General features: G+C 44.6%; 6 protein-coding genes across 15 annotated transcripts in view; 3 read left to right on the forward strand and 3 right to left on the reverse strand.

Annotated features, from left to right (window-relative positions):
- The first annotated feature begins 26,312 nt into the window (after positions 1–26,312).
- On the forward strand, positions 26,313–30,032 carry LOC110503723 (creatine kinase M-type). 2 transcript variants are annotated; one of them, XM_021582209.2, is made up of 8 exons: positions 26,313–26,463; positions 27,500–27,712; positions 27,975–28,129; positions 28,301–28,433; positions 28,540–28,711; positions 28,852–28,975; positions 29,172–29,361; positions 29,544–30,032. In XM_021582209.2, exons 2-8 carry the CDS (start codon positions 27,523–27,525, stop codon positions 29,720–29,722), a joined length of 1,143 nt encoding a protein of 380 aa, XP_021437884.1. In that variant the 5' UTR covers positions 26,313–26,463; positions 27,500–27,522; the 3' UTR covers positions 29,723–30,032. The 2 variants fall into 2 exon arrangements, with proteins under 2 accessions (XP_021437884.1, XP_021437885.1); XM_021582210.2 differs by having other exon boundaries at positions 26,355–26,463; positions 27,503–27,712.
- On the reverse strand, positions 29,940–94,766 carry LOC110503722 (MAP/microtubule affinity-regulating kinase 4). Of its 7 annotated transcripts, XM_021582204.2 has the most exons (19): positions 93,756–94,766; positions 71,793–71,990; positions 71,153–71,206; positions 54,735–54,783; positions 54,101–54,166; positions 51,701–51,771; positions 51,438–51,494; positions 51,008–51,244; positions 50,481–50,600; positions 50,281–50,380; positions 49,953–50,062; positions 49,223–49,403; positions 48,717–48,943; positions 48,039–48,145; positions 40,166–40,435; positions 37,978–38,060; positions 36,343–36,387; positions 36,031–36,079; positions 29,940–33,162 (listed from the first exon to the last, which is right to left on the reverse strand). In XM_021582204.2, the coding sequence occupies exons 1-19, from the start codon at positions 93,801–93,803 to the stop codon at positions 32,829–32,831; spliced, it is 2,406 nt and encodes an 801-aa protein (XP_021437879.1). In that variant the 5' UTR covers positions 93,804–94,766; the 3' UTR covers positions 29,940–32,828. The 7 variants fall into 7 exon arrangements, with proteins under 7 accessions (XP_021437879.1, XP_021437880.1, XP_021437881.1 ...); XM_021582206.2 differs by lacking the exon at positions 36,031–36,079 and having other exon boundaries at positions 32,952–33,162; positions 93,756–94,765; XM_021582207.2 differs by lacking the exon at positions 37,978–38,060 and having other exon boundaries at positions 33,037–33,162; positions 93,756–94,765.
- Positions 94,767–99,448: 4,682 nt separating this feature from the next.
- On the forward strand, positions 99,449–103,042 carry LOC110503725 (insulin-like growth factor-binding protein complex acid labile subunit). The gene is made up of 2 exons (XM_021582211.2): positions 99,449–99,491; positions 100,862–103,042. The coding sequence occupies exon 2, from the start codon at positions 100,871–100,873 to the stop codon at positions 102,923–102,925; it is 2,055 nt and encodes a 684-aa protein (XP_021437886.1). The 5' UTR covers positions 99,449–99,491; positions 100,862–100,870; the 3' UTR covers positions 102,926–103,042.
- A 1,533-nt stretch (positions 103,043–104,575) lies between these two features.
- On the reverse strand, positions 104,576–113,353 carry LOC110503727 (gastrula zinc finger protein XlCGF26.1). 2 transcript variants are annotated; one of them, XM_036961710.1, is made up of 4 exons: positions 113,205–113,353; positions 109,425–109,689; positions 109,215–109,297; positions 104,576–106,338 (listed from the first exon to the last, which is right to left on the reverse strand). In XM_036961710.1, the coding sequence occupies exons 2-4, from the start codon at positions 109,666–109,668 to the stop codon at positions 104,929–104,931; spliced, it is 1,737 nt and encodes a 578-aa protein (XP_036817605.1). In that variant the 5' UTR covers positions 109,669–109,689; positions 113,205–113,353; the 3' UTR covers positions 104,576–104,928. The 2 variants fall into 2 exon arrangements, with proteins under 2 accessions (XP_036817605.1, XP_021437889.1); XM_021582214.2 differs by having other exon boundaries at positions 112,925–113,243.
- A 6,176-nt stretch (positions 113,354–119,529) lies between these two features.
- LOC110503726 (gastrula zinc finger protein XlCGF26.1) lies at positions 119,530–123,653 on the reverse strand. Of its 2 annotated transcripts, none has more exons than XM_036961239.1 (5): positions 123,533–123,653; positions 122,214–122,361; positions 121,901–121,971; positions 121,734–121,809; positions 119,530–121,602 (listed from the first exon to the last, which is right to left on the reverse strand). In XM_036961239.1, the coding sequence occupies exons 1-5, from the start codon at positions 123,533–123,535 to the stop codon at positions 120,062–120,064; spliced, it is 1,839 nt and encodes a 612-aa protein (XP_036817134.1). In that variant the 5' UTR covers positions 123,536–123,653; the 3' UTR covers positions 119,530–120,061. The 2 variants fall into 2 exon arrangements, with proteins under 2 accessions (XP_036817134.1, XP_021437887.2); XM_021582212.2 differs by lacking the exon at positions 123,533–123,653 and adding an exon at positions 122,814–123,126.
- Positions 123,654–123,973: 320 nt separating this feature from the next.
- LOC118944016 (protein yippee-like 2) overlaps positions 123,974–144,179 on the forward strand; it is a 27,359-nt gene continuing 7,153 nt past the window's right edge. Inside the window, exons 1-4 of the mRNA XM_036961241.1 lie at positions 123,974–124,404; positions 138,023–138,260; positions 141,596–141,639; positions 141,911–142,019. Of these exons, the coding sequence (XP_036817136.1) occupies positions 138,144–138,260; positions 141,596–141,639; positions 141,911–142,019 (270 nt within the window). The 5' untranslated portion in view covers positions 123,974–124,404; positions 138,023–138,143. The remainder of the gene's footprint in view (positions 124,405–138,022; positions 138,261–141,595; positions 141,640–141,910; positions 142,020–144,179) is intronic.

Below are 144,179 nucleotides of genomic sequence, written 5' to 3' on the forward strand. Positions count from 1 at the left end.
TGGATGAGCAATGACAGAGTGCCATAGGCTAAGATGCAATAGATAGTATAGAATACAGTATATACAGTGGGGCAAAAAAGTATTTAGTCAGCCACCAATTGTGCAAGTTCTCCCACTTAAAAAGATGAGAGAGGCCTGTAATTTTCATCATAGGTACACTTCAACTATGACAGACAAAATGAAAAAAAAAATCCAGAAAATCACATTGTTGGATTTTTTATGAGTTTATTTGACAATTATGGTGGAAAATAAGTATTTGGTCAATAACAAAAGTTTATCTCAATACTTTGTTATATACCCTTTGTTGACAATGACAGAGGTGAAACGTTTTCTGTAAGTCTTCACAAGGTTTTCACACACTATTGCTGGTATTTTGGCCCATTCCTCCATGCAGATCTCCTCTAGAGCAGTGATGTTTTGGGGCTGTTGCTGGGCAACACAGACTTTCAACTCCCTCCAAAGAATTTCTATGGGTTTGAGATCTGGAGACTGGCTAGGCCACTCTAGGACCTTGAAATGCTTCTTACGAAGCCACTCCTTCGTTGCCCAGGTGGTGTGTTTGGGATCATTGTCATGCTGAAAGACCCAGCCACGTTTCATCTTCAATGCCCTTGCTGATGGAAGGAGGTTTTCCATCCAAATCTCACGATACATGGCCCCATTCATTCTTTCCTTTACACAGATCAGTCGTCCTGGTCCCTTTGCAGAAAAACAGCCCCAAAGCATGATGTTTCCACCCCCATGATTCACAGTAGGTATGGTGTTCTTTGGATGCAACTCAGCATTCTTTGTCCTCCAAACACGACGAGTTGAGTTTTTACCAAAAAGTTATATTTTGGTTTCATCTGACCATATGACATTCTCCCAATCTTCTTCTGGATCATCCAAATGCTCTCTAGCAAACTTCAGACGGGCCTGGACATGTACTGGCTTAAGCACGTCTGGCACTGCAGGATTTGAGTCCCTGGCGGCGTAGTGTGTTACTGATGGTAGGCTTTGTTACTTTGGTCCCAGCTCTCTGCAGGTCATTCACTAGGTTCCCCCGTGTGGTTCTGGGATTTTTGCTCACCGTTCTTATGATAATTTTGACCCCACGGGGTGAGATCTTGCGTGGAGCCCCAGATCGAGGGAGATTATCAGTGGTCTTGTATGTCTTCCATTTCCTAATAATTGCTCCCACAGTTGATTTCTTCAAACCAAGCTGCTTACCTATTGCAGATTCAGTCTTGTGGATAGGGGGGTGCTCCCTCTGCTGTTTCCTGAAGTCAATGATTATCTTGTCCTAGGTGAACACTGCTCAGGGGACAGATCAGGTCACCTGCTTGGCAGCATCAGTGACCCTGCAGTGCACTCTGCACCCAATTCAAAATTCAGTGGCGTGGACCAGAATGTTTATTTGTTTTTCCATCTGTGGCAATATGTTTGCCAGTTGGCCTTATGTTTTACACTTTTGTGATTTCAATCTTATTTAGGTCTGCAAATGCTATCCTGTTCCCTTTGAGCCAGACCCAGTATGTACAAAACAAATAAGAAACTAAAAAGCGAGATGTAATTCATATAATATAAAATGTAATTAATAACAATACAATATTATTCTACGTTTATATCTCTGGAAATGTAATAAAGTGCACCCTCCCTTTCTAGTGTGATGTCAATATTAAAAATAATATATAATGATGCTTCAAATGACTTCCCAAATGTCAGTGGTTTGAACTGTCCTGGTTTATGCCACGGCAGCCCGTCATTCCTTTATATAATAACCTGAGCCAGCGTCCATGTAGTCCTGCAGAGTGGACTGTCCATTCAATATTGAAACAGGACATTGTGTATGTGTGTGTGTGTCTTTCCCATAGCTCATTGTTTGCAGTGGGGCTTAAGGCTCCAGAAGATATGGGTTTGTGGAAAGCCTGTGTTAATCGCAGGGAATGTGATCAATGCGTCTGTGTCCAGGGGGTTTGGCAAATGGTACAATCGAACGTTACACCAACTGACGCCCACTGGACAGCTGTCTCTGTGCATACTGGCCATGCCTGAGAGGGGGGAATCATAGGACAGTTGGATGACTGCCTATCAGTCAGTGTATGGAGGTTAGTGTGTGTTTGGGGGTGGGCATTATGCAATGTCTTCGTGGCAACATGTAAAGTAAGTAAGCAATTAAACAAATAATTGGTGACCCTGAGAACTGGAACATGAATGTAAACATGTGTACATGAACAGGCTAACATAGTGGACACACTGTAACATGTACATCAGGGGTTCCCAATCGTTTTTGGCCAATGACCACCCATGTGAAAAAAAGTATGTCATTAACAGCCAATGTTTACTTTTTTATTTGGGGCTGTGGCAGTCAATTGAAAAACCTTCTAGCAGTATTTCTGATTGTCTTCTCAATTCACCATCACATACTTTTAATGTGGGGCAGTCAATTGCAAATTAGTCTGACATAATGTCTCTTATCTCACCACCAGAGTGAGCACATCATCTCTGCTTTCACATCTAACCTGTATCGATTATTTGTTTTTATTGCAGACGAGAGCGCTGAATCCAACTTCACACATACATGAGCTGGTGAAGGGTAGCCTACCATGAGTTTTATGGTGCTTTCAAGACAACTGGGAACTCAGGAAAATACGAGGTCAAATCATGACATCAGTGATCATTAGGTCGGAAAGTCAGAGCTTCAGAAAGAGGACAGAGTTCCCGAGTTGAAATTCCAAGTTGGATGACCGTTCAAAACTATTTTTCCCAGTCAGAGCTAATTTCTTTACGACGTCCCAGCTGTCTTGAACGCACTGAAGTCAGAATTTGAGAATTCCCAGTTCCCAGTTCCGAGTTCTCAGTTGTTTTGAACGCAGCATTTAATACTCAGAGGGAGACGGCAGGGTATTTCCTTTGAGGCCCTTTGGCCTGCCCGCCGTCCCGTGATAGATGGAGCCATCTGTGGAAAAGCCCACCATTTCTCGTCAATATAGCCACGTAGCACACTGAACATCCCATTTGCCGTTTCATGCTCAGGAATCGTGAGACAGAACAATATATCCTTGTGAAGGAGCATCCCCCGACATGTATAGGGAACAAAAGTCAATGCATGGGAATCTCGGCCCTCACAGACTACGTCCATTTGGAGAGCATAAGCAGAGGAGTTTTCTCGATTGCTAGCAATAGCATACATTCTTCGTTTAACAGTTTGAGTTTAAGTTTGAGTTTATTTAATTTTTACAGAGACAGTGCACATTAATCAACGTTTCAGTAAAAGTAGCGGTTTTAGCCAGCCGGCTAATTTAAAACTGCAGTCCCTGGGCAGTGTTATCTGACAAAGGTATTGATGTGAGTTTCAGTGTATATATAGTACCACTCAAAAGTTTGGACACTCATTCCAGGGTTTTTCTTAATTTTGTACTATTTTCTAATACTTTAAGACAAGAACTTTGAACGTTTCTTTAAGTGCAGTCGCAAAAAAACATCAATCGCTTTGATGAAACTGTCTCTCATGAAGACCGCCACAGGAATGGATGACCCAGAGTTACCTCTGCAGCAGAGGATAAGTTCATTAGAGTTACCAGCCTCAGAAATTACAGCCCAAATAAATGCTTCACAGAGTTGGGGGCAGATCGTCAGGAAGTCCAGGATTCAGTTGCAGAGGGCGGTGTTTAGTCCCAGGATCCTTAGATTATTGATGAGCTTTGAGGGCACTATGGTGTTGAACCCTGAGCTGTAGTCAATGAATAGCATTCTCACGTAGGTGTTCCTTTTGTCCAGGTGGGAAAGGGCAGTGTGGAGTGCAATAGAGATTGCATCAGCTGTGGATCTGTTTGGGCGGTATGCAAATTCAGTGGGACACCAATAAAGAAGAAAAGACTTGAAATGGACATTATATCAGTGGAAATTTGTCCTTTGGTCTGGAGTCCAAATTGGAGATTTTTGGTTCCAACCGCCGTGTCTTTGTGAGACGCAGCGTGGGTGAACGGACTATCTCAGCATGTATTTTCCACCGTAAAACATGGAGAGGGAGGTGTTATGGTGTGAGGGTGCTTTGCTGGTGACACTGTCTGTGATTTATTTAGAATTCAAGGCACACTTAACTAGCATGCCTACGACAGCATTCTGCAGCGATACACCATCCCATCTGGTTTGGGCAAAGTGGGACTATCATTTTTTTTCCAACAGGACAGTGACCCAAAATACCTCCAGGCTGTGTAAGGGCTATTTGACCAAAAAGCAGAGTAATGGAGTGCTGTATCAGATGACCTGGTCTCCACAATCACCTGACCTCAACCCAATTGAGAATGTTTGGGATGAGTTGGACCGCAGAGTGAAGAAATAGCAGCCAACAAGTGCTCAGCATGTGGGAACTCCTTCAAGACTGTTGGAAAAGCATTCCAGGGGAAGCTGGTTGAGAGAATGCCAAGAGTGTGCAAAGCTGCCATCAAGGCAAAGGGTGACTATTTGAAGAACCTCAAATATAAAATATATTTAGATTTGTTTATCACTTTATTTTGGTTACTACATGATTCCGGGGCGGCAGCGTAGCTTAGTGGTTAGAGCATTGGACTAGTAACCAAAAGGTCAAATCCCTGAGCTGACAAGGTACAAAGTCTGGCCTTCTGCCCCTGAACAAGGCAGTTAACCCACTGTTCCTAGGCCATCATTTAAAATAAGAATTTGTTCTTAACTGACTTGCTTAGTTGAATAAAGGCTAAAAAAAATAATATATATGTTATTTCATGGTTTTGATGTCTTCACTATTATTCTACAATGTAGAAAATAGTAAAAAATAAAGAAAAACCCTTGAATGAGTAGGTGTGTCCAAACTTTTGACCGGTAGTGTATAAACAGTAAACAAAATACATCTTTGGAAACGGGTCCATTAAAATAATGACTTGGGTGTGTTGTGTGTCTTGTGATGAAATTGCATCCATTGAAACCAGAGCCAGTTCAGTCACTTGTGCTGGAGGGGCTAAGTTTAGTGCCACAGTGTAATGTTCTCCATCCACCAGTGCCAGATTGGCTGATTAAATTGCATCGACTCAGCTGTCAGTCTGTCTGTCTTTCTGTCTATAGTCTCTTTACCCATACCTCCACTCTTCCCCGTGACATGTGACTTTAGAACAGTGGATTTTTACTGACCAGAATTTTTCCACTCAGGTTATGGATGTGTCACTGCAACCTTAAAAGTCCTAAATGATGTTACAATTGCCCTTGATTCTAAGCAATGTTGTGCTGCTATTTTTATTGACTTGGCCAAAACTTTTGACACAGTGGACCATTCCATTCTTGTGGGCCGGCTAAGGAGTATTGGTGTCTCTGAGGGGTCTTTGGCCTGGTTTGCTAACTACCTCTCTCAAAGAGTGCAGTGTATCAAGTCAGAACATCTGCTGTCTCAGCCACTGCCTGTAACCATGGGAGTAACGCAAGGCTTTGTCCTAGGCCCAACACGCTTCTCAAATTACATCAACAACAGCTCCCGAGTGGCGCAGAGGTCTGAGGCGTCACTACAGACCCTGGTTCGATCCTGGGCTGTATCACAACCGACCGTGATCGGGAGTCCCATAGGGAGGCGCACAATTGTCCCAGCGTCGTCTGGGTTAGGGTTTGGCTGGGGTAGGCCGTCGTTGTAAATAAGGATTTGTTCTTAACTTACTTGCCTAGTTAAATAAAGGTTATATAAAAAAATATTACGTAGCCTAGATGGGGGAATGGCTGAGTGGGTTGTCTATGTACATCAGCGGTTCCCAAAGTAGGGGTCGCGACTCTCATGGGTTCACCTGATATGAAAACGGTGCCTCAGAGAATTTCCAAAATCCTGAGAGAAAAAACATATAGGGCCTGCACAAAACAATATATATTATAACAGCAGTTCCCAAACTAGGGAACTTCTAAAAATCAACTAAATAAAAAATATATAATATACAACATCTGAAAGAGTGGTAAGGCGCACAGAATCTGGCACAAACGGTGGGGGAGAGACTGATAATTTGTGTGTGAGAGATACTACCTGATATGAAAATGGAGTTGCGGGAGAATTTCCAAAAACCTGAAAAATATACAGTACCAGTCAAAAGTTTGGACACACCTACACATTCAAGGGTTTTTCTTAATTTTTTTTACTATTTTCTAGAATGTAGAATACTAGTGAAGACATCAAAACTATGAAATAGCACATACGTAAAAAAGTGCTAAACAAATCAAAGTATATTTTATATTTGAGATTCTTCTAAGTAGCCACCCTTTGCCCTGATGACAGCTTTGCACACTCCTGGCATTCTCCCAACCAGCTTCACCTGGAATGTTTTTCCAACAGTCTTGAAGGAGTTCCCACATATGCTGAACACATGTTGGCTGCTTTTCCTTCACTTTGCGGTCAAACTCATCCCAAACATTCTCAATTGGGTTGAGGTCAGGTGATTGTGGAGGCCAGGTCATCTGATGCAGCACTCCATCACTCTCATTCTTGGTCAAATAGCCCTTACACAGCCTGGAGGTGTGTTGGGTCATTGTCCTGTTGGAAAACAAGGACAATGAAAATAGTAAAAACACAAAGAAAAACCCTTGAATGAGTAGGTGTTCTAAAACTTTTGACCGGTAGTGTAAGTGCTTGACTCTGTGGATGAATAATATGTTATCCTATTAATACATTACAATGTGTACTTTCTCAATCACCCTTGGACCAGTTACATATACAGTACATTCAAAAAGTATTGAGACCCCTTGACTTTTTCCACATTTTGTTATGTTACAACCTTATTCTAAAATTGATAAAACCTTTTTTTCCGTGAATCGACACACAACACCCCATAATGACAAATAAAAAAAAAGGTTGTTTGAAATTTTTGCAAATAAAAAACAGAAATAACTTATTGACATAAGTATTCAGACCCTTTGCTATGAGACTCGAAATTGAGCTCAGGTGCATCCTGTTTCCATTGATCATCCTTGAGATGTTTCTACAATTTGATTGGACTCCGCCTGTGGTAAATTCAATTGATTGGACATGATTTGGAAAGGCACGCACCTGTCTATATAAGATCTCACAGTTGAAAGTGCATGTCAGAGCAAAAACCAAGCCATGAGGTCGAAGCAATTGTTTGTAAAGCTCCGAGACAGGATTGTGTCAAGACACAGATCTGGGGAAGGGTACCAAAACATTTCTGCAGCATTGAAGGTCCCTAAGAACACAGTGGCCTCCATCATTTTTAAATGTAAGAAGTTTGGAACCACCAAGAGTCTTCCTAGAGCTGGCCGCCCGGCCAAACTGAGCAATCAGGGGAGAAAGGCCTTGGTCAGGGAGGTGGCCAAGAAACCGATGGTCACTCTGACAAAGCCCCAGAGTTCCTCTGTGGAGATGGGAGAACCTTCCAGAAGGACAACCATCTCTGCAGCACTCAACCATCTCTGTTTTTCAACAGGAGGGACTGGGAGACGAGTCAGGATCGAGCGAAAGGTGAACAGAGCAATGTACAGAGAGGTCCTTGATGAAAAGCGCTCTGGATCAGGTTAGGATGTCAGACTTGGCTGAAGGTTCACCTTCCTCCAACAGGATAGATCTAAAAGGATCAAATAGGTATGGCAACAATATATGGCAACATCAGAATGTGTCCAAGGGTATGGGCTAGCTAGACTACAGGTTTACAGTGCATTCGAAAAGTATTCAGACTTTTCCACATTTTGTTATGTTACAGCCTTATTCTAAAATTGATTAAATCGTTTTTTTCCCCCTCATCAATCTACACTCAATACCCCATAATGACAAAGCAAAAACAGTTTTTTTTTTTTAAAGTTTTGCAAATTGAAAAAAATATATAAAACTGAAATATCACATAAGTATTCAGACCCTTTACTCAGTACTTTGTTGAAGCACCTTTGATAGCGATTGCAGCCTCTGGTCTTCTTGGGTATGACGCTACAAGCTTGGCACACCTGTATTTGGGGAGTTTCCCCCATTCTTCTCTGCAGATCCTCTCAAGCTCCGTCAGGTTGGATAGGGAGCGTCGCTGCACAGCTATTTTCAGGTCTCTCCAGAGATGTTCGATCGGTTCAAGTCGGGGCTCTGGCTGGGCCCCTCAAGGACATTCAAGACTTGTCCTGAAGCCACTCCTGCATTGTCTTGGCTGTGTGCTTAGGGTCGTTGTCCTACCAAGAAATATCTAGGGCAGTGGTATTCAAAGTCGGGGTCCCGACCCCTAGTGGAGGGGAACTGCAGTGTAATCTGCAATTTAATGTAATTTTTGTATGATTTATTTGTGGGGTACAGATCGTTGTATTTGACAATATACAAATATTTTTGAGAAAGATCATTTGAAAAATAAAATGTAATTGAGAAATGTATTTATTGGTTTCTTTTCATTTTGATAAGTAATGAATTTAAAGGTTATTTGTTGATGTAAAAATCTAAATGTATAGACTTTAAGGCTGTGTCATTAGATTTGGTGTGGGGTGGGGTCGTGAGAAATTATTGATAGCAGGCTCCTAGCTTGCTGCTATTTTGACCATGGCTGGTAAGCTCTGGTGCCGACAGCACGACAATGATATGATATTCCTCAACTCAAGCAGAATATTACATAATGTGTATGAGTCATATATACATTATGTACAAGTCACATGTACAGTACACATTTCGTACATGCATTTTTTTATATCGGGACCTGTGATGCTTTCCATTGCCATTCACTAACATTAAAACATGTTTTTGAATAGCAACAGCAATCCACACATAATCTGCCAAGGTTATTTTGATTCTGTAATGTGTGAAAGTACTCAAATAGTGATGGTAATGGGAAGCTGCTGTACTGTGGTGAGGCTTTGACACCTCTATGTGAAATTGAATGTTAAACACATTGTAGTGCTTTGCAAATATCTTTACGATCTAGTTGTACATGGTACTACAATGCTACCCGATATCTTAGAAGGCATCTGAAACTCAGACAGTGAGACCTTACCTATACAACACCAACCCCCACTTCTCTGTCTAGTCTTTAGAACGCCACTCCAGTCTATTCCACTTTGCAACAAATGCAACATAGTCACATATGTTGATGGTGTCCCATTTCAAAGGCTGGATCTATTTGTAGGGTCTGCAAACTGCTAACACGCTTTTTTCTACATAGGTATACATGTTTGACACTGGCCGCTCAGAGGTCAAACCATGTGTGGATTCCAAAGAAGGTGTCACTGTAGCCCAGCGTTAACTTCCTGTCTCATATTCTATGTTTCATGTAGTACAGCCATCATCGCTTCTAGGGGAGTTCTCTGCTCTTTCAGCCTCTTCCAGGCCTCTTCTACCCTCTAACCTTCTAGGCTTTCCTTAAAAGTAGCCTATTTAAGAAGCCAATGTATTATCCCTCAGTGCATGTGTGACGGAGTTGGATTTGTATCCTTACTCCACAGCTTGAAATGTCTACACATGCGCTATGAAATTGCTAGATTTTCGGTAGCGTAGTTGGCAAAAACATTTTCAAGAGGTCGGTCACGTGAGTATGCGAAGCAGAGTATTCGGGATCACGTCCATTAGCGGACGTGGAAGGAAGCTAAACTGTTACGCAAGCACAGTGACACCTGTTACTCGTGCTTTACTTTCAATAAGCAACAAGCTGGTCGTTGTCGGTCGTCCTGACCAATTGTGCTATTTTATGTATTTGTTTTGCGCTGATCATTTCCTATGACCGAAAAGAGATTCTGGACATCAGAACAGCTATCACTAACCTCCATTTGGACAAGGACTTCTACTTCAATGAGTCAGAGGCAAAAGACATATTGATTATCGCGGACCAGACCCAAATCCCTGACACTCGAAAGAGGAGACGGCGCTATAGAGGCCGACATGCGGGATACCTGACGAGAGCAAGCCGGAGAGTTGATAAATCGCCTTTACCATCTGTTCTATTGGCAAACGTGTAATCACTGGAGAATAAACTGGATGAGCTCCGTTCGAGACTATCCTATCAACGTGATCTGAAGAACTTTAATATTCTATGTTTCTCAGAGTAGTGGCTGAACAAGGATATTATAAATATAAATCTAGGTGGTTTTCTATACATCGGTAGGACAGTATGGCTGCGTCAGGGAAGCTCAGAGTCTCTTTGTTAGCAACAACTGGTCCGCGATCTCTAATATCACAGGTGTCAAACTCATTCCATGGAGGGCCGAGTGGCTGTGGGTTTTCACTCCTCCCTTGTACTTGATTGATGAATTAAGGTCACTAATTATTAAGGAACTCCCCACACCTGGTTGTCTAGGGCTTAATTGAGAAAACAAAATCGGCCTCCCGGGTGGCGCAGTGGTTAAGGGCGCTGTACTGCAGCGCCAGCTGTGCCATCAGAGTCCCTGGGTTCGCGCCCAGGCTCTGTCGTAACCGGCCGCGACCGGGAGGTCCGTGGGGCGACGCACAATTGGCCTAGCGTCGTCCGGGTTAGGGAGGGATTGGTCGGTAGGGATCTCCTTGTCTCATCGCGCACCAGCGACTCCTGTGGCGGGCCGGGCGCAGTGCGCGCTAGCCAAGGTTGCCAGGTGCACGGTGTAGCCTCCGACACATTGGTGCGGCTGGCTTCCGGGTTGGATGCGCGCTGTGTTGGGTTGTGTGTTGGATGCGCGGCTGGTTGGGTTGTGTATCGGAGGACGCATGACATTCAGCCTTCGTCTCTCCCGAGCCCGTACGGGAGTTGTAGCAATGGGACAAGATAGTAGCTACTACAACAATTGGATACCACGAAATTGGGGAGAAAAAGGGGTAAAAAAAAAAAAAAAAAGAGAAAACAAAATCCTGCAGACACTAGGCCCAGAGGAAGAGCCAGAGGGGCGTCCGGGGTGGCACTGCCTTCTGATTGGCCAAAATGTAATTTGCTACTGGCAGTTTGATGCTCATGCATTCTTTCTTGTTGAAAGAAGCATTTATTTTGATGTTTTCAAATTGAGGACGAGAGAATATTAAAGTTGGTTGCGAGATACAGAAGAAGAAGAGAGAATAGTTCCACAGATCTACGAGCTCTTTTCGCGATAGCATCATATTTGAAGTAAGTTTTAAGGTTTAGCATCAGGTTTAGGTTTCCTGAACAACTTTTACGAAAGTTGGGTCGCTGTGTAAGTTAGACCTAAGTTAGACCTTAGACCTAAGTTGGGTCGCTGTGTAAGTTAGACCTTTGACTCCATTAACAGACAGTTAATCAGATAAGAGAGAACAGTTCCCAATTTAGCCTAACATTATGTTTACATCTGTGCTAGTAATACACGCATATACAGTGCAGTAAGTTACAGTATACGAATGTTTAGCTAATATGGGGTACATAGGTCTCAGAGCAAGTGACGTCACCGATTGAAACACTATTTAGCGCGCACCACCGCTAACTAAGCTAGCCGTTTCACATCCGTTACATATACATCAATGATGTCGCTCTTGCCGGTGGTGATTCTCTGATCCACCTCTACGCAGACGACACCATTCTGTATACTTCTGGCCCTTCTTTGGACACTGTGTTAACTAACCTCCAGACGAGCATCAATGCCATACAACTCTCCTTCCGTGGCCTCCAACTGCTCTTAAATGCAAGTAAAACTAAATGCATGCTCTTCAACCGATTGCTGCCCGCACCTGCCCGCCCGCCCATCCAGCATCACTACTCTGGAAGGTTCTGACTTAGAATATGTGGACAACTACAAATACCTAGGTGTCTGGTTAGACTGTAAACTCTCCATCCAGACTCATATTAAGCATCTCCAATCCAAAATGAAATCTATAAATCGGCTTCCTATTTCTCAACAAAGCCTCCTTCACTCATGCTGCCAAACATACCCTCATAAAACTGACCATCCTACCGATCCTTGACTTCGGTGATATCATTTACAAAATAGCCTCCAACACTCTACTCAGCAAATTGGAAGTAGTCTATCACAGTGCCATCCGTTTTGTCACCAAAGCCCCATATACTACCCACCACTGAGACCGGTATGCTCTTGCTGGCTGGCCCTGGTTTCATATTTGTCGCCAAACCCACTGGCTCCAGGTCTATAAGTCCTTGCTAGGTAAAGCCCCCCCTTATCTCAGCTCACTGGTTATCATAGCATCACCCACCCATAGCACGTGCTCCAGCAAGTATATTTCACTGGTCAACCCCAAAGCCAATTCCTTCTTTGGCCGCCTTTCCTTCCAGTTCTCTGGACGGGAATTAATTGCAAAAATCACTGAAGCTGGAGACTCATATCTCCTTCACTATCTTTAAGCATCAGCTTACAGATCATTTCACCTGTACATAGCCCATCTGTGCAATGTGTAGGTCCACTGAGTGGACATTTTGAGCCTTGTTTGAAGTCAGCAGGTCACATGACCAAGGAGCTATTGAAATTTTAAATTTAGAAAAATTCATGTAAAATCTTGTGAGATGAAAATGAACAAATTAGTGTGTGCAATATAGAAGGGTAGTCAGTGGATATTCTGAACCTTGTTTGAAGTCAGTAGGTCACATGATCAAGGAGCAATTTAAATTTATATTTTGGAAAAATTCATGTAAAAACATGTGAAATGAAAATGGACAAACTAAAGGGTGTGCAATATGTAGGCTCACTGAGTGTACATTCTGCACCTTGTTTGAAGCCAGTAGGTCACATGACCAATGAGCAATTGAAATTAAAACATTTAAATAAATCATTTAAAATAGTGTGAGATGTAAATCGACAAAAAAAAGTGTGTTGAATGTGTGTCTATGCCATCGGGTTAGCTACAACCAGTGTTGAAGGTTTTAGGAGTAATGGTTAAAGAGCTATTGAAATGATAAAATTTGATTTGTCACTATGCTGACCATCCCTAACTGCTGTTGGTGAACTACAGGCGAATATCCAACCTGAAACTGTCTTTACCTCTGGGATTTTTAGGTACAGTTATGATAATGGTGATTTGAGATTGGACTAAAATGTGGGTAATTGGATGCTTCGATGACACCATAGACTGTTTTATTTTTGCATAGGGTCAATTAAACATGAAAAGAAAGGGAGAGAGATCAGACTTCATTTTAAAGAAGCACAAACAGGCAGATCAGGTGCAAACAGACCCCAGGCCTTGCATCACCACTGGACCCCAGAGCAGCTGTTCTAAAAGGACCCAATGGTAGGCCAGGCCTATACTTTAAACTACACCCAATGGTAGGCCAGGCCTATACTTTAAACTACACATTTAGTTGGCAGCTGTTAGTATCTAATCTTGTGGATCCCTTAATTATACATTTCCATGGAGATATGACACATTATTTAACGTGTATTTCAGACATTTCAAGATCCAGAGAAGATGGTCCTGTACAGCCGTGTTTGAAAACATTTCCCAGAACTCAGCATGGTACTAGGAAAAGGGCTTTCAACAGCAGTACTTACATGAACTCAAAATATAGGCCAGAGAGGGTCATCGAGAGTCTGGTGACTCTCACCACAAGGATCATTTTTTGACAATCTTAGAAGAAATAGCAAAGCATGACCTTCTCATTGTGAAAGGGATGAATGCATGTGGCAATGCTAAGTCCACAAGCCACCAAATCCAGAACAAAGTTCTTGAGGGTTTAGCTGAGATGGTACAAAGTGAAATAAGAGAAGTAAACGAAAATGAAGTTTTTAGTGTAATTGCAGATTAAACTAAAGATTTAATGAAAAAATAACAAATATCTTTAGATTTGAGGTACTATTACAACGGGGCCATCCACGAAAGCTTTTTACACTTTCAGTCAGCTGAAAGCTTAGATGCAGCAGGTCTCACAAAAATGATCATTGATTTCCTTGAAAAAATACGGTCTGGACAACATAAATAATCTTGTGGGGCAAGGCTATGACGGTGCATTCGTCATGAGCGGAAAGCATTCTGGTGTGTCTGCACGGATTAAAAACAGTGCAAGATTTGTATTTGATGTGCACTGTAATCCACATTGTTTGAATTTGGTCCTTGTCGATGCTGTAAAATCAGTGCCTGAAGCAGTTAACTTTTCTTTAGTTTTTTAAAATTTATTTTACCCCTGTTTTCTCCCCAATTTCGTGGTATCCAATTGTTTAGTAGCTACTATCTTGTCTCATTGCTACAACTACCGTACGGGCTCGGGAGAGACGAAGGTTGAAAGTCATGCGTCCTCCGATACACAACCCAACCAAGCCGCACTGCTTCTTAACACAGCGCGCATCCAACCCGGAAGCCAGCCGCACAAATGTGCTGGTTGGAAATACAGTGCACCTGGCAACCTTGGTTAGCGCGCACTGCGCCTGGTCCGCCACAGGAGTCGCTGGTGCGCGATGAGACAAGGATATCCCTATCAGCCAACCCCTCCCGGTCGCGGCCGGTCGCGGCCGGTTACAACAGAGCCTGGGCGCAAACCCAGAGTCTCTGGTGGCACAGCTGGCGCTGCAGTACAGCACCCTTAACCACTGCGCCACCCGGGAGGCCCTTCAGTTAACTTTTTTGCTCTCCTGCAGAAGCTTTATAACTTTGTATCTGGCTCGTACGTTCATCTCAAATGGCTTGCAGTTCAGAAAGAGCTGTATCCACAGCAGCAGCCCAGGGAACTACAAAGACTTTCGGATGTAAGGTGGGCATGCAGATACATGGCATGGCGTAATCTGAGGGACAGGCTTCCAGCAGTTCTGAGAGTGCTACAGGATATCACAGGCAAGTGGATTTCTTTCTCAGAAAGATTTACATTTCATAGGGATTTTGGTGTGCTTGGTGATGCCAAATGTCTTTCTGACATGCTCCAATCAAGCTCTCTTGACCTCACAAGGGCTGTGGATCTAGTAGGTGCCCTTACAGACACATTACAGGACTACAGAAGTGAGGGTTACTATGAAGAACTATGGAAAGGGAAGGGACAGACCATCTACTCTCCTTGACTTTGTTGTGTTTCTAGGACCTTATAAAGAGGTCTTCCATGAGCTATTTCGACTTTGTAAGATTTCTGTTGTTACACCAGTCAGCAGTGCCTCTTGTAAGAGAAGCTTCTCAGCTTTAAAACGGATTAAAACCCACCTTAGGACAACAATGGTTGATGACAGAATTAAGTCACCTCGGAATTCTCAGTGTTGAGTCAAGGAGGGCATGCTCCCTCAACATGGATGAGTTTGTGAAACGTTTTGCCAGTTCTCACCAGAACCGCAGGATTATGCTGTTTTAAATTTACCTAGGATAATTTGGCACTTAGGCGGTCCTTCTGGTCATGATTAAAACCTGCACTGTGTACTAACTAGTACACTGACATTCTAAAATTACAAATACAAAGGGTATTATGTCACACAGATTTAATTTGGTTTTGATTAGGCCAATACCAAAACTTTTCTTTGCTATTAGTTAACATAATATATACAGTGGGGAGAAGTATTTGATACACTGCCGATTTTGCACGTTTTCCTACTTAGAAAGCATGTAGAGGTCTGTAATTTTTATCATAGGTACACTTCAACTGTGAGAGACGGAATCTAAAAAATCCAGAAAATCACATTGTATGATTTTTAAGTAATTAATTTGCATTTTATTGCATGACATAAGTATTTGATCACCTACCAACCAGTAAGAATTCCGGCTCTCACAGGCCTGTTAGTTTTTCTTTAAGAAGCCCTCCTGTTCTCCACTCGTTACCTGTATAAAAGACACCTGTCCACACTCAATCAAACAGACTCCAACCTCTCCACAATGGCCAAGACCAGAGAGAAGTGTAAGGACATCAGGGATAAAATTGTAGACCTGCACAAGGCTGGGATGGGCTACAGCACAATAGGCAAGCAGCTTGGTGAGAATGCAACAACTGTTGGCGCAATTATTAGAAAATGGAAGAAGTTCAAGATGACGGTCAATCACCCTCGGTCTGGGGCTCCATGCAAGATCTCACCTCGTGGGGCATATGATCATGAGGAAGGTGAGGGATCAGCCCAGAACTACACGGCAGGACCTGGTCAATGACCTGAAGAGAGCTGGGACCACAGTCTCAAAGAAAACCATTAGTAACACACTACGCCGTCATGGATTAAAATCCTGCAGCGCATGCAAGGTCCCCCAGCTCAAGCCAGCGCATGTCCAGGCCCATCTGAAGTTTGCAAATGACCATCTGGATGATCCAGAGGAGGAATGGGAGAAGGTCATGTGGTCTGATGAGACAAAAATAGAGCCTTTTGGTCTAAACTCCACTCGCCGTGTTTGGAGGAAGAAAAATAATGAGTACAACCCCAAGAACACCATCCCAACCGTGAAGCATGGAGGTGGAAACATCATTCTTTGGGGATGCTTTTCTGCAAAGGGGACAGGACGACTGCACCGTATTGAGGGGAGGATGGATGGGCCATGTATCACGAGATCTTGGCCAACAACCTCCTTCCCTCAGTAAGATCATTGAAGATGGGTCGTGGCTGGGTCTTCCAGCATGACAACGACCCAAAACACACAGCCAGGGCAACTAAGGAGTGGCTCCGTAAGAAGCATCTCAAAGTCCTGGAGTGGTCCAGCCAGTCTCCAGACCTGAACCCAATAGAAAATCTTTGGAGGGAGCTGAAAGTCCGTATTGCCCAGCGACAGCCCCGAAACCTGAAGGATCTGGAGAAGGTCTGTATGGAGGACATGTGGATGTCCACATCATTAAGGAACTATCATGGTCCACACATATCAACACAGTCATGAAAAGGGCTCAACAACGCCTCTTTCCCCTCAGGAGTCTGAAAAGATTTGGTATGGGCCCTCAGATCCTCATTATACAGCTGCACCATTGAGAGCATCTTGACTGGCTGCATCACTGCTTGGTACTGCAACTGTTTGGCATCCACAAGGCGCTACAGAGGGTAGTGCGTATGGCCCCACACCTCTATACCAGTTAGTGCCAGAGGAAGGCCCTAAAAGCTGTTAAAGACTCCAGCCACTCAAGTCATAGACTGTTCTCTCTGCTACTGCCGATGCATCAAGTCTGGAACCAACAGGACCCTGAACAGCTTCTACCCCCAAGCTATAAGACTGCTAAATAGTTAACCAATATCTAACCTAAATATTGGCATTGACCCTTTTTGTACTAATCTCTTTTGACTCATCACATAAGCTGCTGTTACTGTCTTTTATCTATCCCTTTGCCTAGTCACTTTATCCCTACCTATATGTACATACATATCTACCTCGTACCCCTGCACATCGTCTCGGTACTGGTACCCTGTGTATATAGCCAAGTTATCGTTACTCATTGTGTATTTATTCCTTGTGTTATTCGTTTTTTTAAATGTTCTATTTGATTTGTAAGCAATATTTTCACAATTGCATGCACTGACAGATCATTAGGATTTAGGATTTCATTAGGATCCCTGTTAGTTGCTGTCAAAGCAGCAGCTACTCTTTCTGGGGTCCACACAAAACATGACATAATGCAGAACAATAATAGACAAGAACAGCTGAAGGGCAGTGCTACATGTAGCCACGGCTCTATACAATAATGCGTGTTACCTTAAATTAGTTTTGGACCTGGGGACTACGAAGTTAGCAACTGTCACTCTACTAACATATTTCACTCTTCACACATAGCAGACCCTGAACACTTCGTCACATACAAAAATACATAAATCATTTGTTGTGCACACACACGTACACACACACATACATGGTACACCAGCGGAGGCTAGTGGGAGGAGCTATAGGAGGACAGCTTATTGTAATGGCTGGAATGGAATGGTACCAAACACATCAAACAACGTGCTTGCCTCATTCCATTCCAGCCATAACAATGAGCCGTCCTCCTATAGCTCCTCCCACCGGCCGCCTCTGCGGTAAACACGTACACACTCCGATCACTCTGTTAAACACAAGGTGCTCTGAGGAGCAGTTGTCTTGTGTGTGGAGACCCTTCCCCCTTTTCACTCCCTCCCAGTTCCCTCGCTGCTCCCTGACGCTTCCACAGCAGGGCCTTAGGGCGCGTCTTATTAGTTCACGGGGACCCCCTGTCCACTGTCCCGTCCCCGCTGTTCCTCAAGCTGCTGCTAGCTTTACATAACTGTTCATCCTGTCTGCCAGCCCAGACAGCTGGAGCCAGATAGAGGATAAAGTGGCAGGCTGGCCCAGAGTGCTTCCCTCTGTCTCCTCTTTTCCTTCTCTATCGTCTCCTCAGTAAATTCTCACCAAGCAGAACCTGTCTGGTCTGGCTTCTGGTCTGGCTTCAAACCAGCACAGAGAAGCAGAACCTGTCTGGTCTGGCCTCACACCAGCACAGAGACAAGCAGAACCTGTCTGGTCTGGCTTCTGGTCTGGCTTCAAACCAGCAAAGAGACAAGCAGAACCTGTCTGGTCTGGCTTCTGGTCTGGCTTCAAACCAGCACAGAGACAAGCAGAACCTGTCTGGTCTGGCCTCACACCAGCACAGAGACAAGCAGAACCTGTCTGGTCTGGCTTCTGGTCTGGCTTCAAACCAGCAAAGAGACAAGCAGAACCTGTCTGGTCTGGCTTCTGGTCTGGCTTCAAACCAGCACAGAGACAAGCAGGGCCCAGGCCCCCTGGTGGAGAGACCAGCATGTGTCATGGAGGCCTCAGTGGGCAGAGCAGGTGTGTAGACGTAATGCAGAATAACATGGGAATGGTAAAAACATAAAACCTATGCATGGACAGTGTTCAGCATGTAGGTGTATTTTGTTCTACATGGTCAAAACTGAAACGGCAAAACTACAAATATCAAGACCAAGACAAATTAAATGACTGATTGAATGTGTTTTATTGATTGGTTGATGAAAATTTGAAAAGGGAACCTCAAATAAGCTGCAGAAGTGAGTGGTGCCCAACATGCAGTCATGGTAATGCTGTTGACCATGGTGCATTAATCATGGAGGGATTTATGAGGTTGACAGGGGCACACGGGAGGGGCATGGGGACATGGCCAGAGACTAATTTGGTCAGTCATGTTAGGGGAGGATAGGCACGGCACAGCTGTGAAACTGGACCCTGAGCATTGGCTTAGAGTAGGGGTGTCAAACTCATTTTGCCCCTGGGTCTTCAACAAGGTATGGAGGGCTGAACTGAAAATATGGTATATTTCCTCGCCGTCAAAATTAGCAACAAATTGTCCTCTATCAATCGTTTTAGTAATTTCCAATGCTCCTTGACTGTCTAGCTTCATTTCTGTGATTATTAGTGAACTGGACACAGTCAAGAAACTAGTTTAGATTTGGTTTTAGTCATTTTTTATTTATTTTTACATTTTTACTCAAACCATCTGTTTGACACACCTGACTTAGAGTCAGGGCACTGAGAGTACCCCCCATTCTCACTGCACATACATACATGTACGCATGCACACACAGACTTAAACCTGTCTAGTTGCTTCTCTGCTGTTCCTTTCAACAACAAAGGGTTTAGAGCAGGGGTTCCCAAACCTTTCCCCCAGAGCCCCCTTTTCCCATGTATTATTTTGAATTGAAGTATTCTCCCTCTAATTCTCTGTCCCTCCCCTCCTGGAGAACCTGAGCCTCAGGACTACCTGGCCTGATGACTCCTGGCTGTCCCCAGTAGACCTGCTCGTGCTGCTGCACCAGTTTCAACTGTTCTGCCTGCCGCTAAGGAACAGTGACTTGTTCACCGGACGAGCTACATTGTTCCGGACCTGCTGTTTTCGACCTCTAAATGCTCGGCTATGAAAAACCAATTGACATTTACTCCTGAGGTACTGACCTGTTGCACCCTCTACAACCACTGATTTCTTTTGACCCTGCTGGTCATCCATGAACATTTGAACATCTTGAAGAACAATCTGGCCTTAAATGGCCATCTTCCTGCCTTTCTAGGGAGTTTTCCCTAGCCACCTACATTGCTTGCTACATCTACATTGCTTGCTGTTTGGGGTTTTAGGCTGGGTTTCCGTATAGCACTTTGTGACATCCCTTATGATGTAAAAAGGGCTTCATAAATACATTTGATTGATTAATTGAGATAGCCTATATTAAATACACCACCAGCTTGATTTTGTTTAACTTGAGGGACCTAGGAGACTGTTGTTTTGAAGCTTATTTTCTGAAATTCTACGTAGTTTAACAAGACTCATGAAAATGTAATAATAATAATAATAATAATGGATAAGGAAAATAAAGTCTAGACCAGGTTTCCTAACATACACTATATACACAAAAGTATGTGGACACTCTTTCAAATGAGTGGATTTGTCCATTTCAGCCACACCTGTTGCTGACAGGTGTGTGAAATCGAGGACACAGCCATGCAATCACTATAGACAAACATTGGCAGAAGAATGGCCTTACTGAAAAGCTCAGTGACTTTCAACGTGACACCGTCATAGGATGCCACCTTTCCGACAAGACAGTTCGTCAAATTTCTGCCCTGCTAGAGCTGCCCTGGTCAACTGTCAGTGCTGTTTTTGTGAACTGGAAACATCTAGGAGCTACAGCCGTGAAGTGGTACGCCACACAAGCTCACAGAATGGGACCGTCGAGTGCTGAAGCGCTTAAAGCATAACAATTGTCTGTCACACTCACTACCGAGTTTCAAACTGCCTCTGGAAGCAATTTCAGCACAAGAACTGTTCGTTGGGAACTTCTTGAAATGGGTTTCCATGGCCGAGCATCCGCACACAAGCCTAAGGTCACCATGCGCAATGCGTAGCATCAGCTGGAGGGGTGTAAAGTTTGCCGCCATTGGACTCTGGAGCACTGGAAACGCGTACTCTGGAATGATGAATCACGCTTCACCATCTGGCAGTCCGAAGGACGGATCAGGGTTTGGCGGATGTCTGGAGAACACTACCTGCCCGAATGCATAGTACTGTAAAGTTTGGTGGATGAGGAATAATGGTGTGGGGCTGTTTTTCAGGGTCCATGCTAGGCCCCTTAGCTCCAGTGAAGGGAAATCTGTGCTTCCAACTTTGTGGCAACAGTTTGGGGCCATTTATTGTTTCAGCATGACAATGCCCCGGTGCACAAAGCGAGGTCCATAAAGTAATGGTTTGTCGAGATCGTTGTGGAAGAACTTGACTGGCCTGAACAGAGCTCTAAACCCTATCTAACACCTTTGGGATGAATTGGAACGGCTACTACGAGCCAGGCCTAATCATCCAACATCAGTGCCCAACCTCATTAATGCTCTTGCGGCTGAATGGAAGCAAGTCCCCGCAGCAATGTTCCAGCATCTAGTGGAAAGCCTTCCCAGAAGAGTGGAGGCTGTTTATAGCAGCTCCAAATTAATGCCCATGACATTGTATGAGATTTACTTCCCAAGCAAAGTCACATTTCTTTAACTCCTTGCCTCTGAAAATTCATAGTTCAGCTTCATAATGACAAACCAAAGATATTCCCATGTGTATCAGAGTCGCATCTTCCTTGTACCACAGAGAATAGCAAGTTTGAAACATATTGCAGAGACACATTCCACTTCCCTCATTAAGAAATATGAACCTGGTCATTGAGTCGTCACACATTTGGTTATTTATTACATTGCTATGACCAGGACCCCTCAGTAGCGTTGCAATAGAAAACACCTGAGCACATCAATAAGTACTGAGCTTAGCTTCTCTTGCCTTCTACTTTGCATAATGGGAGGGATTAGTAGTGTTTGCGTCACACCCATCAACAATTTTGTTGTCACATGGGCTCTCTTTGATTTAATATCTGTCAGTAATTGCACTACTGATATGTAATAGATCTCAGACACAAGGCACCTGCAACATCTCATACTACTGCTGAACATCTCAAAATAATGTTATACACTGCTCAAAAAAATAAAGGGAACACTTAAACAACACAATGTAACTCCAAATCAATCACACTTCTGTGAAATCAAACTGTCCACTTAGGAAGCAACACTGATTGACAATACATTTCACATGCTGTTGTGCAAATGGAATAGACAACAGGTGGAAATTATAGGCAATTAGCAAGACACCCCCAATAAAGGACTGGTTCTGCAGGTGGTGACCACAGACCACTTCTCAGTTCATATGCTTCCTGGCTGATGTTTTGGTCACTTTTGAATGCTGGCGGTGCTTTCACTCTAGTGGTAGCATGAGTCTACAACCCACACAAGTGGCAGTTCATCCAGGATGGCACATCAATGCGAGCTGTGGCAAGAAGGTTTGCTGTGTCTGTCAGCGTAGTGTCCAGAGCATGGAGGTGCTACCTGGAGACAGGCCAGTACATCAGGAGACGTGGAGGAGGCCGTAGGAGGGCAACAACCCAGCAGCAGGACCGCTACCTCCGCCTTTGTGCAAGGAGGAGCAGGAGGAGCACTGCCAGAGCCCTGCAAAATGACCTCCTGCAGGCCACAAATGTGCATGTGTCTGCTCAAACGGTCAGAAACAGACTCCATGAGGGTGGTATGAGGGCCCGACGTCCACAGTTGGGGGTTGTGCTTACAGCCCAACACCGTGCAGGATGTTTGGCATTTGCCAGAGAACACCAAGATTGGCAAATTCGCCACTGGCGCCCTGTGCTCTTCACAGATGAAAGCAGGTTCACACTGAGCACATGTGACAGACCTGACAGAGTCTGGAGACGCCGTGGAGAACGTTCTGCTGCCTGCAACATCCTCCAGCATGTTTGGCGGTGGGTCAGTCATGGTGTGGGGTGGCATTTCTTTGGGGGGCCGCACAGCCCTCCATGTGCTCGCCAGAGGTAGCCTGACTGCCATTAGGTACCGAGATGAGATCCTCAGACCCCTTGTGAGACCATATGCTGGTGCGGTTGGCCATGGGTTCCTCCTAATGCAAGACAATGCTAGACCTCATGTGGCTGGAGTGTGTCAGCAGGTCCTGCAAGATAAAGGCATTGATGCTATGGATTGGCCCGCCCGTTCCCCAGACCTGAATCCAATTGAGCACATCTGGGACATCATGTCTCGCTCCATCCACCAACGCCACGTTGCACCACAGACTGTCCAGGAGTTGGCGGATGCTTTAGTCCAGGTCTGGGAGGAGATCCCTCAGGAGACCATCCGCCACCTCATCAGGAGCATGCCCAGGCGTTGTAGGGAGGTCATACAGGCACGTGGAGGCCACACACACTACTGAGCCTCATTTAGACTTGTTTTAAGGACATTACATCAAAGTTGGATCAGCCTGTAGTGTGGTTTTCCACTTTAATTTTGAGTGTGACTCCAAATCCAGACCTCCATGGGTTGATGAATTTGATTTCCATTGATCATTTTTGTGTGATTTTGTTGTCAACACATTCAACTATGTAAAGAAAAAAGTATTTAATAAGACTATTTCATTCATTCAGATCTAGGATGTGTTATTTTAGTGTTCCCTTTATTTTTTTGAGCAGTGTATAAAACCACTGCCAATTAGCTTTTTGTATTATGTAAGGTTAATTTTCCATACAAGACTGAATTTTGACCGAATTTTGTAACGATCAACTTAATAATACTTTTGATAATACATACTGTGTAAGAGGTCTTGACAATCAACCTCTATCACTCTTACCGTCTTTAAATCTGCTTCAGCAAACTTTGGTTGTAGACAGTAGATGCTTTCAATTAAATCTTATGCTGTACTTCTAACCAAAGAAAGACACCGTCTTCTTCTTCTGTGTGTGCATGTTTGTTATGACTATCACCCCATGGGGACACAGTTTCTTTGGCAGGGCCCTGGCATGCTGCTAGAAATAGAAACGAAGGCATATATTATCTAGCACAGTTGGGAGATGTGTCCTGACAGAATGGTTGGCACAAAAGCAAAGGGTGGCCAGCATGGATTTGTGAGTAAGGGACTTTCATCCTTTTGTGTGCCCAATTTTGTGTCCTTTTGTGTGTTGTCTGTTCACACTGCTATGCTTTATCTTGGCCAGGTCGCAGTTGTAAAGGAGAACTTGTTCTCAACTAGCCTACCTGGTTAAATAAAGGTGAAAAATAAATATATATTATATATATATATATATATATATATACAGCAACAGCTCTGCTAGTGTGTGTTGGACTTTTTAGCATCGTCATTTTTTATTTGTTTAACTAGGCAAGTCAGTTAAGAACAAATTCTTATTTACAATGACGTCCTAGGAACAGGGGTTCAACTGCCTTGTTCAAGGGCAGAACGACAGATTTTTACCTTGGCAGCTCGGGGATTCGATCTAGCTTTCAGCAAACTTAACATGTGTAAATATTTCTTTGAACATAAGATTCAACAACTGAAACAAAACTGAACAAGTTCCACAGATATGTGACAAACAGAAATTGAATAATGTGTCCCTGAACAAAGGGGGGGTCAAAATCAAAAGTAACAGTCAGTATCTGGTGTGGCCACCAGCTGCATTAAGTACTGCAGTGCATCTCTTCCTCATGGACTGCACCAGATTTGCCAGTTCTTGCTGTGAGATGTTACCCCACTCTTCCACCAAGGCACCTGCAAGTTCTCGGACATTTCTGGGGGGAATGGCCCTAGCCCTCTGATCCAATAGGTCCCAGGCGTGCTCAATGGGATTGAGATCCGGGCTCTTCACTGGTCATGGAAGAACACTGACATTCCTGTCTTGCAGGAAATCACACACAGAACGAGCAGTATTGCTGGTGGTGTCACGACTTCCGCCGAAGTCGGTTCCTCTCCTTGTTCGGGCTGCATTCGGAGGTCGAAGTCACCGGTCTTCTAGCCATCTCTGATCCATCTTTCATTTTCCATTTGTTTTGTCTTGTTTTCCCACACACCTGGTTTACATTCCCTCATTACTTGTCGTGTATATAATCCTCTGTTCCCCACATGTCTGTTTGTGAAATTGTTTCACGCCGGGTTATTTTGTACCCATATTTTGTTGTTCTGGGTGCCGTTGGTTTTTTCTTATTAAACTGCTCCGGTTATTACCCATTTCTGCTCTCCTGCGCCTGACTTCCCTGCAGCCAGTCACGCACCTCTTACAGATGGTCTTGTCATGCTGGCGGGTCATGTAAGGATGAGCCTGCAGGAAGGGTACCACATGAGGGAGGAGGATGTTTTCCCTGTAACGCACAGCGTTGAGAATGCCTGCAATGACAACAAGCTCAGTCCAATGATGCTGTGATACACCGCCGTCGCTGGACCAGACAGAACTGGCAAAAAGTACTCCACTGACGAGTCGCGGTTTTGTCTCACCAGGGGTGATGATCAGATTCGCTTTTATCGTCGAAGGATGAACATTACAGGTGGAGGACCATGACAGACCCTCCACCTCCAAATCAATCCCACTCCAGAGTACATGCCTCGGTGTAATGCTCATTCCTTTGACGATAAACGCAAATCCGACCATCACCCCTGGTGAGACAAAACCATGACTGACCCTCCACCTCCAAATCAATCCCGCTCCAGAGTACAGGCCTCGGTGTGACGCTCATTCCTTTGACGATAAACGCAAATCTGACCATCACCCCTGGTGAGACAAAACCGCAACTCGTCAGTGAAGAGGACTTTTTGCCAGTCCTGTTTGGTCCAGCGATGGTGGGTTTGTGCCCATAGGCGACGTAGTTGCCGGTGATGTCTGGTGAGGACCTGCCTTACAACAGGCCTACAAGCCCTCAGTCCAGCCTCTCAGCCTATTGCGGAGGACAGTCTGAGCACTGATGGAGGGATTGTGCGTTCCTGGTGTAACTCGGGCAGTTGTTGTCATCCCGTACCTGTCCTGCAGGTGTGTGTTCGGATGTACTTATCCTGTGCAGGTGTTGTTACACGTGGTCTGCCACTGCGAGGATGATCAGCTGTCTGTCCTGTCTCCCTGTAGCGTTGTCTTAGGCTTCTCACAGTACGGACATAGCAATTTATTGACCTGGCCACATCTGCAGTCCTCATGCCTCCTTGCAGCATGCCTACGGCACGTTTACGCAGATGAGTAGGGACCCTGGGCATCTTTCTTTTTGGTGTTTTTCCAGAGTCAGCAGAAAGGCCTCTTTAGTGTCCTAAGTTTTCATAACTGTGACCTTAATTGCCTACCGTCTGAAAGTTGTTAATTTCTTAACGACTGTTCCAAAAGGTGCATGTTCATTAATTGTTTATGGTTCATTGAACAAGCATGGGGAACAATGTTTAAAAACCCTTTACACTGAAGATCTGTGAAGTTATTTTGATTTTTACAAATGATATTTTAAAGACCGGGATCTGAAAAAGGGACCTTTCTTTTTTTGCTGAGTTTAGTAGTTATTTGTTCCCCAGGATCCCTCAATCTCTCAGTGTGAACACTTACATAAGTGTCCATGGAGAAATGTTTTTTTTTTTACAACTGTCGCTTTACTTCAACTGTGTCTTTCAACCCCCTCCACCTCAACTAGCTAATAAGAGGAGGGGGACGTTGCCGTTCAGGGGGTAGGCACAGCTGTTATACCGTCTCGGGTGTTGTGATGTAAGTTCTTGCCTTTTAGAAACTCAACTGGACATCGGGGGTTGTGGCTGTCCAATCGATTGAGAGAATTCAGAGACAAACCAGCCAATGGGTGCAAAGGTCTGGGTATATAAGCTAAGGTTTAACACCTGTCAAAGTTGGGCAACCCCTATATTGGCTTTGGTGGATCCCAGGAACATTACCTCCTTCTTTTCTTCTGTGCAGGTAAACCTACTAGGCAGCGAGCTTCTGGAAAATGGCTTTAAGTAGAAATCAGGAGAACTCCTGACAAACAGCACAAAAAGGAAAGAGGAATTTTAAACAAACACTAGGCAATTCAAACCTCTCCGTCGCTGCACCATTTGGAATCCTGAAATCGGTTATTGTTTTTTGCATTGGACCCCTCTTCATTTTCTTGCAGCGTTTCCTAAAATGGAAGATATATTACTACTTATGCGTTTTTACTCATCATCCTCTTGAGTGCAAACTGTAACTTTGTTAAGTTTTGGTCGTAAAAGAGAGCACTGGTTTGAAAACAGCAATGATCACTAATGGCTGTTGTAGAGGAAGGATAGTCCCAGAACAGTGGCTGGTTGATTTGTTACCAGTGGTGATCTATAGATGACACCGAGTCATTTTAGATATTTTGCAGAAAAAAACCATGCAATGTGAAGTATTGAATTTCTATAATGTCTGCAATTGTTCCTCAGCATGTTTGTAGTTCTGATGTTTTTATTCTGCGATACTATTCATTCTGATATGTAGGTCAGTTGTGCTAATGACCGGAGAATGAATCAAGTCAGTCTCTGGAACTCTCTGGTACCGCCTACTGGGGGGTAGCCAGACTAGGCTCCAGTGATGGTGTTTCCCTTGAAGGAATGGGAAGGTGGCTTGCATGCCAGGGTCAGAGTATAGCCACAGCAAGAGGGTGTAGGGTGGATGGCCTGGTCTAAAAATACCTTCTGCTGCTAAGTGCATACAGCACGTAGATCACACCCCTGTCACTCTGTTGAATTATGAGACGGTGGCTGGAGGGGGTCAGGAGACTGATAGATAAGACACTAGGAGACTCAGTACTGCAAAACCCAGTGGTATGTGTTGCTTTGTTAGGCCACTGCTAGGACAGTTGTGGCACAATTCTGTTGCTAGGGACCAAGAGATTTTTCTTTCGCCATTCTTGAATATTTAGTTGGGAGGGCTTTCGTTACTGTGTTCCAGATCATCCTACATATATTCACACTTCTTGCCCCCCTTCTTTTAGCAGGACAAAAGAGAGCTGCAATCATGACGAAGAACTGCCATAATGACTATAAGATGAAATTCTCTGATGTAGAGGAGTTCCCAGACCTCTCCCTGCACAACAACCACATGGCCAAGGTGCTGACCAAGGACATGTACAAAAAGCTGAGGAGCAAGTCTACCCCCTCCGGTTTCACCCTGGACGACTGCACCCAGACCGGTGTGGACAACCCTGGTAAGACTCGGAAGCACACACACAGGAAGACCCGTCAGGGCCCTGTGAGGTCACAGGATAGGCATGTCCTGATCAGCTCTGATTGGTGGCTGATAAGGGCACCTCAAAGCAAAATATTTTTAGTGATATTAACGTATACACTATTGGCATGAAAAATGAGACTGTTGCTCGTGCACTTTGTTGGTAGTGCACTTTGTTGTTAGCCTGTCACATGTAGTTTTCCTGTGGCAATAGTTCTCACTTATTCTCTTTCTGTCTGCAGGACACCCCTTCATCATGACCGTCGGCTGTGTTGCTGGTGATGAAGAGTGCTACGATGTCTTTAAGGATATGTTCGACCCCATCATCTCCGACCGTCACGGAGGCTACAAGCCCACCGACAAGCACAAGACCGACCTCAACTTCGAGAACCTGAAGGTGAGTGAAGAAAGTGGTCATGACAATCACATTTCTACATTGGCGTTTCTCCTTTTGCAAGCTTGATCTTCTTTAGCTAATATATAAGGCTGCAGTGGACTGTGGTGACTAGACAGCATTTGAATGAGTTATATGTCTAGAGTGAAATAACATTAATTTCCCCGTTTGCAGGGAGGTGATGATCTTGACCCCGCCTATGTCCTGTCCAGCCGTGTGCGTACCGGACGCAGCATCAAGGGATACACCCTGCCCCCCCACAACAGCCGTGGCGAGCGCAGAATGGTTGAGAAACTGTCCATTGAGGGTAAGTGTCTAAGCACTCAGTAAAATCAGCACTATAAATCAGGGTCAGCTGTGCTGCCTTGGAGTACGACCATGTCAATCTCATGTGTATGTCTTTCTCCCCTCAGCCCTGGCCACACTGGATGGTGAGTTCAAGGGAAAGTACTACCCCCTGAACGCCATGACCGATGCCGAGCAGGATCAACTGATCGCCGACCACTTCTTGTTTGACAAGCCCGTCTCCCCCTTGCTGCTGTCCGCTGGTATGGCCCGTGACTGGCCAGACGCAAGAGGAATCTGGTAAGTTCCCAGGACATAGGCCCATACCAATACCCGAACCAAAACAATAACATTTGTGAAACCAGATAATGTATGTACAGTATGTCCCATGGTGTATCATAGTGGTGTGTCATGTAATACGCACTTCCTCCTTTCTGAAGGCACAACGATGCCAAGAGCTTCTTGGTCTGGGTGAACGAGGAGGATCACCTGCGTGTCATCTCCATGGAGAAGGGAGGCAACATGAAGGAGGTCTTCAGACGCTTCTGCGTTGGTCTGCAGAAGGTAGGCTAGCCACATAGCCTACAGGACTGACACATTGTCAATACCTAGAGTGTTATTTATTGCTCGTTCACAACGATGGCAGCTGGCTTTTCTTATAGTCAGTAGTCGAACACACATCACTTTCGGTTGGCTATTCTCACCTGAAAACGCACTCACCGGAACATTCTCGTCTCCTGTCTTTCTCCACCTTGTGCAGATTGAGGCGGTCTTCAAGAAGCACAACCATGGCTTCATGTGGAACGAGCATCTCGGCTACGTGCTGACCTGCCCCTCCAACCTGGGAACTGGCCTGCGCGGTGGCGTGCACGTCAAGCTGCCCAAGCTGAGCACACACGCCAAGTTTGAGGAGATCCTGACCAGGCTGCGTCTGCAGAAGCGCGGCACAGGTACGAGCTACTCTCAAACTCACTTTACAGTCTTCATGCAATAGTCCATAGAATGTAATTACATTGCCATTACATATGGATGTCTGAGGTGACGAGCCAAGCCATATTTAACCTGACATGTACATCATTGAGTACCAGTGTAGAGGATTATGAAGATTCACCTTTCACCTCTTTGCCTGCAGGTGGTGTGGACACGGCCTCCGTGGGTGGAATCTTCGACATCTCCAACGCTGATCGTCTGGGCTCCTCAGAGGTGGAGCAGGTGCAGATGGTGGTGGATGGCGTCAAGCTCATGGTGGAGATGGAGAAGAAGCTGGAGAAGGGAGAGGCCATCGATGGCATGATCCCCGCCCAGAAGTAAAGCGGTACTTGTGCTTCAGTGTTTTTTGTATAATAAAAATGACTAGCCTTGTCGTTACGCGGGCAGGAGACTGCCTCCCTGGACATTTCCTAAAAACACTCCACTCTGATCCAACTTTTATTTCCATCCTTCATTCTTTCTCTTCATCATTTATTTTTCTCCTTCCTACGGTCACTTTCCATCTCTCCCGCTCTTTCCATCGCATAGTCTAGTGCCATGGGCCATTACTTTGTGTATGCACCTAATCTTGAAATCATTGTTTTGGTTGTAAAATGTATTGAGCAAATAAAACAAGGCCCAGTTAATCAACCCCACTGTCTGATGTATGGTCTCGAAACACACGGTGCATGCACATGCACACCCACACCACGTGCACACGCTACAGCAGCCTCGTAAATGCCCTAAAACCATGGTACAATAAACAAACATAACATGACCAATCTGTCATCTATTGACACCACATCAACCCCACTGAGAACAAAAATAAACTTGATCCAAAATGTCAGAATTTGAAAGGAGAAATTTATTTTTGCTTCATACAATTTTCCTCAGGAGACATGCAGGACTGCAGTTCAGTCATTTCCATAGTTGCACCCTGTTTTATCGATAACAGCGACGGCTTCAAACGCACAACTACTTCCTACTCTTGAAGCATGGTCCTAAGCTTTTAGCAATACAGATGGGAATTGTTGGGCAAGAGGTCCTATTTTGGGCAAAGTTGCAAAAGAATTGCCCTAAATCACAGCTTTCACATTTTAAGACATTTGTGGCCACCTGTTGCAACTAAAAACTCCCATGATTCCTTGCAACGGGCAAACTGAAGTCATAGTAGTGTCCTGGATTACTATGTAATACTGCCATACACGTGTGCAATATACATTTTGCCAAAAGGAATAAGGTGGAAAATTGTGGAGTTTGAAAACGACTGAAGATTGTGTTGGGCAGGCAGTCCAGTGTGGGCAGGCTGGCGAAGATGGTCAGGGGTGTCACAGGTTACGGAATATAACTGGGATATTACATACTGTAGAGATGTCATCATACTGGAACAGTGACAAACACATTCTGTAATGAGAACATCCACTCTTGATGAATCTTTGAGCCATTTAAAGACCAGACAGACTTTCAGCAAACAAGAAAGGTTGAGGAACATTCAGCGACACCAACAGTCTGAGCTGAGAAAATAGAAACATGGTTCTGAGGGCTTTAGAAGAGCCCACTGCAGCTCACTGCACCAACTGGGAATGAAGTTCTGGCATCTCTGCTGCTGTGACCCACTGCCAGGCGACAAGGACCATTACTGTTTATTGGTGCAAACCAAAGCCAGTGACAAACAGTCACTCACTCAGGCCTTGACTATCTACCTGACTTGGATCTATTGTGAGGAGCTTGGGAGCGTGCTTCATTTATAGAAGAGTGTCAGGGTTGATTTCAACAACGTCACCCAGGGTCACATTCTAAACTACCAACCTCACTCTCATACGTCACTCAGGAATACAGAAGGCTGATTGGTTACCAGAAGGGAAGCGACTACATAACGCCTGTTTTGCTGACCAATTGAAATACTGAATGCAATTCAACAAGCATCGCTGTAGTTGTTATAGTCTGTGTGATCAATGATACTATATTCTTTTTGAGCAGAAAATTAGGAGTTGATCCAATTCTCCTTTTTTACGCGATCTTGGGTCATCTTATACAAAAAAGTGATCCATTGAGATTCCTTGAAATGTGACAAATGATGTTCCCCAACATTATACTAAACACCGCTTATATCTATCTATAGCTTATATATATCAAATCATGTTTGGAATCTTGGCCTGGTGGATGTGCTGTACCATTTAAGAGGAAATACAATTGAAGAGGTGATATTGCTAAACCAAATGCTCCCAGAAGAACGTGTAGAATGCCTGTGTACATTACCTGCTGAAACGCAGAAAATCAAAGGGTTAGTGGCTCAGAAGAGCAGTCTTCGCCTACTCCGTTTTGGACATTGAAGTCAGACAGCTTTGCTCATTGGTAACCAACATACCGGTATATACAAAACACAAAATGAAACTTGACGAGAGTAGCAGAGGGGGCCTTACAGAATTGAGCAGACGCGATGGATGGGCACAAGAATCTGGCATTTTGTTTTACAGCATTGTTTTTTTGTTGTCCGTCTCTGCATTTCTGCATGTCTCCCTATATAGCAGGGGTGTCAAACATACGGCCCACGGGCAGGATTCGGTGCGCGAGGGGGTCCAATCTGGCCCGCGGGCAGGATTCGGTGCGCGAGGGGGTCCAATCTGGCCCGCGGGCAGGATTCGGTGCGCGAGGGGGTCCAATCTGGCCCGCGGGTTTGAGTAAAACAAAACAGAACAATGGTATACTTTAAAATAACTACAACCAAATTGAAACTGTGTAGAAATTATAATATAATGGACCTACATTCATACAGTTTATTGACTGTGTCCAGCTTGTTCATAATCTCCCAAATAAAGCTAGATAGTCTAAAGCTAGAGCATAATCATTAAAAAAAACTATGGGTAGAGGACTATTTTGGGAAAATTGACTGCGAAGAAATATAACACATTTTCAGTGCGGCCCTCCGGACCTTGTTGAAGACCGAATGCGGCCTCCAGGGCAAAATGAGTTTGACAACCCTGCTCTATAGCCTGGAGGTCTGTCTAGGAAAGGGCTGGTCCCTTGTTTCTTAAATATGCATTCAGTCTGCGTCAATCACTCATTGAAGCGAAAACAAGAACAACTAAATTAAAAAACCTTTTAAATAGCAGCTGTTAAAAAGGAACGACAACAAATATAATCATAACGACATTGACGAAAAATATCTTCATCTGCAAATATGGAATTAAAAAATAACTGCTTGACTCCGTAGATTCACATAATATTGAGGTGCCTTAGCAGGGTTTGTAGGTCATAGGTCTGTGAGTGGCGGGCCCGGACCATCCGTGCCTGTGTGTCTGCGTGTCAGTGTGGCACCAGAAGTGGGTCTTTGGCGGGGGTGAGGCGAGGTTGGCAGTGGGGGTAGCGGGTTCTGCCCGTCTCCTTCTCCCGCCCCCTCGGTCAGTCTGTCCAGTGTAGAAGCCCTCTGCCCCACCCCCTGTCGCCCTCAGAGCTCCAGCTCCTTGGACACTTTTGTGGCGATGTCCCGGAAGGCGAGCGGCGCCCCCCACAGCCGTTTGAAGCGCACGCCGCTGGTCTCGGCGGGGCCTGCGGGCAGCTGGCACACATCAGCCTCGAAGGCCACGCGTGAGCCAGCCGCCCCGTGGGTGCAGGAGAGCAGGAAGGGCCCAGCCAGGTGGACCTGGCAGCCGCAGCCCTGGGCCGCCTCGCGCAGTGCCAGCACCACCTCCGCCGGGTCCCGCGGGCTCCGCACCCTCACATCCCAGCCGCATCGGGGGGTCCGGGGCTCTGCCGCTTTTTGATGCCCAGGTAGATGGCGACTGCATGGGCAAAGTGGGTGGGGAGTGGGGGAGTGAGTGGGGGTGAGAGATTGAATGACAGAAGAGGGTGCAGGTGGAGTGTGGGTGAGCCGATGCATTAATGTGGGTGAGTGGAAGGGAAGAAGGGGACAGGGGAGAAATAGATTAGTATCATATAGGGTTTGGTTTAACAGCCACTACTCTTAATTTATCAACAGCAATAGAAATTCATTAAAATAGATAACAAGGCCAATAGAAATGAAAGTATAGAAAAAGTTTTTAACAGTCTTCGCTGAAGAGTGGATGTAGCATCCACAACACACACAAGCTGCATCGCCATCTTAAAATGCTGCCATAATTTAGACAATTCTAGAAAAATAAATATGTGGTGCACAATTCAGAGGATACCAAAGCGCAATAAAATTGAATATTAGGCAGCAACACAAGTTAGGCAAGTCAACAACACAATTTGACCTTTTTGAGGACACGTGTTCTTCAAGGCAACAGCATTCTAAGTGATGCTGCACCATCATACCTCATTCATTAGACCAGGCTACAGTCCTGCCCCACTCAATGATGTATGCTTGGTGCATTCAGAAAGTTTTCAGATCCCTTGACTTTTTCCACATTTTGCTACGTTACAGCCTTATTCTACAATGGATTAAACAGTCCCCCATCAATCTACACGCAATACCCCATGACAAAGCAAAAACATTTATATTTTTAAATGTTTGCAAATGCATTAAAATGAAAAACGGAAATATCACATTTACATAAGTACTCAGACCCTTTGGCAGCGATTACATTATGATGCTACAACCTTGGCACACCTGTATTTGGGGAGTTTCTCCAATTCTTTTTCGCAGATCATCTCAAGATCTATCAGGTTAGGTGGGGAGCGTCGCTGCACAGCTATTTTCAGGTCTCTCCAGAGATGATTGATCGGGTTCAAGTCCGGGCTCTGGCTGGGCCACTCAAGGACATTCAGAGACTTGTCCCGAAGACACTCCTGCGTTGTCTTGGCTGTGTGCTTAGGGTCGTTGTCCTGTTGGAAGGTGAACCTTCGCCCCAGTCTGAGGTCCTGAGCACTTTGGAGCAGGTTTTCATCAAGGATCTCTCTGTACTTTGCTCGGTTCATCTTTCCCTTGATCCTGACTAATCTCCCAGTCCCTGCCGCTGAAAAACATCCCCACAGCATAAGGATGGTGCCAGGTTTCCTCTAGATGTGACCTTGGCATTCAGGTCAAAGAGTTCAATCTTGATTTCATTAGACCAGAGAATCTTGCTTCTCATGGTCTGAGAGTCATTTAGGTGTCTTTTGGCAAACCAAGTAGGCTGTCATGTAGCTTTTACTGAAGAGTGGCTTCCATCTGGCCACTCTACCATAAAGGCCTGATTGGTGGAGTGCTGCAGAGGTGGTTGTCCTTCTGGAAGGATCTCCCATCTCCAGAGAAACTCTGAAGCTCTGTCAGAGTGACCATCGGGTTCTTGGTCACCTCCCTGACCAAGGCCCTTCTCCCCCGATTGCTCAGTTTGGCCGGGTGGCCAGCTCTAGGAAGAGTCTTGGTGGTTCCAAACTTGTTCCATTTAAGAAAGATGGAGGCTGCTGTGTTTTTGGGGATCTTCAATGCTGCAGACATTTTTTGGTGTCCTTCCCCAGATCTGTGCCTCGACACAATCCTGTCTCTAACCTCTACGGACAATTCCTTTGACCTCATGGCTTGGTTTCTGCTCTGACATGCGCTGTCAACTGTGGGACCTTATATAGAAAGGTGTGTGCCTTTCCAAATTATGTCCAATCAATTGAATTTACCACAGGTAGACTCCAATCAAGATGTAGAAAAATCTAAAAGATGATCAATGGAAACAGGATGCACTTGACCTCAATTTTGAGTCTCATAGCAAAGTGTCTGAATACTTATGTTTTTATTAGGTATTTCTGTTTTTTTGTTTGAATAAATTAGCAAACATTTCTAAAAACCTGTTTTCGCATTGTCATTATGGGGTATTGTGTGTAGATTGATGAGGGAAAAAAATATTTGATCAATTTTAGCATAAGGCTGTAACATAACAAAATGTGGAAAAGGGTAAGGGGGTTTGAATACCTTCCGAATGCACTGTATATTCTTATCATTACATTAGTACTTCTGGAGGTGTCTTTGGATGGCAGGGTTGTGGTCAATTCCATTTCAATTCAGTAAGTTCAGAAATTAAACAAATTCCAATTCTAATTTAAAAAAATCCTCATCGAAAAGCATTGAAGAAAATTGGAATTTCTGTGTACTTCCTGAATTGAAATGAAATTGAGCCCAGCCCTGGTGGTTTGCACAGCTAATTTAAGTTGGGATTTATTTACATTTTAAAGCAGAAATGTTTCCTTGGAATGCTGTCCTGGTGGGACACAGAATCAGCTTGAGGTGGTATCTTACCTTGCTCAGTCACAAGTTAGCAAAAACACATCTGCTGTGTATGTAGGTGTAGGTTTAGGGGTGGACATAGCCAGGATACCAAACACTAGTACTAGTACTACTACTCTTGGAAACATAGGCAAGTTCAACAGCATGACTTACCAACTATAACCACACACCACCAACACAACACAACTAAGATGGGAAGTTATGAAATGGAAGCTCCGTAAGTATTCGGCATGTCTACATTATGGGTATTTATTAATTTATTCAAGTAATTTGAGTAAGTGAGAATGAGGTTCATGTCAAAGGATGGAGAGTTTAAATTGTTATTATCACACACCGAGGAGCCTACTTCAGAAAATAATTAGAGAGGCACTCAATCACAGGCATCTAGCACAGGGTACCACATCTACTATCTACGAGTCACACCAAGGGCATTTACAGCTAATGCTGCATTGACCCATGCTCTGAGCTTTACCTGCTGGATTTAACCAGAGACTGTCTGACCAGAGACTGTGCAGCCGAGGCTACATTGTGAGGGAGAGAATAGAAATGCCTTTAGTAACTACTGGTCCTGGAGCTGTCATACTGCCCAATGGTGGGCAGACATGGAGTGATAAAGAATGTCTTTGATTGATATCCATCACAACTAACTAACGGGTCTGGGGTCAGTTTTGCATTGTGTGATCATAATGAATGTGGTTACAACTGGGTTTGGGGAAACTGATCTTGGGCCAGTAATTAAAGAGGTTCTCATCACAGTCGGACATACTGTATTGAATACACTCACCTTGTGACCGGAGATCTGCAGACTCTCTCAGGTTCGTCTGTGACCCTCAAGAGGAAGACAAAGGTGCGTGTTAGGAATGAATCAGCCAATAGAGAAATATCCCTTGTTCCCTCCCCTTCCTATTCCAATGCTTCCCTCAGCAAGGCAACATCAACCACAACACCAACATCAACTCATCAGAGCCAGAGTGACATCAACCTTCCGAAATGCAAGGAAATGAAATAAATACAAACATACACTTTGAAGCCACACTAGAAAGCTATTTTAGAGAAAAGGACTGGGGGCAGGTTTGGGTGTCTGCCAAGAGACTAGAAAGCTTCTACTGCTTGCAATGCGTGACAGTGGGTTTGTAGAACATGTGTACCATAAATTCGGACAAAAAGCATATGAAAGCACATGGTGTTCGCGTAATGTCTACTACCACTAAAGTATGGACAGGTTTTGAGATGTCCCATTACACATCCATCTAACACACACAAGGGGGCGCTGTTGTTCAAGCACCACAAACAGTGTCGCCCATGTTCGTAACCTTCCCATTTCAAATGTCATCTCCAAGAACCTGGCAAACCACATGCCTTTCCAGAAACTAGGTGTTTCTTGAAAGGACTAGAGGTTTCATTCTAGAAAATCTCCATCTAACAGGATAGTGGAGAGATCTGAGCTGTCGAGTGTCTTAAAAAAAACCTGCCAGTGGAATAGCGTCTGGGCTACCATGTTGGGTCAAATCTCTCTCTGGGAGAGAGGGAGTGAGTGGAGCCCATGGTGAGTGGAGAGGAGTGGAGGGAGGATAAGGAATGACAAGCCTGTGCCTCTGGCTGGGACTGTGAAGAGGATCCCGTTAAGGTTCTATTAAGCAACTAATCCTGGTTTAAAGTGTCAGCAATGCTAAGGACGCATGGCAGCAGCTCCTTACAAACAAAACTGTACCAATCTGTGCCTCCTTGGCTTTGTGATACCGTTGTGTTGTGGCAAAGAGGTAGGTAGGCTTAACCGAAAACACTGAAACAGCTTCACAGAACTGGCTCTGAGACTGAGGGTGTTTTAACAACGCGAGGAATATATGGAGTTCATTAAATGAGTCACCGTCTTACAATTGCGTTCAAAACTACAACTGGACAGCATACAACTGCACAATGAGTGGTGAGGTCATCACCACTCACCCTAAAGCTTTAGGAGAAGGTAAAGAACAGCCCGTAGAGTCCAAAGCCACATCAGACCCCTTTGATTTTCAAAGATAAGAATAAAGAAATGTTTCATGTCCAATCATGTATTATTGTTTGAAGTGCCACAATCAGTTGGTAGATATCCATACAATAATAAATCCATTAACCAATTGCCTTTATTTGAACTGAAAATACAAGAAGAATGTATAAGCCTGCACTCATTTTAAAAGCCTTTGGAAAGCAGGGTCCTTGCTGGCTGTTGTTCTGTTGTTGTCAAGGGTATGCTGTGTCACCTGTGGCCTCTAGAGTGCGCTCTTGTACTGAACCCAGACAACAGACAGGGCGCACACAGACTGAGGCAGTGAATGAGAGGGGAGTGTGCGAGGGGTTGGAGGTACTGGCAGACAGGCAGGCAGACAGACTGACAGGCAGGCAGAGAGAAGGAGCCAGAAACATGGGAAGAAGAACTTACTAACTGTTTTTGATCCCTGCGGAAGAGTGCAGCCCGAGACGGACTTGTTTGAGTTGGGACGCTTAGAGGGGTCAAGATTGACCCTACGAGGAAGAAGAGAGAGAAATAAAGAGAAACATAGAGACAGAGAAAGAAAGACAGAGAGAGAGAACGAGATATGGATAAAGGGGGGGAAAGAAGGATAAAAGATTGCAGCTGATTGGCAAGGAAAAGTAAAGTTAACAAGGAAAAGTAAAGTTAACAAGAAAAAGTAAAGTTAACAAGGAAAAGTAAAGTTAACAAGGAAAAGTAAAGTAGTTAAAAACAGAAAAAAACATGAAGCACCTCCCCAAAAAACAGCCAAGACCAAGAGAGAGAGTGTAGTAGGAAGTAGGGAGATGTGAACTGGGTAAGTGGGGGGTTTGAAGCCTGTGGTTAATAGAGGAGGAAGTAAGCCTGAGTAAAGTCAATGCAGGTTAAGGAGAGTGAGAGAGGGGGACGTCAGAAGCATTTTGGACCCTCCAGCAGTGTAAGTCTGAGTACCGATGGCCAGACACACACACCTTACTGACTCCACTGTGTCTCTAGGGATAAGACGAATGCTCTCCATATTGAGGAAGTCACTGTCACCTGTCTTGGGCTTTGTGTTGTCCTCCTCTACAGTTGCCTAACTATATTGTCCTTAACACACTATCTAACACTGTAGCCTACACGCTAGAGTTCTTCACGGCTCCGAATACCCGAGACCCGATCCAGGACCCGAGTGGTTCCGGATCAAGAACACTAAATTATGTCACGGGTCTGGGTCAGATCAGATTGTCACGGGTATGAGTCATTTCAACTGACTTTTCCAGAAGGACCCATACAGATCCAAACGCGACTGCTACAGTAATTGTATAATTGATGCTGCTACTCTTTGCTTTTCACGAGAGGGGCACGTGTAAGCTTGTTGTTGGTCAATCATAAGTCATCAAAGCGACAATAGGCTATAGTCATAGAGCCTCTGTTCGGGACGAAGGTTAGGAAATATCTAATCAATGGAAGATGGAATTAAAATTATGGATTTAAAAATTAAAGGAGAAGGATATGCTACAACGACCAAGAGCCAACAGGTAGGCAGCTAATTTATATTCTGAATGGAGTTGTTGCTGTTTGTAACTGTGGGACGAGAAAGAGCATGCAACACCAATTAGTCTAGCTAGCTGCTAGCTTAACTAGCTCCTCCCGGTTTGATGCAGTCAAGACAGGTACTACGTAAACATTTTGGATGATAAATAACCTAGCTATGGTAGCTATTAGTCTACTATAGCGCGAGTCGGCTTGGTTGGTTGCCAGTTTTTCTCCTCTCCCTCCCTCCTCCCTGTTCCCGTGTCACTCACACACACTCACAGTAGCCTACACACAGCACGACCCCTGCTAGAGCGTCACCTCTCTCTACCTCCTCTCCTTCACGCGTTATCAGTTCCGGTTCATAAAGTAGCTTAAATATGGACTTTTCTGCTGCTTCTTTCACTCGGCTCGGACCGGGTCTGGATCAGACCAGGTCTATACGAAAAGGGTCTAGTTGTCCTCGGGTCCGTTCGGAACGGGTCTCTTTATTTTAAAAATATATTTATGCATTTTTCCATTTCGGAACGTGTCTTAACTTGTTGGACCCATAAAGGCCTCTACCTCACGCCAGTCTCATTTAGGGTGCTATTTCATGTTGATTTGCCTGAATCAACATTCCCTTTTGGTTCAGGCCTGTCTCCATCAGTGCACACAGATGAGCAGTTTACTGGGCTTCGCTAAACAAAGAGCTCCCCAGATTTTCACACTTAAAATAACACGGGGGCGTAACAGGAGCAAACGCTCACAGTAATCCTTGTCCTTGCTAGACCGTACATGATATTTATTTGATCGAATTGCTTAAACGGCAGTCGCTATCCCTGAGGAGTGTTGAATTTCACAATGTCGCGCGCAGCATCGTATAATTAGAACTAACATCTATTAGAATCCTCCCAATTTCACGCTTCCTGTCCCTTTCAGCTGTTTAGACTAGGATTGCTTACACTTCTGATGTTTCTACTGAAATTCCTTAAATATCCAGTCAACAAGGTTAAAGCTAAGAATTCTACCCTCACTATGGACTAGCCTAGAAGTGTTGTCATCCTTATACTGGGGGGCTAAAGCTCAGGGCTTCCTCACACTCCCTTCACTCTCCTCTTACCTGCGTGTGAGCTTGGAGGTGAGCTTGCTGAACAGGTTGGAGGTGGCGCGGGTACGTGCGTGAGGCAGGGGGCTGGCGTCGTGGGACAGAGTGGGGGAGGTGGGGGGTGCGTGGGAGGGAGGCCGCCGGTCCCTCAGCTGGCCCCCGTGGAAGGTGCTGCGGATGCTGGAGCCCCGGGTGAGGCGGGAGCCCGAAGAGGAGGAGGTCCCCGAGGCCCCAGCGATGCTGTGGGTGGAGGGTGAGGCCGGGGGCAGCCGGTGGGACATGGAGCTAAGAGAGGAGAGAGCAGAAAGGACAAAACAATCAGATCATCATCCCGTTCATCCCTCACTCAACCATTAACAGTGAGGTGCTCAGTTCATAATGTATTTTTATTTTTTTTAAACATTTATTTAACCTTAATTTAACCTTAATTTAACCTGGACAAGCCCATTGAGACCCAGAGTCTCGTTATCAATGGAGACCTGGCCAAGAAGGCAGCAACAATCAATACATGACATAAATAAAACATACAACAATACAATACAACACAACAACATGATCCAGACTTAAAAGAGCATTTGCACAGGACATCTCATCGTTCTAATGTATCCGTTGAGACAAACGATCTGAGCCAGAAAGGCTTTAGCTGGAGTTAGTTTGGATCTGGCAGAGGGATGGTGAACCTTTACAGAGTCCCAGGGTAGGAGATTCCACTTGTGTTGGCTTTCAGCAGACAGAGAGAGAAGGCTGGTGAGGCCAAATCAGAACTGGGCCTTTGGAGGAAACAGACTGTGAGGGGGAGAGGGGGATCAGGGAGGAGGAGGGAAGGACAGACTGGAAAGGGGGATGTGGGAGGGGTGTGACTGGTATGCTGGTAAAAAATGAGAATAGAAAAGTGAGCATAGAAATAGAAAGGGAAAGAGAGAAAAAGAGAAGGTGAGAGATAGAGAGAGAGGGTGAGAATTACAGAGAGAGAGGGTGAGCGTTACAGAGAGAGGGTGAGAATTACAGAGAGAGGGGGTGAGCGTTACAGAGAGAGGGTGAGAGTTACAGAGAGAGAGGGTGAGAATTACAGAGAGAGAGGGTGAGAGTTACAGAGAGAGAGGGTGAGAGATACAGAGAGAGAGGGTGAGAGATAGAGAGAGAGGGTGAGAGATACAGAGGGTGAGAGATACAGTGAGAGATGTGAGAGATAGAGAGAGGGTGAGTGATACAGTGAGAGAGGGTAAGAGATACAGTGAGAGAGGGTAAGAGATACTGTGAGAGGGTGAGAGATACAGTGAGAGGAGGTGAGCGATGGGTGAGTTACAGAGAGAGGGTGAGAGATACAGAGAGAGAGGGTGAGAGATACAGTGAGAGGGGGTGAGAGATGGGTGAGTTACAGAGAGAGAGGGTGAGAGATACAGAGAGAGAGGGTGAGAGATACAGAGAGGGTGAGAGATAGAGAGAGAGGGTGAGAGATACAGTGAGAGGGGGTAAGATATAGAGAGTGAGAGATACAGAGAGAGGGGGTGAGAGATGGGTGAGTTACAGAGAGAGGGTGAGATATACAGAGAGAGGGTGAGAGATAAAGAGAGAGAGGGTGAGAGATACAGAGAGAGATGGTGAGAGCTACAGAGAGGGTGAGAGATACAGAGAGGGTGAGAGATAGAGAGAGAGGGTAAGAGATAGAGAGAGAGGGTGAGAGATACAGAGAGAGGGGGTGAGAGATACAGAGAGAGAGGGTGAGAGATACAGAGAGAGAGGGTGAGAGATACAGAGAGAGAGGGTGAGAGATAGAGGGTGAGTGATAGAGAGGGTGAGTGAGAGAGAGGGTGAGAGATACAGAGAGAGAGGGTGAGAGATAGAGATAGTGGGTGAGAGATAGAGATAGTGGTGGAGAGAGATAGTGGGTGAGAGATCAAGAGAGAGGATGAGAGATAGAGAGAGAGGGTGAGAGTTACAGAGAGAGAGGGTGAGAGTTACAGAGAGAGGGGGTGAGAGATACAGAGAGAGAGGGTGAGAGATACAGAGAGAGAGGGTGAGAGATACAGAGAGAGAGGGTGAGTGAGAGAGAGGGTGAGTGTGAGAGAGAGAGAGGGTGAGTGGGGGAGAGAGAGAGAGCGGGTGGGTGAGAGATAGTGAGAGGGTGAGAGATACAGAGAGAGAGGGTGAGAGATGCAGAGAGAGAGGGTGAGAGATACAGAGAGAGAGGGTGAGTGAGAGAGAGGGTGAGTGTGAGAGATGGTGAGTGTGAGAGATACAGAGAGGGTGAGAGATACAGAGAGAGAGGGTGAGAGATAGTGAGAGAGGGCGAGAGATACAGAGAGAGAGGGTGAGAGATACAGAGAGAGAGGGTGAGATACAGAGAGGGTGAGAGATACAGAGAGGGTGAGAGATACAGAGAGAGAGGGTGAGAGATATAGGGTGAGTGAGAGAGAGGGTGAGTGTGAGAGATGGTGAGTGTGAGAGATACAGAGAGGGTGAGAGATACAGAGAGAGAGGGTGAGAGATAGTGAGAGAGGGCGAGAGATACAGAGAGAGAGGGTGAGAGATACAGAGAGAGAGGGTGAGATACAGAGAGGGTGAGAGATACAGAGAGGGTGAGAGATACAGAGAGAGAGAGGGTGAGAGATAGAGATAGTGGGTGAGAGATAGAGATAGTGGGTGAGAGAGATAGTGGGTGAGAGATCAAGAGAGAGGGTGAGAGATACAGAGAGAGAGGGTGAGAGTTACAGAGAGAGAGGGTGAGAGTTACAGAGAGAGGGGGTGAGAGTTACAGAGAGAGAGGGTGAGGGATACAGAGAGAGGGGGTGAGAGATACAGAGAGAGAGGGTGAGAGATACAGAGAGAGAGGGTGAGAGATACAGAGAGAGAGGGTGAGTGAGAGAGAGGGTGAGGGTGAGAGAACAGAGAGAGAGGGTGAGTGAGAGAGAGGGTGAGTGTGAGAGATAGAGAGGGTGAGAGATAGAGAGAGAGGGTGAGTGAGAGAGAGAGAGAGGGTGGGTGAGAGATACAGAGAGGGTGAGAGATAATACAGAGAGAGAGGGTGAGAGATACAGAAAGAGAGGGTGAGAGATACAGAGAGAGGGGGTGAGAGATAGTGAGAGAGGGTGAGAGAAGGTGAAAGAGAGAGAGGGTGAGAGATAGAGAGAGGGTGAGAGATAATAGAGAGAGAGAGGGTGAGAGATACAGAGAGAGAGGGTGAGAGATAGTGAGAGAGGTTGAGAGAAGGTGAAAGAGAGAGAGGGTGAGAGATAGAGAGAGGGTGAGAGATACAGAGAGAGAGGGTGAGTGAGAGAGAGAGAGGGTGAGAGATACAGAGAGGGTAAGAGATAGAGAGAGAGGGTGAGAGATACAGAGATAGGGGGTGAGAGATGGGTGAGTTACAGAGAGAGAGGGTGAGAGATACAGAGAGAGAGGGTGAGAGATACAGAGAGAGAGGGTGAGAGATACAGAGAGGGTGAGAGATAGAGGGTGAGTGATAGAGAGGGTGAGTGAGAGAGAGGGTGAGAGATACAGAGAGAGAGGGTGAGAGATAGAGATAGTGGGTGAGAGATAGAGATAGTGGGTGAGAGAGATAGTGGGTGAGAGATCAAGAGAGAGGGTGAGAGATAGAGAGAGAGGGTGAGAGTTACAGAGAGAGAGGGTGAGAGTTACAGAGAGAGAGGGTGAGAGTTACAGAGAGAGGGGGTGAGAGTTACAGAGAGAGGGGGTGAGAGATACAGAGAGAGGGTGAGAGATACAGAGAGAGAGGGTGAGAGATACAGAGAGAGAGGGTGAGAGATACAGAGAGAGAGGGTGAGAGATACAGAGAGAGAGGGTGAGAGATACAGAGAGAGAGGGTGAGTGAGAGAGAGGGTGAGTGTGAGAGATAGAGAGGGTGAGAGATAGAGAGAGAGGGTGGGTGAGAGATACAGAGAGGGTGAGAGATAATACAGAGAGAGGGTGAGAGATACAGAAAGAGAGGGTGAGAGATACAGAGAGAGGGGGTGAGAGATAGTGAGAGAGGGTGAGAGAAGGTGAAAGAGATACAGAGAGGGTGAGAGATAATACAGAGAGAGAGGGTGAGAGATAATACAGAGAGAGAGGGTGAGAGATACAGAGAGAGAGGGTGAGAGATAGTGAGAGAGGGTGAGAGAAGGTGAAAGAGAGAGAGGGTGAGAGATAGAGAGAGAGGGTGAGAGATACAGAGAGAGAGGGTGAGAGATGCAGAGAGAGAGGGTGAGAGATACAGAGAGAGAGGGTGAGTGAGAGAGAGGGTGAGTGTGAGAGATGGTGAGTGTGAGAGATACAGAGAGGGTGAGAGATAATACAGAGAGAGAGGGTGAGAGATACAGAAAGAGAGGGTGAGAGATACAGATAGAGGGGGTGAGAGATAGAGATAGTGGGTGAGAGAGATAGTGGGTGAGAGATCAAGAGAGAGGGTGAGAGATAGAGAGAGAGGGTGAGAGATAGAGGGTGAGTGATAGAGAGGGTGAGTGAGAGAGAGGGTGAGAGATACAGAGAGAGAGGGTGAGAGATAGAGATAGTGGGTGAGAGATAGAGATAGTGGGTGAGAGATCAAGAGAGAGGGTGAGAGATACAGAGAGAGGGTGAGAGATACAGAGAGAGGGTGAGAGATAGAGAGAGAGGGTGAGAGATAGAGAGAGAGGGTGAGAGTTACAGAGAGAGAGGGTGAGAGTTACAGAGAGAGGGGGTGAGAGATACAGAGAGAGGGGGTGAGAGATACAGAGAGAGAAGGTGAGAGATACAGGGAGAGAGGGTGAGAGATACAGAGAGAGAGGGTGAGAGATACAGAGAGAGAGGGTGAGTGAGAGAGAGGGTGAGTGTGAGAGATAGAGAGGGTGAGAGATAGAGAGAGAGGGTGAGTGAGAGAGAGAGAGAGAGAGGGTGGGTGAGAGATAGAGAGAGGGTGAGAGCTAATACAGAGAGAGAGGGTGAGAGATACAGAAAGAGAGGGTGAGAGATACAGAGAGAGGGGGTGAGAGATACAGAGAGAGGGTGAGAGAAGGTGAAAGAGATACAGAGAGGGTGAGAGATAATACAGAGAGAGAGGGTGAGAGATACTACAGAGAGAGAGGGTGAGAGATACAGAGAGAGAGGGTGAGAGATAGTGAGAGAGGGTGAGAGAAGGTGAAAGAGAGAGAGGGTGAGAGATAGAGAGAGAGGGTGAGAGATACAGAGAGAGAGGGTGAGAGATGCAGAGAGAGAGGGTGAGAGATAGTGAGAGAGGGCGAGAGATACAGAGAGAAAGGGTGAGAGATACAGAGAGAGAGGGTGAGAGATAGTGAGAGAGAGGGTGAGAGATACAGAGAGAGAGGGTGAGAGATACAGAGAGGGTGAGAGATAGAGAGAGAGGGTGAGAGATACAGAGAGAGAGGGTGAGAGATACAGAGAGGGTGAGAGATACAGAGAGGGTGAGAGATACAGAGAGAGGGTAAGAGATAGAGAGAGAGGGTGAGAGATACAGAGAGAGGGGGTGAGAGATAGAGATAGTGGGTGAGAGAGATAGTGGGTGAGAGATCAAGAGAGAGGGTGAGAGACAGAGAGAGAGGGTGAGAGTTACAGAGAGAGAGGGTGAGAGTTACAGAGAGAGGGGGTGAGAGTTACAGAGAGAGGGGGTAAGAGTTACAGAGAGAGGGGGAGAGTTACAGAGAGAGGGGGAGAGTTACAGAGAGAGGGGGAGAGTTACAGAGAGAGGGGGAGAGTTACAGAGCGAGAGGGTGAGAGATACAGAGAGAGAGGGTGAGAGATACAGAGAGAGAGGGTGAGTGAGAGAGAGGGTGAGTGAGAGAGAGGGTGAGTGAGAGAGAGGGTGAGTGTGAGAGATAGAGAGGGTGAGAGATAGAGAGAGACGGTGAGAGATAGAGAGAGAGGGTGAGAGATAGAGAGAGAGGGCATGAGGGAGAGAGCTTGAGGAAGAGCGACAGACTGAAAATGAAGATTTCAGCCATCTGCTTGGAGGCTTGTGGACGTACAGCAGTAGCCCCCCTCCTTCCCCATGCCCCCTTAACCCTGTATCCTTTCATCCACCTGGCAGAGCTCCCCTCCCCTCGCCCCCTTGGCCCGCTCCCTACAGTTCTCCCTGAATGGCTGGGTTAGCTAGGCTGGCTTAGCCCCTGTTGGCCTGGGGCCGCTTCACTTAACGCTCTAAATAACCAGAGCTCTGATAGACAGACACACACTCACACAGGGAGAGGGGCCGAGTAGGGCAGACACATTAGTCCTTTGGTTGATTTGCAGCTGTTTCAGAGCACAATCATTTACCCTCAACCTGAGCCCCAAAGCAAAAGAGATCAGGGGCAGGAATTGAAAATGTGTAGAATGTAATGCATGATTATGTAATATATAGCATGTAATTGTATGACAGCATGCATGTCAGTATGAGCACGAATATTGTGTCTGTTTCCGAGTGTGTTGGTTTGTGTATTTTGTCATTGTGTGTATGCAGTGGTGTATTTGTTTGTGCGGCTCCACTGTGTGTCCCGTCAGCCCGTCTAGTGTGGCATTGCATTGACAGGGCCTAGAAGGCGGTTGCATTGCATTGACAGGGCCTAGAAGGCGGTTGCATTGCACTGACAGAGCCTAGAAGGCGGTTGCATTGCACTGACAGAGCCTAGAAGGCGGTTGCATTGCATTGACAGGGCCTAGAAGGCGGTTGCATTGCATTGACAGGGCCTAGAAGGCGGATGCATTGCATTGACAGGGCCTAGAAGGCGGTTGCATTGCATTGACAGGGCCTAGAAGGCGGTTGCATTGTATTGACAGGGCCTAGAAGGCGGATGCATTGCATTGACAGGGCCTAGAAGGCGGTTGCATTGTATTGACAGGGCCTAGAAGGCGGTTGCATTGTATTGACAGGGCCTAGAAGGCGGATGCATTGCATTGACAGGGCCTAGAAGGCGGTTGCATTGCATTGACAGGGCCTAGAAGGCGGATGCATTGCATTGACAGGGCCTAGAAGGCGGTTGCATTGCATTGACAGGGCCTAGAAGGCGGTTGCATTGCATTGACAGGGCCTAGAAGGCGGTTGCATTGTATTGACAGGGCCTAGAAGGCGGATGCATTGCATTGACAGGGCCTAGAAGGCGGATGCATTGTATTGACAGGGCCTAGAAGGCGGATGCATTGTATTGACAGGGCCTAGAAGGCGGTTGCATTGCATTGACAGGGCCTAGAAGGCGGATGCATTGTATTGACAGGGCCTAGAAGGCGGATGCATTGCATTGACAGGGCCTAGAAGGCGGTTGCATTGCATTGACAGGGCCTAGAAGGCGGATGCATTGCATTGACAGGGCCTAGAAGGCGGTTGCATTGCATTGACAGGGCCTAGAAGGCGGATGCATTGTATTGACAGGGCCTAGAAGGCGGATGCATTGCATTGACAGGGCCTAGAAGGCGGATGCATTGTATTGACAGGGCCTAGAAGGCGGATGCATTGCATTGACAGGGCCTAGAAGGCGGTTGCATTGTATTGACAGGGCCTAGAAGGCGGTTGCATTGTATTGACAGGGCCTAGAAGGCGGTTGCATTGCATTGACAGGGCCTAGAAGGCGGATGCATTGCATTGACAGGGCCTAAAAGGCGGTTGCTGGTCAAGTTGGAACACAGCCTGTCACCGCTTTCCCCCTCCACCCCCACCCCTCCTCCAGTGCTAGGACCGTAGGTCACATGATAACCACCACCTTCTGGCACATACCAGTAAGCTCTTTATCCCCTAGTCAAGAGGCATAATGAATGTTATACACACAGAAACACCACTACAGTACAGTCAAAAAACAGGTTATTAATGCACACAATGTTGAGAAAGTGAATGTACAGTATCCCTGCTATTATTCTCGAGGACTCAACAAATGTAGAAGCACATGTACAACGCTCAAACATGATGAAACCCAAACACTCTGCTCACCTGTTCTCCTTGCCGTTCTGCAGCAGGGAGGGCCTGTCTGTGCTGTTCCGGTCCGTGGTGCACACGTATGTGTTCCGGCGGATCATGGCACTTGCTGGGACGTTGTTCTGAAAGGCAGGGAGAATGACAGTTAGATAACACATTGACTGTGATTGACTGTGACTACTATATAGTGCACTACTTATGAGCCCTGGTCAAAAGGAGTGTACTTTAGGGAACCACAGTACCAGTGCTGAACTCTTGTCGTCACTCTCAGTCCACCCTGTCAGAGCGCCTCTGAGCCCTTCAAAGGGTTCAACTCGGGTTCATCTACATATTCTCCGTTCACACTGTTGTTGTTGTTCATCCTTATTCTGTTACTGGACTCCCTACATGCCAGCGTTTCATCTCTATTCTCTCTGTCCACATCTTAGTTTAGCATGAATCTGTAGATTCTCTCTCCAAAGTGTTGTTCTTGGTTCATTCCTCCGCACACTGATCTTAGTTTCATTAATCTCTTGTAACCTTGTCTCGTATAAGGTCGTATTGTAGGCCGACAGCATTGCACTGCATCCACCAATGGTTGCGTGCCACATCATCGACGGCGCAGTCTGGCACCAGATAACCATTATATGATGTGGTTTGCTGACATGTAGTGAGCCTGGAACAGGGCCTATGTGTGTGTGTGTGTGTGCTCACCGTGGCGGTGTTAATCTCCTTGCGGCGGTCGGGAATCTCTGACTGGTTGGGGTTGTTGGCGCTGCTGACCATGGGGCTGGAGGGGGGCTGGATGGAACGGCTGCCCACCACACTGCTGCTGACCTTACGGGACGCCATGCGCCCCCCCTCCTCCTTCAGCTCCCTGTCTGCCCCCGCCACGCTGCTGGGGCTACGCTTGGGGTGGGATGGGGGCGCTGCTGGACCGCCTGCACAACAGGCAGACAGGGCAGAGGACACGACATGAGAATCAAAGTTTGGTCCTGTGTGGCTCAGTTGGTAGAGCAAGGCACTTGTAAAACCAAGATTGTGGGTTTGAATTCTGCTGGGGCCACCCATATGTACATTTCTGCATGGACTACAGTCGTTTGGGATAAACAGCATGTTATGATATTATAGACTGCACAAATTATAAAGATCTCACACACGACCGGTGACCTCACAATAGGGTGCATTTTGGGACGCAGACTCAGAGACAGCCCACTCACAGAAGTCACTGTGCCTCCTGCGGGGGTGGTAGGTGGAGGCGCTGCGCTGGGTGGTCTTGCTGTGGGAGGAGGCGGAGGTGGTGGAGGAGGTGGAGTGTTTACTGGTGCCGTTGGTGACGGTGCTGGGCCGTACCCGCGCCAGGCTCAGACTGCTGGTTGACCGAGACTCACTGCCCTCCACCTGACATACACACAGAGAGAAACGTGATTGTGGACAGTGTGAACACACAGGCACGACACACACACGTATTGTAGCAGACTGGCACGCCAGGCATTCCCCTGGGATTTGTATTAGCAGCGGTGGCTAAGGTAGCGGAGGGGGATTTTTGTGTAGAACGACTGTGAGAAGGTCACATCTGGTGACCTTTTAAAAGGACTTTCTACTCCATGGTGAAATGAAATGACGTTGACACCATCTGAAATGTAACTGGTGCGCGCCACTGCACTGTAAGATGAGGAGGAGCAAGCGGTGGCTCTCATTCACACCACTGCTTGCTCTGTTTCCTACAAATATACTGATCTTAAAGGGATAGTGCCAGACTTTGGCAATTCATTTCCCAACTCTCAACCTATCCCTTTAAGAGCGTGTCTCGGCAGAAATATATATATTTAAAAAAATGTAAAAACATTTTAGGGGGAACACTGGGAAGGCAGACGGGCAACACAGAAAGCTTTAATGATGAAGAATTTTCTCTCTCTCCCACACACACGTTGTCTCGTTGTGCCTCACCTCATTCATGCGTCCCAGTAACAGGTAGGTGGCGGTGACCTCGTTGTATTTCCGAGTGGTCAGAGCGTCCTTGATGTCATCACGGGTGTAACCCATCCCCACCATCACCTCTGAAGGCGAGCGGAGAGATGAGGGACGTTAGACAGAGATACAGGCTCACAGAAAGAAGAGGAAGGCCGTGTCCCAAATAGCACCCTATTCCCTACAATAGTGCACTACTACTACTACTACTCCCAGGGGCCAGTGCACTAAAAATGGAATACGATGCAATTTGGGACAAATACGATATGTAGGTAAGGAGTAGAGGGGAGATAGAGAGGTATTTCACCGATGCGGCTGCCATCATTATGGTCCTCCAGGGGCTCTATATGAGCCTTCAGTTCTTCTCCGTCGTAGCCAGAGTTAATCCACTTGTCGTTCATGATTTGCTAATCAGGGATAAAGCGATGTGTTAAAGAGTGCACAAACAGGGTGTGTGTGGTTGCGTGTACTGTAAAGCTGAGTGCCGCCTGCCGTTGCCCTCCTCACCTCCAGGGTGCAGCGTTTGGTGGGATTGAGCACCAGGAACCTGCGCAGGATGCCCTCGCAGTCGGTGGACATGTAGAAGGGCACGCGGTACTTCCCCCGCAGAACACGCTCCCGCAGCTCCTGGGGAACAACACATACAGATAACGTTACACAAAACGTGCACATAACGTTATATAACGTTACACAAAACGTGCACATAACGTTATATAACGTTACACAAAACGTGCACATAACGTTATATAACGTTACACAAAACACGAGACATAATAATGGCAAAGGGACTAAAAGACAACGTGTTCCTTCTCTTGATCAACTGAACATGAAAATGGAAGGTGAACATGAAGTAATCAGCACGAAACCCTTCAGTACCACAGGCAGCATTAGTATCCAAAATGTCACATTTGGCATCATATTCCCCATATAGTACAAAACTTTTGACCACACCATATGTAAAAAAGTAGTGCCCTATGTAGTGCCCCAGACAAAGTAAAGGTCATTTTGGCTGCGCTGCGGGGGGGGGGTCTTGCCTTGAGGTTCTGCCCGTCGAAGGGCAGTGATCCGCTGACCAGCGTGTAGAGGATGACCCCCAGGCTCCAGATGTCCACCTCAGGCCCGTCGTACTTCTTCCCCTGGAACAGCTCCGGAGCGGCATAGGGAGGGGAGCCACAGAACGTGTCCAGCTTGTTGCCCATGGTGAACTCGTTACTGAAGCCAAAGTCTGCGATTTTGATGTTGGAGTCGGCATCCAGCAAGAGGTTCTCAGCCTGCAGAGACAGGTGAAGATTTTAAGGACTGAGAGTCTGTTCAGTTCAGGCTGAGTCTGTATGCTCATTTCAGGAAAGAGATTATCAGTGTTTGACATGTTTTTTAATGTATTGATAATGATATACTTAATATCAATGAGTGGTTGTCATTTTGGACAATGAAAAGGAGTTCAGGTCTGAACCGGTCACGTACTTTAAGGTCCCTGTGAACAATGTTCTTCAGGTGACAGTAGTGTACAGCAGACACAATCTAGATAGATAGATATATATAGAGAGAGAGGGAGAAGAGAGCAGGAGAGACAGAAAGAAGGGGAGTGAGACAAGTCACAGTAAAAAAAAGCCAAACACATACACTGACACATACAAACTTAGAATAATGCTTGCAATGTCATTCAGGCCAACTCGGCACCATTCACTGGGTTTTGTTGCGATCATACATTTTTGGTCACATCTCACCTGACGGAATTTGGCCCGCGCCTCTTTCTCTTTCATTCTCCCATGGGACACGAGGTAGTCAAACACTTCGCCTGAGGGAGAGAGAAACCAACCACATCAACAGACAGAGCATCAGGCTTACAACACCGTCTGATTGAATACAGTGTGTAATTGAGGCGCTTATACTGTATATTAGTGATGCACGGGTTGATTCATAACCCGCAGTCCCCACGGTTATATCCGAGGGGTGGGTGAGTAAATGGTCATGAAATATTGAGTGGATGAAGGGCTTTAAAAATCTATAAATGTATCGTTCTTGTGCAAATCATATCTAGAAGCTACATTAAGGTTTTTCTTTCTTTCTTTTTATCTGGCGAAAGCGTGCAGACTAAGCATTAGCGCCTAACTGTACGCTCACCGGATACACGGCTCACCGGATACGTCGCCAAATGCTTTTGGGAACATGGGCAGAAAAAGTTCACTTCGGTCCACTGGGGCAAAAAGGACAATGTCAGGGTTTAATTCAATAAGAGAAAAGCTGCGAAATGGAAAGTTGAAAATAAATTGAAGGGAGGGTCAGAGCAGTAGTCTAATGTTGAGGGAAGATGTGGTGAAGTGGTAAGATGATAGCAGTGTTATGTTATGTGTGATGATTGTGAGGCGCTATACAAATTCGACAGTCACAAGAAGGGGACTTCCAAATGGCCCATCAAGGGAACTACTGTTCAGATGGGTTAAACGGAATAGTAGTCTGAAACCTGGACTGTAGGTCTATAACCTCTCACATAGCCCAATATAACACTAAGGCTTGCAAAATTAAGCATTTCTTGCAGTAAAATTATACACCAAATGTAGATTTTGACTCTGTAATATTATTTCTGTCTTTCAGCATCTTGAGAGAATGAATGCGCGGTTAGGGTCTGTAGAGGTACTATATTTATCAGCATCATAAAAGCTGATAGAAGCCTATTTCAACCACATAAAAATATGCATCCAAGCCGAACTGAAATCTTATCAGAAACATGTCGGGTCGAAATGTTCTTACATTTTCTTAAAACCGGTTAAACTGACATCATTGGGAAATTTTGCATAGAAAATCTTTCCCTTTTCCACAAATGTATTTATTGCATTTTCTCCCCGGCGAGAGAAGCAGCGATGAAGGGGAACATTTTACCAATATCAACTACGTCATTCTGGTGAGCAGGGTTCACTTAGTCTTCCAGGGCAACAAGTCATGACAGAAGAGAAGCTGCATTTTTCTAATTGTAGAAGAAGTTCAAAGTCGACTAACAAATAGCCGGCCAAAATGTTGGAAATTATAAGCAGAGATATAGGCCTATCGAAAAAGGCCTGCTCCCCCCAAAAATACCTCCACCATCTCTGACTGCACAGCAGATTTTCTATATTAGCGGGTTAGGGTCGGGCCTCAGATTTTCACTTTACCACTTGGTAAATGGGTTACCACATGGTTTGCAGATGGGTTACTAGGTATTGCGGGTGGTTGAACAGACAACTGACCCGCGCACCACTAATATATATATATAGTGTATTCATTAGAGTTCTATAATATAATTATATTGTATTTCTATGATGTACACATTAAGTGAGTGAGTGAAAATAAATTGTAATGTAAGAATATGAAGAGAGAATATAAAACAAATATATATATATATATATATATATAAAAATATATAGATATATATATATATAAATGCTTTATTGTCACATACACCGGATAGGTACAGTGAAATGTGTTGTTTTACAGGGTCAGCCATAGTAGTACGGCGCCCCCTAAGCCAAATGGAGTGCATACGCAGCAGTAGTATCATCAGTGAGATGTATTATTAAATTGAGCCTGATCTGGGATCAGTATCTTCATCATTTAGCCTATAGGGCCTCATTCATCTCAGTGATCCCTGGCCTAATGGTTGACTTTGCATGGGCATGTCTACATGTCTGTGACCCATGCATGTGTCTGGGAATATATGGTGGTGGTGTGAGAGAGTTGAAAGAGAGAGAGTGACTGAATTAATGAATGCATGAGTGTGTGTTGTGTTTTTGTATAGTACATGCTTCATGCTAGAGGACACGTCCACTGGGAGAAAAGCAGCGAGGTTGAGATCAGGAGGGGGCACATGCTTGGCTATTAGTTCCTTATTTGGCAAGAAACAGAATGGGAGGAAAAATTGACAAACAAGCAGAGTGGGGATTAGAAAAGGGAGGGGACACAAGCAAAGAGAAGAATAGACAGAAAGTGAAGGAAGGGGAGAGAAAAGGAGAGTTCAGAGGGAGGGAGGAGGGCGGTCAGAGGACAATCGATGGGTCAGCGGTACTGGGAAAGCGTGAGGGAAGGGTGGAGAGAAAAGAGATGAGAGAGAAATGGAGGAGCGTGTAGGGATTGAGGGGAGGTACTCTGCTCACCCCCACTGGCGTACTCCATTATCAGATAGAGTGTATTCTCCGTCTCGATCACCTCAAACAGCTGCACTGTAACACACAAACATACATAGACACCTCAGTATAGTGGCACAGACAAACAACACACACAGTTGCACAAAGTGATTTACTGTGTGCTCCTTAGAGCAGGGAGATGTGCCGTAAATGCACAACAGTATAGTACGGCAGTTTATGTTTCAGCTGCATGCAGTATTAAATGTGACCGTGTGCATTATAAATACATGGAGGAAGTCTACTTGTCCTGGCTGTATATGAGCGACTACACCCTATTGCCTTTATTGTGCACTATGTTTGACCAGGGCCCATAGGGAATATGGTGCTATTTGGGATACAGCCTCTAGCCATTACAGGGGCAGCGCGAGGGGGTCTGGGCGTCCCTCAGTTAGACTGTACCCCCCTGGAAAGGAGGATCATTTTCAGCTCAGTGGGGGACTATTATCCATATCACACGTCTTGACTCCTGCTCAGCAGCTGTATTGACAGTGAATGGGAACATTGCGTGAGGATGGGTGTTAGGCTGATGATGTTCTGGGGTCGGGTATGCCCTGCAGCACTACAACCTGGAAGCTGGGGAGATTAGTATAGCCGAGGCACTTACCGATATTTGGGTGGTTGAGGCCTTTCATGATGCGTACCTCTCTGAAGAGCTGGTGGAAAGATATAGAGAAGAAAGAAGCGAGTTAAAATAATGTTATTTCATTATTCAAGTCTTCACAGCCACACTGATATATATAGCGCATGCGAAGATAGGCATGAAAGTGGGGGGTGATCAAAATTCCCGATTCATAATATAAGAACTGAACATCAGACAGGCGGATAGGAGGAGGTTAGCCCGCCTCCACCCGTCACTCATTTATTCATTCATAAATAAGCTCAGCTGCTTGTCGGGAAAATGGACGCACCTCCCCCTCCAACACTAGCTGGCTTCCTGCTAATTAGAGAGTGGACCACTCCAGGGACAGCCTGACTAGACAGAGTGCCTCTCCCCCTGGGCAGAGCCTCTCTCCCCACAGGGCTCCCTCATCCATCATGGAGGTGCCGCTGCTTTTAGCCTCTTCTCTTTCTAGAAATAGTGGGGGCCCCAGATCACATAGTCGCTGCAACGGTGGTGCGGCACGGGCACTGTCTGTCGCTGCTGTGTGTGATTCAACGTCTTGTGGTTATGAGGTGACACACAATCGTATTTACACACTGTCGCACGCCCACAATTTGACACACACACACGGCCCTCCCTCGAACACATTCATAAGCCTCCTTTCCTGGTTGTGACATCTACTGAAAGTGGGGAAACAGGGAGCGCTGACGGCATACATTCAAGCATCTTGGGGATAATTATAGTGTATGTGTGCACCAGCCCACAGAGTGCTCTCTTTGAACTGTATATGGTGAGACTGGGTGACGAGGCATCAGCTTGCTCTGACCAGGTAAAAGGGTATCCGTGAGAGACTGTGTTACAAGGGCTGGGTTTGTGGAAAGGGGAATACTTCAATGAAGACAGAAATAGAGGCAAACACAAAGTTAGATTTCACAATGTATGAGTGAGCAAAAGCAAGAGAAGGAAGGAGAGAAAGGGAGAAAGACAGGAAGGATAGAGAAAGAAACACACACAATGGATGGAATGTGCTGATGGTTGTGTGAGAAGGTGTCCAGCTTCCTTAGAAGTTCAAACCCATTCTTACAAAACACTGAGCGTCACCCAGGGAGCTGCGTCTCACCCGTCTGTCCCTCTCTCTTTCACTCTCTCTCTGGAGCCCCCCCTCCCACCCCTGTCTCAGCCACCAACACCCCATAACTCTCTCTCAGCCCCTCCCACCCCATGCCTCTCTCTCAGCCACCCCCACCCCATGCCTCTCTCAGCCTCCCCCACCCCTCTCTCTCAGCCACCCCACCTCTCTCTCTCAGCCACCCCACCCCTCTCTCTCAGCCACCCCACCTCTCTCTCTCAGCCACCCCACCTCTCTCTCAGCCTCCCCACCCCTCTCTCTCAGCCACCCCACCCCTCTCTCTCAGCCTCCCCACCCCCCTCTCTCTCAGCCTCCCCACCCCTCTCTCTCAGCCACCCCACCCCTCTCTCTCAGCCACCCCCACCCCTCTCTCTCAGCCTCCCCACCGCTCTCTCTCAGGCTCCCCACCCCTCTCTCTCAGCCACCTCACCCCTCTCTCAGCCACCTCACCCCTCTCTCTCAGCCTCCCCACCTCTCGCTCTCAGCCACCCCACCCCTCTCTCTCAGCCACCCCACCCCTCTCTCTCAGCCTCCCCACCCCTCTCTCTCAGCTACCCCACCCCTCTCTCTCAGCCACCCCACCCCTCTCTCTCAGCCACCCCACCCCTCTCTCTCAGCCTCCGCCACCCCTCTCTCTCAGCCACCCCACCCCTCTCTCTCAGCCTCCGCCACCCCTCTCTCTCAGCCACCCCACCCCTCTCTCTTAGCCACCCCACCCCTCTCTCTCAGCCACCCCACCCCTCTCTCTCAGCCACCCCTCTCTCTCAGCCACCCCACCCCTCTCTCTCAGCCACCCCACCCCTCTCTCTCAGCCACCCCACCCCTCTCTCTCAGCCACCCCTCTCTCTCAGCCTCCGCCACCCCTCTCTCTCAGCCACCCCACCCCTCTCTCTCAGCCTCCGCCACCCCTCTCTCTCAGCCACCCCACCCCTCTCTCTCAGCCTCCCTATGCTCTACCCCGTGATTCTGGCCTTCTGCGGCAGCTTTCAAACAAGATATCTGTACACGGAAGTGGCAAGAGTAAAGTTGTGAGGATGATATATACAGTGCCTTGCGAAAGTATTCGGCCCCCTTGAACTTTGCGACCTTTTGCCACATTTCAGGCTTCAAACATAAAGATATAAATCTGTATTTTTTTGTGAAGAATCAACAACAAGTGGGACACAATCATGAAGTGGAACGACATTTATTGGATATTTCAAACTTTTTTAACAAATCAAAAACTGAAAAATTGGGCGTGCAAAATTATTCAGCCCCTTTACTTTCAGTGCAGCAAACTCTCTCCAGAAGTTCAGTGAGGATCTCTGAATGATCCAATGTTGTTAATGATGATAAATACAATCCACCTGTGTGTAATAAAGTCTCCGTATAAATGCACCTACACTGTGATAGTCTCAGAGGTCCGTCAAAAGCGCAGACAGCATCATGAAGAACAAGGAACACACCAGGCAGGTCTGAGATACTGTTGTGAAGAAGTTTAAAGCCGGATTTGGATACAAAAAGATTTCCCAAGCTTTAAACATCCCAAGGAGCACTGTGCAAGCGATAATATTGAAATGGAAGGAGTATCAGACCACTGCAAATCTACCAAGACCTGGCCGTCCCTCTAAACTTTCAGCTCATACAAGGAGAAGACTGATCAGAGATGCAGCCAAGAGGCCCATGATCACTCTGGATGAAATGCAGAGATCTACAGCTGAGGTGGGAGACTCTGTCCATAGGACAACAATCAGTCGTAAATTGCACAAATCTGGCCTTTATGGAAGAGTGGCAAGAAGAAAGCCATTTCTTAAAGATATCCATAAAAAGTGTTGTTTAAAGTTTGCCACAAGCCACCTGGGAGACACACCAAACATGTGGAAGAAGGTGCTCTGGTCAGATGAAACCAAAATTGAACTTTTTGGCAACAATGCAAAACGTTATGTTTGGCGTAAAAGCAACACAGCTGAACACACCATCCCCACTGTCAAACATGGTGGTGGCAGCATCATGGTTTGGGCCTGCTTTTCTTCAGCAGGGACAGGGAAGATGGTTAAAATTGATGGGAAGATGGATGGAGCCAAATACAGGACCATTCTGGAAGAAAACCTGATGGAGTCTGCAAAAGACCTGAGACTGGGACAGAGATTTGTCTTCCAACAAGACAATGATCCAAAACATAAAGCAAAATCTACAATGGAATGTTTCAAAAATAAACATATCCAGGTGTTAGAATGGCCAAGTCAAAGTCCAGACCTGAATCCAATCGTGAATCTGTGGAAAGAACTGAAAACTGCTGTTCACAAATGCTCTCCATCCAACCTCACTGAGCTCGAGCTGTTTTGCAAGGAGGAATGGGAAAAAATGTCAGTCTCTCGATGTGCAAAACTGATAGAGACATACCCCAAGCGACTTACAGCTGTAATCGCAGCAAAAGGTGGCGCTACAAAGTATTAACTTAAGGGGGCTGAATCATTTTGCACGCCCAATTTTTCAGTTTTTGATTTGTTAAAAAAGTTTGAAATATCCAATAAATGTCGTTCCACTTCACGATTGTGTCCCACTTGTTGTTGATTCTTCACAAAAAAATACAGTTTTAAATCTTTATGGTTGAAGCCTGAAATGTGGCAAAAGGTCACAAAGTTCAAGGGGGCCGAATACTTTCGCAAGGCACTGTATATTTTGGATTGCCTTGAGGACAGAGGGAAACAGAGAGAAGGAAACTGAGAATGATTCAAATGTGTATGCCTCAGGGACTGTGCAAGCAAATGACTAATTTCTCAAATAAACAGAACGGAGCCGGGCTGGTAAGGTGGGTTCAATGATTTAAATTGCACACACACGCACACGCACACACTCCCATGTAGCTAGACAGAGGCATAGTTTTTGGCCCGTTGGAGCACATAAGCATACCTACTGAGGTGAAGCGCTTTCAAAACAGCCAGTGTTTCTCAGTTCAGACCCAAAAAATATCTGGGGATATGGCCAGGGGGGATAAGTCAAAAACATGAACATAGATGATGATTATGTTTTTCTTTTGCTTGTTTGTGGTGTTACTTACAAGGGGAAAGTTCTACCAAGCATGACTGTCTACTTCCTGGTAGTCATGTAATAATACATGGAGGATGTAGTAATGAGGTGATGGATTACCCAACCTGCAGCATGGTCGGACTCCATATAACGCCCATCGTTAGAACAATAGCCCCGCTCTCCCTTTCGTGCTGTTGCACTTTAAAATGACCTACCTAGACCAGTATGGAGACATGCTTACAGAAAAACAGAGTATGTGATGCAACACAAGATATTGATCGGTTTGTCACTGGGCCACATGATGTTGAAGCAGGCGGTGTCCACAGTCCTATTTTTGTTCACCAAGTACAACCTCAAGAAGAGGGCTAGTTTAGTGTTGTTGTACTAATGTCTTGCGCATTTGTATCCATAACACCTTCACTGAATGCAAATATACTATGGACTATAGGCTAGTGATACATGACTGTAGGATATAGGCTAGTGATATATGACTGTAGGATATAGGCTAGTGATATATGACTGTAGGATATATAGGCTAGTGATATATGACTGTAGAATATATAGGCTAGTGATATATGGGCTAGTGATACATGACTGTAGGATATATAGGCTAGTGATATATGACTGTAGGATATAGGCTAGTGATATATGACTGTAGGGTATATAGGCTAGTGATATATGACTGTAGAATATATAGGCTAGTGATATATGGGCTAGTGATACATGACTGTAGGATATATAGGCTAGTGATATATGACTGTAGGATATAGGCTAGTGATATATGACTGTAGGGTATATAGGCTAGTGATATTTGACTGTAGGATATAGGCTAGTGATATATGACTGTAGGATATAGGCTAGTGATACATGACTGTAGGATATATAGGCTAGTGATACATGACTGTAGGATATAGGCTAGTGATACATGACTGTAGGATATAGGCTAGTGATACATGACTGTAGGATATAGGCTAGTGATACATGACTGTAGGATATAGGCTAGTGATACATGACTGTAGGATATAGGCTAGTGATACATGACTGTAGGCTATAGGCTAGTGATACATGACTGTAGGATATATAGGCTAGTGATACATGACTGTAGGATATATAGGCTAGTGATACATGACTGTAGGATATATAGGCTAGTGATACATGACTGTAGGATATAGGCTAGTGAGATTAAACACTGTACAGAGAAACCTAGTTCTTGAAAAACAATTTAAAGGCAGAAAATAGGACTCACAGCTTCCCTTGTTATACATTTTTCCAATGCCAAAGTGCAGGGCAGCTGGACGCAACCATAAATCTGATGGTGTACATGTGTCCCGTCCCGTACAGACACACTGAGACAATCAGCCTGTGTGAAGCAGACATGTCACATAGTAATGTGGCTAATGTGGACCAGGGCTACTGTGAGTGCCACATAGAGTACACAAGTATACATTCAGTGTCCACAAACACACATCAGTGACATGATGCAGCTCCATGCGTGAACATACAATCCAAATCAAACACACATCCCTTGAGACTGTCTGTAATTGAATTGAGGAGAGCAGAGCGCATCAGCTGTTCACCTGAGCTCTAAAGAAAAATAATCAGATAAGCCCGTCTCTCCTCTCCTCTCCCGCCACCTCCTTAATCTTTTTCTCTTCCGTCATATCCCCCTCCCTTCTATCTACCACTTTCTCCCTCTCTCTCACACGCCCATAAATGACTTCCTGGTCCATTCCCTTGGCCTAACGTCACTGTTGCCATGCCAACCCATGTCAGACTCTATAGTCCTAGTCTCACCCCCAGGCAAGTGTCTTCCCAGGGGAGCTTCTCCACCCCACCGCTGCCCAACCATGCCCTGCATTGCCTGCCACCCTCAGCACATGACTGGCCAAGGGAACGGACAGCCCATCCACAGTGTGCATCTGTCTAATGCAGTCCTCCCTCCCTCCTCCACCCTCTCTCCCCGTCTCATCCCTGCACATCCCTCTCACCCTGTACATCACACCGGAAGCCAATCTCGCTCTGAAGCAGAAAGCACAGAGAGCACAAAAGGGCAGAATTAATCAACCTCTGAGCTCCCTCTGGTTTTTCTCCTCTGTTTTGCATGGGGATTTGCACAAAGCAGCTTACTAAGTTGCCTCTCTCTCTCGTACTCTCTGTGTGTTATTGTGGGTCGAGGTTACCGTTGGGTCAGTCAGCGGTGGACACAGGCAGTTGTTGAACACAAGGCAGTGTTTTTGTCTGCGTGCCTCACTCTGACCAGTTAATCCAGGCCTTGTGTCCGAGCTCTGGCCTGAACAATCCCACGCATAGTTGCACTCACACACAGGAAAAATATGCCTGCATAGGACACACACATATACACTCGCTTTACCCACACACAGACACTTTACACAACCACATTATGCACGCACAGTCACACACAAGCACACCCCTCATCCCCCTGACCACACTGTCACGTGACCAGAGAGAGAGACAACGAGAGAGAGAGAGCGAGAGGTAAACGGAACTCACAGGCTCCCCTCTCAAACGACTCAGCAGAGCCACTGAATAACCTGCTCTATCTCTGAAAGAGACATCTATCCACGCCAAGGGCCAAGCAAGCCATTGCCCATGAATGACTGCTCCCTCCCTCCCTGCATAACGATAACATCTGATGCAAGTGCCACTGCCTACACTGCCCCTAACCCCCCCCCCCCCCCCAACCTAACCAACAGAATACCCCTCCCTCCCTGCCCTAACTCTCTCTCCCCATACACCCCAACCCCATCCCCCCTTCATGTCCCTGTGGGACCCAGGTTGCTCCTCTGGGAAAGGGGGTGTGATCATGCAGAAGGAGCCCTTTCATGTTGGACATGGTGGATCAGGGCGTTTCAAGGCAACGGCTGTTGTCAACATGGCCCCTCAACAGAGACCATGGTGATGAGGAGCAGACCCGGAGCTTCCTCGTTACAAGCCGATCTAAAACCAGTGCTGAGATCTACCACGGGGGGCAGACAGATGGCCCCAGCAGGGGCAGCCTCAGTGGCCAGGGCTCAGGTGAGGCGTCCCCAGGGGCCAGGACTACAGGTGCTTCCACCCGGATTGAGTTTGCCCTGTGTAGCACCCAAATGCATGAGGGTAGATTGGGTTCAAAGTTCAAACACACACTGGCGACTGTTTGTGGCCAAATTGGTATAGCATAATTCAAGCCTCAGCTACAATATACCTTCAAGTGTTTGAATGATTCATGGACAGTAATAATAAACAATAGTTTATTTCAGGAATTCACCTCATGTTTGTTTGACCATAGGTTAGGATTGAATGTCCTATCATGTAACTGTTGACACTGAGAAGCTGACAGAGTCAAATCTACACAGAGCATGAGGTAGTACAACCTTTACTGTTTGGCAAGAAGCAATAAAGCACATCCAAGTCACATGCCTATCCAGAACTACAGCAACAGGCTTAAATTGTTTCCTGTAAAGGGTAGCAACAACAGTCATTAGATCCCAAAGAGAGAAGACAAAACAGTCCATGTCTGCCTCCCAAAATGGCACCCTATTCCCATAGGGCTCTGGTCAAAAGTAGTGCACTATATACAGAATAGAGCTCTGGTCTAAAGTAGTGTACTATATAGGGAATAGAGCTCTGGTCTAAAGTAGTGTAATATATAGGGAATAGGGCTCTGGTCTAAAGTAGTGTACTAAACTCAGCAAAAAAAGAAACCTCCCTTTTTCAGGACCCTGTCTTTCAAAGATAATTCATACAAATCCAAACAACTTCACAGATCTTCATTGTAAAGGGTTTAAACACTGTTTCCCATGCTTGTTCAATGAAGCATAAACAATTAATGAACATGCAGTTGTGGAACGGTCGTTAAGACACTAACAGCTTACAGACAGTAGGCAATTAAGTTATGAAAACGTAGGACACTAAAAGAGGCCTTTCTACTGACTCTGAAAAACACCAAAAGAAAGATGCCCAGGGTCCCTGCTCATCTGCATGAACAAGCCTTAGGCATGCTGCAAGGAGAAATGAGGACTGCAGATGTGGTCAGGGCAATAAATTGGAATGTCCGTACTGTAAGACGCCTGGGACAGCGCTACAGGGAGACAGGATGGACAGCTGATCGTCCTCACAGTGGCAGACCACATGGCAGACCACAACACCTACACAGGGTCGGTACATCAAAACATCACACCTGCGGGACAGTTACACGAAGAGTTACACTAAGAATGCACAATCCCTCCATCAGTGCTCAGACCGTCCGATATAGGCTGAGAGAGGCTGGACTGAGGGCTTGTAGGCCTGTTGTAAGACAGGTCCTCACCAGACATCACCGGCAACAACGTCGCCTATGGGCACAAACCCACCGTCGCTGGACCAGACAGGACTAGCAAAAAGTGCTCTTCACTGACGAGTCACGGTTTTGTCTCACCAGGGGTGATGATCGGATTCGCATTTATCGACGAAGGAATGAGCGTTACACCGAGGCCTGTACTCTGGAGCGGGAGCGATTTGGAGGTGGAGGGTCCGTCATGGTCTGGGGCGGTGTGTCACAGCATCATCAAACTGAGCTTGTTGTCATTGCAGGCAATCTCAACGCTGTGCGTTACAGGGAAGACATCCTCCTTCCTCATATGGTACCCTTCCTGCAGGCTCATCCTGACATGACCCTCCAACATGACAATGCCACCAGCCATACTGCTCATTCTGTGGGTGATTTCCTGCAAGACAGGAATGTCAGTGTTCTGCCATGGCCAGCGAAGAGCCCGGATCTCAATCCCATTGAGCACGTCTGGGACCTGTTGGATTGGAGGGTGAGGGCTTGGGCCATTCCCCCCAGAAATGTCAGGGAACTTGCAGGTGCCTTGGTGGAAGAGTGGGGTAACATCTCACAGCAAGAACTGGCAAATCTGGTGCAGTCCATGAGCAGGAGATGCACTGCAGTACTTAATGCAGCTGGTGGCCACACCAGATACTGACTGTTACTTTTGATTTTGACCCCTCCTTTGTTCAGGGACACATTATTCCATTTCTATTAGTCACATGTCTGTGGAACTTGTTCAGTTTATGTCTCAGTTGTTGAATCTTGTTATTTTCATAAAAATACTTGCACATGTTAAGTTTGTTGAAAATAAACGCTGTTGACAGTTAGAGGACATTTATTTTTTTTGCTGAGTTTATATAGAGAATAGGGTTCCATTTGGAACACACTTATAGGCAGCAACTCAGAAACTGGATTACTGCACATATTCTGACCCCTGCATGAACAGAATGAAAACCACTTTTCCCATCATCCTTCAACAGTGTGGGAAAATATCCTGCCCCCTCTGTATTAATTCCTTTAATATCTTAATGATACACACTACCCACTGATAAACAAACATACTGTCAGGCAGCGTCCTTATCCCTTTCTCGAGAACATACACACACACACACCAACGCGTGCACGCACACACACACACACGGTCTGTGCTCTTTGGTTCTGCCTCATCTCATGGTTGCTTGCTTTCTCAGGATCCCAGCTCCAGTGCCCTGGCCCCCTGGAAGACCCCACCTCCTCTGGGTTCGGCTGTCCCCATTGTTTGCCTGTCTGGAATGCTGCTCCTGGCTGAAGAGGCCTGATAGAGGGATAACCCCCCCCCCCCCCCCCCCCGCAATGTAGCATCAGACTCTTTTGAAGGGGCCCTACATGGTGAAGGATTACACCCAACACACACAGAGACTCTCACATAGGCTCTCACAGGCAGACTTATGCACACTCTTGACAGTGACGAAGCTTGAGAAAATCGTGACAACATCCAGATCAGAGAGAGAGGTGGAAGATGAGGGGAATAGGGGGTACAGAGAGGCTGTAGGGTGGGTGAGGTGTGAGGGACAGAAGTGACGTGAAGGATGACAGAGACAGGGTTTAAAGTTAAAGGGCCTAGTGTGGAATAGATCAGAGGTTGGGACTGGGAATGAGTGGGAGGTAGAGTGAGGGGTGGATTAGGAAGGAGACATAGGTGGTGGGAGGTAGTATTTAGGGGTATGAAATAGATAGGCATGGGTTTAGGCATGGGGTTAGTAAGTGGTTGGGGGTGTTTCAGATACATCAGGCAGTTGTTTTAGGATGGGTGCAAGTGTCTGTCCTGCTCAGTGTGTATCAGCTGCTGGCGATCCCCATGCAGCCCCTAATGGGATTAGAGGGAGACTGAGTGACTTTGGGGGGCGGTGGGCCAACATGGAGCATTGCTGCTACAGCCCTGCTGTCACTGTCATATTAAAGCCTGCAGACTGCAGCCAGATTACCCCAAGTGTTCTGCAGCAGTGCAGTTGGCTGGTGGGGGGCGGAGCCTGGGCCCTTAAATCACCTGCCACCGCTTGGGTGTGTCCCTCTAGCTACTGTGGGGGGTCCAGCCTCCAGAGAAACACCAGAGAGTACATCTGTGGTTACTCTGCAGTGCCTGAAGAGAGGTGATGAGAGAAGGGAGGGAGGGAAAGATAGACAGAAACTGGAAATAAAGTGGGTTAGGTGACATATAGAAAGGGAGAGGAGGTCAGAGAGTGGGGTAAGAGAGGGAGGGCGAGAAAAAGACAGGGTGGGAGAGGGGAATGTTGCAATACAAAACAGAGCAGGATAGGGAGGGGAGGGGAGGGACACAGTGTGGAGAGAGAGAGAGAGAGAGAGATCGAAAGAGAGAGAGTCACCTGGTGCTCTGGTCTAGTGTGTCCTGAATGGGAGGAGAATAGTGCTGACAGGACAACCGTCTGCCCGTTGCGCTACTGCAGCAGTATCCATCCACCAGCGAACCTCTGCATGCAGAGATCACAAACCACCCCCGTTCCCCTCCCTCCCGGCATCCATCCCCAGTCCCCACTAGGAAACCACTCAACACTAGGGTTGCATCGTTAATGGCACTCTACTCTCTATGTAGGCTCATAGCGCTCTAGGCAAAAGTTGTGCACTATATAGGGAATAGGATGCCATTTGGGATGCAGCCTGGAACAGTGGGCATTTATAAGTCATATTCTCCAAGAATCAATGGCTATATAATTACTTTCAAAGTCCAAAATGGATGTACCAATCGAGATTGCCCCTTTAACTCTATGGTGGCCACTTCACTTCAAACTTGTGATGGGAGTTTCTTGCAAGCAATAACAAAAGGTCTACGAATATTTTTACTTTACAGGATGTCTGCAAAGCAATAGTAGCTAACTAATTGTGAACAGTATAATTTGCAGTGGCTGGTGCCAGCCATATCTTTATCCGCGGCAGACAAATAATACCTTAAACAGAGCCACAATCGATAGCAGCGTGTTTTATATTGATTTAATTGTCCTAAGTAAGAGCCTGATCCTGTTATGCTGACAACGAGACTAAAGTTTGGTCAGCAGATGACGCTTTGATACAAATATGTGCACCGGACACAGATCACCTCGTCAGATGCCTGTGACAAGATGGTTGATCAAAACATGTTCGCCTAGCAACATTGAAGCATGAGTGTGATGTCATCTGCATCAATTCTCACATTGGAGGCATGAATGCGTTGCCATGCTCATACAAAGCCTACAGCGGTCTCTAGAGGATCCATTCAGCATGTATGGACCCTCTCAGTAGTAAGTTGAGTGATTATGAGACAGGTGACTGGGGTTGATTATGAGACGGGTGACTGGGGTTGATTATGAGACAGGTGACTGGGGTTGATTATGAGACGGGTGACTGGGGTTGATTATGAGACGGGTGACTGGGGTTGATTATGACGGGTGACTGGGGTTGATTATGACGGGGGACTGGGGTTGATTATGACGGGGGACTGGGGTTGATTATGACGGGGGACTGGGGTTGATTATGACGGGGGACTGGGGTTGATTATGACGGGTGACTGGGGTTGATTATGACAGGGGACTGGGGTTGATTATGACGGGAGACTGAGGTTGATTATGACGGGTGACTGGGGTTGATTATGACGGGTGACTGGGGTTGATTATGACAGGTGACTGGGGTTGATTATGACGGGTGACTGGGGTTGATTATGACGGGGGACTGGGGTTGATTATGACGGGGGACTGGGGTTGATTATGACGGGTGACTGGGGTTGATTATGACGGGGGACTGGGGTTGATTATGACGGGAGACTGAGGTTGATTATGACGGGGGACTGGGGTTGATTATGACGGGGGACTGGGGTTGATTATGATGGGAGACTGAGGTTGATTATGACGGGTGACTGGGGTTGATTATGATGGGAGACTGGGGTTGATTATGATGGGAGACTGAGGATGATTATGATGGGAGACTGAGGTTGATTATGATGGGAGACTGAGGTTGATTATGATGGGAGACTGAGGTTGATTATGATGGGAGACTGAGGTTGATTATGACGGGAGACTGAGGTTGATTATGACGGGAGACTGAGGTTGATTATGACGGGTGACTGGGGTTGATTATGACAGGTGACTGGGGTTGATTATGACGGGTGACTGGGGTTGATTATGACGGGTGACTGGGGTTGATTATGACGGGGGACTGGGGTTGATTATGACGGGGGACTGGGGTTGATTATGACGGGTGACTGGGGTTGATTATGACGGGTGACTGGGGTTGATTATGACGGGGGACTGGGGTTGATTATGACGGGTGACTGGGGTTGATTATGACGGGTGACTGGGGTTGATTATGACGGGTGACTGGGGTTGATTATGACGGGGACTGGGGTTGATTATGACGGGTGACTGGGGTTGATTATGACGGGTGACTGAGGTTGATTATGACAGGTGACTGGGGTTGATTATGACGGGGGACTGGGGTTGATTATGACGGGTGACTGGGGTTGATTATGACGGGGGACTGGGGTTGATTATGACGGGTGACTGGGGTTGATTATGACGGGTGACTGGGGATGATTATGATGGGTGACTGGGGTTGATTATGATGGGTGACGGGTTGATTATGACAGGTGACTGGGGTTGATTATGACGGGTGACTGGGGTTGATTATGACGGGTGACTGGGGTTGATTATGACATGTGACTGGGGTTGATTATGATGGGTGACTGGGGTTGCGTCTCAAATGGTACCCTATTCCCTATATAGTGTAAAGGGACGCACAATGGGAATAAGCCTGTGTATGTGTGGTCAAACCAAGCTCAAGCCTGCTGTTCAATTGCCTCAAAATGAGGAGGGACAGTCATACACAATTCAATACATGTCTCTGTCCTCCATTGGTTTTGTCTGAAGAAAGCGTACTACAGTCATATGAAGTCGGGCCAGCATACTAACGTTATTACAGCTATGCTATGCAATGTATCTATACATAGGCTCTGTCTGCCCATGAACTCTGACCACACTGGACAGTTATGTGCATCGCTCCATGCTTAAATAGAGTTCCACTGAGGGGCAACACATGATACAGCAGCACCTTCCTACAGTTCTCTCTCATATGGACAGGAACATTATCATTGCGTAGTTGTCAATGTTCCAAAATCATTGCCCCCATCATTCCCATTGATTTGTAGCTAGTGGTGGCTGAAGTTAGCTGAAGTTTGTAATGGCTGTTTAGAGAAAACAGAACTATGGATTATATGGGTGTGCACATTTCCCTTTCAAGACGATTCGATACATATCTAGATGGACTCCGATATGATACAGGAACGACATGTTTTAGTTTGAAACGATTCAGTGCGATGAGAGAACGTTTGTATGTGGTGTGTAAATGATGGGTGTCTATGGTGTATGTACTATGTAGGCACCTGAGCAGAGCCATAAAGGAGACCAGGATTCTACCACCCCACTACCAGATTATGGGGGGCAATGTAGACAGTTTTTTGGTTCTGAAATCACCATCACCCACTAATGAACTTGCCATTTTTGAGGTTAAGTGTTTGAGCTAGTAATGTATCAATATTTACTGTTTATAAATTAGCTATGACATAGCCAATAAAAATATAGCACATCTTTGGATTTCACCCACAATTAAAAATCAAATAGTTTTGACCTTTTGGAAGTTTTTAATGGAGTGATCTCCTCTTCGGCCATGCAGTGCGCCTCGCACATGTCATTGCTGTCCTCGTTATGAAATGATCAACTTTATCCTGTATATCTAAGAAAGTTACCATATACAGTGCATTCAGAAAGTATTCAGACCCCTTGACTTTTTCCACAGTTTGTTACGTTACAGCCTTATTCTAAAATTGATTTAATAATTTATTCCCCTCATTAATATATACACAATACCCCATAATGACAAAGCGAAAACAGGTTTTTAGAAATGTTTGCAAATGTATTAAAAATAAAAAAAACACAAATACCTTATTTACATAAGTATTCAGACCCTTTGCTATGAGGCTCAAAATTGAGCTCAGGTGCGCCCTGTTTCCATTGATCATCCTTTAGATGTTTCTACAACTTAATTGAAGTCCACCTGTGGTAAATTCAATTGACTGGACATGATTTGGAAAGGCACACACCTGTCTATATAAGGTCCCACAGTTGACAGTGCATGTCAGAGCTAAAACCAAGCCATGAGATTGAAGGAATTGTCAATAGAGCTGAGAGACAGGATTGTGTCGAAACACAGATCTGGGGAAGAGTACCAAAAGATTTCTGCAGCATTAAAGGTCCCCAAGAACACAGTGGCCTCCTCCATTCTTAAATCGTTAAATGGAAAAAGTTTGGAACTACCAAGACTCTTCCTAGAGGTGGACGTTCGGCCAAACTGAGCAATCGGGGGAGAAGGGCCTTGATCAGGCAGGTGACCAACAACCCGATGGTCACTCTGACAGAGCTCCAGAGTTCCTCTGTGGAGATGGGAGAACCCTCCAGAAGGACAACCATCTCTACAGCACTCCACCAGTCGGGCTTTTAGTGGTCAGACGGAAGCCACTCCTCAGTAAAAGTGACATGACAGCCCACTTGGAGTTTGCCAAAAGACACCTAAAGAACTCTCAGACCATGAGAAACAAGATTATCTGGTCTGATGAAACCAAGATTGAACTCTTTGGCCTGAATGCCAATCGTCATGTCTGGAGGAAACCTGGCACCATCCCTACGGTGAAGCATGGTGGTGGCAGCATCATACTGTGGGGATGGTTTTCAGCGGCAGGGACTGGGAGACTAATCAGGATCGAGGGAAAGATGAATGGAGCAAAGTACAAAGAGATCCTTGATGAAAATCTGCTCCAGTGCTCAGGACCTCAGACTGGGGCGAAGGTTCACCTTCCAATAGAACAACGACCCTAAGCACACAGCCAAGACAATAGAGGAGTGGTTTTGGGACAAGTCTCTGAATGTCCTTGAGTGGCCACCAGAGCCCAGACTTGAACATGATTGAACATCTCTGGAGAGACCTGAAAATAGCTGTGTAGTGACGCTCCCCATGCAACCTGACAGAGCTTGAGAGGATCTGCAGAGAATGGGAGAAACTCAACAATTTCCCCTTTAAATGGCCTTGAAATCACTGGTATGTTTGCAGCAAAATGGTTAATGTTATTTGGGATCCTTGGGAAGTCCCTACCCTAAACCATGACCCTAACCCTGACCCCTACCCCAGTGTTTCCCAAACTCGGTCCTCGGGTCCCCATGGGGTGCACGTTTTAGTTTTTGCCCTAACACTACACAGCTGATTCAAATGATCAAAGCTTGATGATTAGTTGATTATTTTAATCAGCTGTATAGTGTGAGGTCAAAAACCAAAATGTGCACCCCTTGGGGTTCCGAGGACTGAATTTGGGAAACCCTGTCTTACCCTAACCATAGCCATAACCATTTTAAATTTCAACTTCAGATGGGGTAGGAACACCCCAAGGATTCTGGACCTCAGGGACCGCAGCAAAACCATCAAAACATCCCATAAACTATACGCCTCCTAGACCAGTAGAACTCAGAACGAGGTCAAAAGTTAGGCCATTGAATCCTCACACCATCTCACTGGCCAAATGTCCACCAAAACAAGTACACAGGAGTCTACTTCCTGTCACAGTATATTGATTTTAACCTAGTTGTTTAGCCTAGATACTAGCCTAGGTGTTGAGCGAGTTATCAGCTGTGTAGGGAGAGAGCGCAGACAGAGTGCAGGTCAGCATAATATAGTCAATATTGAAACAAAAACCATGACGTTAGGAAGGTTGCATTCAAGCTGATAAATTCTTCTCCTAACCATCACAATCTCAAATGACATGAAGATTATGGTTCTCTTGATGCTTCTTGATGCTGTTTGTGTCTTGTAAAACTGTGTGACGTCGCATGCTTTTTCAGCCTCGTTTCCAGACAAGACTTTTATTCTCCAAACCGTTTCTCATGACATGCACACAACAGCACTCACCTTCTGTAGGCTGGTCGGGTTGAGCTGATTTTTGTCAATGATCTTTATTGCAACCTGAAACGTTGAGAGACAAATCATTACAATCAGTAAAATCAAAACAGTGACATATGTTTTGATTTTAATAGATCCCAAAGCTCAAACTCTAAAACAAACCAACAAGCTATAAGGCCCCAAAAGTGGCTTAACAGCGTGGTTTGTCTCGGTCAAAGTGTGAGTGAGACTAGGACTGTAAATGTATATGGTTCACTACACACTGCTCTCCACATGATCCCATTCCATGTCATTGGTTTAACTTTTAACAACCCTGTGGAATTACGCACCTAAAAATGTGGGCTTTATGGGCTAACGTTACATTATGTTTACAACTACACAGGCCTTAAAAGTCATTACAGACTAGAAGAACAAACCCAGTCTTGTTCTTTCCATAAGTTTCTCTGAAACTACAACTACCATCCATCCCTCCCACATGTTCCATGCTCTCACCACAACCAACCTGTCAAATGGCCTATTACAAACCTCATTGGCCGTGTGCACTATTCCTACCAGCCAAACCCCATTCTTCAGTCAAGTACCCACTTCTCTACCCCAGCCTCCCCTCTCAGTCTAGCCCATCCACACCACCAGCCCAGTCCAGTCTCACCTCTTTGCCCGTCAAGATATGCCTGGCCAGCTTGACCTTGGCGAAGTTGCCCTTGCCGATGGTCTTGAGCAGACGGTAGTTGCCGATGTGCGGCTGCTCGTCCGAACACGAGGCGATAGAGTTCCGACATCGTGCTCCGAGTGATCTGCTCGACCAACCAGTGCTCTTCTCCGAGCGGCTCGTCGAGAGAGAGGTATGCTGGGGAAAGAGAAAGGGGTCATAAACAAAATTCAAAATCATCTAGCTGCATCGCATCTTGACATCAATGGTGTGAAATCACATTCTCTGCCAATAGATGATTCTAGAACACATACAAACGATTTAAGCAGACATCAGCTAAGAAATACTGGTGAACTAGAACCCCCAAATGTCTACACGTCTGAAACTACCAAAGCCAACATTTATAGAGGGCTTTGTGGAATGGAATTGTTAATGTCGAGTGTTGAGTGGCCATGAGTAATTCATCAAGGTCTGTTGTGAAAAACCTGTTAATGCTATTAGAGTAAGCTATTGGGCTGACAGTAAATACTGAGCAGTGCCAAGCTAGCTAACAGGCTAACACATTAACACGGTTAGCAGTGGCTCATGAGGCCTATGGAAGCCAAGGGAGGCAGCTAATCTCATTCCACTCCACATTGCTGGCATTCTTCACATGCATGCTCCTCTGAGGTCATAAAATAAAAACGGGTGGCATGGTGCAACTCAGCATCTCCTAATCGATCTGCTCTGGAATGCCCGACACCACACTGTAGCGTACAGTTAGCTGCGTTTGCACGCCAACGCGACATAGCGGCTCAACATTCCTCCTACACGGTGCCTTGGCTCGATGGGTTACCCATCGCAGCATGTTCCAAGTCAACAAAGCGTAAACGGAGAGTTTGGATAACACAATCTATGACAACATTTGGTTGAATCATTTCAAATCCCTAACGACGTTTAGAGAATAGTTTGGATAAGAGTCACAGCATGGTGTTCCTGAAGTAACAGAGTCGTTTGAGAGAAATTACACTTTCCAACGTAGTATCAATAATGACCTTATGATACAGTGCCAATGCAGGAGCATGAAGAAAAAGAGAGAGAGGAGAGAAGGGAGAAGTGGAGGGACGAGGTAAAACTATTTTTAATCAACTGAATAATTTAGGCGAGGTGTGGTGAGGGAAGGGAAATGTGGGGCCCCTTATGGAACAGGGCAGGAGAGATGGTGGTTTCTAAGATATGGCCTTTTTTCCTTTCCTGGTGACTTTACCTTGACCTTATTTGAAAAGATCACAGTGTTCAAGGTAAAGAGGGGAGGAAAAGTCGCTGAGGAAAGGGGATAGCGTTTGAATGAATCTAACCATCCTCACCACTCCGATCTCACTAAAGCATGAATGAAGTAACATTTTAAGGATTTATTTATCCATATTTATTGAGGAACTCACTACATTGAAGATAATGATGATTTTGTGGTATTTAAATCGTGTTAAGCCAATGCTTCAGAGAACGCCCCGAAATTAGTTTCAACTGTCAAACCACGTTATTATACTTAGGCGGAGTTATGACGACATTAATCAACAACGCAGCCTCTACATCCTTGGCTAAAGAAGGTAGGTAAGGACTGATAGATCGTCGTTCCCTTGTTCAATACATTTGAAAGCGGTTTTCCTTGCAACCTGTCAAAAACTTCTAGCCTCAAATGCCTATTCGAATGCACCCAGAGAGATAGACGGTAGGATTGAAAAGACAGATGATCTCATCAGTAGCCCTAAGCACAACCAGTTCCCAGCTTCAGACCACAGCCATGTGTAGGCTAGCACAGGGAAGGCATACTGTATAATAAAGCATACTGTAGAACCTTCAGACAGAATAGTGCACCCTAACTCCCAGGAAAGATCCCGCTGCCTGACTGAGACAGTCTTTCTTTAAAACACATGCGCAGAGACACCAACACACATGCGCGCACACACACACGTACACACAGTATACTATCATAAATGTGCAATGCATATAAGCCTTAACCCCAGATCAGCACATCAGGTGAAACAGAGCATTTGGTGCTGCATCAGACTACTCTTGGCAGAGCCCTTTCACCCCCTCCCCATCCCTCTCTCTCTCCCACCCTCCCCCGCCCTGCCGCAGTCCGGTTTATCACTCCTCTCATCCACCTGTTCCCATGTCGTGTCCCTCGCTCGTTCGCTCCCACAGGAAAGAGGAGAGCTCCTATTGGGCATCGCCTCCGACCGAGCCCCTATGTCCCGCCTGCATCCCCATCTCACTGGGTGTGACAAGCCCTCAGTTAGCCCCTCCCCTTCATATCCCCCTCCCACAAAACAAATCAATTAGTCTCCCTCTCCTTTCCACACCCGACCCCGATCCCCTTGTGTCTAGTGTTGCTATCTTTCTCTAATTTTCAGCCAACCTCACAATCTGGGTTCTCTTCTCTTCCCACCCTTTTCCATTTGACCCTTTCAAGGAGAGCCCATCGATTCTCTCTCTCCATCCAATTGCCACGTCAATGTATTCAGATAGTGGGATGACGTCTGAGGGCAGAGGGCTGGGTACGAGATGAAGTCGCTGATACATACATAGACAGACTGGGGGGCAAGACTAGAGAGACATGAATGTGTGTTGTAGCAGTTCAACAGAGCATTGTCACAGACAGGTCTTGGAGGTGAAACTGAACACCACAACAATAAAAACATGAACATGAAAAAACAAGTGACTATATGCATGTGATTTTTACTTGTTTGTTGCAACAACAATGTTCTGTGTGGGCCATGAAAACCCTGGAGGGTGAAAGCCAGAATAATCAAGTGTGAGAGATTGTATCCGTTTGAGTGTAAACAATAGGGAATGCATAGAATCGCAAATGTTCCACAAAATAACATTCAACCAGCTGAAATAAATGGAAGGTCCTGCTGGATCAAACCATAATTAGTCATAGTCAACTAGAGAGAAAGAGATACAGGTTATGTCATAGCACGCAACTATAACTACAACAGGAGGTGTGATATGATAACACCAGTACACCCAACAAGTATGCCATTCTCCCACTCCACCATCTTCTTCTAAAGGGGTGGCAGGTAGCCAAGTGGTTAGAGCATTAGGCCAGTAACCGAAAGATTGCTAGATCGAATCCCCGAGCTGACAAGGTAAAAATCTGTCATTCTGCCCCTGAACAAGGCTCAACCCACTGTTCCTAGGCCATCATTGTAAATAGGAATTTGTTCTTAACTGATTTTCCTGGTTAAATAAATAAATGAAATAAAGGAAGTACAGAGCTGGTAAACAGAGAGAGAATTTCAGGGTCAAGGCTACACCTCCTAAAGAGGAAAGTTGTCATGACCCAGTCATGTAATGGCAGCCTGGAGGCACACTCAGTTTCCTGTGCATCACTGGGTGAGGCCATCCCTGAAATACTAGTTCTGTATGGCAACCTACAAGTTATGTATTCAGGCCAATAAAAGCCTGTAGCATAAGTTAGCATGATTGCTAACCTATTTAAGTAATTCTAATAGGCTACATGGCAATCTCTACCATTGTAGACAAATGTGAACCACTTCTGTCTGAGTAAGGCTGGACAGTGCCTGGGGGCGGTTTGTGTCTATCTTTGCATCGGATCACATGACTGGTGAGCGGCAAAACAATAGGAGGCTGTGCTATGGGTTGAGGATGGGTCAGGGTTTCAACATGCCGTCCTTACACAATGCCCCCCATAACCTCCCCTCAGACTTCCTCTCTGTGCCTGTGATGACAGTTTTTCAGGCTGGATATGTCCATAGAGTAGAATCTCAATATGATGGTATAGGAAGTGTTACAAAATCTATGTCCCTTGTACATATGTGGATAGTTGGAATGTCTCTGTTCATAAATGTCTGATATATAGCCTAGCTAGCACCCATCTAACTGGAAGTTGTGACCGTAGCCAGCGTCTTACTGTCCTGAAGAGCACGTGACATGCCACACTGTCACATGTCATACACTGCTGAGCAGTGTTTCCTGGACTGGTTGACATGGAAATCCAGCTTGGTTAAAAAACAGAGTGTGAATAAGACAGCGTCCAAAACATATTATCCCAATAGAACCAACATTAGGCTACTTTATTCATTTGCACCAAGCTACTAGCTACATTTGGACAGATATTTTGCTATGCGTGCAGAGGTCAGACTCTGAGCTGGTAAACTGTAGTTTCTTCTGCCAGTATCAATCCTCTTCAATAATTTTTAGCTCTACAGCAGTTACATTTCAGTACATTTTCACATAAAACTTGCTTTGCTGTTAATCCAGAGCGTTTACTGAACTTTTGGCAAATCCTGTTGTGTTGGTTGGGGGCAGATTAGTTTACAGCAACGACCTAACATATCTATCTATTCTATCTATTCTTTGGGAGTCCCAGACAGTCTGCTCAGCTGCCTGCCAGTGAATTCAACAGCATGACTCATGATTGAATGAACTCTCCTCAGTCAGTCCAGTCGGTAAACTACCACTGGGGTTTTTACCAAAACCATGAGCAACACAGCTGAGAAGCGACTGGGGATAATGGCTTCAGAACACTAGAGACACAGCCACTGCAGCCAGTGTGGTTCACAGCACAAGTCTCACCTTTGTGTCAAACAAAACCTTGAAATGTAAAGACCATATGCTTATGGCAAAGAACACTACAGCAGGAAAGGTCCATCCCCTCAGGGCTTGGAACCTAACCAATACAATGTTAGAAGAACCGAAAATATGGATGTCGATTATGGCAGCCACCCGCACCTCTCTGATTCAGAGCGGTTGGGTTAAATGCGGCAGGCAGGGCGGCAGGGGAGCCTAGTGGTTAGAGCGTTGGACTAGTAACTGAAAGGTTGCAAGTTCAAACCCCCGAGCTGACAAGGTACAAATCTGTCGTTCTGCCCCTGAACAGGCAGTTAACCCACTGTTCCTAGGCCGTCATTGAAAATAAGATTTGTTCTTAACTGACTTGCCTAGTTAAATAAAAGGTTAAAAAAAATTACATGTGGAAGACACATTTCAGTTGAATGCATTCAGTCGTACAACTGACTAACTGACTTCTCCCCCCTTTCCTTTCCCTAAAGCTATCATCAGGATCATTCAATCCTAAGTATATCTCAGCAACTGAAGAGGTGAGAAGTCTTTCCTAAAGGTATTTGTATGAAGAGCAAAAGAGAATGCGGGTCAAACTTGAGTAACTTAACAATCTGCCTCTAAGAGTGCCTGAAGCTTTCTCGTTCAGTACTTCTTCAACAAATATGTTCTAGAACAAAATGGCCTTACACAAACAGACAGAGAGAGTATATCTCGCTTTCAAAGCAGGAAATCTTCCATCTCTCATAGGATTAAGCCTGTATACAAACTAAGCGAATAACAGATACAAATCTGGTCATGTTGTATTAGTAACAGGTTTGGGGAGTTGCACTCACTGTCATTTCACCCATTAATTAAGAGTGACAGGACAGACTCCCTCCTTCCTTTGAAGTTAATTTGTATCATTGCAACAGGTCTAATAATCCCCCACACTCATAGGCATGTGCTAGTGCACACAAACACACATCAACAAAGGCAGATGAAAGGAGGGAACTGAACTCTACCAGCAAGCACTACTGCTTATTTATGTTACTTTATTTCTTCCTGTGTCGGATATCCCTCTCTCTTTCTCTCATCCTCTAGTGGACACAGAAACAGGGCGCCATGGCTCTCTGGTTTCACACACATACGACACACAAACCAAACACACACGAGTTCTAAGTCAGGTTCTCTAATCGATGTATCTTAGAAGCCTGAAATGAATTTAACTGATGCCCTTATCCAAAGCCACTTACAGTGCACTGCACAGCCTATACAGTTCATCTATACGGCACTGCCATATGAAACAGCCTAAACACCAGCAAGAACACAGGAGCACTGGCTCAGAGAAACAGGGCCATTAGTCTTCAATAGGAAAGTAAATTTTACTACAGTGTGCAACGTGTGAAACCAGAACATAACAAACTGCTTTCACTAGACTGGCCTAACACTGTAAGCCTACCATATCGCTTAGCTTTTCCAATTGTGCTCTGGTCATAGACCCACACAGGAGCCAAATACCTATCTGACCTTCTGCTGAAGACCCAAACATTCTTGATTGTGTACAGGACCTCGCTTAGTTTCATACATGAACAAGGCAGATGGCCCATGGGCAACTCAAGCACAGATTAAATAGTAATGAATGGCTCCATAGGGTCTGCTGGGGCTAAGTAGCAGGACTAAGGTCAGAGATATAACGTAATTAACTGCCCTAGATTAGCCTGTAGAGCAGATTCCCTGTCTCAGTCTCCCTCTGTTTACATACACTCTCACAGTGGCTAGACAGAAGAGGTTTGCATACTCTGCCAGATCATTTTTTCGCAATTGACACTTGTGCTTCCATTTCCCGCTCCACTTCATAATTTTTTTGTTGTTGTACTTATTACCCCTTTTCTCCCCAATTTCGTGATATCCAATTGGTAGTTACAATGTTGTCCTATCGCTGCAACTCCCGTACGGACTTGGGAGAGGCGAAGGTTGAGAGCCATGCATCCACCAAAAAACACGGCCCTGCCAAGCCGCACTGCTTCTTGACTGCTCGCTTAACCCGGAAGCCAGCCGCTCCAATGCATCGGAGGAAACACCATACAACTGGTGACTGAAATCAGTGTGCATGCGCCCGGGCTGCCACAGGAGTCGCTAGAGCGCGATGGGACAAGGACATCCCGGCCGGTCAAACCCTCCCCTAACCCGGACGAAACTGGGACAATAGTACGCTACCTCATGGGCCTCCCGGTCGCGGCCGGCTGAGACACAGCCTGAGATTGAATACGGGTCTGTAGTGACGCCTATAGCACTGCGGTGCAATGCCTTAAACCGCTGCGCCACTCGGGAGGGCCCCTCCACTTCACTTTTGCAGAATCTCTGTGCAGTGCTGTGACATGTCATGCGACATTTCCAACATCAACAGACGCTCCACGCCGAGGCCAGGGGAGGACGAGCAGTACTGTGCAGTGAAACTAGCTAGGCTTATGTAAACAGGATAGATCCTACCACATTCTATGAGTCCACTATAATTTGTTGTATGAAACTAGGCATGAAATGAAACTAGGACTCATGACTATACCATCTACTGCAGGGATCATCAACTAGATTCAGCCGCGGGCCAATTTTTGCTTGAGCGGATGGTCGGGGGGCCGGAACATTATAAAATAAATATTTTTTTGACTGCAAATTGACCACAAGAAGCCTCAACAGATATAATATTTGATTAAAACATAATAATTTCAAACCTTGATTACATTTGGGAACATTCTCCGACGTAGGGTGCCATCTTTCGGATGGGACGTTAAAACAGGTGTCCTGACTCTGTGGTCATTAAAGATGGCGCTTACTGTAAGAGTAGGGGTTTTCACCCCGGTGTTCATGGCCACCTACTCATCCCCCTCATTCCTAATAGGTATATATCACTCCTCACCTCTCCACCTGATAGCTGATGTGTGGTGAGCGTTCTGGCACAAAAATGGTCGGCGTACATCACTGAGGTGGGTGCGACACATTTCCCCCCTCAGTTGGTAGAAAAGTGCTATAGAAATCCATCAATTATTATTATTGGTAAACAATCAAATATGTCATTCTATTATGCATGGGAATACTTGGGAAAAGATTTCCAAATTAAAATCACTTGGAGCTGATTTCCTGGTGTTTTACAGTCTTTTATATCCAACAATGAAAATGTGAAACAAATAATGAGTAGCGGTTGAACACAGGAGTGGAATGCTCTAGCGCAGACTGGTCGCTCTGGAAAGCGACAGTAGGCCCAGGTGAAACAGCTGTCTTATGCATCGCTAGGTAACCCACTCAGCTAGGGCTGGGCAATATGGACAAAATATCACATCACAATATGTTTCACGGTATGGCGGTATTTTAAGTTTCTGAATATTACAAGATCTTAATAAGTTCTAGAAGTAGTGAATGACTCTAGAAAGGCCACACGTTATTTCTAAGTGATTTCATTGGTCTTTCTTAGTTCTGATTGTTTTATACTCAACCAAACTAGGACAACATTGACAGTGAAAGTCAAATTTGTAGAACTTTGCATTTATTTAGCATTGTTTCAAAATACCTTTATAGACGGTATTGTAAAAATCCATACCGGTATACTAGTTTCCACGATATTCAGTATCGCCCAGCCCTTTACTCAACCCTGGAGACGCACAGGTAAAGTGACACCAGAGTGCAACGGTTACGTAACAGTGCAGAGAGCTGTGTGCTAATGTTCTTGAAGCAATTCAAATAGACTCCTGTCCTGACAGCTTTCCAAATAAACCAGTTCAACACAACCAAAAACTAGCCTGATACTTAGGCTTGCTTGGTCATATAAATGGGAGTAAGTCAAGTTCCTTTCTACTAGACGATAGTCATCTTTACCAATATGAGCAGGTCATGTATAGCCCACCATTGATTCGAGGTTCTGTTCAATGCAATTCAACAGACTGTGAACATTCCTACGTGACCTGCATGGCTCCAATGGGATTTGAGGAGTCCTTTCCATTTAGAGACAGCCAAATCATGAATCCATCAACGAGGGGATCCGACCACACCGGCCAAATCATGAATCCATCAACGCAAGGCCACACAATGGCTCTGTTCTGTGCCACCGGGAAAAACCTGTTCATTCATTCAGACCTGCATCTGGTTGCATTATACAGGCTTGTGAATTATTTGCAAAGGGGCCATAAACTATTGACAGGTAAATACAACAAAAAGTTTATATGCAAAATGTATGACTAAGAGTTTGTTCACAATATGGAGGGTTATTTGTATTTGGGCCGAATTTGCAAGCTGAGCTGGATAAGAAATGTATAGAGGTAAGTAAAGGTACTGATCAAAACAACAGAAACGGGGCCTACATGGGCTCCATTCACGGGACTGGCTGGGCAACTGGAGAGTGAGAGTAAAGGTCCCTCTACCAGATGGTGCTGATAGAAGCGAGAGAATGAGGGGCATACAGAGGATGTCACAATGCAGGGGGGTGCGAAACTGTACCAGCGCTAAGACAGCATTAGTGGCCTGACTCATAGCGACTTGGATCCCTGGGACATGCTGGAGCGGGAGGTGCGAAGCAAGTGCGATTATGCAAATCTCAAATCTGGATGACTAATGTGTGCCACCATGTGTGTTGTTAGGTTTATTATTCAAGTTATGATGATAGAGAGATAATATTCCATTGAATAAGCATCATTAGGCTGACCTACATAACAAATTCCTTTGCTTTACAGACATGGAATTACAATGATTAGGCTTACACAGATTGATGTACAAGGATATAGGAAGACGTCTTACACAAGGGCACAACACAAGTGAAACCCCATTTGGAGTTTGAACATCATGTCATCTTCTGGTTAGTAGTCTACTTCAATGTGTAGGCCTATCATCTATTCGAGCAGAACAACTCATGTGAATATTGAAAATGGTGGTTGTATCAACTGTTTACTGAGCCAAATATGCTACCCTCAAGAAATTCTTCATTTTAGGCCAACAGCCTCACAGGTCTGGTTTGTTGTTACCAATGATTTACCAAAATCTTAAGTATATAAATGCCCCGTCCCACCCTACTGTGCACATATCCTGATACACTACGTCAACCTCCACGCAACACATTTTCACTCTCCCACACACCCCCAGGCTGTCCCAGGGAACGAGATCGAGGAAGACGATACAATCTAAAATCATTTTAATTACAGATGGGGCTTTCTGGGAGGTATGGCGCGGGCAACATAATATGAGGAGACCGGTGTGGGCTTTCTCATTTTACGCCACCACCTTTCACTCAGCATAGATGTCGAACTGGGAGGAAAGTGGACTGGGAAGCAAAACACTCCTGGGTTTCCATGGAGAGATTTCAAACAAGAGGAGCGTGTGACCCAGTTGACAGCAAGAGCAGGTCAATCATTTCGATCCCTGACCTGCAACATTTCTGTCACATAAAGGACAACCAACATGTGTTTTTTGTTAAAGGGCCAGTGCAGCAGAATATTGGATTTCCCTGTGTTTTACATACAGTTGAAGTCAGAAGATTACATACACTTAGGTTGGAGTCATTAAAACTCATTTTTCAACCACTACACAAATTTCCTGTTAACAAACTATAGTTTTGGCAAGTCAGTTAGGACATCTACTTTGTGCATGACACAAACAGATCCCTCACAAGTCCTCAACCGGCAGATTAATTAAATAGTACTCGCAAAACACCAGTCTCAACGTCAACAGTGAAGAAGCGACTTCGGTATGCTGGCCTTTTAGGCAGAGTTGCAAAGAAAAAGCCATATCTCAGACTGGCCAATAAAAAGAACAGATTAAGATGGGCAGAAGAACACAGACACTGGACAGAGGAACTCTGCCTAGAAGTCCAGCATCCCGAAGTCGCCTCTTCACTGTTGACGTTGAGACTGGTGTTTTGTGGGTACTATTTAATGAAGCTACCAGCTGAGGACTTGTGAGGCATCTGTTTCTCAAACTAGACACTCTAATGTACTTGTCCTCTTGCTCAGTTGTGCACCGGGGCCTCCCACTCCTCTTTCTATTATGGTTAGAGCTAGTTTGCTCTGTTCTGTACACAACGCTGTACAAGATCTTCAATTTCTTGGCAATTTCTCGTATGGAATAGCCTTCATTTCTCAGAACAAGAATAGACTGACGAGTTTCAGAAGAAAGGTCTTGTTTCTAGCCATTTTGAGCCTGTAATCCAACCCACAAATGCCGATGTTCCAGATACTCAACAAGTCTAAAGAAGGCCAGTTTAATTGTTTCTTTAATCAGAACAACAGTTTTCAGCTGTAATAACATAATTGAAAAAGAGTTTTCTATTGATCAATTAGCCTTTTAAAATGACAAACTTGGATTAGCTAACACAACGTGCAATTGGAACACAGGAGTGATGGTTGCTGATAATGGGCCTCTATACGCCTATGTAGATATTCCATAAAATATTGCCGTTTCCAGCTCCAATAGTCATTTACAACATTAACAATGTCTATAATGTATTTCCGATCAATTTTATGTTATTATAATAGACAAAAAAATTGCTTTTCTTTCAAAAACAAGGACATTTCTCAGTGACCCCAAACTTTTGAACAGTAAATAAATCACTGACAGTGTCACCAGCAAAGCACCATCACTCCTCCTCCTCCATGCTTCACGATGGAAACCACACATGCGGAGATCATCTGTTCACCTACTCTGCGTCTCACAAAGACACAGCGGTTGGAACCACAAATCTAAAATTTGGATTCATCAGACCAAATTACAGATTTCCACCAGTCTAATGTCCATTGCTCGTATTTTCAGGTCAATCGGGTTCAATTCCAGGCTCTGGCTGGGCCACTCAAGGATATCTCTGTACTTTGCTTTATTTGTTTTTCCCTCGATCCTGACTAGTCTAAGCAGTCACTGCCGCTGAAAAACATCCCCACAGCATGATCCTGCCACCACCTTGGTTCACAGTAGGGATGGTGCCAGGTTTCCTCCAGGCGTGACGCTTGGCATTCAGGCCAAAGAGTTCAATCTTGGTTTCTTCAGATCAGAGAATCTTGTCTCTCATGGCCTGAGAGTCTTTAGGTGCCTTTTGGCAAACTGTCATGTGGACTGTCATATGCCTTTTACTGAGGAGGGGCTTCTGTCTGGGCACTCTACCATACAGGCCTGATTGGTGGAGCGCTGCAGAGATGGTTGCCCTTCTGGAAGGTTCTCCCATCTCCACAGAGGAACTCTGGAGCTCTCTCGGAGTGACCATCAGGTCCTTGGTCACCTTCTTTCATTTAAAAATGGAGGCTACTGTATTCTTGGGGACTGTCAATGACGCAGATTTTTTTGGGGGACCCTTCCCCAGATCTGTGCCTCGACACAATCTCAGAGCTGTCTCAAAGCTCTACAGACACTTCCCTTTGACCTGATGGCTTGGTTTTTGCTCTGACACACACTGTCAACTGTGGGACCTTACATAGACAGATGTGTGCCTTTCCAAATCATGTCCAATCAATTGAATTTATCACAGGTGTATGCCAATCAAGTTGTAGAAACATCTCAAGGATGATCAATGGAAACAGGATGCACCTGAGCTCAATTTCGAGTCTCATAGTAAAGGATCTGAATACTTACAGTTGAAGTCAGAAGTTTACATACACCTTAGCCAAATACATTTAAACTCAGTTTTTCACAATCCCTGACATTTAATCCTAGTAAAAATTCAATTTTTTAGGTCCGTTAGAATCACCACTTTATTTTAAGATTGTGAAATGTCAGAATAATAGTAGAGAAAATAACTTACTTCAGCTTTTATTTCTTCCATCACATTCCCAGTGGGTCAGATGTTTACATACACTCAATTAGTATTTGGTAGCATTGCCTTTAAATTGTTTAACTTAGGCCTCCCGAGTGGCGCAGTGGTCTAGCTGTGCCACCAGAGACTCTGGGTTCAAGCCCAGGCTCTGTCGGAGCTGGCCGCGACCAGGAGGTCCATAGGGTGATGCACAATTGGCCTAGTGTCGTCCGGGTTAGGGAGGGTTTGGCCGGCAGGGATATCCTTGTCTCATCGCGCACTAGCGACTCCTGTGGCAGGCTGGGCGCAGTGCACGCTAACCAGGTCGCCAGGTGCACGGTGTTTCCTCCGACACATTGGTGCGGCTGGCTTCCGGGTTGGATGCGCGCTGTGTTAAGAAGCAGTGTGGCTTGGTTGGGTTGTGTTTTGGAGGACGCATGGCTTTCGACCTTCGTCTCTCCCGGGCCCGTACGGGAGTTGTAGCGATGAGACAAGATCCTAACTGCTAACAATTGGATACCACGAAATTGGGGAGAAAAAGGGGGGTAAAATAAATTAATAATAATTGTTTAACTTGGGTCACACGGTTCAGGTAGCCTTCCACAAGCTTCCCACAATAAGTTGGGTGAATTTTGGCCTGACAGAGCTGGTGTAACTGAGTCAGGTTTGTAGGCCTCCTTGCTCACACACGCTTTTTCAGTTCTGCCCACAAATGTTCTATTGGATGAGGTCAGGGCTTTGTGATGGCCCTCCAATATCTTGACTTTGTTGTCCTTAAGCCATTTTCCACAACTTTGGAAGTATGCTTGGGGTCAGTGTCCACTTGGAAGACCCATTTGCGAACAAGCTTTAACTTCCTGACTGATGTCTTGAGATGTTGCTTCAATATATCCACACCCTCCTCATGATGCCATTTATTTTGTGAAGTGCACCAGTCCCTCCTGCAGCAAAGCACCTCCACAACATGATGCTGCCACCCCAGTGCTTCACGGTTGGAATGGTGTTCTTCGGCTTGCAAGCCTCCCCTTATTCCTCCAAAAAGTTCTCCAAAAAGTGCAATATTTGTCCCCATGTGCAGTTGCAAACCGTAGTCTGGCTTTTTTATGGCGGTTTTGGAGCAGTGGCTTCTTCCTTGCTCAGCGGCCTTTCAGGTTATGTCGATATAGGACTTGTTTTACTGTGGATATAGATACGTTTCCTCCAGCATCTTCACAAGGTTCTTTGCTGTTGTTCTGGGATTGATTTGAACTTCTTCGCACCAAAGTACGTTCATCTCTAGGAGACAGAACGCGTCTCCTTCCTGAACAGTATGACGGCTGCATGGTCCCATGGTGTTTATACTTGCGTACTATTGATTGTACAGATGAAAGTGGTACCTTCAGGCGTTTGGAAATTGCTTCCAAGGATAAACCAGACTTGTGGAGGTCTACAATTTTTTTTTAGGTCTTGGATGATTTCTTTTGATTTTCCTATGATGCCAAGCAAAGAGGCACTGAGTTTGAAGGTAGGCCTTGAAATACATCCACAGGTACACCTCCAATTGACTCAAATGATGTCAATTAGCCTATCAGAAGCTTCTAAAGCCATGACATCATTTTCTGGAATTTTCCAAGCTGGTTAAAGGCACAGTCAACTTAGTGTATGTAAACTTCTGACCCACTGGAATTGTGATACAGTGAATTATAAGTGAAATAATCTGTCTGTAAACAATTGTTGGAAATATTACTTGTGTCATGCACAAAGTAGATGTCCTAATCGACTTGCCAAAACTATAGTTTGTTCACAAGAAATTTGTGGAGTGGTTGAAAAACTAGTTTTAATGACTCCAACCTAAGTGTATGTAAACTTCCGTCTTCAACTGTACATGCATAATTGCATTTGGGGTCACTTTTGATAATGGTGTTTTCCGCTAATGGAACATTCATGCTTATAGACTACTACCATGTGCGCATTGCTGCGCTTATAATGTGAAGAAATAGCCTAATAGTTTATTAACATTTAAGCAAAACGTTCTGATCCGTTGCGTCAGCTTCTGTACTATGGGGGATAGTAGATTGACATAGCCTAGTGCTTTTGTTGTTTGTTAGGCCTACTCATCTTCTTGGCTGACAAAAAGTAAATGTGGACAGTTTTTCAAATATCTTCAATATTGTCGCCCTGACCATAGAGAGCTGTTGGTTAGATCGGGTGTGATTAAGGGTGGGTAATCTAGGGGAATTATATGTCTTATGTTGGCCTGGTATGGTTCCCAATCAGAGGCAGCTGTTTATTGTTGTCTCTGATTGGGGATCATATTTAGGTAGCCATTTCCCCATTGTGCTTTCAAGCAACTTCTTTCAAATCATTAGTCTCATCATGCAGCCTTACAATGTATTAAAAATCAAAACATATAGCCCAACGTTTGTAGAACAACTAAAGTTACATTAATAACTCTAAATTAAGCATATAGGAGTACCTATTTCTTTGTTAGCTGCTCAACACAGAATAGCCGCATGAGTGCACTCCCTCAAATTGTTTTGAGAAAATGTTTCTATTTTATTCAGCTTTGTATTCTTCATACTATAAAATAATATAAAATAATGCCATGGAATTATAAGCAAATTTTGTCTGCTAAATGAACTAGTGTAGCCCACAACCATTTGGCATAGCCACATAAGGACAAGTATGCTATTCTTTTTTCTGAAATTGTTACGGTGCGTGAATGAGGACCCAAAAGCGAATCAACTTAAACAGAGCTTCTTTAATTACCAAACATAGGTAGGCTCAGATGGACCGGCAGATTCCGACAGGACAGGACAAGGTTACAGCAAACATGACGGCAGTCTGGTTCAGGCATGAATGACACAAACAAACAGGAATCCGACAAGGACAGGAGCAGAAACAGAGAGAGATATAGGGACCTAATCAGAGGGAAAAAGGGAACAGGTGGGGAACGGGGTGAATGGGTAGTTAGAGGAGACAAGGGACAGCTGGGGGAAAGCGGGGGAGAAAAGGTAACCTAACACGACCAGCAGAGGGAGACAGGGTGAAGGGAAAGGACAGAGACAAGACAACATGACAGTACATGACAGTACCCCCCCACTCACCGAGCGCCTCCTGGCGCACTCGAGGAGGAAACCTGGCGGCAACGGAGGAAATCATCAATCAGCGCACGGTCCAGCACGTCCCGAGAGGGAACCCAACTCCTCTCCTCAGGACCGTACCCCTCCCAGTCAACTAGGTACTGATGACCACGGCCCCGAGGACGCATGTCCAAGATTTTACGGACCCTGTAGATAGGTGCGCCCTCGACAAGGATGGGGGGGGGGGGGGGGGAAGACGAGCGGGGGCGCGAAGAACGGGCTTAACACAGGAGACATGGAAGACCGGGTGGACGCGACGAAGATATCGCGGAAGAAGAAGTCGCACTGCGACAGGATTAATGACCTGAGAGATACGGAATGGACCAATGAACCGCGGGGTCAACTTGCGAGAAGCCGTCTTAAGGGGAAGGTTCTGAGTGGAGAGCCAAACTCTCTGACCGCGACAATATCTAGGGCTCTTCGTTCTACGCTTATTAGCAGCTCTCACAGTCTGCGCCCTATAACGGCAAAGTGCAGACCTGACCCTCTTCCAGGTGCGCTCGCAACGTTGGACAAAAGCCTGAGCGGAGGGGACGCTGGACTCGGCGAACTGAGATGAGAACAACGGAGGCTGGTACCCGAGGCTACTCTGAAAAGGAGATAGCCCGGTCGCAGACGAAGGAAGCGAGTTGTGGGCGTATTCTGCCCAGGGGAGCTGTTCTGACCAAGGCGCAGGGTTGCGAAAAGAAAGACTGCGTAAGATGCGACCAATAGTCTGATTGGCCCGTTCTGCTTGACCGTTAGACTGGGGGTGAAAGCCGGAAGAGAGACTGACGGAAGCCCCAATCAAACGGCAAAACTCCCTCCAAAATTGAGACGTGAATTGCGGACCTCTGTCCGAAACGACGTCTGACGGAAGGCCATGAATTCTGAAAACATTCTCGATGATGATTTGTGCCGTCTCTTTAGCAGAAGGAAGCTTAGCAAGGGGAATGAAATGAGCCGCCTTAGAGAACCTATCGACAACCGGAAGAATAACAGTCTTCCCCGCTGACGAAGGCAGTCCGGTGACAAAATCTAAGGCGATGTGAGACCACGGTCGAGAGGGAATAGGAAGCGGCCTGAGACGGCCGGCAGGAGGAGAGTTACCGGACTTAGTCTGCGCGCAGACCGAACAAGCAGCCACGAAACGACGCGTGTCATGCTCCCGGGTGGGCCACCAGAAACGCTGGCGAATGGAAGCAAGCGTACCCCGAACGCCAGGGTGGCCGGCTAACTTGGCAGAGTGAGCCCACTGAAGAACGGCCAGACGAGTAGGAACGGGAACGAAAAGAAGGTTCCTAGGACAAGCGCGCGGCGACGGAGTTTGAGTGAGTGCTTGCTTTACCTGCCTCTCAATTCCCCAGACAGTCAACCCGACAACACGCCCCTCAGGGAGAATCCCCTCGGGGTCAGTGGAGGCTACTGAAGAACTGAAGAGACGAGACAAAGCATCAGGCTTGGTGTTCTTAGAGCCCGGACGATAAGAAATCACAAACTCGAAACGAGCGAAAAACAGCGCCCAACGCGCCTGACGCGCATTAAGTCGTTTGGCAGAACGGATGTACTCAAGGTTCCTATGGTCAGTCCAAACGACAAAAGGAACGGTCGCCCCCTCCAACCACTGTCGCCATTCGCCTAGGGCTAACCGGATGGCGAGCAGTTCGCGGTTACCCACATCATAGTTACGTTCCGACGGCGACAGGCGATGAGAAAAATACGCGCATGGGTGGACCTTGTCGTCAGAGAGGGAGCGCTGAGAAAGGATGGCTCCCACTCCCACCTCTGACGCGTCAACCTCGACAACGAACTGTCTAGAGACGTCAGGTGTAACAAGGATAGGAGCGGATGTAAAACGATTCTTGAGGAGATCAAAAGCTCCCTGGGCGGAAACGGACCACTTAAAGCACGTCTTGACAGAAGTAAGGGCTGTGAGAGGAGCTGCCACCTGACCGAAATTACGGATGAAACGACGATAGAAGTTCGCGAAGCCGAGAAAGCGCTGCAGCTCGACGCGTGACTTAGGGACGGGCCAATCAATGACAGCTTGGACCTTAGCGGGATCCATCTTAATGCCTTCAGCGGAAATAACAGAACCGAGAAATGTGACGGAGGAGGCATGAAAAGTGCACTTCTCAGCCTTCACAAAAAGACAATTCTCTAAAAGGCGCTGGAGGACACGTCGAACGTGCTGAACATGAATCTGGAGTGACGGTGAAAAAAATCAGGATATCGTCAAGGTAAACGAAAACAAAGATGTTCAGCATGTCTCTCAGGACATCATTGACTAATGCCTGAAAGACAGCTGGAGCGTTAGCGAGGCCGAAAGGAAGAACCCGGTATTCAAAGTGCCCTAACGGAGTGTTAAACGCCGTCTTCCACTCGTCCCCCTCCCTGATGCGCACGAGATGGTAAGCGTTACGAAGGTCCAACTTAGTGAAAAACCTGGCTCCCTGCAGGATCTCGAAGGCTGAAGACATAAGAGGAAGCGGATAACGATTCTTCACTGTTATGTCATTCAGCCCTCGATAATCTATGCAGGGGCGCAGAGACCCGTCCTTCTTCTTGACAAAAAAAAACCCCGCTCCGGCGGGAGAGGAGGAGGGGACTATGGTACCGGCGTCAAGAGCTACAGACAAATAATCTTCGAGAGCCTTACGTTCGGGAGCCGACAGAGAGTATAGTCTACCCCGGGGGGGGGTGGTTCCCGGAAGGAGATCAATACTACAATCATACGACCGGTGTGGAGGAAGAGAGGTGGCCCTGGACCGACTGAACACCGTGCGCAGATCGTGATATTCCTCCGGCACCCCTGTCAAATCACCAGGCTCCTCCTGTGAAGAAGAGACAGAGGAAACAGGAGGGATAGCAGACATTAAACATTTCACATGACAAGAGACGTTCCAGGAGAGGATAGAATTACTAGACCAATTAATGGAAGGATTATGACAAACTAGCCAGGGATGGCCCAAAACAACAGGTGTAAAAGGTGAACGAAAAATTAAAAAAGAAATGGTTTCACTATGATTACCAGAAACAGTGAGGGTTAAAGGTAGCGTCTCACGCTGAATCCTGGGGAGAGGACTACCATCCAGGGCGAACAAGGCCGTGGGCTCCTTTAACTGTCTGAGAGGAATGTCATGTTCCCGAGCCCAGGTCTCGTCCATAAAACAGCCCTCCGCCCCAGAGTCTATTAAGGCACTGCAGGAAGCTGACGAACCGGTCCAGCGTAGATGGACCGACAAGGTAGTGCAGGATCTTGAAGGAGAGACAGGAGTAGTAGCGCTCACCAGTAGCCCTCCGCTTACTGACGAGCTCTGGCCTTTTACTGGACATGAAGTGACAAAATGACCAGCGGAACCGCAATAGAGACAGAGGCGGTTGGTGATTCTCCGTTCCCTCTCCTTAGTCAAGATGCGGATACCTCCCAGCTGCATGGGCTCAGCACCCGAGCCGGCAGAGGAAGATGGTAGTGATGCGGAGAGGGAGGCGACGGAGAGCGCGAGCTCCTTTCCACGAGCTCGGTGACGAAGATCAACCCGTCGCTCAATGCGAATAGCGAGTTCAATCAAGGAATCCACGCTGGAAGGAACCTCCCGGGAGAGAATCTCATCCTTTACCTCTGCGCGGAAACCCTCCAGAAGACGAGCGAGCAAGGCCGGCTCGTTCCAGCCACTGGAGACAGCAAGAGTGCGAAACTCAATAGAGTAGTCTGTTATGGATCGATTGCCTTGACATAGGGAAGACAGGGCCATGGAAGCCTCCTCCCCAAAAACAGATCGATCAAAAACTCGTATCATCTCCTCCTTAAAGTCTTGATACTGGTTAGTACACTCAGCCCTTGCCTCCCAGATTGCCGTGCCCCACTCACGAGCCCGTCCAATAAGGAGAGATATGACGTAGGCGACACGAGCAGTGCTCCTGGAGTAAGTGTTGGGCTGGAGAGAAAACACAATATCACACTGGGTGAGGAACGAGCGGCATTCAGTGGGCTCCCCAGAGTAACACGGCGGGTTATTGATTCTGGGCTCCGGAGATTCGAAAGCCCTGGAAGTGGCCGGTGGATCGAGGCGGAGATGGTGAACCTGTTCTGTGAGGTTGGAGACTTGGGTGGCCAGGGTCTCAACGGCATGTCGAGCAGCAGACAATTCCTGCTCGTGTCTGCCTAGCATCGCTCCCTGGATCTCGACGGCTGAGTGGAGAGGATCCGAAGTCGCTGGGTCCATTCTTGGTCGGATTCTTCTGTTACGGTGCGTGAATGAGGACCCAAAAGCGAATCAACTTAAACAGAGCTTCTTTAATTACCAAACATAGGTAGGCTCAGATGGACCGGCAGATTCCGACAGGACAGGACAAGGTTACAGCAAACATGACGGCAGTCTGGTTCAGGCATGAATGACACAAACAAACAGGAATCCGACAAGGACAGGAGCAGAAACAGAGAGAGATATAGGGACCTAATCAGAGGGAAAAAGGGAACAGGTGGGGAACGGGGTGAATGGGTAGTTAGAGGAGACAAGGGACAGCTGGGGGAAAGCGGGGGAGAAAAGGTAACCTAACACGACCAGCAGAGGGAGACAGGGTGAAGGGAAAGGACAGAGACAAGACAACATGACAGTACATGACAGAAATAGGCTTTTCAAAGTTTTCTTTAAACTGCATTGTTGGTTGAGGGACTGCCCAGTAAGTAAGCATTTCACTGTAAGGTCTACCTACACCTGTTGTATTCCGCACATGTGACAAATAGCATTTGATTTAGTTTTGACTACATTTTCTTCATATCATGCTTCTTTAAAACTGTCTTTGGGATTACAGACTAGGCCAGGCAAGGACAGATTGAAAATGTCACACTTGCCAACTGGTCTGCGCATGCTTTGAGAATATGCCCTGATATTCCGTCTGGCCTGGCAGCCTTGCGATTGTTAACCTGTTTAAAAGTTTTACTCACTTCAGCCACGGAGAGCGAGATTACACAGTAATTTGGAACAACAGGGGCTTTCACACAAGACTCTGTGTTGTATTCCTCGAAGCGAAATTAAGAGAATCATGTTATCAAAAATGTACTCTCGTCTAGTCCCTTGATGTGATGTAAACAAACAATGGAAGTCCTTCTGGAAGTCCGTCCTTTCTGAAGAGGACAACAAGTATGATCTGCTTCATGAATGTCTCAAAGATTTCTATGCCCTTTCTTTTAATAAACATTTTTGAAAAACAATGTAAGCTCAGGTCATGTATTGTAGTTGCGTAATATTATCCTAATTTAGCCCTGCACCCACACCAATCAACCAACATCATGACATGCCCTAATATTATGGATGAGGGTGGGCACAGCAGGGCTAGACAGACCCTACACCTCTCCGATATATCCACCTGTCAAAAATGCTTTGTCAATTCAACTCAAATGCTTTTGTAGTGAATCTATCTGCCTTTGATGGTGTCACTCTTGCATGCCATTCCTTCCAGGAAGCACCAAGTCAGTGGCATGATAATGTGAGACCTGCTTAGATCTAGGATTTGAATGGATATTTATTGTAGCAGAGGATGATCAACAAATAAAAGCAACAACAATCAGCAGAACATAATATGCTATGTGGGCGTGGCATAATATAATTGTCTATCTATCTATTGTTCGTCTATGTAAATAAAGAAATAAACTGGGGCCCGTCCAATGGTGTGATCAAAATACAGGGTGGATTTTCACACTTCTAAAAGTGTCTGGCCGAGGATCCCTGTCAGTAAACATATAAAACGGTCTAGCTGTAAAGGGAAAGGGGGATACCTAGTCAGTTGTACAACTGAATGCCTTCAACTGAAATGTGTCTTGCGCATTTAACCCAACCCCTCTGAATCAGAGAGGTGCGGGGGGCTGTCTTAATCAACATCCACGTCTTTAAATGCCAGTCATCCGTCAAGAAGGTCTGTGCAAAACTGGTGAGCTACTTGTTATTTAAGCTCTGTTATTCTACAGCATTGATACTGTACTGAGCAGACTAGACTCAAGCCAAACATCCCCTTCATGATTGACGGGAATTAGAAGAGGTATAGAGCTTTTCGATGATGATTAACGGAATGTCCTCTTTTCACCATTCCTAAAAAAAAATGTGTGAAGCAAACAATGAAACCAAAGTGACATATCTGTGCCTGGGAGACTGTATACAAACCTGCCACTGCATTAGCTAGGCCACATGTGTCACATTGAATTGACATATTATTACATAATGGTATGACAGTGTTATAGATGTATCATTATTGATTTACAGACTTTCTAGGCGCAGCATGTGCTCTCTCTCAAAATTATGTATTATGGGTTATTCTGTTCACTTGAACAAAATGTACAGAGTGAATGAATGATGGTTTAAACAGCAGTGCAAATAGGCTACAGCCAGCCAGCAATCAATGATTGTATGGGCTTTATGCATCCTCCTGTCATTTTTTAGTACGTTGATATGTCACCTAGCTTGATTCCATGCCACTGTTCCATTTAAAGGGTGTAATGCACATGACAGTCAGACCTCTACAAAAGATTATACAAGACAATAAAATGTATTAAATACTTACTTGGTCCGATTTCCGCTCGTTCCCAGGTAGTGCTGCACGAGAAGACATTGTCCCTGAGGTATCCTTTCTATTAGGCTACTTGGTTTTTATGTAGGTAACAGTTATATACAGGATTATATTCTACCGAAGATAACGGTCGACATTGGCCGCTCCACCGCCTAGCCAGTGTTCCAAGGCAATAGACGCCTTTCCTACCGGCAACCCCAGGTTCGAGAGCAGTGAGACAGAATTGTATCCTCAAATACTAATTTTCATTGTAAAAAGCCAACACCGAACACGACAATTGTCTAGAATAGCCTTCTAGGCTATCCACTTCATGTTTGGTTGATTCTTCATGTGAAGAAAGGCATCAATGATATACCTCATTCTGGAATTAAAATGAACCCAAAATAGGTTTCTTGTCACTATCGCAACATTACTATACTAAAACAATTTTTTGAAAGCAATTCTGTGTTTCCAGTGATGAATGTGGGTGTATGTCAGGAACAGAGCAGTTTGTTATATCCGATAAAAAAAAACAATTGTCAAAACAAAAAACATTGGTCAGGTAGCCTGCGCGTACCACGACCATGGGTGGATGTCTGTCGTTGAAAAATATGTATTTTTTGGGGGGTGCCAAATAATGCTCGCAAAACCAACCACTCCCAAGGCAAAACACTGAAAGACTTAAGCCTAATTGCCAGCCCACATTTCATAGTTAATTAATAAATAATTAATCGTCAAAAGAAACAATACAACGACATGACAATTGCGGATAGAGCATCGGCGAATGTACTGTTACCCCCCTTTCTCTTTCTGCACGTGATGGACCACTTCCTGAAAAAGTAGCCGTCGAATAACACTCAACGTTCGAAAAATGATTTAACTTTGACTCTCACAGATATCCTACATAACTATCAATTGTAACATTTGCCTACAGAAAACGGCATCTCCAAACTGTATGACAAGAGCAAGAGGGAAGAACCTCAAGAGAAATAATAGGCAGGGCTGCGTCCGTGGCTCAGTTACACACCCTTCCCCCATATTCTTAAAGAGACAATCCCCCCATTCATTCATTGGTAGAACAGCAGTTACCAGCACCAGCCACACGTCAACCACGTTGGCAAGCAATATTCTGTACAGTAATGTCATCACTTGACGCTGCAGACAGCATCTCTTGGGCATTTGACAACAGGGGCGACAGGGCCCTGTCTGAAGAAGACACACTTTAACAAAGCAACAAACTACTGCACTTTTATGTAATTTTCCCTCCACTTGTAATTTATATTGTTGTGAGAACAAACCATCTGTTCTCTGGTGTATATCATTTTTGTTTTAATCTATCTATATTATTCATGTCTATTTATTGATTATACCAAGTGGGTGATGACAGCAGAAGCACATCACCAAAGACTATAGTCTCACCTGTAGAAATCGGACACGAGAGGGTCGGGCCCATGAACACCTCCTTCTGCTGTGGTCCCTGGGCACTCAGTATTTTGTTATTGAGATAGGCATATAGTGAATGTTGGTTTAGCTCTTTTCTTGGTTTCGCATGGGTGATAGAGCAGTGTGTGAAAGTGAGTCCTCAGCATCAATTAGGCAGTCATTTGGGACCAAATCATTTGGGAACCACTTTATGTGGAATTTTCAATACTCGTAATGGGGTATGTGCGAAGGCAGGTAAAGTGTGGGCGTCAGATGATGCTGCTCTTTCCATGTACCATGGAGAGAGCCGAGACATGATTGTAAGTGATGTGTGCACACGGAGCGGGTGAGGGTGATCGACCAGGGCCCAGCCCCACCACTGCAACCCTGGCTGACCCTGAGGAACTGAACACAAACCACCTCCAGTCAGGTCTGCTGTCCAACAGAGCCTCCACTGTCTGACTCAAGACTCTTGGCAAATCTGATTGAATATAGCTTCATAAATGAATAGTATTAGTACTGTATTAATAACCCATTAGTAGCCCATTCATTCCAAACATACCTTCAGCTGACAGAGTATTGAACCATGTGAACTATTTGGCTTCTACATTATTATTAAAAAACATGCATACTCAGTGTAGACCTATACATCACATGGCAACATGAACAGTATCAGCTGTTATCCAAAATGCTTTACATATCCTCAAATGGAGGAGAGTTACAAACTACTGCAACTTCTCTCTATTCCAGTTGACCTACTGTATTTCAGACCTAGTCATCTCAATGCTCTAATTACAGCTGTTGGAAGGCAGTACCATGGCCAACCCCCCATGCCTCCCACTGCATTAATCTCTAATCTGGCAGAGATTATGTCTGGAGGCACATTGGAGGCTATGTTCTGCCCTTAATCAAGTGTCTGTCCAATCCTGACTGTCTTTGAACCCCAGGTTGTTGTTGTTCAAAGTTTACAAATACCTTTTTTTGTGAACAAAATCAGGCAATAGAATCATTATTATATATGATGAGACTTGGCTGTAATTCAAATATGCTTGAAGATGTTGTCCAACTTTTAATATGAATGCAAATTGTTAAAGGAATCAAATATATACAAATAAAGACCATTGATTGTATAGATTATGGGTTTCAAGAGTATATGGGCAACAGAATAATGCATTGGTTAGGTTAACATTGAAATAGGCAAGAGTGATATTTTTTCTAATATCTCATATATAGTTATCATACTTTTGCTTGTTATGTTTACCTTGTTTGCTGATTGACATTTTTAAATAACATCTTGTTGGTGAGAAGTTGCAATGTCATCCTGTTTGCTCTCTGTGCTGTGTTGAAAATTATGTTAGGTTATAGAGGGCCACCTAGTGGAGTAGTAGCCTCATCACGGCCAGAGGCATCCTTATTACTGTTGTGATGGCGTCATCTTGTGGTTGTCAATGATTCTGTTTTCTTTTACTTGTTATGTGGTGGCAGTGTTTTGTTGCATCATCAGCAAACCCCCCCTTTTAACATTATAATTGTGACATGGTGATCGCCTGCTGCTTTGAGCCCGAAAACCCTCTTCCATTTGTGTAGTCTATATAAGAGAGAGGGTAGAGTGCAGCATCAGGAAATCAAAGTACTTCCAGTCTCCGAACTGGTGTGAGTTTGAACTGGAACCACAGGGAGGCCTATTCAAAACAGCCGGGGAAGCACATTGGCCTACAGTACTTTAATCTTTCATCCTTGTTTCAAGTTTCAGCATTTAGATGAACCTCTTGCCACATTTTGGGTCACAAATTGAATTGTCCCACTCTCTACCATTACCCTTTATGTCTGCATCTATTATGAGATCAAGTTGATCACAAAATGCTTAAAAGGGTGAAAATGACCAGAGCCACTCGAAAAAGAGCCTGGAAAGACATCTTACAAAAAGGTCTCACTTTCATCTAGCAAAGCTTACTTGCCATGCTTCAAGGCTCTCAGATATATGCTTGGTGATTGAAACTAATACATTATAGAAGGAAAAAATAAATAGGAAGTGAATCAACTAAACAGACCATCGCTGCATTATCTCTCTATCTTACTCTCTCTCTCTCTTTCTCTTTCGCTCTCTCTCTCTCTTACTCTCTCGCTCTCTTACTCTCTCTCTTCCTTTCTCTCTTCCCTCGCTCTCTCTCTGCACAGTACATTACTATGTTATAATAAGGTATCAGATAATTGTTTACAAATACTATATTTCCCATCAAAATGTGTGTGCCTTTTGCATTTTCTACATTAGTGGTTCCCAAACGTTTTAAAGTCCCGTACCCCTTAAAACATTCAACCTCCAGCTGCGTACCCTCTCTAGCACCAGGGTCAGCGCACTCTCAAATGTTGTTTTTTGCCTTCATTGTAAGCCTGCCACACTTACACTATACGATACATTCATTAAACATAAGAATGAGTGTGAGTTTGTCACAACCCGGCTCGTGAGAAGTGACAAAGAGCTCTTCTAGGACCAGGGCACAAATAATAATATAATAATAATCAATCATTTTGCTCTTTACTTAGCCATCTTATATATAAAACCTTATTTTTTCATCAAAAATTGTGGATAAATCACCACAAGTTAATGAGAAGGGTGTGCTTGAAAGTATGCACATAACTCTGCAATGTTGGGTTGTATTGGAGAGAGTCTCAGTCTTTTTCCACACACTGTCTGTGCCTGTATTTAGTTTTCATGATAGTGAGGGCCGAGAATCCACTCTCATATAGGTATGTGGTTACAAAGGGCATCAGTGTCATAACAGCGCGATTTGCCAAGGCAGGATACTCTGACCCAGACCCCCCCCCCCCCCCCCCCGAAGAGGACGTCTGTGCCAGGCCCGCCACGTCTGTTGACTCATCCAGCTGTAATGTATAGAATTCACTGGCTTGTATGCAAAGTAATTGTTTCAAAACATCCCCTGCCATGTCACTGATGCGTCGTGAAACAGTGTTGTTTCATGAAGGCATTGTCTGTATAGTTTTTTTGGCCTTTGCTCCAGCATTGTCCCAGCCATATTCACAGCAGCAGGAACAATTAGTCCTCCACAATAGTATGGGGCTTGCCTGTCATAGCCACTCGGTAGCTTATAAGACGCTTCTAGCCCTTTCTCATTAATGCTATCTGTTACTTTTATACATATCTTACTACTCGAAAGTTACCTTATATCTCGCTCAAATACTCCCGCAGCGTTTTTTTTCAAATTGGCATGTTTTGTTTCTAAATGTCTGCGCAAGAGTGAAGGTTTCATTAAATTGTGAGATAGTACTTTTGCACATATAACACACTGTGGCTGAGGAAAGGCACTACTCCCAATATAAGTGAACACCAAATCAATGTAGTTCTCATCATATTTGCACCTCTTCGAGGGTCCAACGTCCCTGTCTGTTGTTCAGTGCTTTCCCGGGTAAGGGGGCAGTAGCTCTTCAGCTGCATCAGATTCACATCTGTCAGTGTCCATGCTAGCTGGGCTAACAACAAATGTAGAATTACTGATGCTAGCATTGGATGTGCTCGTGGAAGCAGAACAACTTGTGTCGTCGACAGGTGCAGGTGTAGTACTGCTGGTAGTAGCAGTACTACCAGTAGAGCTGGTATGTGTCTCTATGGACGAGGGCCTTACTTTTTACAAAAAACATTTTAACCATCAATTTTCGAGCAAACGAAATGAGCAGCAGCTACGTTTGGCTACATACAGACTGTTAGTGGAATTCCCGTGAATTCCCGTTAATTATTTGACGAAGCTACCTGTATCTGACATTGTGTTGTTATTTCGCTGAACACTAGATAGTTTAATTTTAGTTTTGGCAGTGAAACGAGGCTACTCAGGTGAGAAAAAAACCTCACCCAGATGTATAGCCCTGTTGGAAAATATAAATGAACTGTTTGAAAATGTGATTTTTTAAATTTTTTTAAATTTTTACTCGGCATACCCTGATGGCATTCCGCGTACCCCAGTTTGGGAATACCTGTTCTACATTATCAAACACAGCAAGATATTATCAGTATACCCTAGACACAGACTAGACTGATTGCAGTGCAGTCACAGACTAAGCTTTGAAGTGGTTTATTTCATTTTCTTGGTACTGACATGCATCTCTCACCTCTAGACACCTGCTTAGCTTTCTGTGGTAATCAAATGAGACTGATCTGATGTCACAGATAGAGGTTCTAAACCACAACATTTGTGCTGACAAATTGTAATATTCTGAAAAAAAGTTTCCGACACCTAAAACTCTCACCTTTAAAAGCCTTTCACAATTTATGACTTCACTACAATCACATGCAGCACAAATCTCTCCTCCTAAAAGGTAAGTTGACTTATGATTAGTGAATAAAAATGTTGGTTAAATATTTGTATGCAACTGTGCATTTACTCTTACTTTCAAAGTGAGAATGAAATGCATGCACATATTTTACACTTTTGTCATTACTAAAATATGATAAACTTGCAAGTCCTTAAAGGGGCAATTGGCCTTGCAACATTCATTTTTAGACTTTAAAATTAATGATATTATACCCATTGATTCTTGAAGAATATACAGTGGGGCAAAAAAAGTATTTAGTCAGCCACCAATTGTGCAAGTTCTCCCACTTAAAAAGATGAGAGAGGCCTGTAATTTATCATAGGTACACTTCAACTATGACAGACAAAATGAGAAAAAAAATCACATTGTAGGATTTTTAATGAATTTATTTGCAAATTATGGTGGAAAATAAGTATTTGGTCACCTACAAACAATGAATGTTACATTTCTGCAGCCCCATCCCTCAGCTTTTAACCAAAAGAGTGGCAGGGTTTCGCTTTGTTATTGTTTGAACTGCAGGTTGACCCTTAAATCTCAATAAAAGTTTTAATGATGGAATTTTACATAAGGGAATCTACTGTAAAGACAGATGGTGTCACTCCCAAGCAATCTGTTGGGTTCCATTTTATAATAAGTGACAGGGAAACTGTATATTTTTAAGTTGGAAAAAGTTGGAAAGCACAGTGTAATTATATTGTACTCATTGCTACACAGTACTGATATGTTTATAGACAAACTTTTAATTTGGCTCTATACTCCGCCATTTTGGATTTGTGATCAAATGTTTTCATTCAGTACAGTATTTATGTACAGTACAGAATGTCACATTTCATTTGAGCGTATTTTCATCTGTTTTATCATTTAGAAATGAAAGCACTTTATGTATCTTGGACTCACTTTTATTGTAAATGTGGATGCTACCATAAATATCGTCTAATGTTTTGGGGGCATGATCTTTTTGCACCTGTAACTTTTTCATTCATCATTATTCATGATTCATTCATAATCACAGTAACATCCACATGAATGTAGAAGTGTTCTGAAACAGATTCAATTCTAATTTACAATAAAAGTGATTCCGAAATGACACAACACATTATTTACCATTCATTTCTATTGGGCACAACATAATCTGAAACACAAACAAAACAAACTGCAAATGCATCCAACAAGTTTGTAGTGTCGCAAGATTTTCACATAATTAACAAGACATTGTACTGAATATCCAAAGAAAGGAACAATGAAATGGCATAGATTACATGCTTGAGCAGGATGTGTACTGGTAAACAGGAATTATGTCACAACAGAAGTTTCATATATTTGTTTCAGATCTCACATTGACCCAATTTCTTTTCCTGTCATATCAACATTAGTTCCTCGCAATGTTGGTGAGTTTAAGCACGGTCATCATGGCCCTCATCTCAGTAGCTGCTACCTGTCCTGCCTCACCATGTGAATGTCTGGACAACATCACAGTCAGCTGCCCGGACAAGAGGCTGAAGAAGTTCCCTAACCTCCCAGATGGTACTGAGGAGCTTTATATGGCCCACAACCTGATCGAGGCATTCCCCACCAGTGGACTGGAGCAGCTGCAGTTCCTGGATCTCACCAAGAACTGTCTCAATGTCTCCTTGACTTCCAACTTCATCTGGCCCAACATGAGCAGCCTGGTCAAGCTGTTTCTCAGGGGTAATTACCTGGGTTCATTGGGCCCTCGGCAGCTCCAAGGCCTCTCAGCACTCACCTTCCTGGACCTCAGCGAGAACAACATGGAGGCCCTGCAACCAGGATCTCTACAAGGCCTTGGTCAATTAAAGACGCTCATTCTAACACTGAACCAGATCAACAGCCTGCAGTACGGGGCACTGGTTGGAGCCCCTGCACTCACTGACCTTCACCTGAGCAGCAACAGTATTGTGGAGTTTGAGGAAGGGGTGTTTGAGAATTCATCAAAATTGGTAAAGCTGATTTTGTCTAAGAACAACTTGGTTAGCATTGGGAATGGCACATTCAGTGGAGCAGTTAACCTGAGTCATCTGGACCTCAGTGGAAACAGGTTAGATTCTGTGCCCGTTGCTGCCCTGAAGGATGTGTCAAAGCTGCACAGCTTGTACCTCCAGAAGAACAGCATCACATTTTTACCAGAAGATGCTTTCTCTGAGCTCAGCCATCTAAGGATTTTGGTTTTGAATAATAACCATCTGAGCATAATGGCTAAGGACTCATTGAGTGGTCTAGCACATCTCGGTCAATTGGATCTGAGCTACAATAACCTCCAATCCCTTCCTTCTGAAGTGTTTCAATGTCTATGCAGACTGGAGCTCCTGGATCTCTACCACAACAGGCTGACATACCTTCCAGAGAACCTGTTTCACAACCTAACTATGCTGAGAGAGCTGCAACTTGACAGCAACAATATCTCATACATACCACCAGGGCTCTTTCACATGGTGTCTAAGCTAGGGGAACTCCAGCTGGACAATAATCAGATAGCTGACCTCCACAATGCCTTGTTCTCCAGACTGAGAAGGCTACGGACACTCTACCTGGACAACAACGCAATAAGCAAGATTCCCAGAGGCCTATTCCACAAGACCAAGAGACTCAGGGAGCTACAGTTGAACAATAACCACCTCAGGTCTCTCCCTAAGTCCATCTTCCATGGTCTGGCTAAACTCCACTCCCTGAAGCTTTTCAATAACCGTCTCACAGCTCTTCAACCTGAGCAGTTTTCTACCCTTGGAAACCTGAGAGAGCTCCTGCTGAATGAAAACCTGATCGAAGATCTTCCCACAGGCATATTTTCTGAGCTTCGCAGCCTCAAGATGCTGGATTTGGATAACAACCACCTCACAGCACTGACTCCTGCAGGCTTTGATGGGTTAGGTACACTAAAGGAGCTTCATCTCAGCTTCAATCAGCTCCGTGATCTCCCATATGCAACCTTCCACTCCCTGGATGACTTACGTAGACTCCTTCTCCAGAACAACCGCTTGGTGGCCTTGCACCCTCAAGTCTTCGCACCCCTGGCCGACTTACAGGAGCTTGACTTAGACAACAACCAGATAGAACAGCTACACCCTGACATGTTTCAAGGCCCTCACCGTCTCCAGAAACTTCACCTGAAATCAAACCGCCTCAGTACTCTTTTGAATGGGACACTGGAGCCTTTGCAGAGCCTGAAGGCCCTCCACCTGGAGGGGAACCCCTGGGACTGCTCTTGCAGATCACCCATTCTGTACATCAGTAACTGGATCATCAACAACACCCAGATGTTACAGGACAAACCCATGTGTTCCACACTCAACCGACCCATTTCACAGCCTGCACACCTTTTAAAGCCCTGTGTGAGCTTTGCATGCTTCCCCAGACACAAACTTCCCCTAGAGATGCTGACAGTGCTTACAGCTTGGCTTCTAGCTAGCGGTTTTCTTTGACGTACTTTTGCGGTTTCAGCATTGTGGTTTTGTTTCTTGTTTTCAGATGGTTATGCTTTCATGCAACTGTCTATTGCACATGCATTGTGAAGAGTAAGTGATATAGTATAACGATTAAAATACCATGGAATGGTGTTAAATATTTGATTGAAAATTCATGCTTTTCTTTGAAATAAAACAAATCATTTAATTTAATTTCTTGATGGGTTACAATATCTGCCATGTGTGATCTTGATGTGAATTAGACTAGGAGTGTTGCTCAGAGTTAATAAACTTGAGGCATTTACTCTATAATCTATGACTAAACATCCATCCATGGATACAAAACATACTCTTTCCAACTCAAGACATGCAGTCGCACACTCAGAGATACAACTGCTTGTTCTTCGAAACGCCACTAGACATCACTGCGTACCCACTGTGCAGATTCAAGGATACATTAACCTACACGTGCTGAGGGGCATTACTGCTGAGCATTCGTGAGTGAGCCTCGAGTCAACCTTTTGGAGGTTGAATGTGATTAACCCTAAATGGAAAGAAATGTAGGTAACTGTGGAACACAGGGTCAGGTCAGGCTCCCGACAGCAGAACACAAGGTTTGATCCCTCACCTCATGCACTGCATTCTAGGTGGGGTGCTGCTGAAGAGTGGCTGGGTGGCAAGGAAGTTCCCCTTAATATATATATATGACAAGTTCTCTGCTATTATGTGCATGGAGTACATCAGAGAACATTGGGGAAAATAATTAAAGATCTTCATTTTTGGTGAGTTTGGTCTAAACATAGACATTATGCCATACCCATTAATGTGACTAATGTGACAGGGAACATTTGTAGACTTGTGATTTTCAGGAATGAGGATTGGAGGGAAGGATGACCATAGATGGGTGCGAGGCAGACCACCAAAACCACATATTAAATGAATTAATCAATGTGAAGTGTGCAACAATATTAGGACCATCTTTCATTGATTACCCTATGAGGATTTGCATATTTGAAGTGCCCAAGGTAACCCAACATGAATTATGAATATGCAGGCATAATACAGAACCATTTCATTCTACCACTGCACATGAACTTCTATTAGTGCTGAAGATAATCATCTTCTGGTCACATGTACACTTCCTTTGACATCACCAACAGTGTTGCCTTAGCTTATTCATAGATTTTTTTTAAAACTTGTTTGGCTCCATTCAGGAAACTGTCTCACATCTACTGTACTTTTCTGTTGGAAGGGAAGAGAGCGTTGCACAGTTCTATCATAGTGACATTGGCTGAGGTATGGCTTGGGAACACAGTTACTGGTAATGCAGACATGTAGATGGGCGGCACACCACAAGTCCACAATCAAGAATCTGTTCTCGGAGGAATTCATGCATCGACACAATTCTAATTAATTTAATGTGAAATGGAAGATCTGCTATTTCAGTGCCAAAAATGGACTGAAATACAGGTTTATTTTCCTATTGTTTCTCCTTGTTATGTAATATCCATACGAGTCTTATCAGTCTCATCCGAGCCACTTCATACAAGGCGCCATAGAGGGACACCAACCCATAGGCACTCGATCATTTGCATTAATGTTATGTTGCAGCTGTTAGAGGGACTATATGCACGGATAGCAACAAACACACACACACCAACAAAGGACTCATTTCAGGAGTTTTATTTACCATTGGCACACAAATACGAGATAACAGTAATAAAAGGTACACAAGACAAGAAAGGTTACAGATGTACATCCTTCTCAAATAAATTAGGCTCTGCTTCATTGAACAGTTACTGGACCACCAGCCAATCCACTCAAAGTATTTCTACTCCACAAAGGCAACTGGTTATACAAAATTAAATACTTTGAAAAAAAGGCTTTTTTGGCAACCAATCTAATCAGTACACTTCTTATGTTAGTATGCCACTCACTGACCTATAAATGCATTTTTAATGCCGAGACAATTGTTCAAACCAAGTGTGGTCCATCGCAATAAGAGGCTATGCCTATTGGTTTTAGACATAGTAGCACTTGTGATCTTTCAGATTCCTCAGGTAGGAAAAACTCTTCCCGCATTTGTCGCACATGAATAATTTCTCCCCTGTGTGGATTTGTTTGTGGGCTTTGAGGCTGTTGCCCTGGTTGAAGCTCCTCCCACAGAGGTCACAGCTAAAAGGCTTCTCTCCAGTGTGTATCCGCTGGTGCCTGTTGAGGTTCCCAGTGTTGCTGAAACATTTCCCACACGTTTCACAGCTGAAAGGTTTCTCCCCAGTATGGACTGCCTGGTGGGTTTTCAGGCTGCTGTGTTGAGTGAACATCCTTCCACACACGTCACAGGTGAACGGTCTCTCCCCAGTGTGAGTTTTCATGTGTATGTTCAGGTAGCTGACCGACTGGAAGCTCTTGTTGCATAGGCCACAGCTGTGCGGCTTCTCCATAGTATGGAGTTGCTGGTGCGATTTGAGGTGAGTGAATGAACTGAGACTACTACCGCACACTGAGCAAATACAAGGCATCTCTGCTGTGTGAGCCTGAAGGTGTGTTTTGAGAGAGTTGACGCAAGCCAGTACTGTCCCGCACACCACACAGAGGAAGGCGTTCTCTCCTGCGTGGGTTCTTTGGTGCATTTTCAGAGCACTTCTTTGAATGAAACACTTTCCACACGTCTCACAGGTAAATGGCCTCTCTCCTGTGTGGATCCGCTGGTGTCCTTTCAGAGTGTCTGCCTGGTTGAAGCTTTTCCCGCACGTATCGCAACGGAACGGTTTCTCACCGGTGTGTATACGCTGGTGCCTGTGGAGATTTCCTGGTATGCTGAAACTCTTCTTGCAGATCTCACAGCTGTATTTCCTCTCTCCTGTGTGGACGATCTGGTGCATCTTGAGACCGTGGGCCCGGTTAAAGCTCTTGCCACATTCGTCACAGCGGAACGGTCTCAACCCTGCATGGAGTCTCTGGTGATTCTTGAGTAGCTGCTTTAAGGTGAAAGCTTTACCACAATCGCCACAGGTGTGTGGTCTCTCTCCTGTGTGAAGCAGTTGGTGTGCATCCAAACTGCGTTTAAAGGAAAAACCTCTGCCGCACTGTTTGCAGTTAAATGGTTTCTCCGCTGCTGCATGGATCGCCTGGTGAGCTTTCAGCTGGATCAGTTTGCTGAATGTCTTCCTGCAGTGCTTGCAGCTAAGATGGTTCTCCTTTTTGGGCCTTGCCTGACGAGCCCCAGTGATCTTTGGCTTTCTCAAATGCTTTGGCCCTGCGGCGCCACCTCTGTCCTTTGGGTCCTCTGAGGGGTTCTCTGGGTCACTCAACTCCTGGGCGTGGCTCTCTAAAAAAGAACTTGGGTCTGAGGTGCTACTGTACAAGTAATCTTCTAAGCCTTCTTCTTTGATAATAACTGACTCGATCGTTTCCTCCATGTTGGAGTGCTGAGATGAGAGGGAAAGTGATTTAATGGAACGCAGGTTTAGAGACCCATCTATTTCTATCTACAGTACCAATCAAAAGTTTGGACACACCTACTCATTCAAGGGTATTTCTTTATTTGTACTATTTTCTACATTGATTTCTTCACTATTATTCTACAAGCTATGAACTAACACATATGGAATTATGTAGTAACCAAAAAGTGTTAAACAAACCCAAATATACTTTATATTTGATATTCTTCAAAGTAGCCACCCTTTGCCTTGATGACAGCTTTGCACACTCTTGGCATTCTCTCAACCAGCTTCATGAGGACCCTGGAATGTATTTCAATTAACAGTTGTGCCTTGTTAAAAGTTCATTGTGGAATTTCTTTCCTTCTTAATGCATTTGAGCCAATAAGTTGTGTTGTGACAAGGTAGGGGTGATATACATAAGATGGCCCTATTTGGTAAAAGACCAAGTCCATATTATGGCAAGAACAGCTCAAATAAGCAAAGAGAAACGACAGTCCAACATTACTTTAAGATTTGAAGGTCAGTCAATGCGGAAAATTTCAAGAACTTTTAAAGTTTCTTCAAGTGCAGTCGCAAAAAACATCAAGTGCTATGATGAAACTGGCTCCCATGAGGACCACTGGAGAGCTGCATCAGATGACCTGACCTCCACAATCACCCGATCTCAACCCAATTGAGATGGTTTGGGATGAGTTGGACCGCAGAGTGAAGGAAAAGCAGCCAACAAGTGCTCAGCATGTGGGAACTCCTTCTAGACTCTTGGAAAAGCATTGCAGGTGAAGCCGGTTGAGAGAATGCCAAGAGTATGCAAAGCTGTTATCAAGGCAAAGGGTGACTAATTTGAAGAATCTCAAATATATTTTGATTTGTTTTACACTTTATTGGTTACTACATGATTCCATAGGTGTTATTTTATAGTTTTGATGTCTTCACTATTATTCTACAATGTAGAAAATAGTAAAATAAAGAAAAACCTTTGAATGAGTAGGTGTGTCAAAACGTTTCACTGGTACTGCATATCTATACCTACAGTGGGGCAAAAAAGTATTTAGTCAGCCACTAATTGTGCAAGTTCTCCCACTTAAAAAGATGAGAGAGGCCTGTAATTTTCATCATAGGTACACTTCAACTATGACAGACAAAATGAGAAAAAAAATCCAGAGAATCACATTGTAGGATTTTTAATGAATTTATTTGCAAATTATGGTGGAAAATAAGTATTTGGTCAATAACAAAAGTTTATCTCAATACTTTGTTATATACCCTTTGTTGGCAATGGCAGAGGTCAAACGTTTTCTGTAAGTCTTCACAAGGTTTTCACACACTGTTGCTGGTATTTTGGCCCATTCCTCCATGCAGATCTCCTCTAGAGCAGTGATGTTTTGGGGCTGTTGCTGGGAAACACGGACTTTCAACTCCCTTCAAAGATTTTCTATGGGGTTGAGATCTGGAGACTGGCTAGGCCACTCCAGGACCTTGAAATGCTTCTTACGAAACCACTCCTTTGTTGCGGTGTGTTTGGGATCATTGTCATGCTGAAAAACCCAGCCACGTTTCATCTTCAATGCCCTTGCTGATGGAAGGAGGTTTTCACTCAAAATCTCACGATACATGGCCCCATTCATTCTTTCCTTTACACGGATCAGTCGTCCTTGTCCCTTTGCAGAAAAACAGCCCCAAAGCATGATGTTTCCACCCCCATGCTTCACAGTAGGTATGGTGTTCTTTGGATGCAACTCAGCATTCTTTGTCCTCCAAACACGACGAGTTGAGTTTTTACCAAAAAGTTATATTTTGGTTTCATCTGACCATATGACATTCTCCCAATCTTCTTCTGGATCATCCAAATGCTCTCTAGCAAACTTCAGACGGGCCTGGACATGTACTGGCTTAAGCAGGGGGACACGTCTGGCACTGCAGGATTTGAGTCCCTGGCGGCGTAGTGTGTTACTGATGGTAGGCTTTGTTACTTTTGTCCCAGCTCTCTGCAGGTCATTCACTAGGTCCCCCCGTGTGGTTCTGGGATTTTTGCTCACCGTTCTTGTGATCATTTTGACCCCACGGGGTGAGATCTTGCGTGGAGCCCCAGATCGAGGGAGATTATCAGTGATCTTGTATAACTTCCATTTCCTAATAATTGCTCCCACAATTGATTTCTTCAAACCAAGCTGCTTACCTATTGCAGATTCAGTCTTCCCAGCCTGGTGCAGGTCTACAATTTTGTTTCTGGTGTCCTTTGACAGCTCTTTGGTCTTGGCCATAGTGGAGTTTGGAGTGTGACTGTTTGAGGTTGTGGACAGGTGTCTTTTATACTGATAACAAGTTCAAACAGTTGCCATTAATACAGGTAACGAGTGGAGGACAGAGGAGCCTCTTAAAGAAGAAGTTACAGGTCTGTGAGAGCCAGAAATCTTGCTTGTTTGTAGGTGACCAAATACTTATTTTCCACCATATTTTGCAAATAAATTCATTAAAAATCCTACAATGTGATTTTCTGGATGTTTTTTTTCTCATTTTGTTTGTCATAGTTGAAGTGTACCTATGACGAAAATTACAGGCCTCTCTCCCACTTAAAAAGATGAGAACTTGCACAATTGGTGGCTGACTAAATACTTTTTTGCCCCACTGTATATATCCATATAATATCATAAAACAACAGAAATCTTCACAAAGGGATAAAATGCTTATTGTACTCACTTCCAATAATTAAATACAATTGTTAACTACCTGGTACCAAATGGTGTATAATGATACAGACAAGTAAATAGGTTATTACGTTCTGTACCCCCCTAGTAATTCCAGACAGCTTTCCAAGATCTAAACTTCCCACAGAATATTGTCAGTTAGGCAAATAAGCCTACCTCGTTTACAGTTGAGGGAAGTCTCCCTTTCCACAGGTGGAGGATGGGGGATCGTTTCACTTCTGCATCACCAGCGCATACGCCTGAAAAAGATGGCAGTCAAAATCAAAAAGGTTTAAATTTAATTCAAAAGCACTGCTTTTAGTAACAGTGTACCAAAGCACTCTAAAACCATATTGATGGCCTATCTGAAATAATGCCAACTCTCACCTGGGTGTGTGCCTTTTAACTGGTGGATGATCTTGACTTCACTGCAGCAGCCATTGGCTGATGTGTTCTCTTGTCCTCCACTCCCCTCTAAGACAGTCCTCAGTTTGGTCTCAACCGCATCTAGCCTCTTCTTCAAGTCCTCATTCTCAGTTTGACTCCGAGACACTTCCAGATGCAGAATGGAGGAGCACTCGTTGAATAGCTTGCAGATTTGGTCCACAGCCTCCTTTGCCAGTATCTCCATGAATGAGGTCAACTGGGTCAACTGAGTGAAATTAACATAAGCAAGTTTAGGGCATACAGAACAAACTTCAGTTTACTTAACTAGCTAGCTTCCATTATAAACGTCTCTGACAAGTATTTCTGTCGTTTATGATAAATGCTTGCAGATCTAAATTATACAAACGTGTTTCCAGTTGAGCCAACCCTGTGGTAAGTACTAGCGTAATGTATTAGCTAAATTAACCAGACATAGAACACATACCCTAGGTCAGGGATGGGTAGCCTAAAAACCCAAAGCTGAATTTCATTTAATTGAGCATTTGGATCAGGAAGGTTTCCTCCCGACCTCTACAAGCCAGAATGTTGAATGAAATTATATTTTAACATTACCGGTTGTCTGTGCGGTTGGTCCTTTTGCAGGTAGGAATGTGAGACAATATATCCACAGGAAGGTATAATTAAATCAACTTTTCAAAGCGCTGGTAGTGTGTTAAGATTTCTATCACATGAAGCATGCGCAGAATGTGTAAACACATTCATGAGCTTGGCAAGTATGCATGCATTATATTATCATCTAGTGCTCATACATCAGGTGATAGACATCTGAACGCACTACCAGCGCTTTGAAAAGTTGATTTAATTATACCTTCCTCTGGATATATTGTCACACATTCCTACCTGCAAAAGGACCAACCACACAGACAACTGGTAAAGTTCAAATGTAATTTTATTTCACATTCCGGCTTGTAGAGGTTGTGAGAGGAAACGTTGCTGATCCAAACGCTCATTTACGCCCGATGCTGATATAATGAAATTCAAATGTCAGGTCTCCAGGCTAAGGCAGGGCCGGCACCAGAACCAATCAGTTGTCGGGCATTTCATTTCCATAGGGGGCATGTTGTTTTTTCATGGGACCTCCTAGAACCATTGGGCCTTGAGGGACCCCCCCCCTTCAAGCTAATGAGCAGTCAGAATGACTGCAACATTCTAGCAGTGTAATTAATACATTTCATATCCCCAATTCAAAAAGAATCATTTGGTTGTGTCCATGAAGGTCTTAGGTAACAGAATGAACACATTTTGTTTTCAAATAACACAAAAGCATTTATTGGTTTGTTACTGTAGGATACATTTCAACACTAAATTAAATAATTAAAAACACACAAGGGTTCAATCAATTGTACATGGAGTGCCTTTGTTATAACTATGAAAAAGAAAGCATGTGTTGGAATGAAAGTAACAGATAACTTATTAGAACCTAATAAAAATACCCCAACCACCGAGACGCACTGCCAGCAACATATGCGGTGGAATGATGAAAACATCAGTAGCCTAAACATCATTATAAGCGTCAGGTGTGCTTGATAAATATGGAACATCTGCACAAAAGCAATAATGGCTTTTTAATGAATATATGTGTTGATATGACAGCAGTCAAAAATAGTCAATTATTGTCAGCTCGTGCATACATGGTGTGCTTCTTCACGCAATGGCATCAGTTAAAGCATGCACATAAACAACGAAAGCTGATGAGTTTGTTGCAAATGTTTTTTTAGGGACTGCTCTCCGTTACAACGTTTTGTGCTGATAATCAGATGTCATCAAGATTAATTTCTTCCCCACCATCAGTCATTTTCATTCAGATTTGGTAGCAACGCTTAACACAGCATGTCCATCCATTTGTCTTGATCTTCTTGCCATTGTAAATGATGCACGCCCTCACTGACTGTTTACCCCAAGTAGGCCAGAGTAGACTGATAGGACTGCTTGGATTCGGTGGACTGATTATAATTAGAATAGAGCAATACAATAGAATGGCCCGCCCTGATCTTCATTCACAATTGGTGATTACATAATTATGTGTCCGTGTCCTCTCAATCACCGATTCTCCCCATCATACTTTACTTCATTTATTTGATCTGTTGTGATAAGTGTGAAATTAGTTTTGGTATAGTTTAGGTTCAGTTGAGGCAATTATCTGGGCGATTATCAACTGGACATGGCACCTTCAACTATTGGGAGGGGCGCAGGCCCTACCGTCGGGAGGAGAGGCACCCTAAAACTGGTTATAATACCAGTTCTGTTTGTGAACAATGACAGTGTGTTTAATAGACTTAAGGAATAGTCAAGGATGGAGAGGGGCATGACTTTAAAAATGTATTGTGGGAAGCATGTGGAAGGCTACCTGAAGCGTTTGACCCAACAATTTAAAGGCAATGCAACCAAATACTAATTGAGTGCATGTCAACTTCTGACCCAGTTGGAATGTGATGAAAGAAATAAAAGCTGAAATAGATCACTCTATCATTCTGACATTTCACAATCTTAAAATAAAAATAAAGTGGTGATCCTAACTGACAGGGACAGTTAGGATCACAGCCTTAGACCACTGCGCCGCCCGGGATGGGATGCCTAACTGTATAATTTTTGTCCAAAAGGAAAAGGCATGCTGTCGCAAAAGGTTAGCATCTACAGTTATTTGACAAAGATACTGTAGATCAAATGAAGACGGCCGCATCATCGGCGTGACATAAAGGCGTCGCTCTCTGACCAAATTTGGTGTCCTATAGGATATATATAGGATATATACACCCTTAATGATATAGTGAAGTCTGGTTACGTTCTAGGATCTCTGAGGAATACATATGAATGTGATTTGACTGGTTGAAACAACATTTAGGGTTAGATTTTCACAGATTATTTTCTTTGCAAATTGAACGAGTGGAAATACAAACTCGATGCTACATGGACCTTTTTAGGATATGAAAAATGATTTTATCTAACAAAACGACACTTAATGTTATCTCTGTGTCGGAGGATACACCGTGCACCTGGCAACCTTGGCTAGCGCGCACTGCGCCCGGCCCCCCACAGGAGTCGCTGGTGCGCGATGAGACAAGGACATCCCTACCGACCAAGCCCTCCCTAACCTGGACGACGCTAGGCCAATTGTTACGACAGAGCCTAGGCTATGGTATAATGATTCTCTACAAACAAGCAAGTATAGTCTATACTTAATTGTTTTGGTACAAACTAAAACTAGGCGAACTATGAAATGGCGGAGCGATTTCAGCATAGCGCATAACCAAACGGAACGAAATGGGTAGGTCTCTTCTTGAATTTGTCCAATAGAAACTCTTGTATGTGTTTTCCGTTTGGAGTAAACGGTTTCGGCGTAATGGTTGCGCCCCAGAGTGGAGTGGAGGCTGCTACGTCGGTGCAATTAAATAGCGGACTAGTTTACAAAATGCCTTACTTTACATAATCAGCAGATATACCTGTTCGTTTGGGGCTTCACTCGCGTTATCTCCCGTTGTTGGCACTTCAGACGAGGCAGAACCCTCGATAACTTTGCTAATTTCTGTAACAGTCGCTCTAACCATTATCTCCAAAATGGAGTCAATCTGTCCTTGCAAAACTGACATTTTTGTCAAAATCACAACGCACTTACAAATCTTCGTAAATACGCGCTATTGGCCAAGTTGGCCTAGCGCTATGTCACGTTAACTACAAAATAAGTGTAGCTAGTGCTGTTAGCAGTGTTGTTGTCCGACTGACCTGAAACAACTCGACCGGAATAGGTCACATGTTCTTCCGGGTCGAGGTATGGGTTTTCATTGGTTTCCACTAGTTACTGCAACCACAAAGTCAGAGTGACTATATCATAAAAATTCATTAAAACAAACATTTGCTTTTTGGTCTTAATTTAATAAGTTTAAAAACCCAAGAAGATAAATTGTACAAATGGGCGGGGTTTATGACTTTGTGGCTGTTGTGTGTCGTGACAACCGTTTTTAGTCTTTCAAAATAAAAGTAACTTTGTTTTAACTTATAAATTAGCTATATGGGAAAGAGTGATGTTTGGTGGCAAATGTACTGGTAGATTGTGATTATTGTGTTACAGAAAAATAATTCGTACACTACAAAAATCGCAGAAATCATTACAAACAAATGCATCAAAAAGTCATCAGTCATCGCCAACGGAAATGTTTATTTTGACATAAGTGAAATGTACTTGCACATCCAAAGAATCCAGGGATTGCTTTGCAGGTGTGTAGGGAATGTTAATGTAGGTATGTTAGGGACAGATCGAAATTTACTGGGGGTGGGGGGGTGGGATTGTCCAACCCAAGATGTCATTAAAAAAATTATGCACCCCCCTCCCCAACATTAACATTTTTTTTCACATGAGCCTCCCATTGTACTGTAAAATAAATGGAACACCCTCCCCCTTCATAGAAATAACTCAAAACAATGTTTACGACCAAAATTAACAATAACTGTAGCTACCATGTCTTTATAAATGTGGATATAACATGCTTTCGTGGCACTGTCAATGCCACACAGGGCTAGGGGCTTGAAGGTTGAGGGTTCGCTGACCACCGCAGACGAGACTCTCCCTGCCTGTTTTATTACTTCACGATCAGAGCCGGCTAGAGACAATGATCAGCTAGGGGGAAATCAGATGTACATTTTGATGCCATATTTATAATTCTATAAAACCTATGCAACAAATTTTCCAACCAACAGGTTTCTGTGCCAATGCACCACTCAACCAATAAACAAAGTATACCGGCTACTTAGAGCACTTAAATATCATGGCTTGCATTTTAAACACCAAAATAAATAGATTATGTCAATCTCAACAAACGGAAAATACATCCCTCCCTACCTTGTAGGCTTACCCAGTATTGAAGGCTTGGCTTGACAATCTCCGAATGTCTTTAAACGTGGTGTTTTGTAACAGATGTCTCTTTTCATTCATCAGTTGGCTGCTGCACAGTTTGGATTGATTGATTCATTTTATTTGTCAGTTAAAATAATACATACAGTGCATTCAGAAAGGATTCAGACCCCTTGACTTTTTCAAAATGTTGTTACATTACAGCCTTATTCTAAAATGGATTAAATCGTCGTCCCCCCCCCGTCCCCCGTCCCCCCCATCAATCTACACACAATAACACATAATGACAAAGCAAATACAGATTTTTTTGACATTTTTGCAAATATATTACAAGTAAAAAACTGAAACATCACATTAACATGAGTATTCACAACCTTTACTCAATACTTTGTTGAAGCACCTTTGGCAGCAATTACAGCCTAGGGGCTTCTTGTGTATGACGCTACAAGCTTGGCACACCTGCATTTGGGGAGTTTCTTCCATTCTTCTCTGCTGATCCTCTCAAGCTCTGTCAAGTTGGATGGGGAGCATCGCTGCACAGCTATTTGCAGGTCTCTCCAGAGATTTCCGATCAGGTTCAAGTTCGGGCTCTGGCTGGGCCACTCATGGACATTCAGAGACTTGTCCCATAGTCACTCGTGTATTGTCTTGGCTGTGTGCTTAGGGTCATTGTCCTGTTGGAAGGTGAACCTTCACCCCAATCTGAGGTCCTGAGCAATCTGGAGCCGGTTTTCATCAAGGATCTCTCTGTACATTGCTCGGTTCATCTTTCCCTCAATCCTGACTAGTCTCCCAGTCTCTGCTGCTGAAAAACGTCCACACAGCATGATGCTGCCACCACCATGCTTCACCGTAGAGATGTCGCCAGGTTTCCTCCAGATGTGACGCTTGGCATTCAGGCAAAATAGTTCCATCTTGGTTTCACCAGACCAGAGAATACAGAGGTCCGAGTCCTTTAGGTGCCTTTAGGCAAACTCCAAGTGGGCTTCATGTGCCTTTTACTGAGGAGCGGCTTCCGCCTGGCCACTCTACCATAAAAGCCTGATTGGTGGAGTGCTGCAGAGATGGTTGTCCTCCTGGAAGGTTCTTCCATCTCCACAGAGGAAATTTGTCAGAGTGACCATCGGGTTCTTGGTCACCTGCATGACCAAGGCCCTTCTCCTGCGATTGCTCAGTTTGGCCGGGCGGCCAACTCTAGGAAGAGACGTGGTGGTTCCAAACTTTTCCATTTAAGAATGATGGATGCCACTGTGTTCTCATGTGAGCTAAAATTTGAGTCTCATAGCAAAGGGTCTGAATACTTATGTAAACAAGGTATTTCTGTTTTATATTTTGTGAAAATGTCTAAAAACATGTTCTTGCTTCATCATTATGAGGTATTTTGAGTAGATTGATGAGGATTTTTTTTAATTTAATCTATTTTAGAATACGGCTGTAACGTAACAAAATGTGGAAAAAGTTAAGGGGTCTGAAGAGTTTCCGAAGGCACTGTATGTATACAGTACCAGTCAAAAGTTTGGACACACCTACTCATTCAATGGTTTTTCTTTATTTTTACTATTCTATACATTGTAGAATAATAGTGAAGACATCAAAACTATGAAATAACACATATGGAATCATGTAGTAACCAAAAAAGTGTTACACAAATCAAAATATATTTTATTTGAGGTTCTTCAAAGTAGCCACCCTTTGCATTGATGAGAGCTTTGCACACTCTTGGCATTCTCAACCAGCTTCACCTGGAATGCTATTCCAACAGCCTTGAATGAGGTCCCACATATGCTGAGCACTTGTTGGCTGATTTTCCATCACTCTGCGATCCAACTCATCCCAAACCATCTCAATTGGGTTGAGGTCTGGTCATTGTGGAGGCCAGATTATCTGATGCAGCAATCAATAACTCTCCTTCTTGATCAAATAGCTCTTACACAGCCTGGAGGTGTGTTGGGTCATTGTCCTGTTGAAAAACAAATGATAGTCCCACAAAGCGCAAACGAGATGTGATGGTGTATCACTGCAGAATGCTGTGGTAACCATGCTGGTTAAGTGTGCCTTCAATTCTAAATAAATCACTGACAGTCTTACGAGCAAAGCACCCCCACACCATCACACCTCCTCCTCCATGCTTCACGGTGGGAACCACACACGCGGAGATCATCCATTCACCTAATCTGCGTTTCACAAAGACAACGAGCTTTGGACTCATCAAACCAAAGGACAGATTTCCACCGATCTAATGTCCATTGCTCGTGTTTCTTGGCCCAAGCATCTTCATCTTATTGCTGTCCTGAAGTAGTGGTTTCTTTGCAGCAATTCGACCACGAAGGCTTGATTCGCACAGTCTGATTTTGAGATGTGTCTGTTACTTGAACTCTGTGAAGCGTATATTTGGGCTGCAATTTCTGAGGCTGGTAACTCTAATGAACTTATCCTCTGCAGCAGAGCTAACTCTGGGTCTTCCTTTCCTGTGGCGGTCCTCATGAGAGCCAGTTTCATCATAGCGCTTGATGGTGTTTGCAACTACACTTGAAGAAACATTAAAAGTTCTTGAAATGTTCCGAATTGACTGACCTTCATGTCTTAAAGTAATGGTGGACTGTCATTTCTCTTTGCTTATTTGAGCTGTTCTTGCCATGATATGGACTTGGTCTTTTACCAAATAGGGCTATTTTCTGTATACCAACCCTACCTTGTCACAACACAACTGACTGGCTCAAACGCATTAAGGAAAGAAATTTCACAAATTAACGAGGCACACCTGCTAATTGAAATGCATTCCAGGTGATTACCTCATGAAGCTGGTTGAGAAAATGCCAAGAGTGTGCAAAGCTGTCATCAAGGCAAAGGGTGGCTAATTTGAAGAATCTCAAATATAACATTTTGATTTGTTTAACACTTTTTTGCTTACTAAATGATTCCATATGTGTTATTTAACAGTTTTTATGTCTTAACTATTATTCTACAATGTAGAAAATAGGTTAAAAAAAGAGAAAAACCCTTGAATGAGTAAGTGTGTCCTATATACACTGCTCAAAAAAATAAAGGGAACACTAAAATAACACATCCTAGATCTGAATGAATGAAATATTCTTATTAAATACTTTTTTCTTTAAATAGTTGAATGTGCTGACAACAAAATCACACAAAAATTATCAATGGAAATCAAATTTATCAACCCATGGAGGTCTGGATTTGGAGTCACACTCAAAATTAATGTGGAAAATCACACTACAGGCTGATCCAACTTTGATGGAATGTTCTTAAAACAAGTAAAAATTAGGCTCAGTAGTGTGTGTGGCCTCCATGTGCCTGTATGACCTCCCTACAACGCCTAGGCATGCTCCTGATGAGGTGGCGGATGGTCTCCTGAGGGATCTCCTCCCAGACCTGAACTAAAGCATCCGCCAACTCCTGGACAGTCTGTAGTGCATGGATGGAGCGAGACATGATGTCCCAGACGTGCTCAATTGGATTCAGGTCTGGGGAATGGGCGGGCCAGTCCATAGCATCAAAGCCTTCCTCTTGCAGGAACTGCGGACACACTCCAGCCACATGAGGTCTAGCATTGTCTTGCATTAGGAGGAACCCAGGGCCAACCGCACCAGCATATGGTCTCACAAGGGGTCTCATCTCGGTACCTAATGGCAGTCAGACTACCTCTGGCGAGCACATGGAGGGCTGTGCGGCCCCCCAAAGAAATGCCACCCCACACCATGACTGACCCACCGCCAGACCGGTCATGCTGGAGGATGTTGCAGGCAGCAGAACGTTCTCCACGGCGTCTCCAGACTCTGTCACGTCTGTCACATGTGCTCAGTGTGAACCTGCTTTCATCTGTGAAGAGCACAGGGCGCCAGTGGCGAATTTGCCAATCTTGGTGTTCTCTGGCAAACGCCAAACGTCCTGCACGGTGTTGGGCTGTAAGCACAACCCCCACCTGTGGACGTTGGGCCCTCATACCACCCTCATGGAGTCTGTTTCTGACCGTTTGAGCAGACACATGCACATTTGTGGCCTGCTGGAGGTCATTTTGCAGGGCTCTGGCAGTGCTCCTCCTGCTCCTCCTTGCACAAAGGCGGAGGTAGCGGTCCTGCTGCTGGGTTGTTGCCCTCCTACAGCCTCCTCCACGTCTCCTGATGTACTGGCCTGTCTCCTGGTAGCGCCTCCACGCTCTGGACACTACGCTGACAGACACAGCAAACCTTCTTGCCACAGCTCGCATTGATGTGCCATCCTGGATGAGCTGCACTACCTGAGCCACTTGTGTGGGTTGTAGACTCCGTCTCATGCTACCACTAGAGTGAAAGCACCACCAGCATTCAAACGAGACCAAAACATCTGCCAGGAAGCATAGGAACTGAGAAATGGTCTGTGGTCCCCACCTGCAGAACCACTCCTTTATTGGGGGTGTCTTGCTAATTGCCTATAATTTCAACCTGTTGTCTATTCCATTTGCACAACAGCATGTGACATTTATTGTCAATCAGTGTTGCTTCCTAATTGGACAATTGGATTTCACAGAAGTGTGATTGACTTGGAGTTACATTGTGTTGTTTAAGTGTTCCCTTTATTTGTTTGAGCAGTGTATATATTTTTTAAACTCTGCATCCCTGCCCAGCCTGGCAAGAGTAGCCAAAATAGTGTTTTGCAACCCCAGTAGCTCTGCAAGAGCGGAGAGGACATTCTTCGATGCTGGCATGCTCTCCCAGCACCATTGCATGATCCTAAAGCCAGACTCTGGCCAAACTGGTGTTTCTAAAAATGTATTCAAAGCCACTGTTTAATTTGTATTTAATTATAAGTAACTCACAGCCTATATGCGCAATTTATAGACTATAATGATTTAATACAACAAAATGTTTTTTAAAAGCTCAGCATTTAATGTCCCTGACTCCCCTACCAGCCTATTGTGTCGCACTCGCAAATGCTTCACAATGTATTTCTTTGTAGGCTATAGCGTCTGCTATGCAGCTATAGATGTACAGACGGAGGCTAATTTGTAGATTTTCAATCAGAATATTTTTGATGAAGATAAGCATTATATTGTTAGATTATAGGAGTAAACTCTGGTAGACCTGAAATAGACCTCCTCACCTCAAATTGAACTGTCAGTCAGTTGGAGCTCCAGGGCGCACTGCCTTCATATCATAGGCTTGCAGTAGCTAAAGCGTAATTATAGCCACATCATACCAAACCTTCACAAACATTTTAAAAGTTTATTAGTGTAATATCAAATGTTCTTCCACAAGCCATTGTCTATAGGGAAAATACATGCAGAAGAGCGAATGTAAACCAGGGAGAACCCCCCCCCCCCCAAAAAAAGAAACACACTACCCTCCCCTTTGCCCAATAAAAAAACCCACACAACCCTCCCCAAAGCAAAAAAATGTAATTGACAACCCTCCCTTATTTTGGACCACCCCTCGCCCAGTACATTTCTATCTGTCCATTAAAGAAAAAGCTTATGCAATTTGATAAAAGTGCTAAATGAACAAAATAAGTTTTGCTACAAATAAATAACTTATAATACTGAGACCATGTCATCTTCCTGCTCAACAAATGCCCAGATATCAGTCTACAGCATCATCAACCCTAAAACTAAGAGACTTCATTTTTAATGCCCACTCTCTTAATAATAATAATAATAAAAGTTGATCCTCACTTGTCAACCATGTAGGCACCCCAAACTACACATTTTGTGATACAATCCTCACAGTGCTGCAAATGGTTATCTACTGACACACTTGTGTTCCTTGAAATTTCTTACATAGGCAAAGCTTTTTCCACAATTGTCACATGAGTATGGCTTTTCTGCTTTGTGCACCTGCATGTGAGCTTTGACATTATTAGCTTGGCTGAACATTTTCCCACATACTTCACAGCTAAAGGGCCTCTCTCCTGTATGAACACGCATATGCCTTTTAAGGTTACCGCTGATACGGAAGGTCATCCCACAAGTTTCACATGTGTAAGGTTTCTCGCCAGTGTGAATTCGTTCATGTAGTCGAAGACTGTTTGGCAAACTGAAGCTCTTCCCACACACGCTGCACATGTGAGACTTCTCTCCAGTGTGAACCTTCTGATGTATGACACAAGCAGCTCGCTGGGTGAAGGTTTTCCCACATGTGGAGCAAACAAACGGCTTCTCACCTGTGTGAAGCAGCTGGTGTATTTTAAGCGTCCCAATGGAGCTGTAGCACTTCCCACATATCTCACAACTTTGTGGTTTCCTGTGCTTGTCCTTCTTTTCGTCATCCATGTGTGTCTGCTGGTGGTTTCTCAGAGCGTAATTGTATACAAATGTTCTTCCACAAATGTCACACATAAAGGGCTTCAATCCTTCGTGTACCTGCATGTGTCCTTTGAGGGTGCTGGATTGGTTGAACTGCTTTCCGCACACCTTACAGCTGAACGGTTTAGTCCCTGTGTGAATCAGACTGTGTCTTTTAAGGTTGACCTCGTGACCAAAACTGCTTCCGCATATCTCACATTTAAATGCCTTCAGTCCTGTGTGCACTACCTGGTGAGATTTCAATGCCCGCTCAGTCATGAAACCCTTTTGACACTGAGCACACCTAAATGGCTTGTCGAGGGAGTGTGTTCTCTTATGTGTCGTGAGGTAACTGGATTGTGCAAAACTCTTTCCACACATAGTGCAGCTATATGGTTTTTCACCTGTGTGAATTCTCTGGTGCACCATAAGACTGTTTCTTGTTGTGAAACCCTGTCCACAAGTCAGACAGTTGAATGGTTTTGCCTCTGAATGAACAAACTCGTGGGACTTTAGTGCTCTCTCCTCACTGAACGTCTTTCCGCAAACTGTGCAGCCAAAAGTCCTCCCTTTTGAGTGACCCAAGACATGCTTGTTGAGAGAAGTTAAGTATATAAACTTCTTTCCACATTGGCCACAGCAGAAAGGCTTCTCTCCCGTGTGAACTCGCTTGTGCTGTTTCAGCAAGCTGCTCAGATGAAAACGCCTCCCACACTGGTCACAGTTAAAGGATTTCTTCCTTTTGGGGAAGATCTGCTTTGTTCTGGGGCAGCTGTGCTCTGTAGTTTCTGTTACATCAGCAGATGAAACTTCTTCATTTGTTCCATTGCCCTCTGTTTTGACTAGTGGGCCATCAGTGAGAGCATCATGGATGTGTTCAACGCCAATTTCCGGGTCTCTTGATGTGGGCTCTGTTTTTACTTCCTCTCGGTCTCCTGCAGGGGGGTCACTGTCTGTGCCTGAACTCTCTCTGCGTGCATTATCAACATCTGCAGGACCTAAGGACAAATAGAGTGCAAACACAAAGAAAGCCACATAAACCTCTGGTCAATTGCAAAATAAGTATCTAAATACAGTTGAGATGTATACTGAGCAGAATTACTGAGATAACACAATCAAAGAGTTTTACCCTCTCCTCTGGTTGATGTCACATTGATTCCTGAGATATCACACTCCTTGATGGAACAGTCGATTGAGTCATCCTCCTGCCAACAGACAAATACACACACAGTAAAAACAGACTTACTGTTACAATGATTTCATTTGGCATGTTTTGATGAAATACAATCTACCCACCTCACAGTCTTCCTCTGATGATGCAGAAGGCTCCCCATCTTTCGTTGCACTGGCAGGAGACACAACATAACCTAAAAGAGAAATGGAAATAAGTGGAATTATTTCAACCCGGTTTCTTTCATATGAAACCAGATGAATATGTTTACATAGTCCAGTTTATCTAATGCTCTGCATGGTATTCTAACTATTTAGATTTTAACGTTGTTTTTCAGATTTTTACAGTCTGAGGTTTCCTGTGGATTTCAGACACACTCCCAACTAACCAAACTGATTATTCTTGGTCAACATAGAATTACTATTTTTCAGATCTCACCCTTTTCCAGTGGTGTCACCATTAATTCCAGTTTATTCTTCAGGGTCTCATTTTCATTTTGTAGAATTGTAGTACACTCTGTGAATAACCTACATAACTTTCGAATGGCTTCCTTCATCAACAGGTGCATGATGGAGACAAGCCGTGCCTGATGGAAATGGGAAGAAAATCATGGCGAAGCAATATTAGGCTACCTAATATCACAACCACATCATGTACACTTATCTCCCAGTTTGATCCTACAAAACTAAAGCCCATCTCCAACCGTTTGATCCTAATTAACAACACCCCATCTCCAACCGTTTGATCCTAATAAACAACACCCCATATCCCACATTTGGATCTTTAGTGTGTTATTGGGGGGGTCTAGTAAAGCAGTGTTTCCAAAACCAGTTTGGGCTGTTGGCCATCATACCAGTGAGTGTCGAGTCCTCCTGACCCCTGAAGTTAGGACTTGGACAGTGAAATGTATTAACTGATCATCGGAACGTTAAGATGTAAGGCTAATGAACAACTAGCTATCTTGGAATAGGCTACATTAGGTACTGTTATGCAAACTGAGTCCAAGCTAGTTAACTGGCTACGTAGGAAGACACCCACCCCTGTGTTGACATTTTGATCACCATCATCTCCAGTGCAAGATATTTCACTACATGATGCCATGATTGACGCTTCATGCTCAACTCTGCACATTTCTGCCACGGACGCTTCAACAACAATAGCCAAAATTGAAGTTGCTTGTGATTGAAATGACTCGTAATCCATTGAAATTGTGTCCTCAATCTAATACTAAAATTAACAATTTTGTTCGACTTCTTTAGTTCCAGTAAGATAGCTAGTTGAATCAAAAGTTGATTGATGGCCCCTTTGCACGTCTCAACAGACAAAAATGGCAGCCTTGGTACTTCTAGAACGTCTCTAATACGTCATATATAGACTTAATGTGCCTTTTCCAGTTTCAAAATAAAAGTCCAACAAGTGAGATAATTGGAAATGTACATTTTAGTGATTTAGCAGACGCTCTTAGAGCGATTTACAGGAGCAAATGTGGTTAAGTGCCTTGCTCAGGGGCACATCGACATATTTTTTCACCTAGTCAGCTCGGGGATTCGAACGTTTCAGTTACTGGCCCAACGCTCTTAACCTCTAGGCTTTATATCCCACTAACATCCGAATATATATACAACAATCACCAGACATCAGTCAGTAAAGATTTCGAACAGGATCTATAGAATAAAATATACAACAATAAGGCATATTGAACAGAAAAGGCAACGCATCTATGTCTCGTGTGTCTATCAGGATTGCGGCTAAATTACCATTAAACTCAGGTCAAGTTTATAGATGTTGAAGCCATTTGGAAAGAAATTAGATTGTTTATATCAAACAGCACGCCCCCAAGTATAAACATCAGATGGTGCTGATCTGCTTTCACACGCAATCTTTACTTTCCCCTCATTTGTAGTGAGTGTGGTTTAAAACCACCACTAGGAGGCAGCAATCAGTTACACAAAGATTGGAAACTAACTATCCGGTTTGCACGTTTTGGTTTTTGCCCTAGCACTACACAGCTGATTCAAAAACCAAATCACGTGCACCCTGGGGGGACCCCAGGACCGAGTTTGGGAAACCCTGAAGTAGGGTGCAAGGAGAGTCCACCAAACGTCAAAACAAGTCATATGAAGGGTTAATCTTTGATCAAAAGTTCGAGTTGTTGAAGTCCATAGTCCATTGCTGTGCCTCTTCTGCCTATTTACATAATTTCAACACAATTTCTGAATGATATAGCTTTCCTCAGCAAATTTTTTAATACAGGTCTGTATCTGTCTCTGTCCTAAAACTGAAAAGAACTGCAGGTAGCCAGCCTAACATTAGGAACAAGAGTATTGGTTGCTCCTGTCTATTCATAACCAATAAGCGCAGTGTTGCTATGCATTATCGCTGTATTGGTTGGCGGACACGGCTGTCAATTTGTCTCCAGACGAAGTACAGTGTGGTTCTGTGCAATTACATCAAACTCGGTCTGGGCACCGCGCGCTTGGAAGCATTGCGTCTGCACGACTTTCCAGGCTGGAGAGGAAATTTACCTCGAAAGGAATGCGAAGAAGGTTTTAGGTTTGGCATTGCTACGAGGAAAACGTGGAGGTGTGACTTTTTAAGTGATCAACATATATTTTTCTTCTATTCAAAGGTAAATCTATGTAAATCATTGCCATAACGTGTGTGTATATATATACATATAGTATATATATATACACACACACATTTGTGTTATAATGGGGAATCGTTTGCTGTCATAATAATTCTTAAATTAAAATTCAGTTGCATAATGAAATGTTTGACCGTTATGGTGGAATAGGCTTTTATAATTGAATTGCCCAATGCGGTTCAGAATGTTGCAAGCTGGTTGTTTATGTTGCGGGCATGGATGGGATGGCAAGGTCTGCAGTGGAGCTGGTTGTTATTATTATTACACGTTACGCGTGGCCTGATACTGCACCACCAGCAGTCGCAGGCAGGAATACCGTATGGGAGAATCGAGCGCATTAACATAATCTAGCCTGCTGACAATGTCAATATCATCATATACAGTGGAGTAGCGCAAATTCCGAGCAAAACAAAAAAAGTGTTGTACAAATCAAAATATATTATATATTTGAGATTCTTCAAAGTATCCAACCTTTGCCTTGATGACAGCTTTGCACACTCTTGGCATTCTCTCAACCAGCTTCATGAGGTAATCACCTGGAATGCATTTCAATTAACAGGTGTGCCTTGTTAAAAGTTAATTTGTGGAATTTCTTTCCTTCTTAATGTGCTTGAGCCAATCAGTTGTGTGTTGACAAGGTAGGGTTGGTATACAGAAGATAGCCCTATTTGGTATGGCAAGAACAGCTAAAATGTTTTATTTTATTTTTTATTTCAGCTTTATTTAACCAGGTAGGCCAGTTGAGAAAAGTTCTTATTTACAACTGCGACCCGGCCAAGATAAATCAAAGCAGTGCGCCAAAAACAAACAACACAGAGTTATACATAAACAAAGGTACAGTCAATAACACAATAGAAAAAATCTATGTACAGTGTGTGCAAATGTAGAAGAGGGAGGTAGGCAATAAATAGACCATAGAGGCGAAATAATTACAATTTAGCATTAACACTGGAGTGATGGATGTGCAGATGATGATGTGCAAGTAGAGATACTTACCCTCTTGCTCTTTTGCACCCCAGTAATAATATGGGGGTGTGCTATTTACAGATTGTCTGTGTACAGGTACAGTGATTGGTAAGCTGCTCTGACAGCTGATGATTAAAGTTAGAGAGGGAGATATAAGACTTCAGTGATTTTTGCAATTTGTTCCAGTCATTAGCAGCAGAAAACTGGAAGGAAAGGTGGCCAAAGGAAGTGTTGGCTTTGGGGATGACCAGTGAAATATACCTGCTGGAGCACATGCTATGAGTGGGTGTTGCTATGGTGACCAGTGAGCTGACATAAGGCAGGGCATTACCTAGCATAGACTTATAGATGACCTGGAGCCAGTGGGTTTGGTGACGAATATGTAGTGAGGGCCAGCCAACGAGAGTGTACAGGTCGCTTTAGTGACAAAACGGATGGCACTGTGACAGACTACATGCAATTTGCTGAGTAGTGTTGGAGGCTATTTTGTAAATGACATCGACGTAGTCAAGGATCGGTAGGATAGTCAGTTTTACGAGGGTATGGTTGGCAGCATGAGTGAAGGAGGCTTTGTTGCGAAATAGGAAGATGATTCTAGATTTAATTTTGGATTGGAAATGCTTAATGTGAGTCTGGAAGGAGAGTTTACAGTCTAACCAGACACCTGGGTATTTGTAGTTGTCCACATATTCTGAGTCAGAACCGTCCAGAGTAGTGATGCTAGTCAGGCGGGAGTGGCAGCAATCGGTTGAAGAGCATGCACTTAGTTTTACTTGCATTTAAAAGCAGTTGGAGGCCTCGGAAGGAGTGTTTGTATGGCATTGAAGCTCGTTTGGAGGTTTGTTAGCACAGTGTCATAAGAAGGGCCAGATGTATACAGAATGGTGTCGTCTGAGTAGAGGTGGATCAGAGATTCACCAGCAGCAAGAGTAACATCATTGATATATATAGAGAAAAGAGTCAGCCCGAGAATTGAACCCTGTGGCACCCCCATAGAGACTGCTAGAGGTCCGGACAACAGGCCCTCCGATTTGACACACTGAACTCTATCTGAGATGTAGTTGGTGAACCAGGCGAGGCAGTCCTTTGAGAAGCCAAGTCTGCCGATAACAGTGCGGTGATTGACAGAGTCGAAAGCCTTGTCTTTTATCAATGGCAGTTACACCCATGACCAGCTCGGAAACCAGGTTGCATAGTGGAGAAGGTATGGTGGGATTCAAAATGGTCGGTGATCTGTTTGTTAACTTGACTTTCAAAGATTTTAGAAAGGCAGGGCAGGATGGATATAGGTCTATAACAGTTTGGGTCTAGAGTGTCTCCCCCTTTGAAGAGGGGGATGACCACGGAAGCTTTCCAATCTTTGAGGATCTCAGACGATACGAAAGAGAGGTTGAATAGGCTAGTAATAGGGGTTGCAACAATTTTGGCTAATAATTTTAGAAAGAGAGGGTCCAGATTGTCTAGCCCAGCTGATTTGTAGGGATCCAGATGTTTTTTTTAGCTCTTTCAGAACTTAAGCTGTCTTAATTTTGGTGACGGAGAAGCGGGGGGGAGGGGGGCTTGCTGCATGGGGTGCTAAGATGTTGGCCAGGGTAGGGGTAGCCAGGTGGAAAGTATGCCCAACAGTAGAAAAATGCTTGTTGGAATGATCAATTATCGGATATTTATCGGTGGTGATAATGTTTACTAGCCTCAGTGCAGTGGGTAGCTGGGAGTAGGTGCTCTTATTCTCCATGGACTTTACAGTGTCCCAAAACGTTTTGGAAGTAGTGCTACAGGATGCACATTTCTGTTTGAAAAAGCTAGCCTTAGCTTTCCTAACTGACTGAGTATATTGGTTCCTGACTTCCCTGAAAAGTTGCATATCGCGGGGGCTATATCTGTTCTTAGTTCTACATTTTTGAATGGGGCAGGCTTTTTTAAGATGGAGAGGAAAGCACTTTTAAAGAGGAACCAGGCATCCTCTACAGACAGGATGAGGTCAATGTCCTTCCAGGATACCCGGGCCAGGTCGGTTAGAAAGGCCTGCTCGCTGAAGTGTTTTAGGGAGCGTTTGACAGTGATGAGGGATGGTTGTTTGACGTCGGACCCATTACGCACACAGGCAATGATCACTGAGATCCTGTTTGAGGACAGCAGAGGTGTATTTAGAGGGCAAGTTGGTCAGGTTGATATCTAAGAGGGTGCACATGGTTACGTATTTAGGGTTGTACCTGGTAGGTTCCTTGATCATTTCTGTGAGATTGAGTGCATCTAGCTTAGATTGTAGGACCAGGGTGTTAAACGTGTCCCGGGTTAGGTCACCCAACAGTGCGAGCTCTGAACATAGATGGGGGGCAATCAATTCAGATATGGTGTCCAGGGCACAGTTGGGGGCTGAAGGTGGTCTATAACAAGCGGCAACGGTGAGAGACTTGTTTTTGGAAAGGTGGATTTTTAAAAGTAGAAGCTCGAATTGTTTGGGCACAGACCTGGATAGTATGACAGAACTCTGCAGGCTATCTCTGCAATAGATTAAAACCCCGCCCCCTTTGGCAGTTCTATCTTGTCAGAAAAAGTTAGCGTTAGGGATGGAAATTTCAGGATTTTTGGTGACCTTCCTAAGCCATGATTCAGACACGGCTAGGACATCCGGGTTGGCAGAGTGTGCTAAAGCAGTGAATAAAACAAACTTAGGGAGGAGACTTCTGATGTTAACATGCATGAAACCAAGGCTTTTACGGTTACAGAAATCAACAAATGAGAGCGCCTGGGGAATGGGAGTGGAGCTTGGCGCTGCAGGGTCTGGATTAACCTCTTCATCACCAGAGGAACAGAGGAGGAGTAGGATAAGGGTACGGCTAAAGGCTATAAGAACTGGTCGTCTAGTGCGTTCGGAACAGAGAGTAAAAGGAGCAGGTTTCTGGGTGCGGAAGAATAGATTCAAGGCATAATGTACAGACAAGGGTATGGTAGGATGTGAATACAGTGGAGGTAAACCTAGGCATTGAGTGAATATGAGAGGTTTTGTCTCTAGAGACACCATTTGAACCAGGTGAGGTCACCGAATGTGTGGGAGGTGGAACAAAAAGGCTAGCTAAGGCATATTGAGCAGGGCTGGAGGCTCTACAGTGAAATAAGACAATAATAACTGACCAAAACAGCAATGGACAAGGCATATTTACAATAGGGAGAGGCATGCGTAGCCGAGTGATCATAGGGTCCAGTGAATAGCTAGGCGAGCTGGAGACATGGCGATTCAGACAGCTAGCGGGCTGGGGATAGCAGGTTAGCAGTAGGGCCTTAGGGGACCTTTGCGATGGAAGAGTCTGTTGGAACCCCCTAAGACGTTTTTTCGGCAGAACAGTCGTGATGGATCGGTGGGGCTCCATGTCGGCAGTAAAAGGGTCCAGGCCAATTGGCAAAATAGGTATTGTAGCCCAAGAAGTGGCTGATGGACCTCTTCAGCTAGCCGGGAGATAGGCCTAGCACGAGGCTAGCTCCAGGGTAACTGGTGCTTGCTTCAGGACAGAGTCGTTAGCCAGGAGTAGACACTCGGATAGCAGCTAGCTAGCTGCGATGATCCAGGTGAAAAGGTTCAGAGTTTGCGGTAGGAATCCAGAGATGTGGAGATGTGGTAGAGAAAAAGCAGTCTGATATGCTCTGGGTTGAATCGCACTGTGCAGACTGGCAGGAGTTGACCAGGCTGAGGCTAGCTGATGACCACTAGCAGTGGCTAACTGACTACTAGCTAGTAGCTAGTTAGCAGCTAGCTTCTGTTGGGGGTTCTGGTCCTAAAGTATAAAAAATTGCAGATCAATACCACATTGGGAGAGGCGGGTTGCAGGAGAGTATGTTGAAGTTGAGGTTAAAAATGTAAAAAATATATTCAAAATATATACGAAGAAAAAATAAGATATATACACGGGACAAGACAAGATAAATACGTCTGACTGCTACGCCATGTTGGATTGCAAATAAGCAAAGAGAAACGACAGGCCATCATTACTTTAAGACATGAAGGAAGGTCAGTCAATCCGGAAAATTTCAAGACCTTCTAAAGTTTCTGCAAGTGCATTCGCAAAAACCATCAAGTGCTATGATGAAACTTACTCTCACGAGGACCGCCACAGGATAGGAAGACCTAGAGTTACCTGTGCTGCAGAGGATAAGTTAACTGTACCTCAGATTGCAGCCCAAATAAATGCTTCACAGAGTTCAAGTAACAGACACATCTCAATATCAACTGTTCAGAGGAGACTGTGTGAATCAGGCCTTCATGGGGTCGATTTGCTTCAAAGAAACATTTACTAAAGGACACCCATAAGAAGAATAGACTTGCTTGGGCCAAGAAACACGAGTGATGGACATTAGACAGGTGGAAATCTTTGGTCTGATGAGTCCAAATTAGAGATTTTTGGTTCCAACCACCATGTCTTTGTCATACGTGAATGGATGATCTCTGCATATGTGGTTCCCACCGTGAAGCATAGAGGAGGAGGTGTGATGGTGTGGGGGTGCTTTGCTGGTGACACTGTCTGATTTATTTAGAATTCAAGGCACACTTAACCAGCATGGCTCCCACAGCATTCTGCAGCGATTTGCCAAAACACACTTTCAGGCTGTGTAAGGGCTATTTGACCAAGAAGGAGAGTGATGGTGCTGCATCAGAAGACCTGGCCTCCACAATCACCCGACCTCAACCCAATTGAGATGGTTTGGAGTGAGTTGGACCGCAGAGTGAAGGAAAAGAAGCCAACAAGTGCTCAGCATATGTGGGAACTTCTTCAAGACTGTTGGAATAGCATTCCTCATGAAGCTGGTTGAGAGAATGCCAAGAGTGTGCAAAGCTGTCATCAAGGCAAAGGGTGGTTACTTTGAAGAATCTCAAATATAAAATATATTTTTATTTGTTTAACCCTTTTTTGGTTACTGATTCCATATGTGTTATTTCATAGTTTTGATGTCTTCACTATTATTCTACATTGTAGAAAATAATGAAATAAAGAAAAAAGTGTGTCCAAACATTTGACTGGTACGAAGGCTCATACAGATCAAATAAGGGAAAACCCCAATAACTGTCCACCCTCAAGATCAGATAAGAGGATTTGAGATTCAGTCTGCTGCAGTCAGTGATGTAACGCATCACTATGCTGTCTGTTGCCCCTGAAACAACAAGAGAAAGAGAGAGAGAGAGGAAACTACATAAAGCCTCCCATTGGCGCTGTGGAGCTGTGTGCTCTGAAGGACAGCTACAGTAGGGCCCCAAACACAAGGACGCACGCTCCCCAGTCCGTCTCTATCTCTCTCTCTCTCAGTCCCCTGGCTGCTATCGCTATCATTGTCCCTCTGACTGTTCGATGCAGCAGCAGCTCCTCTCCGGTTACATAAGCAAGGTTGTTGTTGTGATACCAGGGAGGACCTTTGGCTGGTAAGTGATGTGGCATGTAGTCTGGCACCCGGACTATACCAATACCATTCAGCTCAGCACATCAGCCTTCAGGGGCGATGTGTCAGAAAAACACGCCGGCAGTTTTTGCAAGCTCAGACAGCTTTGGCGGATCCTATATCCATATTATATTTGAATAATTATTTTACAGGGAGAGAATTTGTGTTTTGGTTAGTCTTTGGGCTTATTCTTAGCTGTCTTAGATTTTCTTCTGTGATATGAAACAAAGAGGCTTTGGTGCAAAGCAGGGTAGGCCTCTACGTGTTGTGCTGTGTCGTTGTAGTGGCTGCATTTAGTCTACAAACAAATGCTGGGTCTTGAAAGAGATCCTTTTCTAGATGGGCGCATCAAAAGATGATCTGGTGTTTGAAAATGAGTGAAGGATTCTTCAATGTGTCGGTCATCCTCTCACCTAAGAAACAACAGGTGCAACACATGTTGAGTTGAAGATTAAAATGTTAGATGCAAGTGAATATACAGTGCATTCGGAAAGTATTCAGACCCCTTGACCTTTTCCACATTTTGTTACGTTACAGCCGTGTTCTAAAATTTATTACATCGTTCCCCCCCCCCCCCCCCCCCCCCCCCATCAATCTACACACAATACCCCATAATGACAAAGCAAAAACAGGTTTTTAGAAATGTTTGGAAATGTATAAAAAAAAATGGAAATATCACATTTACCCTTTACTCAGTTCTTTGCTAAAGCACCTTTGGCAGCGATTACAGCCTCGAGTCTTCTTGGGTATAACACTACAAGCTTGGCACACCTGTGTTTGGGGAGTTTCTTCCATTCTTCTCTGCAGATCCTCTCAAGCTCTGTCAGGTTTGATGGGGAGTCGCTGTATAGCTATTTTCAGGTCTCTCCAGAGATGTTCAAGTCCGGGCTCTGGCTGGGCTACTCAAGTACATTCTGAGACTTGTCCTGAAGCCACTCCAGCATTGTCTTGCCTGTGTTTTTTAGACCCGTTATCCTGTTGGAAGGTAAACCTTCACCCCAGTCTGAGGTCCTGAGGGTTCCGGAGCACGTTTTCATCAAGGATTTCTCTGTACTTTGCTCGGTTCATCGGTCCCTCAATCCTGACTAGTCTCCCAGTCCCTGCTGCTGAAAAACATCCCCACAGCCAGGGTTGGGTAGGTTACTTTCTAAATGTAATCCGTTAGTTACTAGTTATCTGTTCAAAATTGTAATTAGTAACATAACTTTTGGATTACCCAAACTCAGTAACGTAATCTGATTACATTCCGTTACTTTTAAATTACTTTCCCCTTAAGAGGCATTAGAAGAAGTCAAAAATGTATGTTACCAATTGAACAAAAGCTATTGCAGGATAAATCAATGTTAAAGTTTACATAGCTGGCCATATATGGATGTTACATTTTACTTTATGGGTTGGTTATGTAGGCTTCTTCTAACCCATCAGTTTCTACTACATATAATAATACAATTTAAATTATATCTTTACATTAAAAAATGAAGTCTATCAGAATTCCAGTCATTCCAATGAATGTTATACCCCTTGATCTTCAAGAATAGGACTTGGAAATATGGACGTATAGATTAGACTAATTGTTTTATCTGAGCATAACCCCAAAACTAAGGAATTATTAGCCAGCCCAACTCTGTTGTTTATGATTTTGTTGTCATGGAGGACTGAGTGGGCTCATTGATTCAAGTCTAAAAATAAATGCTGCGCTCATGGAATGACATGCTTTGAGCACTACTGAAAAGTGCTATTTACATGTGAAAAATGAATGCCATATGCTGCATTTGCTATAGTCCTATTGTTGACCTTTTTGTTGGTGACACTTTGATAATTTGATAATATGCAGCTGTTTAAAGGGCAAATCCACAGATAAAACAATAACAAAACGGCTGTCCTGCCTCTGTTTTGGTTAAATGCTGAGGGATGGGCCTAGAGAAATGTAACCACTTAATGGACAGAGCTATGGATGCAAGGACTGACCATCCATGGTATCAACATTATTGTTTGAACCATGTTATGAGGCTATACAGTGTTTGTTTACATTTACAATGTTTACAAACATTGAAGAAAACAATCTTATATTTTTGGTTCTCATGGAGTGTGACATTTGAACTCATGAGGCATTTATAAGTTATATTCTTCAAGAATCAATACAATCAATCAATACAGTACCAGTCAAAAGTTTGGACACCTACTAATGCAAGGGTTTTTCTTTATTTTTACTATTTTCTACATTGTAGAATAATAGTGAAGACATCAAAAGTATGAAATAACACATGGAATCACGTAGTAACCAAAAATGGTTAAACAAATCAAAATATATTTGATATTCATCAAAGTAGCCACCCTTTGCCTTGATGACAGCTTTGCACACTTTTGGCATTCTTTCAACCAGCTTCACCTGGAATGCTTTTCCAACAGTCTTAAATGTGTTCCCAAAGGTGTTCCCATATGCTGAGCACTAGTTGGCTGCTTAATCCTTCACTCTGTAGTCCAACTCAACCCAAACCATTTCAATTAGGTTGAGGTCAGGTGATTGTGGAGGCCAGGTCATCTGATGCAACACCATCACTCTCCTTCTTGGTCAAATAGCCCTTACACAACATGGAGGTGTGTTGGGCCATTGTCCTGTTGAAAAACAAATGACAGTGTCACCAGCAAAGCACCATCACACCATCTCCTCCATGCTTCACGGTGGGAACCACACATTTGGAGATCATCCGATCACCTACTCTGCATCTCACAAAGCGTGCGAGTTTGAGTATATGTCCATTAGGCCTATGGATTTATTTGTTTTATCAGCAAGAATTAGATTGAGCAATAAAAGCCTCACTTTTAATACATAGGCTGGGATCCGCACTATGCAGCTGTTGCAAGAGCACATTTTTCACTGGTTTAAAAACAATGATTGAGAGGCAGCTTAAACTTCTTGAATTCAACAATTATTGGGTTCCAATACACATTTAGATTTGTGAACAGCCATCGACAACAACCACAATCTGTAAGGCGCAAATAGCTAAATGAGAGAACAGCAGTGTGATTCACATCAATGCGCTATGTAGATATCAATAATAAGTTATATCCATATCGCCGTAGACTACACCACTGCTGTCATCCTTACCTCCAAGCGTTTATTCAAGTTGGATAATCTTTGGATGCCGACAGCAGCCGCACTATTGGAAGACATAGCTTGGACTGTAGCCTACAAAAGCCTATTCCTGCTCTTTTCCCATGATCCATCAAACACATTTGGTGTGTCATCATAGTGGTCTCTGACTTATGGTCAGACTCGCTCACGTTGAACAAATTTAAACTTGCACATTTTTCAATGCTGATTTGAATGTCATTTTGAAAACAGACAAGTTACATTTTTTTTTGTTGTTGCAAACATCCTTTGTGAATTTAAAAGTAATCCTCGAAGTAATCATCTAGTTTTTCAAAAGTATCTAATCTGATTACAATATTTCTGCTGGTAAAGTAATGGATTACAGTTTGTTTGTTTTGTAATACCTTACATGTAACGGATTACATGTAATTACATGTAATCCGTTACTCCCCAACCCTGCCCACAGCATGATACTGCCACCATTCAGGCCAAAGAGTTCAATCTTGGTTTCACAAGACCAGATAATCTTGCTTCTCATGGTCTGAGTGTCCTTTAGGTGCCAAGTAACTCCAAGTGGGCTGTCATGTCCCTTTTACTGAGGAGTGGCTTCCATCTGGCCACTCTACCATAAAGGCCTGATTGGTGGAGTGCTGCAGAGATGGTTGTCCTTCTGGAAGGTTCTCCCATCTCCACAGAGGAACTCTGCAGCTACAGTGCCTTGCGAAAGTATTCACCCCCCTTGAACTTTGCGACCTTTTGCCACATTTCAGGCTTCAAACATAAAGATATAAAACTGTATTTTTTTGTGAAGAATCAACAACAAGTGGGACACAATCATGAAGTGGAACGACATTTATTGGATATTTCAAACTTTTTTAACAAATCAAAAACTGAAAAATTGGGCGTGCAAAATTATTCAGCCCCCTTAAGTTAATGCTTTGTAGCGCCACCTTTTGCTGCGATTACAGCTGTATGTCGCTTCTATCAGTTTTGCACATTGAGAGACTGAAATTTTTTCCCATTCCTCCTTGCAAAACAGCTCGAGCTCAGTGAGGTTGGATGGAGAGCATTTGTGAACAGCAGTTTTCAGTTCTTTCCACAGATTCTCGATTGGATTCAGGTCTGGACTTTGACTTGGCCATTCTAACACCTGGATATGTTTATTTTTGAACCATTCCATTGTAGATTTTGCTTTATGTTTTGGATCATTGTCTTGTTGGAAGACAAATCTCCGTCCCAGTCTCAGGTCTTTTGCAGATTCCATCAGGTTTTCTTCCAGAATGGTCCTGTATTTGGCTCCATCCATCTTCCCATCAATTTTAACCATCTTCCCTGTCCCTGCTGAAGAAAAGCAGGCCCAAACCATGATGCTGCCACCACCATATTTGACAGTGGGGATGGTGTGTTCAGGGTGATGAGCTGTGTTGCTTTTACGCCAAACATAACGTTTTGCATTGTTGCCAAAAAGTTCAATTTTGGTTTCATCTGACCAGAGCACCTTCTTCCACATGTTTGGTGTGTCTCCAAGGTGGCTTGTGGCAAACTTTAAACGACACTTTTTATGGATATCTTTAAGAAATGGCTTTCTTCTTGCCACTCTTCCATAAAGGCCAGATTTGTGCAATATACGACTGATTGTTGTCCTATGGACAGAGTCTCCCACCTCAGCTGTAGATCTCTGCAGTTCATCCAGAGTGATCATGGGCCTCTTGGCTGCATCTCTGATCAGTCTTCTCCTTGTATGAGCTGAACGTTTAGAGGGACGTCCAGGTCTTGGTAGATTTGCAGTGGTCTGATACTCCTTCCATTTCAATATTATCGCTTGCACAGTGCTCCTTGGGATGTTTAAAGCTTGGAATCTTTTTGTATCCAAATCCGGCTTTAAACTTCTTCACAACAGTATCTCGGACCTGCCTGGTGTGTTCCTTGTTCTTCATGATGCTCTCTGCGCTTTTAACGGACCTCTGAGACTATCACAGTGCAGGTGCATTTATACGGAGACTTGATTACACACAGGTGGATTGTATTTATCATCATTAGTCATTTAGGTCAACATTTGATCATTCAGAGATCCTCACTGAACTTCTGGAGAGAGTTTGCTGCACTGAAAGTAAAGGGGCTGAATAATTTTGCACGGCCAATTTTTCAGTTTTTGATTTGTTAAAAAACTTTGAAATATCCAATAAATGTCGTTCCACTTCATGATTGTGTCCCACTTGTTGTTGATTCTTCACAAAAAAATACAGTTTTATATCTTTATGTTTGAAGCCTGAAATGTGGCAAAAGGTCGCAAAGGTTAAGGGGGTCGAATACTTTCGCAAGGCACTGTATGTCAGAGTGACCATTGGGTTCCATTCTCCCGCGATGGCCCAGGTTGGCCGGGCAACCAGCTCTAGGAAGTATCTTGGTGGTTCTAATCTTCTTCCATTTTAAGAATGATGGAGGCCACCGTGCTTTTGGGGAACTTCAATGCTGCAGACATTTTGATGATGATTTTAAATGATTTAATAAGGCTGTAATGTAACAAAATGTGAAAAAGTAAACAGGTCTGAATAATGTCCGAATGCATTTTATTCACCTGCTATTTCTATATCTGTTACTCTCTTTCTATACATATGTTACATGGAGATGTAATATCTCTTAAAGCTGAGAGACGTGGACAAATCCTTTTCCATATCTGAGTCGAGGATGGAAAATCATTACTAATGGAGGTGATTTGGAAGGCTAATGTGATTTTGAGACTCAGCTCTCATTTCATCTCTCGAGTCACTGACTTGCATTGGAAAAGCTTGGGAATGGATCCTTTGGATGGAAAGTGGGAAAGTGACTCAGTGAGTCAAAAGGCAGTGACATAAGGTTTCTCTTTCACAACACTTTATTTCCCCATGTCAACATACTATATCAACACTGATGTTGTAAGTGTGTGTTTCTATGTGTGTGCGTGAGTGATATCCCCATGAGACAGAAATAGACCTAGATAATCAAACGATCCGTTACAGAGTGTGGTTGACTCGTCATCCATTAGCCACGGAACATATTGGATTCATAGAGTACATCACTGCTTTGATGTAAACTGTAACTAAATATATCGGAGCTGCATTTAGCTCCATATTTCAAGATAATGTCAGGGCAGGCCTTGAACCTGCTAGTTGACAGATATAAATGTCTCTCTCTAAAGCTGTTTGACTAGATGAACCTCATTACACCCAGGGTTTACTGCAGGGTTGGGGTCAATTAAGGAAGTTCCCATTCCAGTTTTCCTTAATGTGTTTCAATTAGGTAAATGTAGAATTGGAATTTATAGTTTACTTCCTGAATTGACTGAATTGAAATGGAATTGACCACAAGCCTGGTTTAGAGTAACAACCTGTTCCTAATTGGAGTCTATGGAGATTGTGGAGATTACTTGGATCTGTGCTAAGCTGTGCTTTAGCCTTATCCTCACATTTTTGTCCTAAAATGACAGAGAGAAAGGAAAGGCTTTGGTGTTAAATTATGTGTGCTTGCGTGTGTGTGTGTTAGTGTGCACGCAAGACCTCTGAGTGGTCTCTTTATGCCCTGGTCCCACACTGTTGGCTCAGAGGCAGAAGCCGACAGAGAAAACAAGGGCATGTCTTAAAAAGGCTTATAGCACACAGCTTTCCCCTACAAGCCTCTTTGTGTTAACAGTCTAGAGTGAAATCATTTTAAAGCCACTGTCTCTCAGTATAATACAAGGATCATGATATCACAGTCTATGCTTGTTGACATTTGTCGTCCATCATAGGCTACACACACATTCATGTTCTGTCATGCTTCACTGCAAAGTAATTTGCCTACTGTACTTCATATGCAGAGAACATATGGAGGCAAACAGATTTTCTTATTTTACACACAATGATATGTATTATGCAGCAATATAAAGTTATCCCTGTGGGAGCTCATATATAAAAAAAATCCCAAGGTACTCAAGTTAAAATGTCTTTATATCCACACACGGATTATCCTGGACCCAGATCTGTTTGTGCTGTGTTGCCAACAACCTACACAGGGATTAGGTCAAAAACAGCAACGAGGTTTCGAGTATAGACCACCTTCATCAGAGTGTGCTTCTCCTGTGCTCCGCTTCACCAGGTGTGTGCCTCCCACCCCGCCCCCCACCACGGCCCTCACCTGTGTATTGCGGTGCTTCCCCTGCGAGCCTAGCTGGGCCGGCAGCCCTTTCCTGCACCGCCCCCCCACCCCGCCCCACCCGATGGTCAGGATGACACGCTCCAAGACCTTCCAGGCCTACCTGCCCAGCTGCCACCGAACCTACAGCTGCATCCACTGCAGAGCGCACCTGGCCAACCACGACGAGCTCATCTCCAAGGTGACTGTTTAACATACCGACCACAACCGTCCATCCCCTAATGACACTGCTTGCTCTAATAGTGTTTCCCTCAATCTATTTCACGTTTCCTTTAAAGAGCCACAGAACATGTTTTTCTGTTGCTCATTAGAAAAACTAGATTTCAGTCCTGGATGTGTGTTTCCTGACCGATTCCGCATTTGGTTAATGATGTTTAAGAAATATGTAATTCGTTTTGACATTTTTGCCTAGGATATTTTAGTCACGCATTTTAGATCTAACTAAGGTGGTTGGTGCAGTATTTCTCAAGTAAAAACATGATTGACGTGTTGTCTTATGTAAACAGTTGGATCTGCTGGGTAGGTCTGTCTCACTGTCTATGCTATTGGATTGAGAGAAATCACTGCAGCTGTTCACCCAATGTTAGTGGGCAAATGGACATCTTCATTTACCCGTTGTGACTCACAAATGTTCCAAACTGAATTTTAGACAAGACTTATCCTATTTATACTTTGTAGTACATTTTTTACACTAGAATAACTGTTTCTGACTCATGTCCGTTTTCAAAGGGATTTGTTGCTTTATAAAGGCAGTCACTCTTTAAAGCCCAGCACTAACACAACTGGGTGGTGTTCATCAGGGCATGCAGCGGAAAACATTTTAAAAAATGTTTTACAACAGAAAATAAGAGTATTTTTTTTGACAAATCCAGGTAGACACTCCCTTTTTCAGTCCGTTTACTTCTGTTTTGTGCCGAATTAATTTGACCCTGAATCTACTAATCAAGAGTTTGGTGATATTGAATCCGGTATGTAAGGGAAACACTGCCCTAATATGCAAGTCATTCCCAAGAGAGAGCATGAGAGAACATGCTACTGTTATGCTCTAGGGCCTACTTGAAAGAGAGGTCCATCTTAACGTGACTTCCCTGGTTAAATAAAGGATATTCTGTATAAATACTGTAGTTTTTACAGATTAATTAGAATTTCAATGCATCGCACAGTAATAACTGTAAAGGTATTGAGTGCTTGCTGCAGCTGTCTTTAAAGCTCTGCTAGCTGACTCCTTCACACTTGGACCTAGTATTACAGCTGACGCTGCCCTTTGAGACGGGAAACGAGCCTACTGCACCTCTGTGTCGCTCATTTCACAGCCATCTTACTTCTACAGCTTGTGTGTTTGTGTGTGTGTTTGTGTGTTAGAATATGACTTTGTCCTTGTGTTACACTATGTAAAGTAAACCCTCACCTGTACAAAAAGCACGTGTCTGTCTGTCTGTCTTAATTTAAAGGCAAAATCTGGGATATTTCCTGCTGTTCAATGATCATGTCATTGAAGTGGCTGGCGGGTGTCACGGATTCCCCCGGTACTGCAGCTCATTCCGTGCACCAGTTCCGGAGGTCTACGTCACCGGCCTCTAGGCGTCAATGAACTGTTTCATTACGCACACCTGGTTCCAAATCCCTTTCCCTTAATTAGTAATTGTGTGCAGTAGAAGTCGGAGGTTTACATACACTTAGGTTGTAGTCATTAAAACTAGTTTTTCAACCACTCCACGCATATCTTGTTAACAAACTATAGTTTTGGCAAGTCGGTATTGACATCTACTTTGTGCATGACACAAGTAATTTTTCCAACAATTGTTTACAGACAGATTATTTCATTTATAATTCACTGTATCACAATTCCAGTGGGTCAGAAGTTTACATACACTAAGTTGACTGTGCCATTCCAGAAAATGATGTCATGGCTTTAGAAGCTTCTGATAGGCTTATTGACACCATTTGAGTCAATTGTAGGTGTAACTGTGGATGTATTTCAAGGCCTACCTTCAAACTCAGTGCCTCTTTTCTTGACATCATGGGAAAATCAAAAGAAATCAGCCAAGACTTCAGAAAAAATATTGTAGACCTCCACAAGTCTGTTTCATCCTTGGGAGCAATTTCCAAACGCCTGAAGGTACCACGTTCATCTGTGCAAAGAATGGTACGCAAGTATAAACACCATGGGACCACGCAGCCGTCATACCGCTTAGGAAGGAGACGCGTTTTGTCTCCTAGAGATTAATGTATTTTGGTGCGAAAGTGCAAATCAATCCCAGAACTGCACATGGGGATAAAGATTGTACTTTTTGGAGAAATGTCCTCTGGTCTGATGAAACAAAAATAGAACTGTTTGGCCATAATGACCATTGTTATGTTTGGAGGAAAAAGGGAGAGGCTTGCAAGCCAAAGAACACCATCTCAACCGTGAAGCACGGGGATGGCAGCACCATGTTGTCGGGGTGCTTTGCTGCAGGAGGGACTGGTGCACTTCACAAAATAGATGGCATCACAGAGAAGGAAAATGATGTGGATATATTGAAGCAACATCTCAAGACATCAGTCAGGAAGTTAAAGCTTGATCGCAAATGGGTCTTCTAAATGGACAATGACCCGAAGCATACTTCAAAGTTTTGTCAAAATGGCTTAAGGACAACAAAGTCAAGGTATTGGAGTGGCCATCACAAGGCCCTGACCTCATCCTATAGAACATTTGTGGGTAGAACTGAAAAAGTGTGTGCGAGCAAGGAGGCCTACAAACCTGACTCAGTTACACCAGCTCTGTCAGAAGGAATGGGCCAAAATTCACCCAACTTATTGTGGAAGGCTACCTGAAACATTTGACCCAGGTTAAACCATTTAAAGGTAATGCTACCAAATACTAATTGAGTGTATGTAAACTTCTGACCCACTGGGAATGTGATGAAAGAAATAAAAGCTGAAATAAATCACTCTCTTTACTATTATTCTGACATTTTACATTCTTAAAATAATGTGGTGATCCTAACTGACGTAAAATGGGGAATTTTTACTAGGATTAAATGTCAGGGATTGTGAAAAACTGAGTTTAAATGTATTTGGCTAAAATGTATGTAAACTTCTGACTTCAACTGTACATGTGCTCTCTGTTCGCCATTGTCTCTTTCGGTTAATGTTTCCATGTCCGTTGGTCTTGTGAGTACATGTGTTTTGTTGTTTTGTCTTTCGTGCTGCGTCTATTGTGTACTCGTTATTACGGGTCTCGTCCCGTGTGTTGTTATTACGGGTCTCGTCCCGTGTATTTATTAGAGGTTTTACCTCGCTCTTTTGTTTGGGTTTACATCCCTGTGTTTTTGTATACGTGTTTGTTTTGGGCTTCGTCCCCGTGCCTTTTCATGGCGTGGAGTATTAAAACCCCCTATTACGTATTCCTGCTCCTGTCTCCAATCAGTAATACAACGTGACAGGCTGAAACATAAACTCCAGATTGTGGCTTTAATGCTGACTGCTGAGGATACTCCTCCTTTTTAACCTACTCATCTTCTTCTCCTGCAGTCTTTCCAGGGGAGCCAAGGCAGAGCTTATCTGTTCAACTCAGTGTGAGTATCACGGTGTCTGCATGTAGTTACAGTACAGCCATGATCCAGTCCTCAGCCCGCGAGCACAATCACAATCAGTATGAAATGAAGATGCTCATTCCTACTGTATGAACATGGTCCCTATCTAGCTCAGTATGAAGTGCCTTCTGGGTAATATTATCTAGTGTGTGAGTGGGCGTGTTATGACTCAGTATAGATAGGCAACCTTTACGAATCGAGCAGCTTATGAGCTCGCTCTCTCTCTCTCTCTTTCTCTCTCTTTCTCTCTCAGGGTGAACGTGGGGTGTGGGCCGGCGGAAGAGAGAGTGTTGCTCACGGGGCTCCATGCTGTGGCAGATATCTACTGTGAGAACTGCAAGACAACTCTGGGTTGGAAATATGTGAGTGTAAGAGTGTGCACATGTCGGGGGGGGGGGGGGGGGGGGGGGGGTAGAACAATGGCAGATACTGTATCTAGAGGGGCAGATACTGTATCTAGAGTGGCAGATACTGTATCTAGAGTGGCAGATACTGTATCTAGAGTTAGAGCGGATAGGCATTGGCACATTATCTTCATTAGTAATACCTTTATTACCTTATTAAATCGTTGTATGATTGAAACACTGTGAACTAATAAAGGTTTTGGATCAATTGAGTGTGTAGGCCCTACTTCACTCTTCATGTTATCTTATTGACATGGATGAGTTCTGGTTTTAATTTTGGACCATGAGACTATTTTGGACCCATCATTCCTAACATCAGTGTAACATTACAGTACATAGGCTGACTCATAGGGATTCCTTGCAGTCCCAATCTGGATCTAAGGGGCATATTTCTCATGATGTAGGCCTATACATTTTCTAAGTACTCAACCAACCAAACTTGACCCCCTTCCCCTAGTTCAGAGATGATGGTCATTCATGATGGACCAGAGCTGGGCTGTCTACACTGAGATAACTATAGTGATTCAAGACCAGTTTGACCAGCAACAAGAACAACTGCTTATCCAATCACAAATTAGACAAAGGGTTAGAATGCATTCAAAAAAATATCAATTTTTATGTATACAGAATAAGTAGGCCCTATAAATAATGTAGCCTATATACAGTATAATGTAGCCTATATATAATGTAGCCTATATACTGTATAATGTAGCCTATAAATAATGTAGCCTTTATACAGTATAATGTAGCCTATATAAACTCAGAAAATAAAGAAACGTCCTCTCACTGTCAACTGCGTTTATTTTCAGCAAACTTAACAAGATATTTGTGTAAATATTTGTATGAACATAAGATTCAACAACTGAGACATAAACTGAACAAGTTCCACAGACATGTGACTAACAGAAATGTAATAATGTGTCTAAAATTGAATAATAACTGCAGTGCATCTCCTCCTCATGGATTGCATCAGATTTGCCAGTTCTTGCTGTGAGATGTTACCCCACTCTTCCACCAAGGCACCTGCAAGTTCCTGGACATTTCTGGGGGGAATGGCCTATATACTGTATAATGTAGCCTATATATAATGTAGCCTATATACTGTATAATGTAGCCTATATACAGTTGAAGTCAGAAGTTTACATACACTTACAAACACTTAAAACTAGTTTTTCAACCACTCCACACATTTCTTGTTAACAAACTATAGTTTTTGCAAGTCGGTTAGGACATCTACTTCATGCATGACACAAGTCATTTTTCCAGACAGATTATTTCACTTATAATTCACTGTATCACACTTCCAATGGGTCAGAAGTGTACATACATTAAATTGACTATGCCTTTAAACAGCTTGGAAAATTCCAGAAAATGTTTTGGCCCATTCCTCCATGCAGATCTCCTCTAGAGCAGTGATGTTTTGGGGCTGTTGCTGGGCAACACAGACTTTCAACTCCCTCCAAAGATTTTCTATGGGGGGGTTGAGATCTGGAGACTGGCTAGGTCTCTCCAGGACCTTGAAATGCTTCTTACGAAGCCACTCCTTCGTTGCCCGGGCAGTGTGTTTGGGATCATTGTCATGCTGAAAGACCCAGCCACATTTCATCTTCAATGCCCTTGCTGATGGAAGGAGGTTTTCACTCAAAATCTCACGATGCATGGCCCCATTCATTCTTTCCTTTACATGGATCAGTCGTCCTGGTCCCTTTGCAGAAAAACAGTCCCAAAGCATGATGTTTCCACCCCCATGCTTCACAGTAGGTATGGTGTTCTTTGGATGCAACTCAGCATTCTTTGTCCTCCAAACACGACGAGTTGAGTTTTTACCAAAAAGTTATATTTTGGTTTCATCTGACCATATGACATTCTCCCAATCTTCTTCTGGATCATCCAAATGCTCTCTAGCAAACTTCAGACGGGCCTGGACATGTACTGGCTTAAGCAGGGGGACACGTCGGGCACTGCAGGATTTGAGTCCCTGGCGGCGTAGTGTGTTACTGATGGTAGGCTTTGTTACTTTGGTCCCAGCTCTCTGCAGGTCATTCACTAGGTCCCCCCGTGTGGTTCTGGGATTTTTGCTCACTGTTCTTGTAATCATTTTGACCCCACGGGGTGAGA

This window comes from Oncorhynchus mykiss, chromosome 24 (assembly GCF_013265735.2).
Source record: "Oncorhynchus mykiss isolate Arlee chromosome 24, USDA_OmykA_1.1, whole genome shotgun sequence".
Lineage (NCBI taxonomy): Eukaryota > Metazoa > Chordata > Actinopteri > Salmoniformes > Salmonidae > Oncorhynchus > Oncorhynchus mykiss.

Excerpts from the sequence above, each read along its gene's own strand:
- LOC110503727 (XM_021582214.2), bottom strand. The coding sequence starts at position 113,071 with ATGTCAGTTTTGCAAGGACAGATTGACTCCATTTTGGAGATAATGGTT. Across the intron at positions 109,298-109,424 it reads GTTAAAAGGCACACACCCAG|GCGTATGCGCTGGTGATGCA; the intron begins GTGAGAGTTGGC and ends CATCTTTTTCAG. Across the intron at positions 106,339-109,214 it reads TTCCCTCAACTGTAAACGAG|CACTCCAACATGGAGGAAAC; the intron begins GTAGGCTTATTT and ends CTCTCATCTCAG.
- LOC110503723 (XM_021582209.2), top strand. The coding sequence starts at position 27,523 with ATGACGAAGAACTGCCATAATGACTATAAGATGAAATTCTCTGATGTA. Across the intron at positions 28,712-28,851 it reads CCAGACGCAAGAGGAATCTG|GCACAACGATGCCAAGAGCT; the intron begins GTAAGTTCCCAG and ends TCCTTTCTGAAG. Across the intron at positions 29,362-29,543 it reads TCTGCAGAAGCGCGGCACAG|GTGGTGTGGACACGGCCTCC; the intron begins GTACGAGCTACT and ends CTTTGCCTGCAG.
- LOC110503722 (XM_021582204.2), bottom strand. The coding sequence starts at position 93,803 with ATGTCTTCTCGTGCAGCACTACCTGGGAACGAGCGGAAATCGGACCAA. Across the intron at positions 50,601-51,007 it reads TCGACGGGCAGAACCTCAAG|GAGCTGCGGGAGCGTGTTCT; the intron begins GCAAGACCCCCC and ends GTTGTTCCCCAG. Across the intron at positions 36,080-36,342 it reads TGCAGATCTCCGGTCACAAG|CCTCGGCTGCACAGTCTCTG; the intron begins GTGAGTGTATTC and ends CTCACAATGTAG.
- LOC110503725 (XM_021582211.2), top strand. The coding sequence starts at position 100,871 with ATGTTGGTGAGTTTAAGCACGGTCATCATGGCCCTCATCTCAGTAGCT.
- LOC110503726 (XM_021582212.2), bottom strand. The coding sequence starts at position 122,978 with ATGGATTACGAGTCATTTCAATCACAAGCAACTTCAATTTTGGCTATT. Across the intron at positions 122,362-122,813 it reads ATCAAAATGTCAACACAGGG|GCACGGCTTGTCTCCATCAT; the intron begins GTGGGTGTCTTC and ends CATTTCCATCAG. Across the intron at positions 121,603-121,733 it reads GACATCAACCAGAGGAGAGG|GTCCTGCAGATGTTGATAAT; the intron begins GTAAAACTCTTT and ends ATTTGTCCTTAG.